Raw genomic sequence first — 144179 nt, 5'->3', positions numbered from 1 at the left:
CTTCAAATTAAATTTATTTTGCGATGAGGATTTATCAATGAAGTTATCGCACCGATGACGAATTTAATTAGTGCATTATTTAGTTGCAGAGTGTAACTGGAGTCCTTTTCAGAAAACAATACCTGTATTTGAAATTATGACTTTATTTCCTCCTTGGTGATTATGATACAGTGGTATCCTAGGCGAGCTATTTACATATGAAATATCATATTGCAAAATAAGTTCTCTCGAAGCAGAGATAGTTTAGTAAAACAGGAAAAACCATTATTTGTAAATTTGCATTATGACAAATGAAGTATCATTTATGGAATCGAAGTTTCAGTTATTTAAACTTAAGGTTTGCAGATAAAGTTTACAGTTATAAAATGCCTATTCGAGAGCATGACGGCTAGCAGCCGACTTGGCTGACTGTGAAACGAAAATACGGCACCTTAAAAGAGAGAGAGCAACTGAGCTACAGAAGCAACATATATAGTCAGCCAGAGTCATTTGCATATGAAATGCGCATTTCCCGATGTTAGAACGGCGGCCAATCAAATGGATAAGAAACTTCGTCATTTCATGACGTAAGGCATGCACGTGTCTAAGATCGGGAAATACGTTACATGCATTGAAATTAGCATTTGTGACTTTTCAAGATAAAATAAAATAGGGATTTAATTAAAGCCAAATATATAAAAATAAACAAATAATTGATAATATTATTTGGAATTCCCAACAAAATTGCATCAAAACAATGTCTACAAACTGATTTAAACCAGAAAAAAGGGCGATTCCGATTATGGGCAAAACAGACAATAAGTAGATCTGACTGAAGTCACTGTTCATGGAAACCTAAATTAGAACTTTAAATCATGAATCTTTCACCGTACTTTTCTTATTTTATTTTAGCTACCAATGACACAAGAATCATGAAAATCAGTGTCGTAATAGATAACTGTTAAATTGTGTATACCATTTGTTAAAAAAAAATCTCAAACTTTAATAAGATTCACGTCGTGCTGAGTTTTGCAAAATGCATGCGTGATTGCAAAATTACTAAATTAAAGTAAAAATATGTGTTAGTAACATTTTTACGTGATAAAACTAACATGCACAATACATCGTGTTCATCCTTAGATGGAATAAATCTCACGTTGTGCTAAATTTCGCAAAACCCATGTCTTATCGTAATTGTACAAAATTTAAGTTGAAATATGTGTTTGTAACGTCTTTACGTCATAACTATAACTTACACAATGCATCGTTTCCAACATTGAGAAGGAATAGATGGAGAGAGTGCAACCCTACTATCCCGATACGGCAACAGTACCAAATGACTTGGGGAGCAATTTCGAGTTGACCGTAACCGCTGAAGCCATGCATGATAACAACCTTTAATGTACAAGGGAAAAATTAGACTTATAGTAATAGTGCAGTATTCTAGCATTGTAAACTGTGAGAAAAAAGCCACACCAGGAAGTCCGGTAACTTTTCCCTAGCATGTACGAATGTTTTTTACTTGTAAATAAAGAAAAAATAACATTTATATGCATTCAACGAGTACATATTCCACAGTTGCTTATAATTTTTAAATTATTGTTCTTATTTTACCTATAAAAGTTATAAAACATTGTATATCTTGAGTGCAAATAACATTTTAGTTCCATAAAAACACTTTTTACTTAACTACTAATTATTTTAACTGCTCTTAAGTATTTTGTGTACATTTGCTTTGTTGGCGAGTATCTTCTCGCCAAGCTCCGGTGAACAGCAGATGCGCAAGAATAAAGATTTGCTATTTTTATGATTCAGTTTAAATACTAGTATGCCTGCGTATGAAATCATTTCAAAACATTGGTTACAATACATATGAATCAAACTAACAGTCAATAACAGAACACTTTAAACTATTTGTACATGCCCGTCATTTAAAGGAATAAACATCAAAATACGTGAAAAACGCAATTACATTATATTTAAAAATCCGGAAAAAAGTGGGGAGAGGGAATTTGAATGATAGGCCTGTATTTGTATCCGTTATTTATTTATTATTATGCGGTGAAGGAGTTGGAGCCAGAGTTGCTCTGATTTGTAGCCCCGACTTCATAATAAGCGCCCTCGCGTCGTCTGAAAAATATTTAATGCCAAAAGAGCGATTGCGTGCCAAAACGCAACAACTTCCCAGCCAAACAAGTCACCTGACCTGGGAAACATTGGTTCCCAAGCTTATTTCACTGAAACATTTGCTATGGCTCCCTCCATTAGTATTCCTTCTCAATGGTTTCCAACCACTAAACACGTGATTGATTCATTAATGCTGCCAACATTAAAATGAAATTTTGAAGTAACATTTGCTATACCTCGAAGCCACGTGACAGAATCTCAAATGATATTTTAATTAGTGTTCTATTAATTATTCCCAGAAATGCTTATAAATCCTAATACCCTTTAATTACTCAATCAACGAGGATAAACAAATATGTTTACCTCGAATTCTAGAAATATGTATTTATTTCTGAGTTTTAAGGAATAATTTACAAAGTGCATATTCCTCAAAATGGAGCAAATCGTTTGATGATTAATAATGCGATTATTCCGTTCATGCAGTTAGTCTACAATATGAGTTGCTGAAATACTATCTTTCCTTAATTAATCTTTCTGTTCTCAAAGGAATTAGTGTTATATTCTACTACTTAGATTGCGCAATTTCTATCTCTCTATCTAGTACTTAGCTATTTTAAAGCCATGAGGGAAATTAATACTCTTACTTTGATGACTGTTATGGCTTGTTGTATTAAACTTTTTAATCCATCAGTCATTTTACGGAAAAAACGGGCATTTTGTCCGCACGTCTTAGCTCGTACATTTCTATTCAATTATAATTAAAAAAACTAATCAACAAAGTTTTGCTGCTTATAAAATCATAAACAAGTGGGTAGTGTTTTATGAAAAGCATTTTCTTAATTGCCTTTATAATTTATTATTTTTAATAAAAATATGTTGCCTGCTACGTACGGAACAAAATGGCTGCTTTCCCATAAGTTGGTTCGATTACTTATTTTGGTAAGAATGTTTCTGAAATGATTATAACAGTAATTAGAAACAACTGTAGCTAAACATAAAATAGTGTTTTCAAATATTTCTAGAACTTCAGTGGATTTTATTTTTAATTTTATATATGCCTGGGTGACTTCGATCGAATCTGCCATACGAAAGGGGGTGATAGAAGAGCCCAAGCGGAGCAAAGAACCATCCATTATCGTGACAAATCCTTAACAGTAACCAAATTATGGTAGACGGAAGGAAATTGAGTAAAAAAATAAAATTCTGAGAAAACAAACGATATTTGAGATTCCTGTAAGACCTACAAACAAAATAGGCATGAAACGGATGGCTATAAAACTGAAACTTTTTCGCAGAAAAGGTAATTACAGTAAAAGAAAAGAAAAACAACATTTTATTTTAGTTACGCCATCAAATACAATGAACCCGTATGTAAGCCACGCGACGGGCTCAATTTCGATTTAAAAAAAAACCGACAAGAACTGTATTTACATTCAAAACTGCCAAATATATTAACGCGTCTGAATTGGATCTAATCTGTAAAAACTTTCGTCCTTAATTATTTGCAATTCGTACACTATAATTTTTGATCGAATCGGTCATACGAAAGGGGGTGATAGAAGAGCCCAAGCGAAGCATAGGACCATCCATTATCGGGTCCATTCTTTAACCGTAAGAATGGTAGATATAAGGAAAGTGAGTAAAAAAAAATTCTGGGAAAATGACCGATTTCTGAGATTCCTGTAGATTTTACATGCAAAACAAGAACATGTCTGGAAAGAGCAGACTAAATCCTACAAAATGACATTCTTCCTATCAAGATAGTCGCATTTTACAACGATCTCTAAGCTTTGAAACATTGGACACACAGGTTTGAAATGGTGTCTAAGTTTTCAATCGACATTTTCAAAAACAACCGTATGAGCTACAATCGAGCAGATCTACAAAACACTGACCCATTTCACTAGCTTTTAGATGATACAACAACAAATCATATTGAGCTTCAAGTTCAAAAGAAATTCGGGCTTTTGTTTGAAACAGTGTTAAAACCTGCATTCGTTGAAAAAGGAAAACCAACGAAGAGTCGCACTTTTCTGTTTTAAATTTTCCGTTTCACGTAAGCATGTTGCTTTATTTGTTTAAGAAAATGATATTTTTATATCAAAATAATTGTTTTAACATTTTATTAAGTGAAAAACACATAAGATAATAATAAGCAGAAATAAAAGAAGTATTACTTTCCCGTGCTTTTCATAAAGGAAAACTCAGTAATGATTAAAAAAAAACCTCTAACATCAATGAGTACATTTAATCATTCTTCAAAATTTACAATAGATGACCCACACCTGATGCCCTTCTTTTTTTACGAAAGAAAACAACCGTTGTCCAAAGTGAAATTTCATTTCTTAGTTTTACTACTACTCCATCCAGCCAGTTGCGCAATTCCTGCAAGCAGGCTACTTCTGCTTTGTAAACTTCTTGTTTTAAGAATCCCCAAGCAAAAAAAAAATCCAGTAGTGTCAGGTCTGGCGATCTAGGTGGCAAAGGAATGTGACCCATGCGCCAAATCCATTGAGGATACTGTTCAGTCACAAAATTCCGACGGCATTTGAAAATGAGCATTGATAACATCGTGTTGAAACATGATTTCCGCTCTCTCCAAACCAGGAAATGGATCAGGATAACGGTTCTGCAGATATTGAGGAGTATGTGCTGGACCGAGTAGAGGTAAACCCAAGTGTGAGTTCACGCACGATTGCTGGAGAAGGTTGACTTTCACGAAGTAATGTTATGAAATGGTTGCAAGAGAACAAGCCCCTTACCATTTCACACAAGTACAAGAATTGCGCTATTCAGATTTAGAAAAGCGGGTAACATTTTGCAAATGGCTACTAGCCCGAGACATTGAAGAACACCATTTTCTAAGAAAGGTACTGTGGACAGATGAGTCGTTGTTCACAAGACAGGGCATCATAAATTTGCAAAACTGGCGTCATTATGCTGAACAAAATCCTTTTTTAACCGGAAGCTCATCGTTCCAAACTCGTTTCTGCTTAAATGTTTGGTTTGGCGTAATCGGAGATCATTTGATTCATCCGTAGGTGTTTTTAGAGTTCATTGAAAATCATTTGCCTGGCTTACTTGATGCTATTTCTGCTCCAGAGAGAGCGGAAATCATTTTCTAACACGATGGAGCCCCTGCTTATTTACAAATGTCGTTCGGAATTTTATATGACTGAACAGTATCTTCAATGAATTGGTCGCATGGGTCCATTCCTTAGCCATCTAGATCACCGAACCTGATTCCAGTGGACTTTTTTGTTTGGGGACTCTTAAAACAAGAAGTTTACAAAGCAGAAGTAGCCAGTTTCCCGGAATTGCGCAACTGACTTGATGAAACAGTAGTAAAACTAATAAATGAAATTTCGCTTAGAGCAAAAGTTGTTGCCGTTCACAAAAAGGCAAAGGCATGTATCAGGTGTGGTGGCGATGAGTTTCAGCATGTATTGTAAATTTTGAAGAATAGTTAAATGTACTCATTGATGTTAGTGTAATTTTTTTAGTGTTGAGTTTTCCCTTGTGAAAAGCACGGGAAAGAAATGCTTCTTTTATATCTACTTATTGTTATCTCATGTACTTTTTCACTTAAAATGCTAAAACTATTATTTTGATACAATGATATCATTATCTTAAACAAATAAAGCAACATGCTTACTTGAAACAGAAAATATAAAACAGAAAAGTTCGACTCTTCGCTGGATTTTCTTTTTCAACGAATACAGATTTTTACACTGTTTCAAACAAAAGTCTGAACTTCTGGTGAACTTGAAGCCCAATATGATTTGCTGTTGTATCATCTGAAAGCTAGTGAAATGGGTCAGTATTTTGTAGGTTTTCCAGATTGTAGCTCATACGGTTGTTCTTGTAAATGTCAATTGAAAACTTTGACACCATTTCAAATCTGAGTGTGTACAATGTTTCAAAGCTTGTAGCTCGCTGTAAAATGCGACTATCTTGATGGAAAAGTGTCATTTCGTAGGATTTAATCTGCTCTTTCCAAATATGTACTTATTTGTGTTCTACAGGAATCTCAGAATCTCCTCTCTCTCTCGGTCGTTTTCTCAGAATTTTGTTTTTTACTCAGTTTCCTTATACCTAACATAACTCGGTTACAGCTAAGAATTGGACACGATAATGGGTAGTTCTATGCTCCGCTTGGGCTTTCTATCACCCCCTTTCGTATGGCAGATTCGATCAAACTCACCCTGTATACTGGAAAATCGCTCATCAAGATATGACGGGTGAAAATTGTTTTTACATTTGAACGAAGCAATTGCCTAAACAACCTACTAACTGCAGTGGATTAACCCTAAATTCGAATAGATAACGTTCATTGTTAACCACTGTTTTGTTTCTACATTCCCCCGAAATGACACTCCTACCAGTAGTTAAGTTACCGGATTCTTGTCAAGCTTTTCCCAGCATGTTAAACATTACCAAAGGTAGAATACACGTCAATTCAACAAGGGCTGTAATATGATTGTCTCGGATTTTTTTGAATTTAACATATGTTAAAATTCATAAAAAATTAAGAAATACGGTTTTTTTTTTGTTTTTTTTGTTTTGCTCAAAAAAAGTTTTGGGCCGAGACACAGGTTGCCAAAGATGGCGGTCCTGTCATGATTTCTCACTTGGGATTTTTGTCAAAATCTTTAAAGAACATTATCTCAGGAATGGTAAAATATATTTTGTTGCAGTTCATTTTATTTAAAAGGATATTTTTTCTTGCTTAAAAACATATGCTACAGTTTGAAATATGTGCTTTAGTTTTTTTTCCACAGTCTTTTGAAAAAAAAGTTTAAAATAATATTTTTGATTTTTCTCACATATGTCAATTTCAAAAAAAATTCATTTTTCTGCAGTTTATTAGTACCACTGAGCACTACGTTCCCTGAAAAGGAGCGCTTCCACTTTTTTGTTTAATAGATTTTAGAGACATTTGAAAAAATGAGGGTTTTTAAGGAACTCTTTACATAATTGGACACATGAAAATTCAAAAATTATTTCCCCAACAAGTGGCCAGAAAACACTTTTAATTACTTTGTATAGCAAGATGCTCATTTTGAGTCTCTACCTTATCCAGGAGTTTTATTTTTTTATGAACACTAGAACGCCGTCTCCTGCCGATTCGCTATACTTCCCCACGCAACCTTTCAGCGTAGCGCCGTAAGGGTAGTAAAGCTAAATGTTCACACTAAATTTCATATCTTGAATAAAATGGCGCTTTTTACTACCGAGGTCCATTGGTACCCTTCTGAATACTAAGAAGACCACATTCAATAGAAATTGATATTTTCACAACAGTTATATTAGGTGAAATGAAGTACAAAAGTTTTCATTTGCAAAATTAATTACAAATATAAAAAAGATATAGATTAATTTTCAGTAGCTGCTCATGTACCTCTAGGGGTCCACGGATTAAAGGTAGAGAATCACTGATTTAAGACGTAAATTATAAGTTTCATTGCTGAACTTGAAATCTTGTAGATCCATTGCAGAGCTAGAAAAATAAACTATTATTAGTTTTTCCGAAAAGATGAAACACATTAGAAAAATAAAAATGAGTAATTTTGGTTTTTTTCGTTCGTCGTTAAAACTGAACTGACTGTCTGTTCGAATCATCGTATAATTATTTAGTGTAAAAAGACTGAAGTACAATCAGAAAATTCCCAGGAAATTTGTTTTCATTAAAATTTCTCGTTAGTAGTACAACTTTTTTTTTGAGTAATGCAAAAACCTTACTTACGAGAAAGCTCTATCTGTTTCTAGGACAGTTTATGAAATCCTCGTTTCCTAGGGATTTTCTAATAGTACTGCAGTTTGTTTCTTTGCTCTACACTTTGTATTACTACAACTTTCTAGGCGTAAAGAGAATCGATTTCCCCCAAAAAATAAAAAATCATTCTTACACAAAATTGTTAATTCGGTTTATATCACAGCCAAGTTTCTAAAAACATCTTAAAATCGCTAATATACGTTTAAATTATAATAAACACATTTTCAAAAAACACGTATACTAATATTTTTGAAAAGTAGGGATACATTACCATTTATATGATTTAATTGTGTTTTGATTTATCAACTTGCATTTGTTAGCTCCATTTTGAGAACTAGAGTTGTCATGTCGGGGATTTGAGATAACTATCTTTAGCGATTAGTAACTCAATTACTCTTGTATTTCAATTAGTAAAATCTGTTCAAATCTCAACTGATTCAGTTATAGGGTTTCGTGAATACAGTGATAGATTCCTGAAACGGAATTACATAGTTAACTCATAATATAGTAGAAGCTAAAAGGGATAACATTATAGGAAGCGTGTATATATCACATTCCGTATTTTAATGATTTTACATGTGACAGACATAAACTAATAATTACTTGTTTTGACAAAAAACTGTTTAAGGTAAAATGAATGCGTTTTGCTGATTTTTGTTTAAGGAAAAAAATATTAATTCAGGAATTTTTATTTAAACTTAATTCCTTTATAAAGCAAAATATATGTTTAAAAATGTATTCGTAATAATAAAGAAAGCTATTTATGTAAATAAATCTAAATACTCTGATTTCTTAATAGAGCTGCAATAATATATGTTTTTATACCTTGTCGTAAATTAAGAATATTACTATACTAACGATACCTGCACGGCTTTGCTCGTCGTAGAACATTAGTAGGTCATTTGGTTCGCCTGTATATTTACAAATAATAGTTGTTGAAATTCTTGCCAATTTGCTATGTTCATTTGCTCGCCCATGTTATGGTAATTTGCTTGTCCACGTTATGATAATCTTCTCGTCCATGTTATGATAACTTGTTCGGTAAAATTATCTTAAATTTAGAACAGAAGAAGAAAAAATTGAACTTTCGAAAAATCGCTTCGAGGTGCGCTTTCCCCTCCTACGCTACAAACTAATTTTCTGTCGAATTTCATGAAACTCGGTCGAACGGTCTAGGCGCAATGCACGTCACAGACATCCAGACATCCCGATAGATATCCGGATAGAGATCCAGACATTCAGCTTTATTACTAGTAAAGATAAAGATTGAGTCATTATGGGGTTTTTTGTAACTCTAAAACAAGTATATGCAATAGTTTCTAAAACTTGTTTTAAATACGTTGGTTACCTCTTACTAATGTATGTAAAATTAATTGATATTATAAGTAGCTGGAATCAAAAAGTACTACGTTTCAAATCTTTGTATGCTTATTTATTCAGTGACACCATGTTCATCGTTAAAAACTTTAGGACTTTAATAGTAGCACAATTTAGTAGGAATATAAGCATATAACAATTTATATCAGAACTTAGGTAAAAAATATTCAGTTCAAGCCTACTTTATTTTTGTCAATGGAAAAAATGGTTCTGTTTTATTAGCTGCTTTGTTAGACCTTCACATGTGTCTCTTACAATATTTGTATCACTCTACCATCTAGTGATCAGAGGAGTCTGACTGCGATGGGGAGGTCCCGGGCTCGAATCCCGGCTCTGGCATGGATGTATTTTCTCTCTTCTATCCTTGTCCTTCCTTTTTGTGAATGTGTTGCTGTGCTGTGAATGGTTGCCTCCTCTATAAATGTGTCCTTATGGCATGTCCTATTGAAAGTCGTACTTCACACTAAACTGCAGTAAAGTTGGAAAAGTTAAGCAGCGAACACCAAACTACCAGCCAAACTGATACAAGACAACAGCAACAACATCACTTTATTAGGGTGTATTATCAATTTAGTGTGAGATAATACACACTAGAACTTTTTTTTTAAATTCTTTCTGAAGCATTTTCATTGCACGTTCATTCTTTTCAATAGCTAAATATATTTGTTAAAATATTTTAAATCAGATTCAGAGCCTAGTTTATTCAAAACAAGCATTATATTTCTTTTTAATTTTCTGTGATATAACATTCATCTTAATTCAGCTAATCTTTAGATGCACTTCATTTTAAATGCAGTCCAGACCGAATGTTTTTAAGATTTCCTTTCCTTTTGAAATTTAATTCATTTAATCAATTTACTTTGAGGCAATTAGAAGGTAGTTTAAGAAAGTAAAAAGTTTCATGCTCACATGAAAAGCCAAACTGCATAGGACGAAACACCTGCCACCGGAAGCTTAAAAAGAAGCTAAAAGCTAAACAGATTGCTTTTATAAATCAATTAAGCATTGAAACTCAACGTGTCTTGTCTAATGTACTTGAATAACAGCAATTTAAGATAAAAATGAATGGCTCCTTTAATTAGAAATAACTTTTAGTACGCTTCATTTACAGTTTCAGCTATATAATGAAATTCTACGGAAGCGTGTAGGTCAATTTTTTTTCCTTACATTGACAAATCGTTTAGATCTAAAATACAAAAAATTTACTTACCTAGTAAAATACCTTGATTCTTGACCAATTAGGCACATTGTAATGTACGTACTTTGCTTTCCTGTTATTATTATTGGTGTTGTTACTAATACACCCGGCGGACTGAGCCCAAATAGCAATTACTAGTCGATTTCAGGCAGTGAGGGACGGGTTCCGTTTTAACGAGCACCTTTTACGAGGAAGTATAAGTTGTTTCAGGCAGCACACGATAGATAGAAGAAGCATGTATCAACATGTTGAAATTTAAATCCAAGCCAGAAGCCGCTCAACTCTTGGACCAACACCCCCAGAGGTATTGTTTCAAGTGGAAGACTTTATAACCACGACATATTTTGCGTGCCCTGTCATCATCAGTGAACACGGAGGATCGTTGAACAGCTGTCATCAAACTCGGAACCCTCCAGCTTTTCCGGAAAATTTACGGTAATTGTTACTGGCGTCCATGTTGCCAGTAACTATTACCGTAAAAATCAAATGTTAGTGTAAAATTTTACGGTTTCCTCGGTAGCCCACAGCAACCAATTGGCGCTGTGATCGCTTATTTCTCCGGTAGAAATTACCGTAGAAATCAGCGATGCGTTAAGTCCGCCATTTTACAGTAACAATTACCGGAAAATCTTCCTGAATTTTTAACAGTGTACGAGCCCAGTGCCATACCGATCATGTCACCACGGCCTAATGCTTCTCTGAAAACTATTTAGTTTTAAAGAAGAAAACTAGGGGAAAATGCCACTGATAAAAATCAGAAATTTTGTATTAAAAATGACAGCTCTATACTTTGCTTTATTAGGAGCATGTAAAACGTTTAATAAACAAGTCTTTGCCTAAGAATTGCACGACTTTTCAGGCTTTTGCCTAAAAAATCATGCAAGTATGTCTGCGTGAATTTTTGCGTACTGATCCTTTTGCAATGAAATATAGAAGTTAGCGCGTGTAGGACAAAATGTATGCTTTTCCATGGAATAGCCTAACAGCTGATTGCTGATTAGAAAAGTTGAAGCAAAAATTATTTTATCCGTTTCTTAAACACAAATCTGTGATCGATGCTTGTGATCCGGCTTATCCGAATGTTTCGAAATAACTTTGTAAAACTTATAAAACTTTTAATACTTTCATTAAAAGGATATGTGTTAGTGTTTTGATGCTCACAATGTGTCAAAGTTTAAGCATGAAATGATGTTTTCTTGATATCATTTTTAAAGTGAGAAAATTTTACATAAAAACTAGATAACATAAAGTAATATCATTCCATTTTTATTTAACTTCGCTGACTTTCCCAATATCCTGTTTGCTAGGGGATATACCAAAATGTCAATTATAATACCGATACTTTATTAGTCATGATCTGTTTTTAAAGTAGCAATGTAGTTATTTTGCTAAAATTAATTTGAGATCAAGTCTTCCACAAGCTCTAATAACCATCCTTTCCAACAGCTTCTCAAAATTACTGGTATATTCATTGGCTGAAGATAACTTTTGTACACTTTTTGTACAACAAATTTTCATGGCACAGGTTTTGAATGTACGCATTTTATTGCTTTTGGGGATACATTTCATAAAATAAAAAAATCTGCATTGTTTCGTAATATCTAGCAGTTATGTCAAACAACTTTTGGTTAAAAAGAGAATTTTTTTTGTATAAACTTTAAAATACTCATCTCATCTTTTGAACTACAGTTTTTTAATTCTTTCAATTGACTGTTTTGTAAGTTCATTTCGGGTAACCTTCTGAGAGCAATTCAGTTCAGAGATTCAAGTAAAAATTTTGAAATGAAAATGTTTTGCCGCATTTGCTGAATTTTAAGTTTTAATATGGCTTTATGTGAAAGAAGGAATTGCAGAAACTGAGCATTTAATGACTGCGAAAGAATTTTAATACACTTTATTTATATGATGCAAATGTATTATTTAATGTTTTTATATTAAAAAACTTCATACATTTTCTGTGCGAAGATTTTATGAAACCTGATGATGACATTTACAATATATATATATATATATTTATTTTTATATATATATATATATATATATATATATATATATTTATATATATATATATATATATATATATATATATATATATATATATATATATATATATATATATATATATATATGTGTGTGTGTGTGTTTGCGTGCGTGTGCGCATGTGTGTGTGTAAATAAATAAAAATCATTTTGCAATGACTGTTCTTTTTTTTTTTTTAATGATCAGCAATTTCGTTTAAAAAATGCAACAAGTTCATTAGAAATTCACAAAAAAAAAAAAAAAGAAATAAATCCAGAAAACGGCTTAATTACTTTTATTTGAATCAAATCTCATTCTCATTATTATGAAGTAACTGATTTACCTCATTTCTTAAAGTCAATTAATACAAACATTCATTTTAACTCACCCATTTACTCGCATCTTCCTAAAGAAAGAAATTACTTAATTAAAACGAAAGAAGTTCCTGGTATTTTTTAATTAAGCTAGTATCTTTCAACTTTATTTAAGAAGCAACAGCAACAAAGCATTTCTTTCGGTTTGATTTTCTTTTCTTCTCTCAAATGTTTTTTTTACCGATTATGAGGTTCTTTGAAGTAGAAAAAAAGCATTAGAAGGTTTCTTCAGTCATTAAGAAACGGAACTATAAAGAATTCTCGTTTAATGTTATGATAGTGGTATTAACCTAAACATTTTTTGAAAAATGAATTGTTGCTTCAAGTTTTGTAAAATCAATAAAAAATCATGAACTTAAAATTGTTTTAATTAGGTAATACCACGAAGCCCTGCGCATTTTTCTTCCAAATTCCAAAATTATATTTTCTTCCTTAAATAAAAGAGAAGTTTGCTCTTTTTTTTTCAATGTTCGTTTATTTATTACGTGACATAATATTTTTTAACCAGATATATTTTTAAAGTTTTATGACATTATTTATCATTTACTATTGTTCATTCACCTCTAGCACCTCATACAACTATCGAGAAAAGCACTAACAGAGACACAATCGAAGCTAATTTTAAAAAAAAAAAATGGCTGAACTGTTCAGATCAGTAACATTAACTTCGTTGTACGAGTATTGTTACAATTAGTCATATTCGAACCTTATTAAAGGCTTCCCCTACGACGAAAAAATGAAAGTTAGATACGTTTGCTTGCAGCGAATTTAAAGTAGTAGTTGTTTAATATAGCGACAGCATCATAAACGACGCTATCAAATTTATTTTTAACTTAGTCGATTTTTTTTCCCTCTAGACAGTGTTTTTGTTATTAAATTCTACTTTGTCCTATGTCGCAATGAAGCAGAAGTAAGCATTAGATTTGCAAAATCTTCCTTTTGCATTTCTCTAAAGTACATGCTTGAAGTGTTGCTAAACAGTTCGGCCATTTTTTTGAGAAATCAAGATTGCTTATTGCTTTCATTTGACAGTAATTGATGTCCGGTTCCTTTTCCGAATGGAACAAGGGAATCCGCAGCACCGCCGTCCACCGGAGGATGAGCGGCTCCTCTGGTCCTAGCGCCCACTAGCAACACTGTCCACCGGAATCCCCTCCTCCTTGGCGGTGGCGTCCAAGTCCTGCATACACACACTCCTACATACACACACGTCCACACACAAACACGTCCTTACTCACATACACACACTTACCCCGCCTAGGAGGAGGGGCAGGCTTGGGATTACATGAACCGTTTCTAGAAACAATAGCCTCCAATGAGTGGAGTCCTGTAGCAACTCGTGATTGCGAAAAACATAATTCGAATTAAAAATTTCAGAGATCATTTGAATTCTAAAACTTTTAATATATATATATATATATATATATATATATATATATATATATATATATATATATATATATATATATATATATATATATATATATATATATATAATATATATATATATATATATAATATATATATATATATATACATACATAGATCATTTGAATTCTGAAACTTTATATATATATATATATATATATATATATATATATATATATATATATAAGAAGTTATTAAAATAATGGAATCGCCTGTGAATAAAAGTAACTTTTTTTTTTTTTAATTAGCTTCGATTCTGTCTTCGTTAGTGCTTTTCTCGATAGTTGTCTGAGGTGCTACAGGTGAATAAAAAAAATATTAAATGATAAATCGTACAAATATACATTATACAGAAAAAAAGAATAAATAAAATCCTAGTAGGCAGTTGGATTCTTATAGAAAATAGTTCTAGCTGTGGTTTTGGCGACAGTCGCTGCAAAGTTTTTATCTGAAAAGACACATAAAGCGCAATATCATTGTCAGATTTCAAGTCCAGTGCTTTACAAAAGAAGCATTTTGGCTTTCTTTCCTTAGTTTAATGTCAATAAATAACAAAAACCGAAAGATATCTCGCACCTAGCCACTCACACATGAGATAATACGGCCCCCCTAAACAGTCAGATTTTTTTTTAATAATTGCCTTCAACGAACATAAATAAGATTAGGTATTATGATGTAAATTGTCAACATAAATAACAAACTAAAAGCTGAGCTGTAAGCATAGAACTGTGGATTTAGGGGTTGTGAAACTTTTCAACTATCATATTTCTGAGGATTTCCTACACTCAAGTGCTGAATTTTTAAAATTGTTATTATTTTTTTGAGTTGCAGAACATATGGAAAACATATGTTTCGAAGGCAAAATAGTCCGGGATCTGAAGGGGGTTGAGCATGCATGGAAAGGCTGACGCAATATTATTTCTGATTATTGTTACAGGCACGATGGTGATTATGAAACCACATGTCGTCGCCCCCCTGGGTGGTCGACAACCCCGGGGGAGGGGGGAAAGCAGTGGGGGTAGCGTTTGCTAAAACACTCATAACTCGCGAACTATTTGAGATAAAACACTGAAAAAAGTGGCAATCGATGCAACAAAACAAAGGCTTCATAAAAGCTAAATATGATTATGGACCTATCTTTGTTGGTTTCTGAGTAAAATTCCATTTTTCGCAAACAAGCAAAATGTTTGAATAAAATGCGCAAAACAAACTTTTTTTGACCAAAATAAATTCCAAATAAAAATTGTTTGATTTTTTTTTCAAATAAAGTCCTAAATATAATTATTCAGTTTGTTAAACACTATTTAAGTATTGTTAACGCGTTGAAAAACAAAATGATCGTAGCAAGCTCGAACACGATTTGCAGTATAGTTCAGTATCTGAAGGGGAGTTCTGAGCATGCATGGAAGACCTGACGCAAAATTATTTCTGATTAATGTCACAGGCACTATAGTGATTATGAAACCACATGTCGTCTCCCCCTGGGTGGTCGACAACCCCGAAGGAGGGGGGAAAGCAGTGGGGGGAGCCGTTTACTATAACACTCATAACTCGCGAAGTATTTGAAATAAAACACTGAAAAAAGTGGCCAATCGACGCAACAAAACAAGGGTTTCGTAAAAGCTAAATATGATTATGGACCTATCTTTGTTGGTTTCTGAGCAAAATTCCATTTTTCGCAAACAAGCAAAATTTTTGAATAAAATGCGCAAAACAAACTTTTTTTGACCAAAATTTTTCACAAACAAGCAAAAATTTTGAATAAAATACGCATTTTTTCTTTTTTTTCAAATATCAAAATTAATTAACTGTTTAGGGAACCAATAAAATCTGAAATATTATCCAGTTCGTTTAAAAATTTTTAATTATTATCAAAGCGTTAAAAAAAAAAGTTTGCGGAATGTACCTTGAAGACTCGACATAAACTAAAGTAAATTTTGTGGCTCTTCTTTTTTGGCGGTTTTTTTTCGTACTATTATCAAAACAATGTCCCATTTAAGTAATTACTTAATTATTTAACCTTTAAACGCATTATAACTGCTTAGGTCACAATGGCTTTTTTTAAAAAATTAAAACATGCAAGTTTGCAAGTACGAAGTAATTACGGAAATGATAAACTATCAGGATAACCTTTTTGCAGATTTTACACCTGAGTTATGAAACATAGTGAGCGAGGCTATTGCCACATAAGCAGCATTAAAATTTCAGTGGAAGTTAAAGAAAATGTGAATAGTCTCTTATCCGGAGAAGTCCTGCAATGGCAATGTCTTCAATAGCGACTGCAAAACAGCAAAAGAAAACCAAAAAAACATTTAACCTGGGAAACGTTAGCTCAAAAGTGATATTAGTACATCTAAAAATCATTCCCAAACAATATGCCCAATGCTAGGTTAGGTTTCATCAAAATGGTTTACTGAAGCAAAGCGAGAGTTCCGATTTCGTAAATGTAATTGAAAATGATGCTTCTTGCAGCAAAACTCTAGAAGAAGCACCCTAGTTTAAGAACAAAGTTCAAGTTATCGATGGAATGACTCTGGTCCATAATGTCCCCAAACACTACTTTCAAATGCAGCAAAGATTTTTGCAGATCTCCAAATAAAAAATAATAAAATTTTCTCTCCAATAATCAAACTACACGAGTGGACCTTAAACATGATCGGTACATCTCACCGTCGTTTTCATAACTTGAAAACCAGAAGTTCAGGAAAGTCTTCTTCGCTCATAAAAAAAAAAATCACTAGGTACCAAACCAGTGGTTTCGTGTCATAGCCATTCCTGAAAATAAAAAGAACCTTTAAAAGTACATTTCAGAGTATGTAATATGTAACATATCCGTTCCTGCATCCAATCAGCTTCTGGTGTCTGGTAACTCTGAAAACGAAAATGAACATTATTTAAAATCTTAGAGTCAAGTAATAAATTTCTCTGAAATGCCCGAGTCCAACCAGGACGAAGCACGCAACAGAATCTATCTTCCTGCTTATGATTCAGTGCAAAATAGGGGAAAAAGTAATTAATACTTTATAGGTCAGAAACTAAAGAATTCTTATTGGCAATCTTTGTTAAAGAACAGAGGTTGCCATTTCATGTGCTGGTGTTGTGGAAAGGAAAAGAGCTTTAGGATGGCATCTATCTTCAGGAGCACTTACGGAAAATCATCTAAAATTTTTCAGGCTTTTGATGCATTTTCCGACTGCCATTCAACAAGTTAAATAGGAACAAAAAAGTAAGCTTTCTCTTTACCAAAAAAGTCGGAAACTGTTTTTTGTACACTAGAGTTATCATTAAAACAATATATGAGTGCTTCAGAATTTCAACTGTTAGAAGCTGTAGTATTAAAAAAAATTGTCAAGAAAATAGGTATTTCTTGCGAATGCAACCATTACACACAATAATTTCTTGTCATTTCCATTAGAAATAAATACAATATCAGCTCTCTACCATGCTCCTGCAATTCTTTCCAACATGTGTTAAGAAGTATTGCTCAACTGTACTACTGAATCAATTCCCCTGTACCTTAGCAGGGCCTTTAGATGTAACCAAGTTTGGGTTTTATTGGAATGAAAATAAAACAATAAAGCCCCACATCTTATGATGCAGTCAGTGTTACCAGAGAGTTTAATTCCACCCTCCGCAGGAAAAAACTGTAAATAATCTTATATATGTTTTATTAACAATTCATCTTGCTGTTAATACTGTGCTATTAAGGTTAAAGCAAAAACCTATAAAAATACTCGGAAGAGAATGATTCAACAGAACAATTACAAGTCAACAAAAAAGAGTATGATCCAGCTTTCAGAATTTCTGATATATTAATGCTTTATGTATGCATATTGATATTCTGCAATTATTTTTTAATACGCATTATTTTACTAATTTTATTTAATTAGTTTTTTTAGAACTCTAGTGTATAATTTTATATTTATTTTTTTTTATGTTTTCATAAAAGCTCAGAGATGCTTTTCATTTCTTATATTTATTTAGAACCTATTATTTCTTGTATCATTATTCTTTATTGGGTAAATTTAAAAAAAAAACAATATCCGCAAAACAATACCCGCAATATTCTTTGTGCAAATTGAAAATATAAATTAATTGAAATAAATAAAAATTATATTTGAATTAAAACTACTGTGGGCCTGGTTCCCTAGTTCCTCTCAAATTTAAAGCAGTATATAACAAAATTAAAGCCATAATTGAATAATTTGCAATTAAAATAAGTTTGTAAACTGAAGAATGAATGGTCTTTATGGCGTCATAAATGATGCATTTTGGCGCATCTGTCTACCGTGTTTCTACGTTATGATAATCAAGAAGCGAATTAAATATTGCGCCCTGTTTTTGCTCTCAACCATATCGTTGCCAACACATGTGAGTAAAGATGCGAAATAAATATTGCGCTCTGCTAATGGCATTAGTGAATGGTTCTTCATCATTTGTGATGTCACGTGCAGAATAAGGTGGAGTGAAAAAAAAAATTTTTTTGAATTTGGAAACGCCTGGGGTCTTAAAAGTAGCCTTTTAACATCAATACGATACCCTTAAAATATTAACCTCCTAGGATAATATCTTTAGGTTCCAAAATCACCCCAAAAAAGTCAAAAATTGCAAAAATCTCTTTTGATTTTTTTTTACGAAGTTTAAAATATATGATTTTGAAAATGCTAAGAGGTGCAAATTTTAACTCTATGTAAGATTAATATCTCCTAAAAGTTTTAGGTCGGTAGAGTAATTTCTTTAAATTTTCTAAAAGCCACAAATTAACCAAAAATCGACTTTTTTCTTCCGTTTTCACACGACCTTGCAGAACAAAAATAAGTCAAGTGCACACAATATAAATAATTTTAACACGGAATCTAAACTTATTTAGTAAAGTCAGAACAAACAACGTAAGTAGATGCACAAATTTGTAAATATGCACAAATTTGTTTACAAATTTGTGCATCTACTTACGTTGTTTGTTCTGACTTTACTATTCAGCACAAAGGTATTTATTTATCTTATTATTTTGGCTTAAACGGGCCTTACGTTTTCATTTTCCGTCTTTTATGCAATTTGTGTTTTTGTTTTTGTTTTCGGAATTTTTGTCTATTGTTGTATTTTGATCGTGACTTTTTACTTCTTGTTTCTTATTCATTCCGTTAGTGTTTGATTTTGTTTATTTTCATTTGTTTTGGTTTTGCTTTTGATTATGTCTCAAATCAATAGGTTTGCCAATCTTCGGATTAAGAAAATTTCGTTTTTTGAACCATTTAAAATTTCTTCAAGAGTGTAGGCGCAAGAAAATTATTCCGAAGTTTATTTCTTTGAAATGTAATTTACCACGTTCTGTAAAAATTGACAAAGTAATCTTTCGGTCGAAATTGGCTTTACTCAGAGCTTCGATCCAGGAAACTAGGAAACATTTATCGTTTATTGAACGTGAACTTTATGATTTACATCTTTCGGTTTCTAATTCCATTCCAAACTTTAACATTATTGACAGAAATTCTTGGTCTAGAACCCTTCGTTCCTCTGATAAACATCAAATTGTTTTGAAAAAGAAATTAGCTATGCTTTGTAAATCTTCTCATGTCGTTCCTCTTGATAATTTACCTGTTGTTAATAAGAATGTTGTTGTTAATCTTTCTAGCGTTCCATTAAGTAATTCTCAAATTGAGGCTCTAAAATGTAATGATAATTTTGCTGTGAGTGTTAATCCTTCTTTTTCAAAGCTTATTGCTCCTGTTGAGAAAGCTTTTAAATTTAGTGCCTTAACTTCCTCTCAAAAAGATTCGATTCGGCATCTTATAGCTTCTAATATTGACTTTAACTCGAAAATTTCTAAACCTGTATTTGCTAATACTGTTAGCCGTTCTGTTAAAGACTTAGTTTCGAATTCTGATCTGGTTGTTACCAAAGCTGACAAGGGTGGCCAAATTGTTGTTCTTGACAAATCATCTTATGTTGATAAAACTAATGATTTGATTTCTTCTGGACCATATGCTGAAATTTCTAAAGATCCTAGTGATAAAGAGTTAAAAACTATTGCATCTGCTGTCAAGTCTGTTAAGTCTATTCCTTCAAATGTTAAACGCTCTGTTGTTCCATCTATTGCTAATTGTGCTAGATTTTATGCTTTACCTAAGGTGCATAAAGCTGGTATTCCTTTCAGGCCGATTGTTTCCAATATTGGTACGGCTTCGTACAAACTTGCAAAATATTTAGTCTCTGTGTTTTCTCCCCTTAGGAGTCACAATTTATTTACTATTAAAAATTCTGTTGAGTTTGTTAAAAAAATTCATAGTTTCGTTCCAAATAATTCTTTTATGGCTTCTTTTGATGTGAACTCTTTATTTACGAACGTTCCCGTCGAGGGTTCATTGTTATGCCTTCGTAGAAGACTTTCTGAATTTCATTTCACCAATACGGAAATTGAGGATTTAATTTTCCTTACCCGTACTTGTCTTAAGCAATGTTCTTTGTTTTTAATGGGAATTTTTATATTATGTTAGATGGTCTGGCTATGGGTAACCCACTTAGCCCCATTCTTAGTGATATTTACATGCATTATTTTGAGGTTAAGCTGTTCCAAAAACTTCAGTTCCAATTTTATGTTCGGTATGCTGATGATTGTTTTGTTCTAATGAACCAGAATCAGTTTGAGAGTGATGAGGTTTTATCTATTGTAAACTCCATTGATCCTCATATTCAGTTTTCTTGTGAGAAAGAACGGAATAATTGCATTTCATTTCTTGATGTACTTGTTTCTCGTACTGAAACTGGTTTTGAAACTACTGTTTATCGCAAACCTTTTGCTGTCTCTTTACCTCCTCATAGACTATCGTCTCATCCTCCAAATCAAAAATATTCTGCTTTCAATTCTTTTGTTTATCGCGCAATTAATATTTGTTCTTCGTCGGAACTTCTTAAAGTGGAACTTAATTATCTTAAAGCTGTGGCAATTGATAGAGACTATCCGCCAACTTTGATTGATTCCATTTATAAAAAACTTTCAAATAAATCCCAAACTAATGTTCTTAACCGAACCTTCATCAAAAAGAATTTGGTTGTTTTGCCATTCTTTCCATCTGTAAGCTATCAGGTTGCTAAGATTCTAAAACGTTTCCAATTCCAGGTGGTGTTCTCTCCTATTAATAAACTTTCATTCTCTTCTCTTAAAGATCCTATTCATCCTCTTAATTGTTGTGGAATTTATAGAATTAATTGTAGTTGTAAACTTGCCTATATTGGACAGACTCGGCGTGCTTTAAAAATTCGCTTGAAAGAGCATCAAAATTATGTGAAAAAACAACAATTAAACAAGTCTAGTATTGCTCAACATTGTTGGGATTCGAATCACTCTTTTGATTTTAACTCTTATCAGATTATCCAAAAATGCCCCAATTCATCAGATCTTGACTTTTGGGAATCGTTTCATATTTTGAGGAACAGTTCTAACTTAGTTAACGATCTTAGTTCAGTTCCATATTTTTCTAACATTTGGCTCCCATATCTTTAATACCCCCCTTTTTTCCCACTCATTTTTATCTATCTTCCTTTGTTTATTTTTACCTTTTTGTCTTGATTGACACCCCCCCCCCCCCCAATTTTCTTCTATTTATCTTTATTTTTCCTTTTTTCGAATATTTTTTGTTTTTGTTTATCTTATTTCATGGTTTTCCATTCTGCTTTTCCTTTCTTGCGGTTCACGGTTACTGACAATTTCTTTTCTTTTTGTTTAAGCTTCGACTTAATCCTTGTCCAATTGAATTCTTTCTTTCTGGGTTCGTACCTAAGGGAAAGCTCCTGGCCTTTGCTTGCATTCCTATTGGTTTGTTATCGGTTTATAACTTTGTCATTGGTGTTTGGCTAATCCGCTGTTTTTATCTTTTAAGCTGCATGCTTATCTGCTCTTGGCTTTTGTCGGATGTCTTTTCATCCATAAGCTCATTATTTTTTGCATTGAAAAAGGCGTTCCCTGTAACGCCGAAACACGTGTCTGCGGTAATTTACAAATTTGTGCATCTACTTACGTTGTTTGTTCTGACTTTACTATTCAGCACAAAGGTATTTATTTATCTAAACTTATTTATCAGTTAAAAAATTAATTTTATTATTTAGATAATTTATTAAATTACATTTAAGAGCTTTTGCTACACATCATTTTTGTAGTTTATGTATACAATGATAGTACAATCCAGTTAACAAGCTCCAAACAAGAACACTTATTTTTCTTACCAATTAAAATTTTTCGATTACCAAAGTCTTTGTTACCGAATTTTTCATTACGCGAGTTCGTATTAAATCTACTATACTTGCAAACAGAGTCGCCTTCTTTCTAGGGTAGACTGAAAAAATGAACTTTCGAATTTCGAAACGTACAAGTGATGCTCTTCGCAAATGAAAAAGAGCAAAAAAACATTGTATTTCGACTCCTATCAAATATCATGAATACAAGAACCCGGTTCAAATAACACAGGGTACATGAAAGTTCTGCTCGGAGAAACTGAAATTATACAGTATAATATTATTAATTTCCTAACAGCTATTGAAAAGCCACTTGACAACTTGATTGTTATTGGTTAATTGGTTGCGACGGTACCAATACCAATACTGGTGTGACAGGAGGAGTCATTCGTCGCGATATGCAAATGAACGTTCATTGATTGAGACATATAATGCAAAATTTGAACAGAACAACGAAGGGGTCTGCAAATACAGGGTGATTATAATTAAGGTTCCACTTTCAATACGCTGTAAAAATTAAACCACTGGTCAGAATGACGTCAAATTTTAACGGAATATTATCGAAGAAGGGGGGAACTCGATGGCAGAAGAAAAATAAATAGTTCGAATTTTTAGCAATAGATGGCGCTGTAAGCATCATCACTTTTTTAGTGGTCGACTACAAATGACAAATAAATCATAAAATATTACCTAAGGTGTAAACTATACGTTAAAACACCGTACAACTCAACGTGCATGAGGGTATTGGTTGATACTGTTAATTAAGTAAGCCCATCCAACACGGAAAGGTCATATCACATCGGATGGGAAAAATGGGTTTTAAATTGTCCTGAGGCCGAAAACCGCATAAAAAGCATCAGTAAAAATGAAATCGGTCTTTTATTTTCGTGAAACTGGCGCAAAAGATGTTCAATATAATGTACCTCGTTTTCTGTAACAAGTTGAAATCGAGAAACAGCATGTTCCACCACTGATTGAAGTGTTTCCGGGGTCACGTTTAGAATGTGTTGCGCAATGCATGCCTTCAGCTCAGCAAAGTTTGCAATCAGAGCACTGAACACAACAGCTTTCAGATAGCCCCATTTCCAGAAGTCACATGGGTTAAGATCAGGTGATCGGAACGGCCAAGTCTTTCATTGAGACAGTCATAGTGAACTTCTCAGATGCGAAATAAGGAAAAAGTGTATATTTGGCGTTTTTATAAGAAATTTAACGAGTCGGGCTCATGACAGGTGTTTTGATTTACATATTCTGACACTTGCAGCGCCATCTATTGCTAAAAATTCAAACTATTTTTTTTTCTTTTGCCATACGCTTTCCCCCTTTTTCGATAATACTCCGTTGAAATTTGAAGTCATTCTGACAAGTGGATTTATTTTTTACAGCGTTTTGAAAGTGGAATTTTAATTATAATCACCCTGTATTTTTAGTGACTAACAGAACTTGCAAAAATCTGCCATTGGTGAAGTTAAAAAATATCTTCTTTTCAGAATGCCCCTTCGATTTTGATTGGAACAGATCTTAGTTCCCATCAATTTTACATTCGTATACAATTTTCCAAGATGTTTCATCTGGAGATTGCTCAAGTAATCTTGTTACTAAAAAACTTCATCCTGTAGTACATTCCAGGTTGATAACGATTGCCGCCTGTCTATTAAAGTTATTCATTTCTGAGGATCAGAGTGAAATCGTGGTCGCTCTGTGTATACAGAGTATATTGCTCTTTGAGCAACCTCTAGATTAAACATCTTGGCAAATTTAATACCAGTATATTGCTTATGTGGGTTAAGATCTGTTCCAGTCAAAGGTGAAGGGACTTTCTCTAAAAATACATTTTTTAACTTCACTAGTAAATTTTCGCTGGTTTTGATATATTTTCAGATAATTACTAAAAAGATTTGTGGGTCCTTTCGGTTTTCCGTTCAAATGTTACATCAAATGTCTCAATCAAAGTAAGTTCATTTGCATACAGCAAATAAAATCAACCACTAAATGGTTTAGTTTCAACTTTAAACAGCGAATCACACCTCCTGTCACACCAGTCATGGTGTTGGTACCATCAAACCAAGTTGGCAAGTGGCTACTTAATGCTCATTACTTGTTTCGAAATTAATAATGTTATAATCTATAATTTCAGCTTCTTAGCACGGAATTTTTATATGTCCTGTGTTTTTTTGGCCGGGTTCTTGTATCAGAGTAAAATGATATTCAGCATTAGTTGTAATGTGCTTTTTGCTCTTTCTCATTTGCAAAGAAAATCACTTGTACATTTCGAAAATTCATTTTTTTTCACTCCGTCCTAAAAAGGAGGCGGCTCTGTTTTTAAGTTGAGTCGAGTTAATTCAGACTCGCTTAGTGGAAAATTTGGTAACAAAGGTTTTCATAATCGAAAAACTTTAACTGGTAAAAAAAATATTTGTTCTTGTTGTTTGCTTATTAATTGGATTGTACCATTATTGTGTAAAAAACACAAAAATGATGTATAGCAAAAGCTCTTAAATGCAATGTCATAAACTATCTGAATAAGAAATTAAAAATTTAACTGATAGATAACTTTAGAATCTGTGTTAAAAATATTTATATTGAGTGCACTTGACTTATTTTTATTCTGCAAGGTCGAGTGAAAAATAAAAGAAAAAATTTGATTTTTGGTTTATTTTGTGGTTTTTAGAAAATTTCAAGAAATTTTTCTATCGACTTAAAACTTCTAAGAGATCTTAACCTAACATAGAAGTGAAATTTGAACCGCTAATCATTTGCAAAATTATATATATTTTAGATTTTTTTTAAAAAAAGTAAAAAAAAAAAGATCGATTTTTTCAAATTTTGGACTTTTTGGGGGCGATTTTGTAACTTAAAGATATTATCCTAGGAGACTAACATTTTAAGAGTACCCTATTGATGCTAAAAGGCAACTTTTGAGACCCAAAGCGTTTCAAAATTCGATTTTTTTTTCACTCCACCCTAGTTCAGAAGCGCAAACAATGAATTTGCACCGTTTAAAATAAGTTTAAAAACATTAAACTTTGTCAAATTATTTTAAAAAATATTAACTCTTCTGTTTTTAAACATGCTCTTTCTGAAAAAAAAATACTTTTAAATTTTCGGAAACGACCCCATTATTCCATTAAAAAAATAGGTTTTCCTTCTAAGTACCAGAAATGTATCGTTATAAAATGAAAAAAAAAAAAAAAAAAAAAGATGAAGAATCGTTTGAAAAGTTTCTATCTGAATAATAATATTCTTTGAAGGAAAACAATATTCAATTGACAGCATGTATAAGTTTTGTAGTTGTGCAAATAAAACTTGCAGTTTTATCTTTCTTGGAGCAATTAAGAAGCTGTCTTTTTCTATTTCCGTTTTGTAAAGAATTAAAGTATAGCTAATTAAAATTTGAACATCATAAAAAATCATTTAATTACTTCTCCCAACACAATGAAAGCTAAATGCAAGATTATTGTTTCAAATTTTCTTGTGATTACATTCTTTAGTTCTTTAAAGGTTTTAAAATCGTTGGTATTCCATTATATGAGTCATATTAAAATGGAAGCTGAAGGAAAAAAAACGCAAGTGGTAAAAAGATAAATCTAGGATGTAACTAATCGCATTAAACGGCACTTAAAATAAATCTCACAAAATTCATTTTGTAGATTGGAGCATGAGTGTAAAATAATTTTAAGGAATGTGAGTTTTTTCAAACATTAACTGTTCTCTAGAATTGGTATTGGCTTAAGAAAAAACACCGCTAAAATGATGCTGTTTATAAACTAAAAATTACTGCCACATTTTAAAAATATTCCTCTGTTTTAATTTCTATTTGTAGGCATTTTCAACTTTTAAAATACAGCTGTTACAAATATATATATATATATATATATATATATATATATATATATATATATATATATATATATATATATATATATATATATATATATATTGTCACCTTGTTGATACAGAGACAGGAAATTAATCTAAGTAAAGCTGACATTTTTTCTGTTAATTTCATTGAAGCTTTTTTTCGGGCCTATCACTAAAATTTAGAACACTTTGTCAATACTGCCTTTATTTTTCTTTTCTGTTGATCACCTAATATAGCTCTTAAGGACAAATATTCCTATTTTTTTAGTTAATAATTCAAGCACCTAGTGTTTTGTTTTAGTCACAAAAAGAAGAGACAACATTTGTATGACATAATTATTGCTGACGATTAAACTAGGTAGGTAGATTTTATTTTATAAGAGAAGCCAAGTATTTAAATCTTTTCCATGTAAAATATTTTTTGTAAATAGTAAAGGGGGGGGGGAGGGAGAATTGGCGAAATTAAAAAACACATCATCGAGACCGTAGTCAAACTATTACAATACGTATTAAAATCGTTTCTCTGTATATTGTCTTACTAACACATGCATACACACATACACCATAAACCTTTATAATTAGCGTAGTATTTGATCAATAAAAGGATTTTTGCGAAAAAAACGATACCTCGAGTTTCACAACTAAGCAAAATTAAAAATGCAATCTGTCGGAAAAAAAATGATCCCATTGCCAAATGCTAATTGACAGAAATTGCACAGTTGCTTAGTACAACTTTGTAGCACAGATTGTTTTTCGCTCTCTCATAGATATTTTAGTGTTATTGTATCTATTGCTGTAACGAAAAACTCATAAAGTATTGTGAAGTTCCCCAAAATTAAGAAATAATGATTATAAACACCGTTTGATATGAATTATTAACCTGGATCAAAGTTTTTATAACACTTTAGATGTTTTTTAAAGAGAAGAAATATAATGTATAAAAATATGAAGATGGAATATGATGTATGTAAATAAATAATTTTAGTTGAAGATGCGTAACTCTGAGCCAGAAAAAGACATTTTGTAAATCGTTAAAAGCCCCCTATTTTAGCTCTTCATAGCATCACAATACTTTTATTATTTTTATATCGCATAGAATAGTCATATTCAAGACGAGAAAGCTCGAAAATTTCAACTGAGCAATCAAAAGTAACTTTACTCTTTGCATCGTGCAGCTTTGTATATTGTTGCAATTTTTTTGCAAAAATAAGCAGTAAACTGATAGTATAACCTGACCAGCAAGTCAAGCATTAGACCTTCTGCATTATCTTTTGATGTCAAACGAACAAAAGATTTGAATGTAATCTAAGTTTACCTACACTGTTTAAATGTATAGCAAATTATTTTAGATCGTACACTAAGGGACAGAAAAGGTAATGAAACTACATGAAAGCACATTTAATGTGGTAAAAAAAAATGTTTTCTCGATGTTATTATATAATAATATTAACAAGTATATTTTCTTCAGAAACCATTTATTTAACAATTTTTCTTTGTGACATTTAAATATAGGAACATTTTTTTGTATCATTTTAATGTATTAAATGTAGTTTAAAGTACGCAGTTATCTTTTTTTATGTGCGAGTAACTTACGTAAGATAGGAGAAAATGAATACATTTCTTCACTCTGTTTTTGACATAGTTTTCCGCATAAGGATTGCTTGAAAGCAAACATAAAACGCTTCATGTATTTATAAAAGGATATATTTATGATACGATCTAAGGACTTTTCAATTTTTATGGATCTAATTCAACAAATATATGTGTGTTTTCACTGAAGTAAATGGCAGTAAATGTTGACTGTTTCTGAAAAAAGCTTTACAATTATTGATTTTTCTGCTACAAAATGAAATGGATTATGCGGGAAAGTAGTTGGACTGACATCTTCCAAGTACAAATAATGCTAAAAGAAATATTAATGGTCGAATTGATAGAAAAGTGATTTTAAAAATGGTCATGTTTTATATTCCCTCCCTTTTAGCAAATTAACTTGTTTGCATCATTCGAAAAAAATGGAAAATCGGTGTTTATTACCAAATTTTTCTCAATGTAGAAATGCGTCAAAATGACATTGAATAAAAAGCCTGAACTGAAAATCTGAGAAATTAAATCTAGCAATTTTGAAATGTATGGAATGTATTTTAAACATTCAACTTGTACTGGAAAAAAATGAGAAAATGCATTCCACATTTGTATCTATCAAACAGTCTAACATTTGCTTAATTTTTAATAAACGTAATACATAATTATTAAAAAATAATTCAATTTAAAAGGTAATAATTCTATATTTCAATTTAATGTACTAGGATCTGTCTAAGGGTATAGCAGTGAATAGGTAAGAAACTCTAAAAACCAGTGTTGGAGTTACCATAAACTTTTATTGTAGTGCAATTAAGACGGAACACGTTTTACCACCTATTCCTATTATTTAATTATGCTAGAATTTTCAAAACAATAATAGAGTCCCGGAAACTCGACGCATGTTTACTCGCATTTTTTCCAGGAAATTGACTGGAAAAAAACATCCTCATCGTGACAGAACGAAACCACTTTCAGGAGAAAAAAATGTTACGCGTATTTCCGATAACCCTGCATTTTTTGCAAATTCAGTCCAATTTAGGCCGAGTTTTCGGGATTCTACTGTGCTAGAGAAGTACTAAACATTTACCTTTTCCAAACTGAAAGTGATGCACTGATGTTTTAATAAACAATAGTTGCGAGAAAGGAAAATAATGTAGCAAACATGTGTCTAAATTAACATTAAATTGCCTTCAATTTGAAGGTCAACATGTAACAAATTTCTCATTCGATTTCTTAAGACTACTTAATCATCCCGTGTCAAAACCGTCCCTAAGTTAGAAACAATCATTTTCATGCCAATAGGACCTAAACCTCTTCCATCATTCCTGCATAATGGATGAGAACCTATGTCATCATTATGACTTCGCTCAAGAGAATGTGACCTGTCTAGGAAGGAATATTCGTTGCGCACTGATTTCTAGGGCACAGGACTAAACCTACTAATTACTTTAAGAAAACTGTATGTGGTTAACCTAGTTGTAGTTCGGGATGTAAAGATCTGAGCCGGGGCGCAGCGAAGGAGATGGAGGTTGAGAATCTGAGTAAATTAATATTAATGCATTTAAACATTGTTGTGGCCAAACTTTCTCCCCGAAATACAAAATTATGTCTGCGTTGTGGTTGTGAGACTTGATAAGTTTAATTGGGTGCTCTAGTATAGATACTTGTATAAAGAAATACAGTTGGTTCTCTGTTTAACGACTTTCAAGGGACCACAAAAAAATCGTCCTCAGTAGAAAGCGTCTTTAAATAGAATGCTTTTAACACTACAGTGGACCATCTGGGACCGTGAAAAGTCGTCTTTAAATAGAGAAAGTTGTTAAACAGGGAGCCTACTGTACTTTTCTGTATCCGATACTCCTCCCGAGACACCAAAGATGCAATACATAAACAGATTAAAGTGCACTGATTATTTTTCTCTTGGCGCACTTAAGAATACCTGTGGTAAACAACTCTATATAATAGCGATTTATGTGTAGCTATTGACTTGTTTTTGACTAAATTATGGCCTCTGATTCCACAAAGGAGGCAGTGAGAAGCAAAGGGATGCAAGTAGCAAAATTAAAAATTTCGAGATAACCAGTACAAATAGCAGGGAAACCTCTATTCTGTCTTGAAGTAAGAGATGGTACTAGTAACCCGGGCAGGTGCTGCTGTACAGCATGATTTAGAAAAGACATTCAATGAAAGCCTGCCTAGGATGTTATCTTTAAACGCGTTTTACTCAAAACTTGAAACTGTCCACTTACATCCCTTTGCTTCTCACTGCCTCAAATGATCACAGCTTTCGTATGTCAAGTTCTAAAACTTAAAAGGAAAAATTATAGCTACAAATTCACCAGGACATTGTTCAAGAATACCGGACAGAGATTGTTTTTTAAAATAAGCAGAAGATACATAAAGTTGCATATACAATACAAAAAAATCATTTTTTTCTGATATTCATAAACACGGAATTGTTACATATATTTCACTGAAAATCAAAAATATATGTATATATAACATAAACAAAAGACTGAATTAAAAAATTATTACCCTACTGCCCAAATCAGCATGTCTATTTTATTCCAACAAATCGTAAAAAAATACGCACAATAGAAATTGTTTTACAAAATGCTCCCTATTTAATCATACTACCCCGTCATCTCCGCCTATGGTATCACTTCAATGGTACACAAAATTGATAATAATAAAAATTCACTATTAAAATTAGGAGCTGCTTTTTTTTTTAATTTTTCAATATGATACATCATAAAGCATCCAGTTCGTTATTTAACTGATTTAACTGAACACATGTTTCTAGGTTTGTTTACAGAGGGTGGTCAAATTAATATTATATTCAAACAAACTTTTCTGTATTTTCATTTTCTTATTGTTGTTACACAGTTTTGTTATTTGAACACATTTTAGTTTATTTAAAAGTTTAATGTTTATTCTGGCAACTCCTTTACTTTTTAAAAATGTATTTTAGAGGTGACAAACGTCCGTGTCAGTGTCTGTTAATATTTCACGGTCCAAACCTCTTCTTCTGAGTGTGATTTTGGGTAAAAAGTAACGATTTTATATACAGGGTGTTCCGCTTTAACTTGCTAAAGAGCTATATTTTGGCAACCGTTAGTCGCAACCTTTTATATTAAGTAGTTCGATCTTCTGGGTGTAGTAATTCTTTGCAGTACTAATATTTTACTTTTTAGAACACGAACTGTACTTTACAAAACTAGATTGTTTTTCTTCGCTAAATAGGAACTCAACATGTTACCAAATAAAAGATCTTGAATTCTGAAATCTGAGTAACAACATTAGTATTATAACAGCTATGCAAGTGAGTTAAGTGAAAGCCAAGTGAGTTCGGAATATTTTCGTTTCAATCTGAGTAATTTACATACTTTTTTCTCGAAATAAATTTTTTCTTGTTTTTTTTCATTTCTTGAAATTAATGTGTTTACTACACGAAATATGAACAATAATCGGCAATAAACGCGTGATATTGAAACGTTAAAATATCCTAGCTTCAATTTCATAGTAAGAAAATTTATATCTAAGTTTATGAAGAATAGAGGAAAGTATCAATGTGTGGGAGTTACCTGACACATCAAATGAATGAAGCTAAAAATGAAGCGTTCAATTTTCAACGTAATTTTGTTAAAATGATGCCAGTGATCCCTATTTTTTATTCCATTATTTGGTTACGTTTTTACTTTATTTGCTTATTTATTTTTTTTAAATAAACTGAGGTAACTGCTAAGTTTCTGTTTTGCGGTTACCTCATGGTTTTTTTACGACATTTTTTTCCTCCTTTTTTCTTAGTGTCAAGAAAGAAAAAGTGCACAAATGCCTGAATCTATTTTGGAGAACAATTCGTTACTTTCAGACAGGATATTATCGTTAAAAAAACCTCTATGAGAAATGAAAATGAGTTTCAAAACTAAAATACAAAGCAATTCAATGAATTCTCGGAAAAAATTAAGAAACTAATAATGAAGTTAGCCTCTTTGCAATCAACAGTTAAAATGCAATTTCCTAATGCAGTTTTTCCTTCACATCAATGGTTGCCTACCTTTTGTCCAACACGACCCCTCATTTTACAAGAGAACAACTTGCCACCCTATATGCTCCTGCGTACATAAATATACAGGTTGTTCCGTTTTAACCTGCAAAAACTCTATTTTCGCAACCGTTAGTCCTAGATCATACTTCCAATTACAAAAATGTTCAGGTCGCCCAAAGCTGGTAGGCCTTCGCATGCTCCCCCCCCCCCAATGGTGTGTTAGCGGCGATGAATACGTCCGAACACCCCCGAGTTGTTATCAGTCCCAGCAAAGCAGCAGTGAAGCGGCTTTCTGCAACCAGGCTTAAAATAAAAAAAATAATACATTAAGAAAAAAAGAAGAAGTTTTGTAACTTGTGACTGGTCAAAGACCAGTTTATTTTTTTTAGTGCAATAATATTAACCCCCTATAAACTACGATGTGGTCATTTCGTTATTTTTTTCTTTAATTATTAATTTAAGGTTACAATTATTGAAATAAAAAACGTGCCTCTAGGCAAAGCGGGTAGAGGATTTAATCATATATTTATTTAAAATTTCTTGAATCGTGTCAGACTTAGAATTTTTCTTTCAATAGGATAAGTATAACTTTAAAAAGTTATTTTTTAGGATGGCAATTAATTAATCTATTAATTAACTCAGTTATTTCTTTATGTTTTATAAGCAAATGTACTGACTTTAAATTGGATAAGTACAAGTATTTTATATTTTTTATATAACGGCAGGTAGCTAATCAACTATTTTAATAATTTATAATTTCATATTTTATTGGAAAATGTACCAAACCACAATTAGATAAGCTTACCAGCTTTGGACTCACTGGGAGGGTAAAGCGGGTTTTTCACATGTTTGTTAAGTTTAATAATAAATAAATATTGAGTTTGAAATAATACAAAAATCACTTTTAATTTTGAAATTCAAGAACCCTGCTAGGAAATAAAACCGAAATTGTTGCGATTAAAATCCAAAAACTACAATTTTCGAGCGTTCTTCGAAAACCTACCCGCTTTGGGTCATCCTCCCCTACAGGGCGCATCAGTACGGCGTTTACAAACTTTCATGAGAGATAAAGTAAATGTGGACTAAAGGTTCACAACCTCTTTTGCTTTTGGTCTCCTTTCCGATATTTTCTGCCTTTTGTGTACCTCTTACCAAGAGGTACTAGAAAGTAGTTAGGCAATGTAACATTTACGTTTTAGTCATCCAAATTAGAGTTAATCACTGGGTAATTTTCCTTAAAGTGTTCTAAAATTATTTGATAAAAGCAAAAGGCATAAAACTGTCAAGGAATAAATCGGAAATTTATCCGAATAATAAAAATTAACGATGAAGGTTTTGGAATGTTTTCTTAACTTAGAATATTGAAACAATGACTAATATCAAACCCTTTTTTGGTAACTAACTAAGAGAGTCAGTTTGATACTGTTTACTCCGCTATGGAAAATTAAAAGAAAAAATCGTAATACTTTTTTTGATTTATGTTCTGATTAGTTAAAGAAGCACTAGACTCAAGTCTCGTAAATTTAGTAAACAAAATAAGAATACAAAAATAGAATATTCTAATTGCAGTGGTTGGAAGTAGCGCGCTACAAGTAGCGACGCTACTGTAGTAGCTACATTTTTGAGTAGTTTGTAGTGTAGCGCACTACTTTTTTCAAAAAGTAGTGTAGTGAGTAGTTAACTACAAAAAAATAGTAGTTTGTAGCGATTTCTGGAAACTACTTTTAAATAAACTGAAAAAAAAGAAGGTTCAAACGAATTTGACTGGCGCAAATTTTACACAAGACATCAGCGGATGCAATAAGAAATAAGAATCATAAAAATACGAGCTGACCTCAGGCATTTCATTTTAACGCCATACGTTCTATCTGTTTGACGCCATTAGTTTTTTTGCCGTCGTAATTTTCATATTTCACCAATATTCATATTGCAAAAAGCACTTATTTTCGCGAAAATGAATATGTTGGTGATTTCGCGAGTTGAAAATTTGGTGAATTTTATATGAACAGACCGAAGATTTAAAAACAAATATTTTAGCGAGGCTTAAATTTTCGACAATATTCACCAAATAAAAAGAAGCTACTGAAAATTCTATAGAAAAGGATGAAATTGAACTGTTCTGGAGGACTTAACAATAAATACGAGCATTACAGTGTGTGAGAGTATGATAACGGACAGTTTTCTTAATGTCTTCTGATGAGCTAATTTATCAATCTTTTTTTGTTCAATCCTCTTACGGTGTGTGTGTGTGTATTACTGTGTCTCCCCCCCCCCAAAAAAAATCGAAAGTTGATTTTTCAAGTTGCACACTCTCTTATATTTTGTCCTTTTACGTCAAAAAAAAAAAAAATCATATAATATTTGAACAACGGCAGCAAATGCCGATTATGTCTGAAAGTGTGAACCAGCACTTGTGTAATGCTAGGCCAAATTAAAATAAAATGTTTTTTTTTATAAACTCAAAATTAAAAACCATTTAGATATCCCACACGTGCCTAACATTTATAATTTTCTTCAAAAAATTAAGTTTTTGATACATATTTTCAGAAATGTTAAAGATTTTACGAAATTATCAAGCTAAAAAATATAAACAGTAAAGTAGAAAAGTAGGTAATTACAGTTAAATAGAAATTTTTGTTTTCCTGCAATTTTTAAGTCTCCCACATAGTACTCAAAGATCTGTTTTTTTTTTTCCAGGTTTAGTTAAATTTTTCATTTAAAATATATTATTTTTTATTATTCGTTTGTAATTGTTGATCTGTAAATATGTTCGGCAGTAATTTTTTAACTTGATATTCAACTTAAATTTATATGCAATTTTTTAAAAGATAACTGAATAATTGGAAAAAAAAAACAATTTTTTAAATAAAATTATAAATTTTAGATCAAGTGTGGCATATTTAAATGTTTTTTAATTTGAATAAATGTTCTTGTGGCACATATGGGGTGTTGGGTACAGGGGCAACGTTTTATCAACAGAAATTTCGAGTTTCTAAAAAAAGTTTTTTTTTCCCCCGATGTGGTCTAGCATACAAGTACTGTTTTACACTTTCAGATGCAAGTCGGCACGGGTTGCCGTTGTGCAAATTATATGAAACTTTTTCTCACGATTGTTTTGACACAAAAAGAAAAATACAGGAGTGTATGGCACTTGAAAGAATGACTTTCATTTTTTGAGGGACAACCAATTGTATGCTTTTTATTTACTTATTTTTTGAAAAGTAGCGAAGTAGCGACTACATTTCAAAAGTAGTTTGTAGTTGCTACATTTTGAAAAAAGTAGTTGTAGTTGTAGTTAACTACATTTGTAACAAAGTAGTTGTAGTTGTAGTTCGCTACAAAAAAATGTAGTTTTTCCAACCACTGTCTAATTGCAAAGGTGAATTTCATGCATTGACAAAATATTTTTAATATTTGTCTTCAAAATTTTAGCCACCTAAGCGGTCAAATAGAGTGAAAAACAATTTTTCAAAATAAAATGATAAACTTTAACAAATTATGTTTTGAAATATTTGTGTGAATTGTATATTCTCTGGTTTAGCAATCAATAACTTAGTTTCAGTCAATAATAACAAGGCCTCTTCTTTTTAATTAAAAAAAAAAAAAAAAGAATTATCACTTTAAAAAAAAGCGAAAAAAAAAAACTTCTAACTCTATTTTGCTTTACACATATTTTTAAAATCTTTCCCTTTTACTGAACACAATGATCAGCTGTGCAAAGCTAAGCAGTCATCTTCTTATATATATTTGTTAAAAATATGCTGCGCTCAGCTATGTTGAAAATCAAGAAAATACTTTTTTTTAAACATGTTAAAAAACTTTAGTTACTTATTTAGTTTCAAATTTATACTTTATTACTTTATCACTAATGTTACTTTAAAGTTGCATAAAAGGCCTAAGAAATTTAAAGTCGTGCAAACGCAAACAAACAGACACACACAAAAAATTCAATTTCTGAGGGAAAGCACTTAAAAGTTCTGCTTTTGCTTTTACTCACTCAGCTTGTGATTCGTCAAACCATTTATGGTTTCTTAAACGATCCAATTTTCCTTGTAATTGAATTAGTTTGAAGTTTGGAAATAAGCAATAAAACAAATTCGATAGTTTGGTCATTTTTAGGTTACGTGGCTTTAAATATCTTCTGCAGTTATAGCAGGCAGTCACTGCCTTCAACTAAACTGCATGTAATAGCACCGATGGACATTCGGTTCAGAAAAAAATATTCAAAACAGGTTCTTTGCGCACAGAGTGAAAAAGGATGCTTTATTTTCTCGGACTTTAAAACAAAATTTTATGTCTTATATAAAGATTTAAGACACGCTTCTCTATCGTGTAAAATCTTATATTCATTTTACATAAAAATGTAAATAAGGAGAAAATGTTTAAGTGCTCTGTAGCAGTTTTATAATGCTTTAACTTTTGTGATAAATTGCGTATGTGGGATCAAGGCTCGCAGACCCCTATTAGCATATTAACCCATTTTTATTTCGTTGATATGGGAAATTTTCATAATTACTTGGACCCCTAGCTTTCCATGTGGACTACTTTATGTACCACCAACCTAGACAATAGGAATCCACGTAGTGATGCATGGTCGGACACGCTTTTTTGACGTGATAGTGACGATAAAAAACGCCAGAAAGAAAAGACACGGAGCAGGTTAAGAAAACATGTTTTATTTAATTCTTAGTTCTGCAAAAGTTCCTTGATTTCTCCTTATAAAGGAGGGGGAGTACATTACGGCCCTGGTGTACAAGCCTTTTATGACAGTTCTTGTAACTTGTTGCAAGCATCTTGGCAGCTGTTGGGAAAGTCCGGGACGATCCCGGTACTTTCTCCAACGTTTGATCTTCAAAGAGCCGGACGTATGAGGCCTGCATAACATCTAGAAGTCGGAATTTCGAACAGCTACTACTTGACAATCATTGTCTTTTTTTGCTGTACAAAGAATAATCAACATGTTTTCTATCCTGTTTGTGTCATTAAATTTTTGAGTTTTGTGCCGTCACTACGGTGCCAGGAAAGCATTTCCGACCTTGCATTGCTATGTGGTTTTCCATCGTCTATGTATACTCTATCTCTTATATAATTTGCCACCCCCTGTATGTATATATGTAAAGGTTTAGGTAAGAATTCTAGAAAATCTGCCAACCTAATAGTCTGAACATCCTTTTTGAGCTTAAAATGTTAATAAAGCACTTTTGAAGAAGATTATTTGATGCATGACATTGTGCAAGATCATCATGGCTGCGTACATAATTATGAATCGCTTTCCTTTAACCTTTGGAATCTTAGCTTAAAAAAGCCAATTTTTTTTCTTAATATAGTTAAAACTCTCTTTAAAAATATGCTATATATTTTTTGTTTCATACATCCCATTTTATATATTAATCTCTTTTATATAAAAATCATTGTTATGATTTTTTTTTTCTACAGTGAGACCTCAATGTCATCTCTAAAATTCAAAATAAAAAAGGAACAAAAAACGAAGGAAATAAAAAAAAAAGGGTAAGATTTTTTTTTCGTCAGTTTTGTTATAATTTGCTATGAGTTTCATTACGGAGAAAATGTAAAAAAAAATAAAAAAAGGTATTTATGTAACTATAAAAAAAAGAATATATATGTATCAACCGTTTCAACACTTAATTATAAAACTTCGAATTTGCACATATTTCAAATGTTTTTGGAATGCTAAAAATGAGTGCAATTATTACATAAATATATTAACGGATGCTAATCATCAAAACAAGTAAAAACAGAATCGAATACCATAATTTTGGGTGTGTTGTAGGTAACCATGCATTACAACTTTATTCGTGTTACATTTAAAATATTCATCAAACAAATAAACTAGTGCAATGTTTAATAATACATAAAAATAAACATTTAGTTATGCGTAAAATCTTGTACATTAAAATTGATACTGTGAGCAATGTTTTAAAAACACTTAGATTTCTCTCAAAATACACATTACAAGTATGTAGATACACGAACAGTTATACCAGATTACAATTTCGTTAAATAAATATTCATCAAATGATTAATCACAATTCATTATACTTGAGCTGTTGGCATGTAGTCGCATTGAGTATCATTACGGGACTTAAAAGTGCTTCGCAGTACTGTACTCCTGGTACCTTTAGGACCAGTATCGTACCGCAAAGTACCACAGCAGGATCGACTCTTGATAATTGCCAAAAATCCTCTTCTGAACTTCTTGTTAAAGAATGTGTAAAGAACAGGATTGATACAACTGTTGGAAGCCCCCAGCCATTGCGCAATGGGAACCATAACCATAAGTATCTGTTCCTTTGTGCTGTTTTCCTCGACTGGTCCTCCAAGCTTGACCATAGTGAATATAATATAAAGTGGCAGCCAGGAGAGAACGAAGAGTACTACTACAACTACCATCATCTTCACAACCTAGAAAGTATTAAAAAACATATTAGGTTAATTTTCTTGATTTGAACTGCTGAAAATGTTTTGCTATAATTTTTTTTAGCATTTATGTTATTTTATTGTTTCCCAACAAAAGTCAAATAAAAAACTACTTTTCAAAATATTGTGTAAGTGATGCAGTGTGAAGCAAAGGGAAGTAAGTGCACTTTTTAAAGTTTCGACTAAAACGCATATTAAAAAGCTTTCATAAACTATTTCCCCATCCCTTTTTTTTTACAATTTTGGCACTTACACCTCCTGACTTCTCACTTCGTTAATTGTTCCTCTCTCTTCGAGCTTCCGGAATAAATAAGTATGATGACTGGAATGTTGTAGTTCAATTATGATAAAATATTTCATCCAAAAACTGATTGTTATACCTTTTCTTAATTAAATTGAAAAATAGTTTTTTTTTTTTTCAGCATTACATAACAAAATTTAGCATTTAGTTTATTATGCACATACGAACAAGGAAAAAAGTGGAAAATGTTCCCTTTTTTATTGGGCAAAGTAAAAAAGAAAATAATTTTCTAATGAAATATTTTCTTTTCAATTATAGAAAATATTTTTAATCAAATAAATCAGTAAATAAAAGGTTAAATGAATAAATGAAAAGATACCAAGACAATTTATTGAAAGTTAAATTAGTTAGTAAATTGATACATAACGAAAAATAAATGAACAAGGAAAAGTGTAAATGAATAGGAAAATAAGTGAAAAAATGAATAAATAAGTGAATCACTAAATGGAGGATTGTAAATGAATGTATTATCAAACGAATGAGTAAGTGATTTAGTAAATGATTGAACGAGTGAACAAAAGAAGCTATTTTACTTCACCCTGCATGTAATTGACTGATTATAGAAAATATTTAAAAGACAAATATGGTTAATATTTAACCAAATAAATATTTCACAGAGCATTAGAAGACTTTGATTAATATTTAAAATGTTAATAATAAAATTTTTATCAATTTATAATAACAAAAATCATTTTTGACTTGCACCAAAATATTACAATACGAGTATAGATTTTAGAAAATTGCCTGCATTATCATATGCTTTAATCTTTGGTGGCATTTTTTTCCTGACTGTAATGGATTACATGTGCTACTATATAGTTAAAATATTAACTGATAGGTGGCACTAAAAGCATAGTAAATATTTCACCATTTCACTTTGCCCCACATTCCCCTACTATCTATAAAAATACTGATTTTTAGGTAATTAATTTTAAGTACTTGAAACGTAAAGTTCCACGTGATGTTAGATACTCGGAATTGATATTCTAGACACGTAACATCAAAACTTACAAGAATGCATTCATTTGTTTTAGAAGTTACACCGAAGTAGGTCATCCAAAAGTAATTTCGTCCGTATTTTATGGAAGTTGAAGTGAGTTTTGGTTGTCATCGAAGTGATTAGTTCCTCTAAGGTCCTAATTTAATAACGTTGCTCGGATTTCTCTTTTAAAAAATGTGGGAGTCCCATAGTCTTTAAAACTTTGTTTTATGTAAAAATAGGCTGATTTCCGTCAAGCATGTAAAATTAACATACAATTGAAAACAAGTACAAGAGTTGTACCCGTGTTAATTGAGCATTGACCGAGGCTGTAAATTACATCCATTGACTTAAACAGGCTCAGGATACGTGTAGGAAATTTAAAGAAAAAGAGCGAATTCTTCAATGTTCTTGATGAATTGTTTCAATTCCAATATGATTGCTGAAGCTCTTTCTCAAAGTACTTTAAATTCTTAAGTTTTAACTTATTGTTTTAAAGTTTTTCAATATTAATATACTAATGCATAGAAATTTTAAATGATGTAGGTCTCTATATTTTATAATGAGAGTAACAGACCTTTTTAATGTGATCATTAAAAAAAGTCAAATTTCATTTCATCTGTCCTGCTTCTGTTATAAATTAGATATTTAGTTATAAAAGATATTAAATGACGTCGCGAATGTGTTTTAAGTCGGTTATTTTTCGGAGATATTTTTTTTGAATACGATTCGACTTTTTAACTGACACAAGTACTGGTAAAGTACTTAAGTTTATTTCAAAATAGCACTATAAAAAGCTGTAGATTTCGGCTGTCGGTTTAGAAAGGCCTTTATGTGCAATTTTGAAATCGAAAACTTCTTTTGCTGATACATTCTCTCTGTTCCGCAATCAACAAACCATTTCAAAATTTTAAACCAAAACATTTCAGAAGGATTGAGATTTAAATTAAATTGAACCTGTTCAATCGTTGAAAGAATCAGGATGGATTTGGAACGGCTGTTAGATGATACGTGCGAAACAAATGCAATAAAAGGTAGACATTTCTCTATCCGATTTGTGCGTTGGAAAATGTTCTGTATCAAATTTGATACTTCGACGACCCTCTCTTCCAATTACAACTCAAGATCTTTTTGTGAAACTCAAAAAAGTGATGGCTTTATGGCCTAACGAATTGCATTTGCAAAACTTTCGAGGATGTTATTGAATAATCTAACCATTACTTTGTAAGTATATAAAAAATGGACTTATTTGTGAAACGGATATTTAATGTAATAGCCACTGTGTTAATAATTGTAAAACTTTGACACGACATTGATATTTATGTAACAAAAAAGGTCCTCAAAATTGAAACAATAAATTGGGCATTGTCAATGAGAAATAAAGACAACGTTACGTTATAGTGATCGAATGAATGTCAATAAAAGGAGGGAGAAGGAAAACCTTTTTAATTAATGCTTCCGCTTATTGTGTTAGCATAAAACAAGCTAATATCTCAAAATTTTTAACCGAAAGAATGGTTCGAAACTTAATTTTAATATAAAGATATAATGTTGTTAGTTTAAAAAAAGAAAATGATCTTAACACTTGTTTTAGGTTTCCTTTCTTATATTTTTTCCTTTCGAAAAATTGTTTCATACTAATTGTAAGATTAAATAACATTAAACCTACAAGTAAATTTTGAATTTTGATTAGTTTTAATTTTGATTCCTTCAAAATAACTTTCATCTTCTTTATCAGCTGCGATAAGTTGAGACCTAATACCTTGTTCTTAACTATCGTAAATCTTTATTCCATAAAAAAATATTTTTTCGCCGATTGCAAGATGTGATAAGGATGAAACTTGAGACTTTTAAATGTTGCAATTTTGCTCTCTTAAAATCAGCGCTACTTAGAATCATAACGCTCTCTCTCAAATCTCTTAAAATCATACTTTTTCAGTTACCCTGACTTTAGTTTTGTTTCCTTTCAAGACATTTTAAAAACTATTTCCCAAAATGGTTTTTCGGTTATTGCAGCTGACGAGAAAGATGAAACTTGTTTACTTTGGTTCTTAGTTTTAATTTTGCTCTCACACATTTGCTTTAAACACATTTTCATTCTGAGCCGCAAGCACCACCATGAGATTCGAAGTTCTATTTAAAAAAATGTTACATTATAAATGTTAGCATTACTATATTAACATTACATAAAATACGTTTTCTTCAGAAGAAAAAAAAAGAGAGAAATATATTAAGCACGTGCACTCAGCCAACTTTTGCTTAAAGTAAGATGTTCTTCGAAATCATGAATTCAGTTTAAGTTTAGCATCTTGATAATCATCTTTTTTGCCTACTGCGGGTTGCCAAATTAATGTGGAAGTTCAATACAATCATGATTTGATACACTAGTACTGAAATCCAGTAAAAAAATATCTCCAGTTATGTATATACTAGACGCCAGGGTGGCTAGATTTCGCCAACCGCCTACACCTTTCATCTTATAGCAACTTGTGCAATGAGCCTGCGGCGTGCTGTTGTACACTGCCTTCGGTGATGTACTTAGGAAGCATAACCCCCTCCTTACCTCCTGAGGTGTTACAGGTATTAATGGGAAGTTCATAAGTTTTCGGCGCAGCATAACTCTAACTTCACCCTCTTTCGCTGGAACCATTCTAAGTTCCGCACGAGCCTTTAATTTTCCCCAAACGGAAAGGATAAGGCAGTTAAAAATCATTCAAAAAACACGCCTTGCTAGTTCTTCCACTTCCGCTTAAAACCAGACAATCTGCCAGCTTTATGACCTTGAAACGGAACGAAGGAATTAGCGAAAAAATGGAAAAGAAAAACAAACTACCAGTAAATTTGGAAGGAAGAACGGAGAGACATCAAAAACGTTTTTGTTTAATATCTCAGCTAATTAAAGTCGTAAAATTATGCGACTTAGCCAAACACGTTGTCTAAAAAAATTGTGAATCTATCGGTACTTGCTTCGATGGTCAGCTTTCTGTCGTTCGTCAGGAGTAACGATGGCATAGATACATAGTTTCACTCACTCGCTTTTTAATATACCGAACAATATGCAAGACATTAGGAAAAACTGATAACATCTTTATTACTAATAATAAAGCTGAAAGTCCCTCTGTCTGTCAGGATCTCAGTCCGGATCTCTGTCTGTCAGGATCTCTGTGATGCGCATAGCGCCTTGACCATTCGGCCGATTTTCAGGAAATTTAGCACAAAGTTAGTTTATAGCAGGGGGGGTGTGCACCTCGAAGCGATTTTTCGAAAATTCGATGTGGTACTTTTTCTATTCCAATTTTAAGAACAAAACTATCATAAGATGGACGAGTAAATTACGAAATTATCATAATGTAGAACCGTAACATGGGCACAAGCCAATTGGCGAGATACGAAATTTTAATAACGTGGAACCGTAACATGGGTACACACCAATTGGCGAGAAAATTCACCATACATTATTTGTAAATATACAGGCGAACCAAAAGACCTTTTAATTTTTCTATTACGGGCAAAGCCGTGCGGGTACCACTAGTCATTAATAAAATATTATGTTGTACACTCTCTTTAGCCACTGTGGCGTACTTCCTGTACAGTTTGACTCTTTCTTTTTTCTAAGAAGGTGAAACAAAAATTATTAAGTTTTTAAATAATTAACCGAGTGTGTATTTTTAATTGGACATTTGTATGTGTGACGTTATATAAGGTGTGACTTGCCATAAAGTTTTAATTGGCTACACATCAGGCAAATTCCTTGGCTAGGGAAATTCTAGGATATTATCTTAGACAAACAGTAAAATTGATCTTACTTTTTGTTAAGGTGCATAATCTTGCAGAAACATATAATGAGAGCATATACAACGTGACCCCGGTTAACTTGCATTACCTCTATTTTCGCAACTGTTAGTTTTGAATGCACCTTCCAACTGGATAAATGGTCAACATAAAAACCGATTTAAGACATTAAATGTTTGAAGTGAAAATGAAAGTTGATGAAAAAAATACGAAATCAAACTTTTTATACTGGCCCTTGGTTTATTAACTGACATTTAGGGAAGTAATCTCAATTGAAAAATAATTCCATCACAAAAAGGTGGAAGCATTGGGGAGCCAAGCTAATGAGATGTTTGACAAAGTTGTAAGGGACCATATGCAAAGCATGAGATTGAAACTGATCATTCTTTCAGAAGAATGACAGCTTGTCGAAGTAAACACACAAACTATCATATATCTTTTTTTTTCTTTGCTATTGAAAATAAATGAAAATATTACGCTAGGATACGTAAAAAGCTAGTACAAAAGGTCGTACAATTTGAAAAAACGCACACTAAGCACGTATAATGGTAACCCATGCTAGCCGCTGCATTTCCACCCCAAAAGGTATATTGGACTGATTCGAGATTAAAATGGTGTAAGTCGCAAAACGCTGCGATTCATATCTTGGTGAATGTCAAACATTTTGTGTTTAAATTATAAACTAATGTGATTATTTCCCTCAACCAATTATTAACTTAATGGAGGTTATTTCCCTTAAAGGAACTACAGTTCGTTTAAACGATTACAAACTTCGTATTTTTTCACTAATTTACTTTTTCGCTTCAAACTGTCAACATCTTAACTCTGCTTCTTATTTTGACCATTTTTTGCAATTGGAAGTAAGCATCTATGGCATTAGATTTGGTAAAATATAGTGTCAATTTATAGTTCAAATGTCTTTGGAACTAAAAACGTATCCTGAATTATCCTCACTTTCAATTTCGATCTCTGCATCACTAGATCCGCATTTGTGCCTTTGGTCTCTCCCGGGATACTTCTGCGGCACACTTTGATCCAAATTGCTACGTAACAGAAGGATATGACAAAAAGAGGCAAGATGTAGCACAGGCCGAGATTAGCAATGAGAAAGTAGAGAGTTTCGGAATGTTCCTCTGGCCAAACCTCGCGGCAGATGTTCACTTCTGGAAGGGAAGGGTCCATGGGCTCCAGACGAAAGTATAACGCCCATGGGAGAGTTATGAAGAATGAAAACACCCATATGATGATGATGATCCGACGAGCATTGCTGGTTGTCATCTGACATCTCAGAGGATAACAGATTGCCAGAAATCTGCAAATAATTTCAAAGTTAAGCTTGATTAACGACTAGAAATAAGCACAACAATCAGTCAATACATCTGTATATACACATTGCGTGTACACAGCGGAAAATATCACATTTTCCCCTGGTAAGAATCAGTTTCCTTTCAGACCCTCAGAGGGAAACTTCTGTTGGGTAAAACTAAGACCGTGGTACGTTGGTCGGGAAGATATCGGAACCGTTGCTGGTGGGTTCCGGGTTAGATGCCAGTCGAAGATCCTTAGGGTTCTTTCATGGTGACTGGTGCACGTTAACCATGTTCGTGGTCACTTGGTCCTCCAAGCTCCCATTCCCGATCAATGCTTCGTAGAGCAATGGTTCCGCGATTGCTCAGATCCTGGTGTGGATCAAAAAACGAAGATCACTTCAGGATTCAATCGGTTAAACCGCACGTAGTGGTAGGTACGCGGGTGTAGTGTAGTGTTGTGGAGTAGGGTTTAGTATTGGACAAACAGCATTCTGCATCTGATAAGATGGCATCTGATGGGCAAAGAATTTAACGACCCCATTACAACTCGCAAATTTAATTTCTGGTGTCATATTCCAGACGGTTGACAGCCGAGAGGGGGGAGGCTTCCCACGCAGTGACCCTACTGCTTTAAGTATTATCATTTTTTCCCCTTTTTGTTTCAATTATTTAACTTTACCAGTCTTCATTTCCAGTCCTCATTAAACATTAAACATTCCTCATTTAAAATAAATTTCAACAAATGCCAAGAATGTATGGTTTACGTGTAATTAGATGAAGTTCTTCAAACTCCTTCTTCCACAAAATGCCTTGAAAATTTTAATTTTCTAATTTCATGCAGTATTTTAAGATGTTTCAACATTGAAATTCTTTACTCTTCCAGATAAAGTTTAATGTAACACTTACCCGGGGCAGTTTAAACTCGACTTAATTGCTTTTACTTCGCCGTCATTTTCAAAAAGTTCTGCTTAAAGAACTTATTCTTAAATCTGAACATTTTGTTTAACTTAGCAACAGTTGTATGCGGAAAACCATAATTTCTTTTGACGGCCGAAAAGTTTTATTAATACATCCTTTGCTGCCAGTTAATTGCTTAAAGCAGAAGCTCATCACGAGGGTTAAGCTATTTTTAACTGGGAAAACTACTATAATGAACAAGAAAGGAAATTTTCTCCTTCTTTCTTTTTATTTTTTACTTGGCAGCTAAAAATTTCATTGTATGCAAGATTTTTTAATTTCTCTTATCTTTTCTTTTATGGAAAATTTTCTTTTTAATATCCATTGATTGTATTGCAAAGTTCACTAGCGGAAAAATAATGCTTTCAAATGAAACAATTCTTATGATGAATTAGCAAAAAAAAAAAAAAAAAAATGAGAATTATGACAGTATTAAAAGTACAGTGACTTCCGCTTATAAGAATTGCGTTTGTTCTAGACAGTTTTGATTTCATAAAGCGGTTGATTCAATTAACCGGCGTCCAAAGTAGTAGTTTTTAACACATGAAATATTCAAACTCCATCATATGAAGTTAAATTTTGCAGGATAAATAGTTTTGTAATTAATGCAATTTATATGTATCTGATTCAAATCTAAATATTAATTGAATAATTACTTAAGATTTTTTTGACTGCCTTTTGAAACTTTATTTTTTAAATTTGCACTTTTTTTTGGCGCGATGAGAGAAATTTGAGCTTGTAATAGCATTAATGCTTTGGATTACGCCATTACCGGTGCTGTCGGAATTGTGTTATAATAATTCTTTTAGATTGATTACTTATTTAATATTTTTTAATATTTTGAGCTCTTCTTTCCCATCTTATGCAAGTAATGTGCTATTACATCGCGAATAATTGTCAGGGAGTATTTTTGAAGATTCTCTTCGACCAAAATGTATCTTTCAAAAGATTTTTAGAGAATTTTACATCTATGAAAACAAATGTTGTGGCTCTTTTTGAAATTTGCAGAAAGCGACAAGAATGGGAGCAAAACTTACAGCTTCAGAGCAAAAAAGATTAGAAAAGAAACCCCCCCCCCTATACCACTACTAGCTTTCTTGATACATCAAAGTGCTTCAAACTTTGCTCCTTTCGTATACAAAAATTCCAGATATGTACTCAGACTACTTTTTACATTACATTTCTTACCATTCTCGTGATTTCGTTCAAATGTTTTTTTTTTTTTTTTAATTTAGGATTTTTACTGCTGTCGCCTTAATTTAATTACACACAAAACCAAGTTCTCAGCATTTTTTTTATTTATTGAATCATTGTGATCTTATTAAAATGTCCAAATTTAAACATTTCCGAGAACTACATAAACATTTTGTATTTGCTTTCATTTAATGAACGCTCTTTTAATGCAGGTGCATTAAAGGAATACTTTTGATGAAATCGTGAAAAATACATTTATAAATTTTTGAGTGTTTTTACTTGCATGGTAATTAACGTTTAAAATCTGAAGCGCAATCAAAATTTTAGAAAACAAGCATTTACTTAATTTAACTATGTAAGAAATAATTAAAATCATACTTTACTAATTACGTCAATGCTTTGCAAAAACGGTTTCATACGTGCTGTGAAACGCAAAATAGATGTAGGGATTAAAAGCTCAGTCATTAAAATAAAATTAATCGAATGTACAAGTTTTCTTTAAATATTTGAACATTCATAACTGACCTGTCCATAGAAATGGCAACAAGTGTGTTGATTGAAGCACTGACTGATACTCCTTGAAGGTAGGAAACACTTTTGCACATGAACCAACCAAGCATCCATGCTGAAAATGGAAAGGAAATGTACGTGTTAATGATTTAATAATTATCTTAATCTATAAAACACTTTTTTATCAAAAAAAATCTGATTTAAGGTAGGCGAACACAATAATTTTCGTTAAAAAAATCGATTTTGAGATTTTGAGAAATGTAGACAGCCCTGGTGTTCTTCTTCCAAAATCCGCAATTGTTTTTTAAAGCGACGAGTTATTGAGAAAACTAGACGAAATTTACTCAACTCAAATGCACTGCTTATAACTGAAATTTACTTTTTCTTTCTTGATTTTCTCATAACCACGTTTTCAAGTTTTTATTTACGTCAACAGCTCTAGCGAAGAAAGTAATAAGTTGAAAGATTTGAAACTTTGCAAACATGGTAATTAAACAATTTACTGTGATATAAACCTCGAAAAGTTAATGTACATGCAATATGTGGTTATGAAATAATGATTAATTAAACTTAAGGGGCAGTAAGCACATTTTTCGGGGGAAATTTTCAAACATTTACCCATAAAACCTGTTTTTATTATTTTAAAATTGGAGGGTCATATCACTCTCTGGTATCTCACAGAGAGATAGATGCAAAAAGTTTTTTAAATTGTGAAAAATGAGGGCATAGGAAGTGTTAAAGAAATGGTAGTTTTTTTGCTAAAAATATGTTTTTTTTTTTTTGAAACAACATATCGAAAAAATGTTTTTCAACAAATTCGTAGTCAAAATATGATATTTATGTCAGGTTCAATAATCGTATAAAGTTTCAGAAAAGTGCAATAAATATTGAAGAAAAAAAAATATTCAGAGCCTTCGCCTAATTTAAAAGAGAACACTTCGACTTTTGATATTAAACGTTGAAATTTTACAAGTTCTGATGATGTTACACATTTTTGAACTTAATGCCGTTCCATTTGTTTTCCTGTAATTGATTTCAAAATTAGTTACATATACACTCAGATTAGTTTTCAAGATCTTAAAACACATTAAGTAACATAACTTATTTTTCAACAGAAAGAGGTTAGATATTTTTAAATTCGCTTTCTAAATATATTTTATTTAATTTTAGAATGAGATCTCGTAGTTTACATACTTCTGCTAAGATAAGAAGGTTTATCGAAAGCTAGTAAGCAGTATGTGCAATACAAAAGAAAATTTTTGCTTTTAATGAAGGTATTCTTATTATTTACTTCTATTTTTATTCGCAGCGGGAGTAATTGATTTTGCGCTTTAAAATGCTTTTTTTATCGTGATAATATACATTTTAAATTTCTAATGTGATGTTCAGCAGTAAATTTTAAAATTAGGGGCGGTAACTTACTGCTCCAAGCTTTGCCTTCAATTCATAAGTTGAATCGCAGCATGCTGCGAACATTCGCTGGCGACATAAATTTATTTCATCTACCACTTTTCTGGCCCTCTCAGCTTCAATGAGATGAATTCTGCCTCCAGTTCGGTTATTCACTATTCCTGACTGAGGAGTTATAATAAGAACGAAACTGCAGTCAATGGATGTGATAAACGGGCTGTCTAATATATTGCATGTACTAATTCTGTAATGTTGTGTTTTTAAAATACGTATACTTATGTTTTCAATAGCAGATAGATACTTATGTTTTCAAGATCTCAGATTTTTTTAAATCTGTATTAATTGCTTTTATAATTACAGAGAAGAAAAAACAAAACTCGGAAATGACAGTACATGAAATGATTGCGTTTATATTTTCCGTTTCTCCCCAATTTAATTTTCCTCGTGTCATTAATTGCTACAATATTGTCCACCTTTCGCAGTGAGAAAAAGCAATTACTTCCTCTCAATATATGTTGTGGAGGATCATCCCCAATGCCTGTGGTACATTTTCGCAATTTGTCATCACTCGGGTTCTCATTAACGTCCCATTTGTCAAAGTTTTTAATGGACAAAACGCTCTTTATTATGCAGATTTCTCATTAACTTTAGAGGTGCTAAAGCGTGAAGTTTTTTTCCAACAGATTTATGTTTCATAATGACTTTATAAAGTAATTATACTAAATAAGACGTTATGCAATAGCAGTACAATTTGGTACTTTTCTGTTCGTCCGACTTAATGCCTTTGACTTAGAGTTAGAGATCATTTTTATTTCATAATCTGGTCTTTGCAAATTAACTTAAATACTGTTATTGAATGTGTTTTTCAGTGCCTTGCTCTATTCTGCTTCGAGGTATATATTAGAACCTTAAGTGAGAAAAAAAATATATAGCACACTCCAGTAAAGTTTTGTTTGTCTTACACAAATAGCAATTGAGCCTGAGAAATAGCGTTTTTATGTTAGTCATATGAGGCAGTGAGAAACACAGGGATGTAAGTAGCAAAATCAAAAATTTGTAGATAACCAGTATAAATGGTAAGTGAACCTCTCCTCTGTCTTGGGGCAAGAAATAGTACTAGGCGCCCCGGCAGGTTATATTATACGGCATGATTTAGAAAAAACTTTTCAATGAAAGCCTACTTAATACCTTATCTTTGAACGCATTTTACTCAAAACTTAAAGTTTTTCCACTTACATCCCTTTGGTTTTCACTGCTTCATATGTATATATCCACCAATCAAGCACCTTTCAGCACGAACTTTTAGGTTTTATCTTGCGGAAACTCCATAAATGAGATTGGAGGCTAACGATTGCCTATGAAGATGCTTTTTACCGAGGAAGGTGCTGCAGTGTGTGTAAGCATAGTTTGTAGTTAGACAAGTTATTTTTGTCTCCAGTATATGCACTACTAGCAGTACCCGCATCGCGATGCCCGTGCTAAAAAGTTAAAGGAAGTCCGTTTAACAAAACACATCCACGACCCCTCCCCCGCCCCAATTCTGATGTAAAATAATCATTTTTTCTTCCTAAAATGCGTACACACCTTTTCAAATGACCTATTAAAGTCTCTTAGGAATTTAAAATTGTTGGCCAAAACACATAAAAACATTAACAGTAGCTTTAAAACTCAAAATAATCCTTCAACTACATTAGTCATCGCTTAACGTGCCAATCAACCACGCTATTGTAACCCTGCTCTTTTACGAGTGAAGCTACTTTTTTTTCCCTGCAATTTAAAAGTGTTTCGCTAAAAACAATTCTAGAATAAAAATGTTATAAAGAACAATCTCAATTAAATAATACAACAAATAAAATTATTTAGTTAAATAAGTAACTATTTGCAACAAAAAGAACAAAAACAACCGTTGAAGAAATAAGGAAAACAAAACCCAATAGAAAAATCGTACAAAATCAAGTTACATACCTGAACATAAAAAAAAAACGCATTCAAAAATTTGTTTACTCATCACAACAGCGTAGCGTGGGCATGGTTCCTCGCTGCTATCGAGACTTTCGACCGGCGCCCTCTCAAAGGATTAACTTACCCCGCCATCTATTAGGAATTCATAGAACTAAACTTACCCCGCCATCAATTAGATGATGAGTTAATTAGTCGGAGATGAGTTAATTAGTCGTTTAGGATTTTCCCGGAACGTTCCCTCGAGCTTTGTCTCATGGCTGACTTGAACCTACGCCCACTGGATCACGAAGTCCGCACATTCAGGTCGAGCCACTTTGGCTGCGCATTTTCTGCATTCCAAGCATTTTATATTATAACATAAATTTTCCCATTTTCATAACATTTTTTGTTGCTGCTCCTCTCCTATTAGACATAGCATGATGACCTATAGCCTATAGCATTCCTCAATAAATGGACTATTCAACCCAAAAAGAATTTTTCAAATCGAACCAACAGTCAGTAAGTTGTAATAGTTTTGTCACATAAAAGGTATGCTCAAGCTATCCTTTTCCAATAAAAGTTCTAACATCCATGTATTCAGGGGATCAGCAACAAATTGAGAGGAAAACAAAAAATGTTTTTTTGATCATCGTTCATCGTAAACAGCTGAGAATAAGCTGTAAATTTCAGAAATCAGTTACCTTACTATGTACAATTATTTTGCGTACTTTCGAGGAAATATCAGATATTCATGAAGATATAAGCACTTCTTTTAGAACTATTAATTTTGTTTTAAAATGTTTGGCAAATAGCGCGCAAAGTTTTGCATCAAAACTTACCAAACTTTCAGAAAACTTGACTGCGTATAAAATAAGTATAATACCAAAATTTGAGGTAAAAAGTTGAAAATTTGATGAAATATGGACATTTAAAGCAATTAATTTTTCAGTGCGCAGGCGCGAAGGATAGCAATTTATAACTTTTACTAGCTGATCCAGCCACGGGTCGCTGTGGCTCAGAAGTCATCATTTTGGGGCAGTCAAATTAATATGTAAAATAATGCTGAAAATAGTTTAGCCCATTTCAAAACTTATGTGGTTGAAAATGTGTGACCTTGGGTAATGTAAGTACTTATTAAATTTATAAAACACTAACAAATGTTTCTATAGTAAATGAAATTATGTACTATACTTATGCTTAGTAAATGTAATTAGTACTGTTACAAATTCTGTAAATAGTAATTATTGTAGTAACGTAACCTGTAAATAGTTTCCCGTAATGAATATACAGCCCCTATACATTCGGCTGAAGTATACGGTCCCCTATTTTTTATTGATAAGGTTTGTGAATAATAATAAAATAACGGTCTACGATTTTCTAGAAGCATTTGGAATATTGTGGAAACTTTTCGATGTTTATAAAAAGTGTCCCGCATGATAAAATGTCAGTTTCGATTGAGAATTTGTACTGAGAGTGTAGTAGCTCTGTTTATTGCGAGGCATTTCGCTGTGTTGTTTTTCGCATTTCGATCTAAATACGTGTGTAACCGTTAAGCTTACGGTGCTGATTGATATTTGCTTAATTGCTGATGATGAATTTAGCAGTTGTTAACGATCTTTCCTGTACATAGTGTAAATAAATCTCCTGTGTGTTCTCAAGAACTGTGTCGTCTTTTCAAGAAAGTTGGAAGTCGCTCCGGATCCGTTACAGTACGTACTTCGGCCAAACATGCCCAGCAATTTGAAAATGATAGGTTACGTATGGAAACGTTAATTTAAACATTGACCAAATTACACTCTCTGAGTGTACAATTATTCGTTTCAGCTTTAACTTTAGCTTATGACTTTCTCACAAAATATAATACATAAATTCAAAACTTATAAAAATTAAATTTTCTAAATGAGGTAGAATACACTAATTTTGAACTATTGTTTTTTTTATTATTAATATTATAATTTTTTTAAACTGGAAATTATCTTAGTACTTGTTTGTGCAAAATGTTCTGGGTTAACCTATCGTTTGTTATCATGAATAGAATTGACGTTTTTCCCACACGTGAGCAGGCGACATATAGTTGCCCATGGGAGAAACACGGATTTTCCAAATCCAAACCGACATTGTTTGCCCTTGAGATCTTTTTATGGCTATCGCGAAAGATTAACGAATCAGAAATTGAAGCAATCTAAATGAAAGTGTAGATTCTGAAGCTAAAAATGGAATGCGTAGTAACAGGAGGATTTCTAATTCAATTTTTCCCGTTCCTAAAAGCGTTGCTTCGAGAGCATTTCTGGTGTTTGATAACTATAAGTGTACCGTTGCACTAGCTAGGTGGGTTTAAATTACGGAGAAGGATGATTGGTAAACAAATTTTGAACCGGAGATTGTGTGGTGGCATTCCTGGTATATCCAGAGAATTAAAAATTCTGTTGGAATGTTTACAGTTTATCCGGGAAGATAATCTCAATTAATTATCTTTTCGTCTCAACGCCGCGCCGTTTGGTTTGTTATAAATATCTAATGGCAACGTTAAAACTCTATGTACTGTTAGCCAACCATCTAACAAAGTGGCGGAAAGTCCTTATGATGCTATTTTCATTTGCGAACATATCTTAGCAAGACCTAATGGTATTTTAAATGTCTCGCAAATAAACAGAAATGTTTTCCACTAAAATTCAGTAACCTTCCAGAAATTATCCTGAAATACTTCTGAAGAATTCAGTAATCTTCCAAGTTAAAGCCGGTCGGGTGTCTGACAGCCAGAAAACTCAGGTATTATTAAAATCATAGCTTAGCACCTTTCAGCTTTTCCAAGAAAGCTACAAAAACATTATTACAACCATGGCCAATGCAAAAACAGAACCTCACTCGCCTGCCATTCTTGCAAAGTTACGGGATCCAGAAAATTATTACGATCTCATTCGGAGCTTAATTAATCCGGACGGGTCACAATCGAGTAGAATTAGCTGATTTTTATACTGGTGGGAAAAATATTTTAACAACTGTTAGAAGTCTGCATTTGTGCAATTTGTAGAAATTTAGGAAATTTTTGGGCAAATATAATTATTTTCTCAGGAAGGGGATAAAAACCTGTAAAATCTCGAAACGTTCTTCGGAAATAATCAGGAATGTTTCGGTTTTTTTTACAGTGCAGATTGCAAACGATGTTCGAGTTCTTTTGATTGATTAATTTACACCGCCATCTAATAGGAATTCGTAGAACTAAACAAGCTATTCACACCATTATTAGGAAAGTAACATTTAATTTGCAATAATAAATGATAAAAAGTATCCTATCTTTTTAGATGCGCCAAATTACATATAGTTGAGAAATTTTATTGAAATCGGTTCAATAGTTTCGGAGTTTACCCCGAACATATATCGTGACACGAGATTTATATATATGTATATATATATATATATATATATATATATATATATCCAGAAAATTACTCCTTAGAAAAAAAATAAGGAGAGTGTATTGCAGATTGCAAAACCCGCTGCGGTAGTCTCATTGCAATATTGAAGAACTTCTATATGCTTAAGGAATGCACTCAAAACCTTTAACTTTAAGTGCACACTATATTTCTAGAAAGAATAAAGCTGTAAAACCTGCCATTATTTATATCTTTGGCACAACTGTAAAAGAGGCGACAGAAAAATGGATGAAACATAGGATGACTCGCATGACAGTGCATAAGTTAAGCTGCTCAAGTTTTGAATGTCTCTTTCAAGTGAGAGGTAAAATTAACGAAGTTATCACACTTTTAAACACTTTTACTGAGCCTGAATTAAAACACTTTTACTGAGCCTACGACTTGGTGAACCCAAGTAGCACTCACACCTTGCAGTAATGAACCAAATGCACTTATTCAATGACCAACCTTTATGCAACAACAAGGGTATTCTTGATACAAGTTAAAGTGGTTACAGCAAACAATACACTGCCATCGTTTTTATCCGAAATGTGCAGTTCTTTTGCAAAAAACCATGCATAAGAGTAGCAAAATCTATTTTAGAAGATGACGAATGTGTAATGGGGATCTTTCACAAAAGTGGAGCCACAGCACGTGTTTTCATCAAGCGCATTATTTTTTGAGCAAAAATACTTTCTCATCCGTAGTAGCGATGCTTTGTAAAGATGCATTGGACTTTTAGGGCACACTTTTGCGTGCCAAACAGTAATTACTAATTTGAATTTGACTTTGTAGTGCTTTTCAATTGGTGTATGGAATTCAAAAAAACTACTCATTCAAATTACAAAAGCAGTTCTTAGTAAAAAGCGCAACTATTTCTATTTTTAGAAATATAAAGTGATCCCGCGGGATTGGAAATCCTGGAGGGGAGTAGCTTGTCCAAGAGTTAATCAAATTCTTCTCATTACATCGCTGATAAATTTCTGAATTTTAAAGATATTGAACTGGAACTTTTTTTAAGTGTTGGGGAATGTAGTTGTGATTTAGATTATAAAAGTTATAAAATGCTATCTTTCGCGCATGCGAAGTGAAAAATTAATTGCTTTAAACGTTCATATTTCATCAAATTTTCCATACTTTAACTTAAAATTTTAGTATTATACTTCACTTGTATACTGTTAAGTTTTCTGAAAGTTTGGTAAGTTTTGATGCAAAATTTTGCGTGTTATGAGTAGTGATGCTCCGGATATCCGTATCCGTATCCGCGGATATCCGAGGGAAAATAAAGATCCGTATCTGTATCCGTATCCGTTACTTTTTTGACGGATCTTAAACGGATCATTTCTATTCTAAAATTTTTTAAATATTTGAATAAAAGACTCTTAAATTCCGTTTAAATTAGGTTTTATTCCCTATTTAAATAATAAAGTATCATTTCAGAAGCCAATCTGTCCCCACTCCCTTGTTGCAAAAGGAAGGTGAAATAAGTTTTAAAAGTGTATATCAGTGTGTCTTTTTGTGGAATTGTAGCTCCTAAACAGATGAACCGATTTCGATAGTTCATTTTTCGTTCAAAAGGTGACTTGATCAAAAGTGTTCTTAGCTTGGCCTCGTTTTTTGTAGAACTTTAATTACCGGAGAGATTAATTAAAAACCGATTCAACGTTTTTCACAATTATGGTAGTAAAAATTTACCCGTTCGTTAAAAATGTTGGCCCTAATTGAAAGAATTAAGTTTTCTGCGTTTGATATTTATTTGAAACTTCTAGCTTATATACAGTAGGAGCTATAATCTTGTTAAGTAAATTTTAAATGCAATCCTAAGCTTTTATACGCGTGATTGGTAGCGATTTCATAGTCGGAAGATAAGGAGAAAAAGCGCAATGATTTTAAATTTTTACCTGCTGTCAGTTCATATTTGTTAAAAAATGTGTGTTCTGACCCGCGAAATTCATCTTAATATAAGGTCGGCTTTCTGGGACATGTTTTGTTCTTTTTATTTTTAATTGAATATTAATTTTTATTATTGATTTGGGGTTTCTGTTATTCTTCATTTTTGTTTTTCTCGGCATCCTTCAAAAAAAGTGAGACTAAATTCTCTATTTACTGTTTGTAAAGGTGTTCCCGGCTCTGTATTTCGTCGGTCGGAGAAGTTAGGTGGAATGGGTCAGCGCTGCATTTATGCTGAAATAAAATGGGAAAAATTATTTCTAGCCTGTCCAGTAGCAGTTTGCACTCTTGTTCCTGTATCCTACATCTACCGATAAAGCTAGAAATAATTTTTCACATTCCATCTAAGCATTAAAGCAGCGCTGACCCATTCCTTCCAACTCTCCCTCAATTTTAACAGAGATTTCTTTAAAGAGTAAGTCATAGTCTTGATTATATTTTTGCCGCAGTTGACATTTTTTGAAGAAACTGCCATTATTCTGACGGGAATACCTCCCGTAACACTTTATACTTGGAGGGGGAATTGAGATCCGTATCCGTATCCGTATCCGCGGATCTTGCCACTAATGATCCGGATCCGTATCAGTATCAGCGGATCTACTTTTTTAACGATCCGGCACATCACTAGTTATGAGCCAAAAACCTTCAAATAAAATCTGTAGTTCTGAGAGATATGCTGATATCTTCCTGAATATCATTGATATTTTCTCGAACGTACTTAAACTAATTGTACATAGTATGGTAACTGATTTCTTAAATTTACAATTTATTCTATTTACGAAAAATGATGTTTAAAAAAACACGTTTGTTTTCCTCAATTTGTTGATGATCCCCTAAATTCTTGGGTGATAAAACTTTCAGCAGAAAATGACAACTGGGATATACATTTTATGTGACAAAAGTTACAAAGGGTCTCGTATTGCCCATGAAATCCCTAAAAATGTAAATTTTTGAAAGTGTCCTGATACATTTGGTCAGTGTAGCATAAAACATGTAACGAGGATGAGAGGATAAAGATAAAAATTGCCACTAAGCAAAGTGATATTTTTTTTTTTAAATATTCAATTAGCATAACACTATGTAATTAATTCATTTTGATCCTTTTTTTTTAAGTTTCGTTCTTTTAATCAGGTGGGATAATAGTTTCTAGAATCAAATAGTCAGCAATTGACGGCAAAAATTCTCTTTCGGAACTCGGGGCTGATTTCATTTTCGTACTTTATCTCCGATCCTAAATAAGTAAACTTTAAACTTTTTTAAACTTCCGAATCTATACTGCTTGATTTCAAAAATATCATTAGGATTTTTACTATACCCAATATGTACTTATATACCGGGGATGAATCGGTAAATTTTCCTGTGCCCGAACACCAACTGAATCTTAATTTTATGTAAAAGATTAATTTTTCCAGAGAATCAATAAGGTACTTGGCCCAAATATCGCTTACCTAAGGAAATCTGCACCATATTATTATCATTTATATTTTCAGAAGCTTCATACAATGACAAAATATCATTTTAACTCTATACTACATGTTTGTAAACCCATTTCAAATATAACTTTTTTTTCCTCTATTTTTTTATAATATGTGCATTTTTTAAATTTTTATGAAAATGTTCCAAATATCGCCTACTTAGGAACTGGTTTAATTTCTGGTCAAAAGGGTTTTTAAAAAATATTTTACTTGTTTACTTAGCTAAGCCATAATATACATAAGTCAAAATACACATCATCATGTAAACTTGGACGCATAAAACACACTCAATATTATTACTTTTACTAACAACAATGAAATAAAAAATCATTACATAAAAACAAAAAACCCGACTGCGTAAAAACCAAAAAAAAAAAAACTTAAAAGAAAAATGTATACGCCAGTAGTTTAGAATGTATTAAGTACTACTGAATAACTACACCGTTGAAATAGTTTTATAACCGTACACAGATAAGACAAATCATAAGTTCAAAAGCAGAATAGAAGGATCAGCAGTCGAGGCTCATTCCTTTTTGATTAAAAAAACCCCGTAAAATTTGAATAGGCCCCGACAGTTGATCCTTCTATTCTGCTTTTGAATTTATGATTTGTCTTATCTGTGTACGGTTATAAAACTATTTCAACGGTGTAGTTATTCAGTAGTACTTAATACATTCTAAACTACTGGCTTATACATTTTTCATCTTAGTTTTTTTTTTTTTTTTTTGGTTTTTACGCAGTCGGAGTTTTTGTTTTTTTATGTAATATTTTTTTTTTATTTTACACTTTTTAATTAATTTTCATTAACTTAGTTATTACGATTATAAGACGGCACATTTCGCAACCTTGTCATTTCATTGAGAGAGTTTGTTTGTATCGTGAGGTTTAGTAAGTAACTTGCGGTGGTCTGAACTACTCATAATTAGTCCCTCTAGGGACCTAACTTGGCTTAAAGCTACATGTGCTTGATCTTCGACAAAATTGCGCAAACTTAAGTCAACCACAGTACAGCTGTATAAACAGCCTGTATAACTCATGATAACGCGAAATCGGAAACGTCCGTCAGTCAAATCTTTCTCGCAAAACTAAAAAAGCCTCTCAAGAAAGAACACGTCACGAAACTCAGTCCTTTGAATCAAGGCAAAAACAATTGCAACATGTTAGAGATGAAAACCAAATTAGTAGGCTTTCTTTCTTTTGGTGCTTTTTGCACAGGTTCATTTTGATGAGGACTACAATCTGAGTGTCTTGCCTTCTTTACGCATGATATATTTTTTATTACAGTACAGAATAGATAAACAGAACACATGAAAGAATTTACATCAAAAAGAGGGGAAAGTACATCCGGAGCGAGGGTGACTTGACCCACCGCCTCTAGTGGGAGAAGCAATCGCTTAGACCACTCGGACACTGAGACCTCAATTAGTAGACTTAGTAAACAAAAAATTCAGGCAGTGAAAACTACCTGCATTTATCGCATGCAGGTAGCGTGCGACACCCAGCTTGCGCCGATCCCAAACTGACAAAATGGCAACTGGTTTTTGAAATGGTACTTTTGATTACTGTCATGTGTTTAGTGACGCTCCCAAGGTTAAGACAAATCGATTGAAGTAAGAATTACCAAAATTGGTCAAGGCGTTTAGCCTGTAGAACGCCACATAGAAACGGACATGCATACATAGACTGATAAACAAATTACCCTCCTTTGCGTCGCGCACGCGCAGTCGGGTAAAAAGGATTTAAGCTGTTTTACTTTTATTTACACACAAAAAATACACATATACTTTTTCTTGAAAACTTTGTTTTTTCTTGGATCACAAGCCTCACGTACTATTTGAAGCAATTGCTGCATTTTATCCACTTCTCACCATGTTTATCTTTAGAGTAGTAGCCGTTGCATAACGGACACTCTACATTATCACTCTCGTTACAGCTGCTGTCTTTACCATCAGTATAGACATAGGTTCGCTCTTCCTCATCTGAGGAGCTAACGGAAGGGTTTTTGTTGTCTTTTTTGGATCTTTCTTATTTTTTTACAACTTTTTTGAGAAACTGCTTATTTTTCTCTTTGGATCTTCGGAATTACTCAGAGAATTCATAAGAGCATTTTTGAACGGTAATCCACTCACAAGAGCTGCGGAACCAGTTCTTGAACTTGGTTTTTTGAATTTCATTTTAGGTACTAGAGTCATCCTTCGGTGACACCAAACATGAAGAGCTTGATACATCTGAAAAAGTTGATGTTGATGTTGATGGTTGGGTTTCGTCAATCAGACTACGTTAAGATGAAGATGGTTCGACATCAAACTCTCTACCTTCCTCTTCACTTCGATTAGACAAGAAGTTTATGTCAGAAAATACTTGTAGATTGTAGGATAAAATCCCTGTACACTGGAAGCCTTTAATTGCAATATCCATGGTAACTACTCTAATGTAAGCTTTTGCAATCAATTGGCCTATTTGATACATTGTCACTGCTCGAAAGGGTTGTTAACCAGTTTTCTATCTGATGTGCGCAAAACGTTTTGAATGGTTTCATAAAGGTTTTGTCAAGCGGTTGCATATGATCTGATGAGTGTGGTGGAAGACAGACATGTGACACTCCATTTTCTCTAGCCATATGAATAACATCAAGGTTTCTAGTATGAGTTCTATGATGAGTTGTATGTCCATCAAATATGAGAAGAGCAGGGTCATCCCCATTGAAGCCTCAACATAGTTCATGAAATGAGCGAACCATCTCCTAAAATTATCAGCTTGAATCCAGACTGAAATGTGACATTATCCAATCGTTCCAGGGAGAGGACACCATCAAGCAGCTCGTGTTCCATCCTCCTACGCAGAAATACTAGCAAAAGTGGCACAAAAATACCTGAGGCAGACACGCACGTTACTACAGTCACAAGTCGTCCCCTTTCAGCAGATGAAATTTTTGTATTTCCCTTTTATCTTCAAGAGTAATGACTTTTAGACTTTTATGCTGAACTGGGGGGACAACAGTTTCATCCGCATTAAAGACCCTTGCTGCTGATGAGTGGACTTTTTCGAGTTCTGGTTTCAATATGGAAAAAAAATTGTCTACATTTTCTTTTGTAAAACCTTGTATCCTTGCTAAGGACAATGGCAGTTGTTTTCTGAACACAAGGTCAGGATGTCTCTCAAAAAATAGTCACTACCTCTTCCTACTAGCACTTTCTTTCTCAGCAGAAAAAGGATTAGGAATACCATTCCTCATGGTTAGCTGAAAGGCCATTTGCCTCAAATCCCTTGTCAGTCCATAATAAGATCTTTCCATTTTTAAACAGTAGTCTACTAGTTCTTCTTCCAATTCTTTGGGCAAAATTGGTTTACAATCTAAAGGTACATAAAGAAGTCTTTGAATATTTTCAATAGTTTTTTTAGTATGGTCTTTTAAAGTGGATCTAGGAACACTAAATATTTTGGAAGTTTTTAGAAGGCCCATCTCCTTATTTTGTATAGCTTTAATACCTTCTTTCTTCTTGACTCTGTCCCTTTGTCTCGTGTCCCATGTCTATTTCCAAATATTGCACAGTGGGTGATGTTTGGAACATCAAGGTGGCCGATATTAGGAACACTCTAGCTTCTCAATATAACGGACGCTACAGACAAACCGGCTGCATTTGGAGGTTAAACAAGATTCAACTGATAGGTCATTTCTTTCAATATTTCACAATAATGTACAAATAAGATGGTATTAGTAGTTCATAAGCTACAGTACGTAATGTAATATAGTTTCATAACTTACCAGTACGAAAAATCTTCAAGTAATCACAAAAAATACATGAGAAGAAATACACTCCACACAACCAACACAGCTTGTTACTCTAACAACTACAACATGTTTCCATTGGTCCCCTCACAGCTGCAGCACTATGCAGTCCTAGATCCTAGATGGGCCATATTAGGAACCTGGGCGATATTCGAGCCATATACTTTACCGGAACGGTATCCCCGAGCATGCCGTCACCAAATCACTCCAAATAAAGGTATTATAAACGCTTATAAATATTCAACCTCTTTTACCCAGTCTTCGTGCTTTCAAGCTCCAAAATCATGAACAGTAAAGTTAGCATCAGTAAACTTTACTTGTATTTTCCATAGCAAAACCCAAAATGACATACGAGGTTGGAAAAGCTAGAAAAGTAATGTAGCCTTTTACTTCCAGCTCTATTTAGTCTTCTTCAAAGTAAAGTTTTAAGGAAATAAATTTTGCAATCATTTCAGCAGAATTATTTTTAGATACAAGGAAAAATTGCAAAATGTAATTATCTTTAATTTCATGAAATATATTGCATTCAGCGAAACGTTCTCAATAGCTTTAAGAAGCATAAATCTTATTTCAATAATTGTAAATGTAGTATGAGATTTTTACTACTCTAGATTAAAAAAGGAGCAGTTAAACTGAATTCATATCTGGAATGTTACGGTATTTAAGGAATGTTAAGAATCTTAAAACATACCGCTCCTTCTAGAACTCTTTTACGAGCCTTAAATTTTATGAGTTCATGGATGCGCTTCATTTTAAACTTCGCGTTACAAAAAGGAGGAAAAAGAAAACATATTATATTCAAACGAAGAAAACCATAAAGACATTTGTAAATTATTATCTTTGTTTGCACAAATATATTAAAAATAAAGCGAAATTTCATCTTGAGACATTCATAAAATTTTTAAATACTTGTAACATTTGGTTTAATATAGCCAAAAATTTAATAATACGTAATATTATTTTAACAACACTTTGAGAACATGCGTGGTTCATCTTCAGGTTTTATTGGGGATTTAAATGAAAAAATGGTACAAAAATTCAGTGAATGAACAAGTCTAACCAGTGAAAAAATATAAAATGTTTCTAGTTTTATTTTTTTAGTTGAGTAAAAAAAAGCCAATTCACTTGAGAAAAAAAGATTTTGAAGCTTTTTTTTAAACAAATTTCTAGTTCTATATTCATTGGTGTGCACGCCCATTCAGTGAATCAACCTTACAGTTATTTTATCGTAATTCACTGTTACAACAATGAGATAACCTTTAGCATTAAACATTCGTCAAAAATTAAAGAAGTGGTAAATTACGAAATTAAGGCATAGATTCAACCACTAATAAAATATTTATGATATTTTAGCTGAAAATCTAATTTTTCAGAAAGAATTTAAATAGTCTAAAGTCAGTATCTTCCTTTAAAAGATACCGAACGCAGAGAATGAAAGCAGAAATTGCCGTAGGTTATTTTCAAGCTACTTTGTTTTTCAGAAAATTCTTGACGCATAAGTCTTTGACGGTTTCTGAAATAAAAGAACTGAATACATTATAATAGAATCAAGCACAAATTAAATGGTTTGTAGAAAATGCCGCGAGATATTTGTGAAATCTAGAGTAGTAACGAATGATGTAGTAAACAAGCATTTTAAAAGTCGAATCCGTAACTTTTTTCAAAGGTTTTGACAATATTTGCAGTGATAGAGTTTATTATTATTAACTGGTACTCTTAAAAGGAAATTTAAAGAAAAACAATAACGTTGCATTGCATTTTATAAACAAATTGTTTTCAACGGTGTAGTGCATATTTTAAGCATTATTTAACGCATACCTACAATGATGCAGTTAGTGGTGAATCTAACGTTTTTCGCGAAGACACAGGACCTTCTTACCCTTATGGTGACCGTATCATCGATTGATACTCTCTACTGTAATGCAAAATTTAAGCATTATTTAACGCATACCTACAATGATGCAGTTAGTGGCGAATCAAACGTTTTTCGCCAAGACACAGGGCCTACTTACCCTTATGTTAACCGTATTATCGATTGATGCTCTCAACTGCCTTTTATGTAAAACTGTGTTTATCTGAGTAAAGCGTTTTGCAGCATTTGTTCCAACGTCCTGCATCCATTTTGTAAACACCTTTTCAAATATAGCCGTTTAGGAAGAAGAGCAAAATAAAATCTAACGACGTTTTGTCACCTAAAACTGCAGATTGCTGCATACGCGTGTTTTCGCGTTAGAAGAAACGCATTTTTCAATGCAAAATAAGTAAACTTATTGATGAAAAGATAACCGACAGAAGGGATTTTTTTGCGATAAAACGCTGTTGTATCCTCTTTTACCTGTCAAGCACAAAGTTATTTATTCAGTTCTCATTTACGGGAGAGTGTGCTATGTGCCAGTTTACGTTGATCCACTTTAAAGATAGCATTGAAAGAGTTACCGCTCTGCTTCATAACTAACAGGACAAAACCAGGAAAATTCCTGTCAGCCGCAGCTCATATTTGTTTCTGAAAACAACGTCTAGAACGCTGGGAGTGGCTCCCTTTCAAATGTGTGACCATTGATCTTGTGACCAGTGTGTGATCTTGAATGTGTGACCAGAGAAATGGAATGTCTCTGTATTTTTGGGCAAACCTAACCCGGCAGCATCGTAATGCTGGGATCAGGATCTGCGTAGCATCCACAATGATGCCTGGTTAGAGTTGCCCCAATTATGGTAAATTTTTTTGTTTAACCAGTGCGTTTTTCAAAAAGAGAGGATTGTGTACAAGGAGAACAGTGAGTTTCTTTCTTTCTTTTTCTTTTTTCTTTTTATTGGATATTTCAAACCAGGTAAAACTATTTAAAAGTCAAGCTGACATACTGGGAGCATAATTATATAACAGAGGTTGCTTTCAAATCTGCTATACTAAATGTATGGCCATTAAAATTTTATCCTATCGAATTAAAATATCTGCATTGTTTCCAAAATGCTTTACAAGCTTTACGGACTGGTGTTATTAATCTTACATTAGTCAATTATTTAACGTTAATTTTAGATGTTGTACTTCACGAATTTTTGCTAGGCCAAAATAACTTCAGTTTAGGTTAATTACCCAGCTTAATAATAAAAAGCTAACTTTTTTTTAAACAAAAAAATGTGGCTTAAAAGCAGTTGAAAGTTGATTTTCATTATTTTTTACAATTCCTAACCAAATAGTTCTTGCAACAGTGTTTTCTTTCAACAACGTCACTGACTCAGATTACTAAGGAAGAAAGCTCTTGTGCTTTGAGAGGTTGCACAGTGGTAAGAAAAGCTGAAATATACGCAATCAAATACCTAATGAAAACGCGCAAAAAAATATCTTCAAACTGTCGTAGATACCCATCTTTCAAAAAGTCATTAAATAAAGGTAGCATCAATAAAACGGCAGGAAATAAAGTACTGTCAGAAAAAAATCCAGCTATAGTTTAAAAAAAATCTGCTAAATGAAAACCTTTTTCCTTTAACTACTTCTATTGATATATTTTTTAATTTCCCTATATTTAGAGCAAAAGCTCTCCGTTTAGAAATCAATTGATTTTTTTATGAGTCTGGAGTTAAGCTGTATACATTTCTATTGCTTCAAAAATGCTTTTGATCCTTTCACTCTTCTGAACTGCTAATTGCAGTGTGAGGGGCTTTACCTTTCTCTATTCTTAACTCTAACTTAAATAGTTTCCAATTTTAAGCATTTTAGACTGTCTCAAATTGCTTTAAAAAAAGAACGATTTTTTAGTGATTTTTTTTTACACAACTGTCTTTTCTTTTAAACTTTTTTTATTTAATTTCAAAAAAAAAATATATCTTCCGTAATGTATAAAGCACGCATTATTATATTTTACCAAACTGAATCAGTAATAAATATTGTTAACATATGATTAAATTGCTATTGTATGGTCAGTTTTGTGGCTGCTTCCTCTACTTTTAAGCAGCCTTATTAGTTTTAATTGTAATATCTCACAGACGAAGTTCATTTTGCAAGGTTGCAAGGCATTTTATCGTACTTCTAAGTTTTGTCTCAAAAGAAAAAAGACTTTTGTTGAAAGTTATTTTGAAGTTTTCGTTTTCAAGGTATCAGCACGGTTTTTTTTCCCGTTTAACACTTTCAAAACACTCTTTGTAGGGAAATATCTTAAATAGGGAACAATGGTTTCATTTTCATTTTTAAATATTTCGAGAAATAATAATGTTGTTCCCAGTAACCGAAACAGAGCGGCGTTGCGAGGCCCGTTGTATATTCTTGAAGAGGCCTACTGACTATGTCTACATTGAAATGTTTTTTTCCTGCTTATGTTTCTGTATATGCTTTATCCTGTTTTATAATTATGTTTAAGGGCAACTGTAACTTTAAACACAAACACAACGACTTGAAAAATTTACTTAGGGGAAAAACCAGTTTAGACGGATCAAATAATCCTCTTTTTACTTCCTTTTACAAAAAAGAAAGCATTGTATTAAAGAAAAAAATTACACTCAAAAATCGACCTTAATTTTCATTTTACTCACCCCCGAATGAATGTTGAGGTTTTTTTTCCGACTCGACCACACGTGGATAAGTGTCGTGTAAACTAACCATTAGAACGTATAGACACGCGAAATATCCATTTTGCAGATTCGCGGGTTAATTACAACGAGTTTTCTCGTGACATCTGCATGTACGTATGTATGTATGTGCGTATGTGTGTCACATAACTCAAGAACGGTATGTCCTAGAAAGTTGAAATTTGGTACGTAGACTACTAGTGGAGTCTAGTTGTGCATTTCCTCTTTTGGTTGCATTCGGGTGTTTCTAAAGGGATCATTTGTCCCTTTAGTTTTGTCACCAACTTAACGACAAATTTGGTGTTTTTTTTTTAAATCTGGTTTTAATTTGGCCACTGTTAGTGATATTTAGAGAGTAAACTATTGAATCACATTAAAAATGCCAATAACAGGGAAATGACATTGATTTGGAGTAAAAGGAAGTCATGTGATGCATATATCAGCTCGTTTTATGTCATAAAATGTTAATAAAACCATTCAAAAAGATGTTACCAAAATTTCAGTGAAAAATTCCGATTAGTTCGGATGCTATGAGCACTTAAAGTGACTGTGGATATTTAAAAACGTTCACAGTATTTTTTTTTTTCAAACGCGTTTTTCTCGAAATAACTTTTTTCAACTGGTGGGTATTCTAACTCAAAGAGTTATTGACCAAACATTCTGAAAATTTATGAAAATATTCTTTCCTTAATTATATTCTATATGAACCTAACTCTTTGATGATATTATTAATAAAAATATTAAAATAGTGGGAAAACATAACGGTGTAATCAAACACTTCAAAAACGTACAATTTTACACATTTTTTAAACCCCAATTTGGCTTGTATTCGTAGGAAATATGTTGTTAATGAGAGAGAAAAATTGTTATGGTTAAAGACAAAAGATGTGGCTTCAGTAACGCCTACCAGCAACGAGCTCTGATGGCGACTGCCCATTGACAGCAGCTTCCAACTCTACTGATTCTGGTGGAAATGACTTCAAAAAATTTCAAGGTGTACTTCAAAAGTAGTAAAATATCCTTCAAGTTTAAAGAAATTCTGATTACTTCATTCGTTTTAAAAACATTCACGAAAAACACTAGAATTTTTGGCTCCTAAACTAGATTTCCCCCTTAACGATAAACAGTGACATGAAATCATAATTTAGCTTTTATTTCAAATATTGCTAATGATCCATTTCAAATCTCTCACATCTATGTTATTAAAACCTGTGTACTTTTAGGACAGACGAAAGGCTGTGTCAGCCTAATCAGAATTTACGGGCTGCGCTGTTAAGGGGGTTCGGCTTGGGTCCGGAAAAGCATTAATTTAATAACTTTCATGGGAAAAGGGGGGGGCTGGCGACAATCTGAAAAGGGCCTTGACTCTCAGCGACCCTGTGCTTGTTTGTCTGCCTACGTGTCAGTAGCCCTATCTAATCCGGGCTGTCAATGTGTACCAGGTCGACACTGATTCCATTACTGGACATCTGGGGAAAGCAATTCCGCTTCGTCATACTCTTCTAAACCTTAAGAGACTGGGCATCCAGGATGTCATGCGGACATCCAGGGGCAGAAGCATTAAAATTGTCAATTGTCATTCATCACAAGCTGCATTGAGAAACCGCTGGTGGTGGAAGATGGTTGGCGAGCGAAGCGAGCAAAAGGCGAGTTCTCCTAGTTTAAAATTTATGAGTGAATCCATCAGTTTTCTTAATTTCGTACAAAGTTTTTCAAAGAACTGAAAAATTGACTTCAATTCAAAAAATGGCTCTTAGTGGTACTATACTAGTTTTAAGAATTGATTTTAGATTAACACCACTAAAACGTACATAAAATTGATTGCACACAGAAACATACAATAACAGTGCCTTTACGATTGTTATTTTTGAAAGAATTTCTGTTGCGAAGATATTAGCTTGCTTTAATCTTATCCTTTGAAATAAAGGGAAAATAAACCATCAGATCATGTTATTTTTACCATTCATGAAGAATCAATGTAACTGCATTTTTATTAATACTTTTGTGGGTATTCATTGCGAAATACATATTTCCACGTGTACTTATCACAAACAGGGAATTGCTCTAAAAATAACAATGCCATGTGTGTGAGAAATAATAAGACCTCATAGTAATAAATACGGAATTACCAAGCAATATAACATGCTTGCAGGAACAGAGAAAATCCCCTCTAATTTAGTTAGTGTTGTATTTTTGTTGGTGCGAACAAGTGAATACTTTTGTTATCGCAAAGTTATTTAATTCCAGAGACATTAAACTGATGTTATAAAGAGATTAAATAAAAGCCAGAAAAATTGCCAAATGCATTTTAAAAAATTGTTAACGTAAAAAAACTTTTATTTAAAATATATTTGGCTTATCAAATTAGTCGAAAAAATAAATAAATGCAAAGGTTCAAGCAACGCAATGTAGATGGACCACCAATAAAAACCAGTACTGATTATGTTTTAGCTCTTACTGCTTACAGCGGTTAGGTGCAATCAATTTTTTTTTTAAACTTTAATATTGAATTTTTTATCTCAAGAACGAATGCAGTAGATAGTACAAAATACAAGATGGACCTTAATGGGAGAGGAGTTGCTAAGACTTTGGCACTAATTTCGACAACGGGTTTGCCGCAGTTGAAAGTTCTTCCGGATAGCCTTCATGACTAACATTAAAAAGCAAATGGAAGGAATGGAACATAAATAGGTATTCATATGGACCCGATTAGAACTAGTGCTAATTGAAAATTAGCACCAATCGCTCGATGAGAATGACACAATAGAATGTCCTACAGTTTACGCACGATTGCTATTTCTTTGATTAAGAAACAAGCGATACAAAAGTTAGTAAAATAATGAATTCAAATTGCGAATATGATTTATTGCTCTTTTGGCGATAATCCCTTCCAAAGACAAGAAATGTGAAATGATCATTTTTTTAAACGATTAGAGGGACCTATGGGAAAAAGTAGCTATTTTTCTTTTTTAAAGTCAGCATTTAGTTGGTTTGCAGACAGCAACTGATGCTGACTGGTTTTTTTGAATTCTTTTCAATATATATATATATATATATATATGTTACGGCTAAATTAAGAATAGCGAGTAAACTTAGCTTTACCCAGTTAAAGCGGGGTTAGCAACGCTTTGCGCCAAAGCCCGAAGAGCCTTCAATGTTTTTCCCTTTAACCGGCTAAAACTGTCCGAAGTCTTCTCAACGATTCCCTTTTTAGCCGGCTAATAATGGGTCTTACCGATTTGTGAGCACATTTAGAGCATTTTTGCTACGCTGTTCGTTCGTAATGCATGTGTGTACTGGTTTGTGTTGACGGATTTAAAAAATGGAGATCGAAAGTATGTTCAAATCCACTTTCTATGAAAAATTCTAAAAAATTTCTATTTTCTAAGAAAGGTAATAATGTATTTTTTATATGAATAGTGTACACTATAATCAGTTTATAGAAGACGTGAAAGAAGCTAAGCAATCTGCTAAAAGAACAGCGCTGCATTATCGTTGTTTTAAGCGCTTCGATATATAAGGGAGTGAGAAGCAAAGGGATGTAAGTGAACCAGTACAAATAGTAGGGGAACTTCTCCGATGTCTCAAGGCAAGTATTAGCCATGGTAGGTGCTGCTGTACAGTGTGACTTAGAAAAAAATAAGGTCTACCTAGGACGTTATCTTCAAACGCGTTTTACTCGAAACTTAAAATTGTCTACTTACATCCCTTTGCTTCTCACTGTCTTAATATGGAGGATATTACATAATGTTGGAGGCATTGATAAACTAATAGCTGCTGATTCTACAAAGGACACTGTAATTAAATATTAAGATCGAAGTGAAGATATGTTTGAATTTCTTCAGGAAAGACATGTGTCCATCGGACATGATGGTAAAAAAAGAGTGGTGAGCCGAAGCTCAAAAAAAAAAAAAAATCACTCAGGAAGCTATAATGCTATACTTTCAGCTGCAAGTCGTGCCAACTGATGTTAAAATCTGGTAAAAAGGTAATGTAATCAAAACGATTTTATTAAATGAAATGAATAGTCGTTGCCTCGTAGATTTGATTGACATGCAGACCAATCCTGATGGCAATTAAAATTCATTCGCGTGTATAAAGATCATCTGACGAAGTTTGTGCAGCTTAGACCCTTAAACAGTAAAAATGCTGATGAGGTCGCCAAGTGTTGGTGAACATTTTTTGCACATTCGTATCCCAGTCAGTTTTGCAGTCCGATAATGGGAGGGAGTTTTCCTACAAAGTGGCTAAAAATTTAAGATCTTTGTGGACAGAATTGAAAATAACACACTCGAAATCGTGTCACAATCAAAACCAAGGTAGCATGGAAAGAGCAAATCAGGATGCTCAAAATATGCTAATGACCTGGATGAAGGACGAAAATTGAGAAAAATGGTTTGAAGGACTTAGATTTGTTCAGCTAATGAATAACAGAGCCTACCGTGATGGCGTAAAACGTTCATCATATAAAGCAATGTTCGTCTGTGATGTTAAAGTTGGTTTAAAGTCATCTGGTCTCCCGACTGAAATAATTGATACTGTCTTTAACGAAGAGCACTTAGATGAACTAATTAAGAACTAGAAATAACAAGAACAAAGCCTCAAAGAAACTGAAAGTGAAAAAGAAATGGTATTTAGTGCTGAGTGTGAACTGTGCGAAAACAGAAATGGATTATATGACTTATGCTCTGAAAAAGATAACATAATTAACACGTTGAGCGCTACGCGTATTTCTAAGACAATCCCGTTCAGGCTACGCGCGCCGCTTCGATTGAAGAGCTGGTATTGAAGGACAAATCAGTTCATTACAGTTCTTGGCTCCGTGCAGACAAAAATTTTCTTTAGCCCTGAGCGTCAAAATGTCAGTCCGAGAGTGTGAAAGCGACAGCAGCAGTGAAATTATTTTTGCTAGAAAACGGCCTAGAATGGATGTATTTTTATTCTCTGACGAGGAGGAGGAGATTGTTGAAGAATGGCATGACCCGAGGGGCAATCAGCCAAAGATTGTGTCATTTACACATCCTTCGGGGTTTGTAAGGGAGCATATAGGATCAGATATAGCCGTAGAAACCAGCTATCAATTATTTGTGCCGAATGAACTGATCGAGCAAATTGCCGAACAAACAAATTTATATGCAGCACAGAAAATAGAAGCTGGATACACGCAGCGCTTGGCAAAGTGGACAGAAACAAGTACGTCTGAAATAAAGAGATTTTTTGGATTCGTCCTATGGATGGGGTTAGTGAAATTGCCGGCCATACATCATTATTGGTCTAATGATCCTGCCTATTTGCAAACGTTTGCAAAAGCGGTCATGTCAAGGAACCGATTTGAAAATTATTACTAAGAATGCTACATTTTGTAGATAACGAAAAAGATAATGGTTCCAATCGTTTATATAAAATACAACCAATTATAGACATTTTGGAGACCAATTACAAAAAATATTACAATCCGACCGAGGACATATGTATTGACGAATCCTTGATTCCATTTCGTGGTCGCATTGTATTTAGGCAGTATTTAAAACAAAAGCGCCATAAATATGGAATTAAAATATTTAAGTTGTGCTGTGGATCGGGATACACCTATGCTCTCCGCGTATACACAGGGAAATCTTTAGAAAAAGAAAAAAGTACGCCCACTAATATTGTAATGTCTCTTTGCGAAGATTTGTTTGATGAGGGGCACACGCTCTATACGGACAACTGGTACACAAGTTTAGAATTAGCCGAAAAATTAATTAGTAAAAACACCCATTTAGTGGGAACATTACGTACAAATCTAAGAGGAAATTCGCACCAAGTGCTTTCAACAAAATTAAAACGAGGAGAAATAATAGCAAAGGAAAATAACCAGGGGATAACTATTTTGAAGTGGAAATATAAGAAAGACATCCTAGTTCTATCGACAAAGCACTCGTCAGAAATGGTGAATGTTGAATGTCGATCAGGAGGCCAGATCAAGCCACAAATTATAGTAGACTACAACAGACAAAAATCAGCTGTCGACTTATCCGACCAAATGAACGCCTACAACAATCCATTACGCAAGTCTCTAAAATGGTATAGAAAACTAGCTTTCGAATTGTTATTAAATACTATGGTTGTAAATAGTTACATTCTATATAAAAATATTACTAAGCAGAAAATTAGCATTACTGAATTTCGGAAAAAAATTAGCAGTCCATCTTACAAGTTGTGACAAAAAAAAAACATTCCACCGAGCAGAATTGCAAGAAGATCCGAAAAAAACACAAACTCGAAAGAAAATCGGGAAAAGTCTCTGAAGTTCGAAAGTACTGTAAATTATGTTATGACAAAAAAGTAAGAAAAGATGGTAGAGTGATGGCAAGGAGAAAGACCAAGCGTGTTGTAACATTTTGTGATACTTGTGAAGGAAAACCATTTTTATGTTTGCCATGTTACAATGAATCCCATTAATCCTGTAATGATACCAAATTAAGTTAATTTTAAATAAATTTTCTGTAATTCCGTAAAATAGTGTAAAATTTTATAGTTCTCATGTTACACGCTGTCAGCCACCGATGGATGACGCGGCCTAAACGGAAAGTCTAGTGTCAGCCACCGATGGCTGACATGGCGCTCAACGTGTTAATAATAGAAACGAAGCGAAAGCAAACTTAGCAGAAATGGCTAAAAAAATTATATCTCTGTCCAATACTAGGTATCCACCTTGCAATGTTGGTGATAACTTAAGAGCTAAAACTCCTGACGTAGATAGAGGGAGGAGTGACTTTAGAAATATTATTTTAACAGTTCTTGAATGTAATGAAAACGGACTGTATAAATTGGTAATGAGAAAGGAACAAGTCCTGAAATGTTTTCAAGAAATATACAGTCGAACCCGCTTAATGGAATAGCCATTTTGCTATGAAAAAATATTCCAATAAGCGGGATATTCCATTAACCGGGATCAAAATAATAGATTACATTCGTTTGGTACGTTGAAAATGTATTACAATAAGCGGGATATTATATTAACCGATATTCTAATAAGCGGGCTCGACTGTATTTACTGTATGTGGATCCCGGTTTGTAAACATTGGGGATGTTTCTAATGAGAACAAGTTCTTACGGAAACTTGCAAATCTACAATCAGCTTCTGGTGGTCAAGGATTCAAAAAATGCAACTGTAAAACAAAATGTGGAACCAAAAAATGTCTTTGGAAAGCGGCAAATGTTTTATGTAACTCCAAACGCCATTCAAGTTTATCCTGCAAAAACAAATAGAAGTTAAAAATACCTCTGATTATTTTAATTTCTATTTTTATTCATAATTTAATGTCCTTATTAATTGATTACTTTTATTTTTTATTTTTATTAATAAATTAATGTCCTTAGTCATTGATTACTCTTAATTTTTACTTTTATTGATAACTTAATGTCTTCGTTTGCGGTTTACTTTTATTTGTGTACTACCTACACCAACGCCTATAAAAAAAAATTGCTCCATTAAAATTTACAACGTAACTTCAGACTTTAACCAACTATGTTTGGTTAGACCAAGTTTTAATCGGTTAAAGTGGGAAACATTAGGAGCTCTTCGGGCTTCAGCCGCAAGGCGTTGCTAATCCCCGCTTTAACCGGTTAAAGCTAGGTTTACCCGTTATTCTTACTTCATCCGTAACATATACATAATCGATTATTTATATTATAATTGTTAAAAAAATTTTGTGCCATTGCCACAACACACTAGTTAAGCCTTTTGATACGATTGATTTTTGTTATTTTATTAGAATGAAATGGCGGTGCTTTTCAATGGGGGATGGTTGTAATAACAATTTCTGTTAAGAAATAACACTGTAAATACAAGCTACTTTGCCTAGCATTTTTGAACTTTTTTTCCCCTATTATTTTGTTACTATTTCTAAGCTGTGGGAACCTTTTTTACACGTCTGGAGTAATCTTAATTTAGTTTTTTAAAGAGTTATTAACGCTTTTAATAGTTTTTAATTTAGGCCAATGTTACCTTTGCGTTTGAGTTATTTCGGCCCGAGGTGGTTTTTCTCCCTTTAAAAGCATGGGAAACAAACTAAAGCTGAATAATGTTCATACTAAACTTTATTTATTTGAAAGAAAAATGTGTTTTATATGAAGTTCTTCTCACACATTATTTCTTTTAAGAAAAGTTGTCAAAAATGTAATCTGTGTGTACGCCTAGTTATTGTCTTAGAAGTTGCAGACAGAGAGTAGTCTTATTTTTTGTTTCGGAGACCAAATAATGTTATTAATAGAACATCATTAGTAAAGCAAATAATCCCAATAATCACACACACAACACAACAACTCTCTCTCCTCTCACATTAACAGCTATTCCTGAAAAATTGAACCCATTCCATTCCATAACAACAAAATTTCCTTAACTTTTAAACAAATGTCCAAATTTTTTAAGAACTAGATTCAACTGGGTTGATTTCTTCAGGACCATCAAAAACTTCCAGTTCCTCTTCCGCAGTAAAAGCCATGACATTGTGGCCAGGTGAAATGAGGCTGTAATCTTTCTCTTTATCGTTGATGAGAATTTTAAATTTTTCTTGTGTTTTTCCTGTTCAGAATTTTACTTTTAGCTTTTATTTTTGTTTCAAATTTCCTCTGACGGAATGTTTTCTTCAGATTTTTATTGTGGGCCACAGTAGGTAATAATTTTAAAGTTAGAAAAACTGTTGTTATTGAGAAAATTTTAAATAAATACCTTAATGGAAATGAAAAGAATAATTATGCTATTGCATGAGGTATTAATTAATGTTTTTAGCACAAAGTGAGCGAACCCGAAAATAAAGCTCCCTGTGTAGGGCTATAAAACTGCTTGGTATATATCCCTGCATGCTTAATTTCTAACGGAAATTGTTAAAACTAGTTTTAAAACTGCTTCCTAATGTTAAACACAACATTAGGACCCCAAAGAAGAACCCCAAAGTGAAAGTAGCCTGCATTTACAGTAAATATAAAAACGAGATTGGATATCATTGTGTGACGTTTGAAGGTTTTTTTTTTATACATGGGTAAATAGGAAGTTATAAAAAGAAAACTAGGTAATGCAAAACTCTATCAAGCTTTCCCGTTTCTGAAGTACACTTTCGAAAAAAATGAAAAAAAAAAACCTCGAAATGCATGAATTTTTAAATGGGAAAAAAATATAAAAATTCTTAGATTTTGATTGCTCTTTTTAAATCTTACTAAAGCTGTAAATGAATAATTACAAAGAAATGAGACAAAAATTATACTTTTATTAAGTTACTAGTGGTACCCGCACGGCTTTCACGTAGTTGAAAAGTAAAAGGTCATTCGGTTCGCCTGTATACTTACAAACAATGGATGACAAATTTCTCGCCAATTGGCTATGTTCATTCTCTCTCCCATTCCACGTCATGATTAATTCGCAATTAACTCGTCCACCTTATAATAATGTTGTTCCGGAAAATGTTCTTAAAATTGAAATAGAAAAAGAATAAAATCGAATTTTCTAAAAATTGTTTCGAGGTGCACACCCCCATGCTACAAACTCACTTTGTGCCAAATTTCATTAACATCAACCGAACGGTCTAGGCGCTATGCGCATTACAGACATCCTACAGACATCCAGACAATAAGACAGAGAGACTTTCCGCTTTATTATTAGTAAAGAAAATAAAGTGCTTTCTTTCCTAATAATTCGCGACATCTGCAATCAATCTGATAAGATAATCAATACTGTAAATAGTAAAGGTGTCATGGAAAATTAAAATCCTTCAAATAGCATTTTATAGCATTAAAGCGCTCATTGCATTTTTCTCGTTTTCCATTTCTTCGCTTTAAATGCCTGGAAGCACCACATAATGTACTTTAATCTTTTAAGCTTTACTGTAATCGAATTTCTGTCATTTGATCAGAATAACTGATATTTACAGCTTTCTTGGAATTGGATATTTTAGATGATCGTATTTTAAGCATATACTTGAATCTTTTTAGTATCATAATTGAAGAAAAGAGATTGAAATGATCGCAATAATTGATATTTACAGCTTTCCCGGAAATTAGTATTTTACATTATTTTATTTTATTAGTGTAGCTTCAGAGCTCGTTATTTTTATTTTTCTTTAAGAATCAGGTGGTTTGAATTGTTGACACTTTTAATTTTTCTAAGATTTTTTAGATTGAATCTTTAAATAAAATTATTAGACACGCGTTTTTTTTTTTCTATTTTATTCTGCAGAAAATATTTTTAGCGCACTATATGCAGAAATGAGTTCTTGAGATATTTTAAAAATCGCATTTTAGATTTTATACTAACATTAGGGAAAGTTCAGAATTAGGTTTATTTTCGTACTTTATTTTTAGTGAAAACCAAATAAGTAAGCTTGTACAATAATGCTAAACTTCAATAGATGACAATAATGCAAAAAAAAAAAAAAAATAAAATAAAATAAATAAATAAATAAATAAATAAAATAAATAAATAAATAAAATAAAAATAAAATAAAATAAAATAAAAGTAAAATAAAATAAAAATGTAAAATATGCTGATATTTCGCTTTATTTACCCACGGCACATGGTTGCTGTATAGTATGAAAATATTACCATAAATTTCTTTAGAACTTCTTCAAATACAAGTTTGACTATCAAGTTTCCTTTAATCACTTATTCCCCGCTGCAGGGTTCATAAAAGTCTTTAAAGGGCACTTTTAGTGAACATGAGATTACTTCTACTATTAAATCTCTGAACTGAAGATTTGACATAAAAGAATCCCTAGTGCATCTCAAATTCATTTTCTTCTCCACCACGTAAGTTTAAATCTAGAATTTCTAGCTTCAAATAAAGCGGCTTAAAAAAAGAAGAAATATTTCTTCTTGGTTGAGTTCTCGTTCTTTTCCCTCTAATTCCATGACTGCCGGATATTTTGTCGAAGGCGTGAATAAAAATGTCCAGCCACGTGCAAATAAACGAACCGCTAAGCTCCAAGAAAAGTGCGAAGAAATTCATTTCCAGACCTTTTTTCGATTTCCCAGGAATTGAAAAGGAACCTTTTTTACGGCGCATTTTATTGTGCTCGTAATCAAATCAAATGAAAAAGCGCAGGGTTTTGATTTGGCATTTATAAAAACAAGAAAGAGACGAAAACAAAATGCGTCAGAAGTTGTAATTTTTTGCTGAGAAGTTGAGTTTAGTATGCAATTTATTGTGAGAAATGGCCTAAAAGATTTAAAAGTCAATTTAAAAGGCAGTGATATGGTGATATAAAGTTTAGTATGTTTTAGTTTTATTTCTATGTATGGAAAAAACATCATATTGAAAATTTTAAATTCAAATCATTAACATGGAATATAATATTAGCTTAATTTTAACGAAGTGTCAAACTTTAGTGAAAATAAATTACTTTAGGACAACATTTTTGTAATATTAGATTGATTTGAATTATATTAAGAGTACACATTTTTTTAAAAGCGAATAATGTCATGTTACGGCACAATAACCTCGGATAAGCGAAAACCGGGGATAATCCGAATAATAGGTAGAAAACGATACTAGTCTATTAATAGATAAAAAATATAAATAACACGCACACATACATTTAATTTATAGCTAAAAACAGTAACATTGAATGAAAAAAATATACGTTAAAACTAAAGACGAGCAATAACAAAATCATAAGTTAAAGTTTTGTTTTTTCATTTTAAAACTCTTCTTAGTTTTTGATTGAATTTTTTTCAACAGCATCTTGTCACAAAGTGATGTATCATCCTGCTCCTCTAAATATTTCATAATAATTCTGTCGACGTGGATTTTTACTGAGCAATGGGTCTAATTTGCTTAAGGACTGTAGTTGTACAAATTAGGTACCAACTAGTCTGGTTTCGGTTATTTTGGTATTTCGATACCGTGGAAAGGAGAGAGAAGGCAGAAATAAGAATACCTAAGAGTAGATTTTGCTCTCGCAAAGTGAAAATGGGTGCATTTTTCTACATTCAGTAAATAATCACCGTTTAAAAAATTAATTAAATAAATAAAAACTGAGTAGTGTACTTTCTAACAAGATTGTATCCACTTTTGGAGAAAAATGGTTTTTTTTTTTTCTTCTTTTTCAGAATCTCTAATATAAGCCATATCAACCCACGAATTACTTTCTTCTGGAAGTGCTTTATATCTACTGTTAAAAGATGCGTAAGCATTGATTTTACCACCTAAACGATGTATATCCATCCCCTTATTTCACACCAGCTCTTTTACAGCAAAGTGGAACCTATCCTTTATTTCCTGGTACCCACTCATTCACTTTCATATCAAAAGAGCAGACATCCAACTTTGAATTTGCTACCTTTAATTCAAAAGTAGTTCTCAAATAAAATAGCGGAGCGAGGCACTGCTTGAGCATTTCTAATCAAACGTGATAACCGTCCGTTGTGATTAATTAATGATTAAACTGTGATTATTAGTGATAAAAATTGTGATCTATTAATGTTAATACCGACAACGTTGTTTTTTGAATCGACTTGGGTGGTTTCATTGTTCATACTTAATTGGATCGAAAGTCCTTTTTTTTTTGAAATGTTCAGTGAAAAGAATAAAGTAGGAAGGAATAAAGAAGAGTAAAAAAAAGAATATATTAAAAAATGTTGAATATTTTGTTTCAATCTAATAAAGTTTATTTCTGAAGGAAATGCATGTTTTTTTGGCAAAAGGAATTATATTCACTGTTTTACACCAAAAGGGAATGTATACAAAACAAAATTTGCAATTTAGGTCTGATAAAATTGAGGGAAAATTCCAAGACTTATGTCAGTAATCACTTGTTATTCTACCAAAGCATTGTGAGAAATTCGAAACGCTAACAGTTAGTGTTTGTGCGTAAAACGTTTTTTTCGTTTTGCCAAAAAAAATATAAAACTGGATATAATCCGTTTTGAAAGTAAACTCCTCAACTGTGAAAAGATCAGCGGGTAATCCGAATCGCGGTGTTAAACTATGTGGTATTTTAAAATTTAAGACTGGTAAAATAACATTTTGCGAACTTTTAGTTTTGTTTTCTAAGGAAATCAAATGAATAAGTAAGAAAAATATTCTACCTTGAATTTATTTATTTATTTTTCAATAAAGTCTCCTCTAGTTATTTTAACAACTAGAATATTTCAGTTATTTTGACAACTAGAGGAGAGTTGAAGCTATAGTTTTATACGGTTTTTAAAATCTAAAACGAGTAGAATAACATTTTGCGTTCTGATAGTAGGGTTAAGTCGCCATATTTCGTCCCCCTTATATTTTTTGACCGCTCATTATCATATGTCAAAATCAATTGATGCAAAAAGTTTATATAACATTGCTAAGTAAGCCTGTGCAGGACATTTAAGCTTAAATACAAAAAACACACATTGTTTTAGGTAAAAAAATAATAATAATAAAAATGCACTTTTACCAGATCTAAAAAAAAAATGTTGTCTTATTGTCGTTGTCCCGTCAATGCACACTCTAAAAGAGGTATAATAGGTTAAAAACTTGGTAATGGGAATAAATACACGGGAGGGGGGGTATGTTAAAGAAAAATATCCCAAATTGTGCATTTTTTAACAAAATATGTCATTAACAAATGTAAGATAGAACTTTCAAGCCTCCAAACTAGGTCACAACTGATTTTTCTTGTTCTTGTTCTTCTTTTTTTTTTTTTTTTTTTTTTTTTTTTGTTCTTCTACCCAGAGCATTTTTTGTGTTTGCTACGAGGTGCATTGAGGGCAACATACCTATATTTTTCCATATCTTTACTAATAATAAAGCTGAAATTCTGTATATCTGGATGTCTGTTACGCGCAAATCGCCTAGACCGTTTGGCCGATTTTGATGAAATTAGGCACAAAGCTAAATCGTGGCATAGGAGGGAGCACCTCGAAGCTGTTTTTCAAAAATTCGATTTTGTTCTTTTTCCGTTCCAGTTTTAAGCCCATTTTACCGAGGGAATTAAGCCCATTCACCGAGGGACCAAATCATCATCGTCCATTTCATAGACGAGTAAATTACCATGATATGGACGAGCTACTTACCATAACAAGAGCGACCAAATTAGCATAGCATATTGGCGAGAAATTCAACATCCATTATTTGTATATATACAGGTGAATCAAATGACATTTTAATATTCTATTAAGGGCGAAGCCGTGCCGGTTCCGCTAGTATCATTAAAGCGTTTTTGACATATAGTACCTCTGTATCAACTATTTTACTTCAATTTTGGTAGGAGACGAAAACAGAAACATCATGCTCGCCAATACGGTTGCTTCCTGCTCTACCTGAAGTGAACCTAAGCGTACCAAAGTGTTCAGATTATTCATTCTCCAACTTCCCCTAACGAATGTGTCAAATACAATTAAATAAACACATATTGATAAATCCAAAGCAGCATTTACGAGTAGTATTACGTTAAATCAAGCTTTCAAAACCAGAAAAAATGTTCTGAAACAGAAACGCAGCCGACTAGACTCATGAAACTTACGCAAATACATAGTGTTCTAGAAAAAATACCACCAGTAGCGACATCTAGTGTCAGACCAGAGAAACGTATGGGGGAGGGGCGAAATTGGGCACGAGGACGCAAAATGGAAACTTTACCTTATTCTTTGCTGAAAACATGAACAATAAAAAGTTAGTGGAAAGTCGAAAGGATAAATTTTAACGTTTTTTAAAATCGAAAAAACGTCGAATAACATTTTGCGTTCTTTCCAATAATACTTTTTGAAATTGTTTATGATGAAAATGATGGCAACTGCGTCTTGGTGCTTCTTAAAATCCGATTTATTTTTCCGAAACTCCGAACCAAACTCACTCTGCATCTGCTAGACACAGTGACAAATTGTTAAATGTTAACTTTCTTCGCGTGTCATTTGTTGTGCATAATTAAACAGACACACTCTCGTGATGCCAATCGCTTACTCAGTAGCATTTTATGTGACATGATTAAATTAAGGTTTCCTCCTGAGAGGTGTAAACTTTTGATAAGGCTAAGGCGTCATTTGGAACACGCATAAAGGCATGTTAGAATAGAGTAACCGGTTAACCTGCGATTTACTAGGTTGGTTCTAATGGAGCTACCGGTTACCGATCATAGAGCCACTATATAAGACAAGCCGACGCATCAGCTTAAGTTTAGCCATTTTGCATCAGATGCAGATGCGTCGGCTCTGCTAAATAGTAACCTTAACCGATCGTATATAAAAACATTCTATAGGCAAGCACTGCTGAAGTCATTAAATGTACCAACCAGTTAACCGATTGGTCCTTCGAACATACCTTAACTTACTTTTCGTTTGATGATCATAGCATCCTCTCTCCTTTTGCACAAATGGAATATTTTTACGCATATGCAGTGCTGGCACAAAATGCAACATACTAAAGGATGCATGCTTGCAGAACTACTGCCCCGTGATACACTATCCGCTGCTACACCAGATGAACTTCGGCAATATTCAGAAGCCGCATGAATTGCTTTGCCCCAAGGATAGATCCAAAGCCTCTTTGATTCTTTGCTGAGGCGTGTGGCAGCAAAGGACGCGGTTATAGCCAACAATGGCGGCTACACTAACTACTGATTTTGTCATCATCCACATGTTACAAGAGGCGTTTGATCTTTGTACAACTTGTTATCAAACAAATAAATTTCACTGTCATATCTCTGGTCGCTCTTGTAGTTGCATTTTGTGTGGACAGCAGTGTATGTATTATATATTAACCGAATTTTAAGTATTGACTTCTAATTTTTATATATGCGAGTATAAGGAATCATTAGGTTTCATAGTTTAAAGTATCCACTTTTTTTGTAGTAAAAAAATAATGATTTTTAGGTGTTGCGGGCGTCGTGTCTCTCTTTAGTGAAAGAGTTAAGGTTGATAAAAATAGAAAATTACAAATTAATCCAGAGTTCTTAAATGATAATGTGTTATATTATGATATTTTAATTTTTCGAAAGTAGCTAAGCAGTGGTTTAATTTATAAAAACCCTTTAATGCAAATAAGTTACAAGCTCTATCCGATCAAATTCTCCAAAACAAATCTGTTGGATTTATTAGGTGCAAAAACAAGTTTTTGACGTTTTTCCAAAATTCTCTCCGTTAAAACTGTTGTTTTTTTAAGTTTGTTAAAATTTTATTAAAGACCTACTAATGATTAAAAAATGAGAAACTTGAAACAGTGCTCTCTATTTTAACTATGTATCATCAAAGATCTTTCGAACAAATAACATAGGTGGTTTAAACGAAATATTTCCTGAAATATTAAGTGTGAAAGAAACAACTAGACACACCCAAACGCAAGCAGATAGCTTAAAAACACATTTCAAATTCTCATTGAATTAATTTGTTTTTTTCTTCTTCTTGCTCTATAGGGCCAATTTTACGGAAAATAATTCAACTTCCAAACATTTAATTATGTTGTTAATATAATTAATATTTTATTTTTAAGTGAGATAGACTAAAAGCAATTTGTCTGTTTACATAATCCTCGTTTTTAGAAGAAATGTAGGAAAATCTTGTTTTGAAAGATCTGTTGAAATTAAACTTTTTTCATTTTTTCCACTTGTAATAACTATCATATTTCGTGTCGGCGTCCATTAGTAAGCATATTTAAATTTTTAAATGACTCGATATGTGTCTAGATGAAAATATGAAGTAATTAGAGAGAGAGAAAGTATATTTAATGTAAGAAAAAGTGCATAAGAGGTTTTAGTAAAATGAATTTTGTTATGAAAATAATTGAGCTTAAAAGCGAAAAATCGAAATTTGAATACATTGTAACAGTGCTTATTTTAAATTCACAGTTCTAGTTCTCTTTACAACTGATGCCCCAAGGGACGTGCCATAAGCTTCAAAAATTTAAGGTATGCATAGTCAATTTATGCTTAATGCAGATAAAAGATATTGAAGAGGTAAAAGAGGAAAGGAAATAATACGCACCAAAACAATTGAAAATAAAGAATTGTTTAGATTAATATAAATTCTATAATTCCAAAATATGCATAATTTAAGGAGAAAGCTTTTAAAAAGGAAGTTTATATGAGTATTCAGCATATATTAGGCCTTAAAATCGAATTTGCATTAACACTGCGAATTTAATGCATTTTCTTTTGATTTTATTCTTATAGAAGCGAAATATTTTATTGTTTGTTACTACAGTTTCTTTAATATAATCTTTTATAGCGTAACTCGCTTTCAAAATATTCCACAAGATTTGATTAGATTTGGTTTTCTTGATTGGCTTCTTGATAAATTGATTAGTTTTTTTTTTTCTTTTTCTGAATGTGAATTTAAATCATTTTCCAATAGTAACATGCAAACAAAGATCAATTGAAATTCAAATGTCTAACCAAACGTTGTTCAAGTACTGAAACAATGGTGCGATTGTAGTACCTATGAAAGCATTGAAAAGTTCAGCGTATCTTAAGCATGAATTACAAAATTATGTTTGTAAATTCAAAATAAACTTTGTAAGTAGCGTTCATAAAGTGTTTTTATACCTTTTTGACACGTTTCGGACAGTAAAGTGTCAACAGTTATTTTTTTACTGATATTTGCTTCGTAATAATACAAAAAAGAAAAAACACCGAATACAATCGCTGATAATCACATAATTCTGTTATCAGCAGTCCTTAAAATAGATTTTCACACAACTACAAGGGAATGGTACACTGCAAATAAACCAGCACTATTTGGAACACTTTGTTTCAGAAAAAGTGATCCTAATATGTGAATGTGCACTATGTAGTGTTCTAATAAGCTCCGTCAGAAGGAAAGTATTCCGAATATGTTCTAGATACTGAACCTCAAGTGCCAACACACAAGTCCAGGCAGCAGATGGTTCGTCAACACATTTGAAAACATGTTTAGTCATATTTGGGCGCACTTGTAAAATCATTGCTTTCTTTGCTGCAATGAGAATAGCTAGATGAAGATTGGTTCGTTGTACTTTATACTGTATGTATGTTTCATCACGTGTGCCAAATTCTGCGAAGCTACGCAGAAAGTATTAGTACACATTGATGTCGATTTCAGAATTTTCATCTGTAGCTGTTTTGGTCTGCTTTGGAATAATTTAATGCAAGTTACTTATTTCCATTACTATTCATTACATTATGCTTAAACATTTGAAAATTGACTTAGCACTCGCAGATCGTTGAGCTCCATATTTTGTGTACATTATGCGTTAGCATTTGTACATTAAGAACTTGTACATCTCTGAGCATTCACATTTTGTTTTAAATAAACTTTTATTCATCATACTGTTTAAGTTGTAGAAAAATCTAAATAACTAAATTTAAAAATTATACAATTGTAATCCAGATGTTTGACCATCGATTATGCTTGGAACAAGGATCCCTAACCTTTATTGTTATTTGTTACACTTTATAAATTTATGAAATTTGAGTCTCACAGTCTAAATTGAACACAAATGCATAGTAAAGCAAAAAAACAAAAAATGATGTTTGAATGTCTACTCTGAGCTCGAAATATGTGCAAAAAGTTATATCAGCTATCTTGATCTGATTTCTGAAACTACTAAAGCTTATATAGCTTGTATAAATGTATGTGTGTCTCAGTACATATATCGGACCTCGAATTGTTCAAAATTAGGACTGGGAAACAAAAGGTTTAAAACCACTGGTTTTGAACATAATTCTGAGAAATTTACGTTTTTTTTTTGTTTGCCTTATTTAAATCAATTTTTCAATTTGCTGTTCGACACGTTAATAAAAAAAATTATATTTTGAAAAATGACCATGTCCTATTTAAGAAAAATATACAACCTGATGAACTAAAATTAAATAACATATGATGAAAATTTTGATGAAAAACGTGTAATTATTGGAAAAGTAAAAAGTTCATTGTGTTGCAGATATTAAAGAAATATTTCAATACTATACATATATTTCATGCAAACTATTTAACACTATAAAAGAGAGGCTCAGGGAGCCACAGACTGGAATACTCGGAATTTTCAGGGCTTTTCATTTAAAAAATTCTAATTTTAGCTTTAATAACGCAATTTTAGGCCATATTTTTAATGTTCGGGAAAAAGGTGTAGGGATACCTTCCCGAGATATTTGTTAAAGCTGATGTTTTGAAAATAACGTTTAAGCTGTTTTTGGGTGATGTAAAGGTGAGAAAACGAAGCGGGGGGGGGGGTCTAGAAAAATGAATTAAACTGGAGTTTTAAAATTGCAATTTTAGATTGGTATTTAGTAAACTATAAGGGTAAGAATTTCCATGAATGATCCTCTCCAAAAACGATTCAGAGGTAAAGAATTAAGAATATTTTTAGGGGACTTAAGGGGATATCCAACCTGAATGTTTCAAAATTTAATTTTGATAGTATAGTTTTAAGCTGAACTTGAAGACGTTAGAGGAAGGAGACTCGGAGAATTTCGCCGTAAATTTAAAAAAAAAATCATATCTTAAAACCATTTCAGCTATATTTGATGATAAAAGAGAAGGAAGGATGGGAGGGGGGGTCTAATCCTGGAAAAATATTATCCATGAGAATTTAGTATTAAAGGGGACATATATTATTTGTGTTCAACTGATAATGTTTATAAATGTAAAAAATAGCTTTTATAAATGAAATTTTTATGGAATTTTACAATAGAATCGACTTACACGTAAAAATGAGGATTCTGAAATACAACTGTCCAGCAATGTGATGTAAATTTTAAAATCTGTACATGTGTCAAATAAATTAATTTAAAAAATATTGAGTTAAATGACTGTTAAGTAGTAAAACTGCAAACGATTTCTGCAGACGCGTTTCAAGATTTCCTTTCATTGAAAAGAAATGAACATACTTCTGTTCAAGCTCGAGTTATATAAGACTTTTTCCTGACGTCATTTGTATTTAAGTTTCCAGACATTTGAAACTGAAATTCATTTTTTTCGTATTTTGAAAAGCTTTGAAACAATGAACCTACCACACTAAATTTACTTAAACGTTCGACTGAAACAAAATAAGTCAAAATTGATCAACACTCAATTAATTAAAGTTTTGCCCAAAGACGATGAGGATTCCGCAATACTACTTTCAGCAATGTGATGTAAATTTTAAAATGTGTATTTATGTCAATTAGGTTAATTTAAAAAAAAATATTTTGTTTAACGACAAGATGTGTTTAGTAAACTGCAAAATAGGAGTTCAGAGGTTCTAAGTGCCTCAGTTTAAAATGTAAATTAAATACGTGTTTTAATTTTTAGCTGCATTAGGGAGCTTATTTCTTCCTTAAGACAATTTAATTTTTAAACAGCACTCTGTATTTCAAAGTATATTTAAGAGAGTTTGACCAGGAATTTCTGTGAACTCGTGTTTTTATTTAAAGAAAATCGCACTATTGAAAAAATTCAAGTACAACTGAAACTTTTTAAGTTGAAGTGGCCTATTCAACTCAAACATATTTCGATCTAATCGAATAAGATTGTATCTACCAATAGCACAGTCAAAAAATTTGCACTGCCTCATCCAGTTGAAATTTCTCACTACGCTACTGGTAGATAGCAGTCCATCGAATTGAACACAATCGAGTTGAATGTGCCATTAATAAAAAGCAAGTTACGTTTAATAACTCTTGATCAACCTAATAATCGGATTTTCACAAAATTTTATTCCAGAAGTAATTTTTCCAAAAAATCATACTGAAATAACAATTTAGAAACAGTACCTAGTGAAATATTTGTCGCTCAATTTTTCACCAAGTGGGCGTCCATTCATAACATAATTCCAGGGGCACATTCAATCTAACATAATTGATGATTCAATTCGAACGAATTCTATCAACCAAAAGTGAAACCAGAAATTTCCTTCACTCCACCCAGAAGGAAATGTCTCGCTACGTGACTGGTAGATAGAATTCGATCGAATCGATTATAATCGAGAAAAATATGCTTCTTAGTCGTCATTGAAAACTACACCGATTTGACTCAACAAAAGAAAAAGTCTAAACCCTACTTTTGGAACCTCTGTGCACACCAAGAACGGAGATGCGCAACCAGACTCCACTCAGTCTACATACAAAATTTTAACTTATTACGGCATACAGTTTTTCATTTATGCGAGATACGTTAAAACCAGGGGTGAATTCGTGCTTGGTCTTCCTGGAACGTCGTTACTTTTCAAGAAAAATAATTTCGCTTCCACCAAAAACTGACCATTTATCATTAGGGTTTCTGGTACTGGAACATTTATGAATTCACCTCTGATACATATGTACTTACATACGTCACGAGAAAACTCGTGATAATTAATTCAGTAATTATAAAAAAATGGGCATTTTCATTGCCGGTACATTCATATGCCCTCGAAGACCGGTCGAAAACACTAAACATACATCTGGGAAAGAATTAAATGGAATTTTTTTGGCCTAATTCAAATGAAATTGGTTTGCACAAGGAAGAAAAACTAAATGCTAACTAATTGGTAATTCCATCTTTGCAGTGAAGTTTCACAGAAATGATTAGTTTTTAAAGAATTTCATTGCATTTTAATGGCATAAGAGAATACTACTTTCTTTAATGGTCATTGATCATAAACCGAGCAGTAGACTACTGAGTAGCTAAGTAGTAGGAACGTAAACAAATTAGAGTTATAGACAGTAATAAAAAAGTTTTTGTTCTTGAGGAATTATTTTTTTAATTAATTTATATAACAATTTGTTTTTGACACATTTTTGTTTACTTTTTACATTATTGATTGGCTTTGAAAACTTACTAATGGAAATTTATATTTCGAATTTAGTTGTCATTTCTGCACTAAAAATGATTTTGCACTACAATTTCCTGCTACTTTTTTTCCTCGACTGTCATTTTGCTGTAAAATATTCAATTGGTTTTTTGATGCCATTAGATTTTAAATTTTTATACTAATAATGCAGATTAATAATCATATTCACTCAAAGCCTAAAACCATCTTCAAGCCTGCAGTCTCAGCAAAAATGAATTTAGTCAGTATTTTTTCTTTTTATAAACTTCTTTTATACTTGGGTAGCACACATTCCGGGTGGATATTAGTGATCGGTAATTGTTCCAAAACATATCCTAAACACTGTACTAAAACGTGAGCCACAAAATGTTTAGCGCAAGTGTTCAAAAACCTTTCTTTTACATTATCTATGAAATGTCTAAAAAGTGCGCTAAAAAGGATATACATGTTCCGAACAGTGTTTCTAGAAGTGTTTTGAAAACTGACCGGAAAAAGTGTTCTAAAAAAGGGGACAAGTGTACGTGTTCAAAAAGTATTTTGACATGTGTTCACAAAACGGTTCTAATAACTATTAAAAAAAATAGTGTTCTTAAAAAGGAGACAAGTGTACGTGTGCAAATAGTGTTCAAAAAGTGTTTGATTATTTTCAGTGTAAATGCTTGTCTTTTCAGAAAAAAAATAAATCCTGGTTCTTATATATATTGAGGGCACTAGATCCGATGGTGGGGATCTAACTTTTTTCAACTTTTCCGTTTTCAAGATCAAAGAATAGCATATAATCGTAGTATATTTCAATGGGGTAGATCTCAGTTTTTCCGAAAGGATGCGAAACATTTTCATACACTTTTTAAATATAACAGCTAAACTTGCACTACATCATACATGGACACCGAATTTAATGTAGGAAAGGAAAACCAATATACTCTATTTAAGAAAATTACCAATGACTACCGGAAAATCTCATAAGCGTTGCACAGCTAACTACCCAGACTCATATCATGTCATCACGTATAAACAAACACCCGATCCTATGCTGCGGAGCAGGCTTTCGTTTACGCGCAATGTCCCCCGACTTGCACCGTTAAAATATACCATTATATGCTGTACAGTGAAATTCCGTTTAACGAAATACCAGTACAACGAAAAATCCGTTTCAACGAAACGAAAGTTCATTCCCAATTTTGTTGAATCAAGTTGCTTGGTTTTCATTGCAGCGAAATTCCCGTTGCAACGGACCAACTTTGCGGTTCTTGAAAGTTCGTAGTAACGAGATTTTGCTGTATTTCAATTGCGTGTATCTCAAAAACGGAAAAGTTATAAAAAGTAGACCCTCACCATCGGATTCCGTATCGCATCATTTTGGGAAGGAAGGGGGGTGGAGGCCGTATCCCTGTTTGAGTTCTCTTTTCATATTAGAAATCAAGTTCTTAATTCAGAACATGCAGCTAACTTAAATATTTTTCCTATATGTATGTCTCTATGTCTGCGTGTGTTTCGAGGTTTTTTGCATAGACCAACGTTTACTTTCACTCACATATTACTTATTTTCTAAAGTTCTATCACTTGCTGAAGTTTCTCCAAAATATTTTGAACCACCTTGTATTCAAATAACGTAATTCGTCAGAACGAAAAGTTACCAATTACTAAGAGTTACCACTCCGCGTAACTCTATTAATAACTTTTATTCAGTTTCCTCGGTAATAAAGGTTCATGTGTTCTTTGATTAGGATGCTTTCTTCGCCTGTGAGTAAGGGGAACAGAAGGTCTCACATACCTCAGACGATCGAACCTTATTTCGTTTCTCATGATTGCTTCTTGGAGCGGCATTCCGTTTCCGATTCTTCGTTATCTTATTGAGGAAGTGGCGGATGAAACGGAAGGGCGATGGGTTGTGACGATTTCATTTATTTCTTTACATTCCTCTGACATCGGCAGATGCTTATTCGGAGCGAGAGAAATATTCATTTCTACATTCGTTGCGTTTTCTAAAAGTGCATTACCATTTCCAAACACCATTGAGAACATCAAAGTAACGTTAAGCGCCGGCCCGTATTAAAGGGAGAAACGGCAGGAGGTCAAGTGCCTACCCCTGGCTTTGAAAATTAATGTTTTTCAAAGGCTAATGTTTCGATAGCTTAATGTTAATGTTTTTCAAAGTTTAATCAGTGTACAACCTTTGCAACATTCCTCCCCCCCCCCTTTACAGGAAAAAGTTTTAAATGACGGGCCTGGCTAAATGTATAAACAATTCAGTGAAAGACAGAAGTAATAAATTGTTAAAAGACTCTTTTCTAAGGAGACAAATATTAATATTTGAAATGGCTACCAATAATAGTTTTAAATGTATATTGATGAAAACCAAAACATTTCTATTGGGGGAGGAGGGGGGAATTAAATCATTTGCGTTTTGATTTGGGCTTGTGCACTTTATTATTCATTTTTGGTATCTTTACCGATATGTTTAACTGATTGGAATTTTAATTGAGACGTCCGTCACCGTCTCTATTAAACGGAATAGCACCCTGAGAAGAATGCTATCTTTCTACAATGAATATGATTTTTTTTAATCTGAGTAAATTCATTTTAAACAAAACGCAATCTGCGAACATATAATGTGAATGAGAAAAAGTTTTCCTCTTAATCAGATTCAAAGCTCACCTACAATATCTTACCTCCAGTTCCATCAGTAAGCTTTGAACTAGTTTAAGTATCTAGAGTACAGTAGTACTATATCCTCCTCTCTGCCCCTCCGTACCGCCTATTTTTAAAGAAAAATTTCAGCTGGTTTACTGGGTTTTGTGACAAAAAAAAAAAAAAAAAAGATAAACCATTCGCGAAAAATTCTTCAGCAACCACTAGATGGCATTTCCTTATAGAAACTGACTGTTTTTTTTTTCATACAAGCTAACCTTAATCAGGTTGAAAATAAAATCAAACTGAAATCAATGTTTTCTTTCAACATTACTGTTTGGGCGCAATCATAAAGAAAATTCAATGATCCGATTCAAAGGAGGTATCAAGCAGTTTAGATTGAAAAAAAAATCCCCTTTATACTAAAAACTGTTACTTACAGACTCAAGAGGGGTTTAAACTGACGCACTTTCCGCCTAGTAGGTGCAAAATTCCACCTGCAACGGTTTTCTTTTCTTGCTTTCCGTAGCGAATTGTACGTAATGGGATTGAAAATTGTGTCAGCGAGCCGACTTTTGGATCACTGAAAAATGACTCATTCTGAACACAAGGTGTTTTGCTCATTTTAATCTGAAAGTAGAAAGCCAAGTGAGGAAAATGTATTCCAGTATTTACAACAGTAATCAAACTTTAAATTGCACTCCAAACACTTTTCTCTTACGTCAAAACCCACCAACAGTATCTAAGAAATAAAAGTGCTGTTGACAGAATCCAAGAAATACTGGAATTTCTTTTCCCTTTAACTGAAAAAAGGGTTCAAAATAAACTGTTATTAAGAATATCACAATACACTATCATAATCCATAGACAACATAACTTTACTTGAATTTATGCAAAAATAAATATCAATTTAAGATTCTTAAAAAGAGACATCCACAGATGTTATTGAATTGACATAAAGTTACGCGAAATTCCACGGAAAATCAAATTGAGATTCAGAGCATTTAATTACGGTCAAGGAAGAATTAATGTTGTGCCAAGAAAATTCATTTCCTCACTAATCCTCAAGGAAAGGCGAATGTTGGGTAAAAAAACTTCACAGAAACTTATAACTTTTCCTTTACAGCCACAGAGTGATTAGCAAACATTAATCTTTGTTTGATGTGTAAACAAAGAACTTACAAAGTTAATTTAAAGTTTTCAGTTTTAACTTAACTGTTCCTTCTCTTTTATTGCATTCACATTAAAAATGTTCCTAATGTTTGAAATGAAAAATATAACCTAATTTTGTTCCATATAATGCTTTCACAGTAAATATAGAAAGAGAACAATTAGAAGAATATCTCTGAATATATTTAAACCTGAGTTTATTTGTTCTCAAGAGAATTTTTTTATTCCAATCTTTTGCGATTTTTAACATAAGTAAATGAGTTTATTTACGGCACTAGTGGGCTTCTCCGCCTTCTCGCTGACGCTCACCATTCCCGAACACTGCTTCGTAATCTTATTTGATTTGTGAAGATTTAAATCGTCAATTAGAAAGAAACAGATTAAAAACGCATAATGAGCGAAAAGCAACCCTTCCCCGGGTTTCAAAATAACTCGCATCAACTTACACTGCCGTAAGGGCTAAGGGGCTCCTGAGCACTGAAATTTGCAGTTTTGTACGCTTTAAAAGTCGCTTTCATATTCGTGGTCTCTAGTAATATATTTTGCTGTTTAGAATGGGGTCATTTCCAAAATTTTAAAAGTATTTTTTTTCTAAAAGATCATGCTTAAAAACAAAGGATCTGACCATTTTTGAAATAATTTGATTAAGTTGAATGTTTCAAAAAATTAATTTAATCGGTGTGCTTTCATTGTTTACGCTTCTACCGATGACGTCACAAATAATGAAACGCCATCGCAGAACATAATATTTTATTTGCTTCTTTACTCACGTGTACTGGCAACGATATGGTTGATAGTAAGCATAGAGCACAATATTTAATTCGTTTCTTGATTATGATAACGTGGAATCACGACAGACAGATGCGTCAAAAGTATATCATTTGTGACGTCGTAAAGAACATGCCTTGTTTGAAAAATTGGACATTTAAAAAAAAAAAAAAATAAAAAAAAACCTTTTGGGGAAATTAAAGCATTTTCTGAGTCCATGTTTTTTTTTTTTTTTTTTTTTTTGCTTATTCTATCAATTTCAGTGACTAAAAGTAGTTCTTTTGACTGAAAGAAACAACTCCATTAGGTTGAGCCTAAGATTTTGGACCCTTAAAATTTGTGACCAAGAAAGAAGAAACAAACAAATCTAAAAGACGTAACTATGGTAACACCAAATAAAACGTTAATAATTTGACTGGAGATAAGATTATTCGAACTTGATCAAAACGGCTTGTACCTTTTTTTTACTTTAAAGATAGAAGACCTTATGTCGAATTAGGTCTGGAGTAAAAAAAGCCGCTCTTTTCAGTGGTGTCAAAAAGAAAACTGTTCGGCAATTCTTTCATTTATTACTGATAGATTTAATGAAGAAAGTAGTGCCCAAATTTCAGCTAAGCCTAAACAAATCGAGCGAAAAACGTAAATAACTCCCTCCGTAATTAAGTTAGAGCATTGAAACGAATTGCGTAGAACGCGGAAAATTCCACCCTTTCCAACGATGTATAATATTAATATGTGCAAGATATTTCACCCCTTAAATAGGCAATTTGCGAGAAATTTCAGCTTAAAAAAATTAATTGCAAAAATACTAATTCGAAATTTAAAACACAAAACATGAGGTGCAAACCACCCGAGCTCGAAGTAAGCTCCTTTTTTATAGTAAATAAAAGTAAGGTTTCAAAGAAATTCTGGAAGGAAGTCTGTGACGCACCTGCGCAAAGAAAACCCCATAGCACCTACAGCCTTGAAATTAGTACAAAATTACTTCGAGTCCCGGGGGTGTGTACCTGGGGTTTTATTTTTTTAAATTCAAATTAGTTTTTTTGTAATTAACTTTTTTAATTCAAATTTCGCGTAAATTGCTCATTATTGCCCATGAAAGGGTGAAAAATTACTTGCACATATTAATATTATATATCGTTAGAAAGGGTAGAATTTTCTCTGTTCTACGCAATTGGATTTAATGCTCTAACTTAAATACAGCAGGAGTTATTTGCGTTTTTAACTCGAACTTTTTTAGGCTTAGCTAAAATTTAGGCACTACTTTCTTCATTAAATCTATCAGTAAAAAGAGAAGGAATTGTCCGACACTTTTCTTTTTGACATCACAGGAAAGAGCGGATTTTTTTACTTCAGATCTGACTCGACCTATGGTCGAAGAAACTAAGTTTCTATCTCCAAAGGAAAATAGTTACAAGCCGTTAAAAATAAAGTTCGAATAATATCATTATTAAAATTATTGATGTTTTATTTGGCGTTTCGATAGTATTACGTCCTTTTCGATTCGCATATTTCTTCTTTCTTTTTCAAAAACTTAAAAGGTTTCTATTTTAACGGAAAATCTTAAGCTCAACTCAATTCAAGCCCCGAGCTAAAAATCAAAATATACTACTAGAGACCACGAACATGAAAGCGACTTTTCAAACATACAAAAATGTAGTTTTGCAATGCTCAGGAGCCCCTTAGACCTTATGGCTCTGCAAGTTGGTACAAGTTATTTTGAACCCCGGGGAAGGAGTGCTTTTTGATCCAAAGGGAGCTAGCTCATAATGCGTTTTAAATCTGTTTCTTTTTAACTGACGACTTAAATCTTCGCGAATCAAATAAGATTGCAAAGAAATCTTCGGGGTTTGGTGAGCGTTAGCGAGCAGGGGGTAGAGCCCCTTAGTTTTGCGCAAAGTTTCAAGGCTGTAGGTGCTATGAGGTCTCCTGAGCGCAGGCTCGCCACAGACTTCCTTTCAGAATTGTCTGTGACATTACTTTTTTTTAATATAAAGAGATAATATAACTTTATGATGCGTACTTTTTACTTTTATTTAATTTTATTTTTATATTGGCCTCTTTTTTAGCCTACTTCCCCGTAAAAGTAAAATATTGAAGAAAAAAGCCTAAAAGAAGGCTTAAAACATCATTAAAAATCGCTAAAGGAAAAAAAAAACAAACATTAATAAAATATTTAAATAAGTATCAAAAAAATTAAAAATGGGAAAGTAGGGTTTTGAGATGGGGGAAAATGTCTGTTGGTTCTCTGCTTGTCTTTTAGGGGGGAGAGCACACTCTAATAACCTTTAAATGAATAGTTAGATTTGAACAAACTTTTTTTTGTTCAACAGATATTGGCGAAGATACCTCTTTTCCATGTTACAATATTTGATTTGAAAATGCTTTATTCAATTTTGCGCAAATCAAAAAATCTTAACTTTAGCTCCTAAGGGGAGATTTAAGGCAGATACAGATCTTGAACTTAAAGACAGTTTTGCTTCGAACAAACTTAGCTGGAAAAAACTCTTCATGCAGATGATGAATAGAAAATATACTTCATTTCAATTAGCTATACTTTAAGGTATATTTTGCAAAACCAAAATAAAAGAAAAGAATAGCATTGATGTCTAAGGAAGAATGTACCACAATATTTTTTTTTTTAAGTGTGCTTATTCTGAATAAGTTTTTAATGTTTTGTTTCAAGATACTGGAAAAAAGTAATTAATAGAAATCAAACAACCATCTCTCGTAGACTCAACATTGGCGCAAGTCAGAGATAAATATGACTGAATTAAAATGAAATGAATTTAAAGCTCAGATATTTTTACCAGGGCTGCAGAGTTAGAATCCGACACCTAGAATTTTAAGGGCTTTGATTTTGACTCATGTACTTCAAAATCAGTCCGACTCCACGACTTAGATTCTGACTCAACAGCCTTGACAGAAATAAACTCGGAGAGAACTATGACTCTTTAGAATTTCAAAGTCTTTGACTCCCGACTCAAACTCCTTTACCACAAAAGTAGTCCCGCTCTGCTTTCACGACTGCAACTCCGATTCCGTAGCCCTAGAGTTTACTATGAAAAAAGTATTGTTGGGATATGATTTACTTTTATTTTCTTATACTCGTACATTTTAATTTTAGCAGCGGGAAATAAAAGAAAATGTGGAGTTCTTCATGTTTAAAAAAAAATGAACTACGTAGCAGATTTATTTTTTCGATGATGATGATGAAATCTTTTATTTAAGTTGAATAAAAAATGGCAAAATCAGCCTCCTTGGGGAGATTGATCCCAAGTTAAACCTGTGCCTGTTTCCATGTAGGTTCATAATTATTCCAAATTTAATTTAAAATATAGCATTATTTCTTGAAATGCAGCACTTGCACTGAACAAGAATGAACGTTCTAATGCACCATTCTCTTTTGAGCTGGAGCAGAAATTGAGTCAGCTCTTGTACCCTCTAAGATTTTCCTGAAGATCAACTTTTGTTTGATTCCGTTCATTACTTCTTGATGTATAGCAGTCAGAAGTAACGAGAAAAAACGTTCGAATGCTCGATCCACTTTCGAGCTATTGGCACCAAAATTAAATCGACACTTATAATTTCTTAGGTCAACATTTGGACCTTTCTTTTTTCATTCCGCCTTTACCTACCGAGATATGGCAGGCCCGCATAACGGAAAAATTTTCGATTGCTTAACCCCAATTGGAAGAGTTAGGGCTAAAAACAAATGAGTACCAATACAGATAGGGGAACAAATGGGAACCAAATTTAGTTCGATTTCATGCAGCAGTTTTTGCCGTAAAGCGGCTGCAAAAATATAAATACAAAACCTGTATGTTTGGTGGGTTAAGAAAGAAAATCATATTATGTTAGTTTTAAAAACTTATTTTATGTTACAAAAAAAAATCCATAGTTTTCTCAAAGTTTTTGTTAAAGAAAACACATAAATACAACAAATATTCTTAACTACGTTTTCAGCATCGCAATAAATTTCGATGGAGCAGTTTTAGCTTCTAGTGGCGAAACTAGTGATGGATCGCGGTAATATTTGGAGTATTACAAGGTCGCTATTTTGTTTCTCATACCGAAATTTATTTCCCAAACTGCTGTCAAAATATCCATTTGGGAGTGATGTAGGGCAAAAGTTTTGTAAACATTCTTACTAAGTTTAATAGCTTCAGACTTCAATGACTTTACATAAAATGTTGAGTTATATCAAAAAGGGTTTTCTTTATGTCAAGGATGTAGTTCTTGTTATTATCAGAGGTTTTTATGCAAGATAGTTTTCTTTACTTGATGCATGATTTATAAATTCATTTATTCAACTTTGAAGGAGAAAAGGCGAAAACATAAAATGTCTTAAAGCATAAATACTTGATTAAATCAAGTATTATTAGACATCCGACTTGTGATGTCTAAAAAATGATAATGACATGCAATGAAACCAAACTGTGCAACGGGAAGTCCATCACTACCATTTATAGATTTGGAAAACGCATTGTATTTTTATTTCATTAAAAAAATATCGATATAATGCTAAGTACATTTAATTAATAGAAAAAAAAACATTACAAAATAACATATTTGCTTATTTATTTATTTGTTTATTTTGTTCTGAGAAACACCCAACTCCGTTTCTTAAGCGGTACGGAATTCTTCAAAACAAAAATAACTAGATTTAAAAAACTAACTTTTTGAAACATAAGTCATACAATTATGCAGTCAAAAGCAATATCAATACCTATACTCACCAAAACGTCTGCAGACGTTGAGGGAGACGTTGTCAGACGTTGACAAGGAGTTTGTAAAGACATTTGAGATAAATGACGTTCAGAAGACGTCATTCATTTAATCTGCCGTCGGACTCTATTGACTACAATAACACATGAAACAAATAATGACCATGAAATGTCATTGAATTTCGAGGTACTAATTCGATTGTAACAATAATAAGATATAATAATGGTATCTAAATGGGTTAATGATTAAAATTAAAAGTGCAACTTAAACAGTTTTTGCATGAATTATTCAAAGGTGGCCGCAGTCAAGTTTTAAAGATTTTTCTAAAGCCAAGGAAACCAAACGTCAGCAGCCAACAGAAGCAAATCCACCGCCAAAGAAGAAAGATAATAAAAGCGACCAAGAACAAGATTACACGACAGAACAAATTGGGGTTTTTTGGGTTTTTCACACCTCTGTATCTCAGCCCCATGAAGATCCCCGGAGTTTATAATTGGTACACTCAATCTCTAGTGGCCCCTGACGCCGTAAACCAAAATACAATCCCCAGGACCATCAGGGGAAGGAGGTATTAAAGTTGAAAAAAATGCTGTTCAAAAAAGTTTTCGCTTTCTTTGACAAGGCTACAGCTCAGACGAAAAATGGAATCAAGCTGAAATTTCGCAAACACATTTCTTGTGCCCTACTGATGTGCCTTTTGTGCCATTTGACCCCTCTCCCCTCCCCCCCTCGTTTTTACCCCCCAAATTGTACCTTCCCGGGGTTCTATCACAGCCCACCGGGGGGTTTCGGCAATTATTTGTTGTATACATATTCTTGGGGGCCATTGAGTACATATACGAAAATTCAACCCCCAGGGACATCATGGGCCGGAGTAATTGAAGTTTGAAAATCACTAATTTCCCCTAAATTCATGCGTACTTACTCTTAGCTTAAAGGGTTTGTTAATCTCTGACTGCAATTGCAATGCTAGAACAGATCTAAGATCTAACAATTATTCAAAAGTTGTCTTTGGAAATAAAATTCAATCAAGACTAATAAAACATATCCAACAGTTGCAACTAGACGTTAAATCGTGGATATCACAAACAGAAGACTGCGCATGCGCGCAGACTTGGCTCATTGGGCTTTCTGTTTTCAGATTCTATGTTGTTTGTTTATGCTTAAGCAGAGAAACAAGTTAATGAATGAGATTAGAATGCTGTCCATCCCCCCCCCCCCCCCAAAGTTCTGCCGATACGAAATTTCCTTCCCCTGTTTTTCAGTTTTGATACATTTATGGAGGGAAGAAATTTTAAATGTCGGCGCGAAACTGGGGTTATACCATTACAACATTTTACGTGACAAATTATATGAAACTGTACGCATAAGAATACGGCACATATAACTTTTTAATTGAAAGGAAAAATAGCACTTTTTTATTGGTTTGCTTATTTTCTAAATTAATGGATTTTTCACAAACAACACATAATGAATAGAAAATATATGAAATACGTGTGTGACTATTCGTGCTTTGCAGTAATTTGTCAGCTGAAAAAATTTTTGCAATTAATTTAAGCAAGACTATTAATGAGCTTAGTCCGCGCGCAACATGCGCATTGCATTCGCTATGGCAAATCTGGGATATCCGCGATTTGACATCGAGTAAAGTTGTATAGATCTTCTGACGCATTCAAATTTAAAATATTTATCGGCTTAGTTTTTTTTTTGGCTTGGTGATAACATGCGTTATTTCGTTTTTTTAAATGAACTTTTAAACAAAACTAGGTATTAAACAAGACAAAGACTTCTATCAAGAGAAAGATAAATCACCAAACAATTCAAATTATCCCATAAAACGTGAAATAATCTACGATTTAAGAAAAATGTAATTAAACAAAAAGTGAAAAGCTAGATAAAAATAGCCCTCAAGCTGTAAAACATTTAAAGAAACCTTCATGAAAATGTTGAATAATCTGTCAAATAAAGAAACTGTAATAGAATTTATTTCGAAGTTGTAAAATACTCGAAAACAATATAATTTAAAATACAGTATTTTATTATTCAAGAAGTTTTCTTTGCAACAGAGAGGGTACAAGAATTTCAATAAAATTTAAACCGCCTAATTCTAGCAAAATGAACATGGAATCTTAATAGTCAGAAAATAACAAGACGTAAAATTAGGCTAGCCATTATTGTTCCTTAAAAACACAAAACAGCGTTGTTTCAATTAAAAATTTTCTGACTTGAAGTTTTCAATTCTAAAAATACAGACAAAGTAATACCATCAATGCAAAAAGATGTGATATCTCATCAAAAACAACCCTGTTGTAAAAATTTCCCCGCCAAGAAAACCTTTAACTTTTTCGCACAAAAAAGAAAACCTGCATCCAAAACCCAAAAACCCTCAGCCATAAAAAGTTATGATATCTAGTTTGCCCGCCAAGTATCTGCCAAACTATCATCTCCCTCTTTTCCTTTTTTATCACAGCTACTTCCATTAGAACCTCCTCCCACCTTCAACTCCTCAGAAATATGGATAGATCTTTTAAATTGTTTATCTTGTTTGGCGGGAAGCTTTTCAAAGTGAAGTGGTTGCTTGGTGAGCAAAAAGCTTCCCGCCAAACAAGATAAACAATTAAAAGATCTATCCATATTTCTGAGGAGTTGAAGGTGGAAGGAGGGTCAAATGGAAGTAGCTGTGATGAAAAAGGAGAAGAGGGAGGATGATAGTTTGGCAGATACTTGGCGGGCAAACTAGATATCATATTTTTTTATGGCTGAGGGTTTTTGGGTTTCGGATGCAGGTTTTCTTTTTTGTGCAAAAAAGTTAAAGGTTTTCTTGGCGGGGGAAATTTTTACAACAGGGCTTTTTTTTGACAATATATGTCTAACGGGATGTATAGTTTCTCTTTTTTGTGAAAAACCTTCCGACTTGGGAATGGGAAGTTAGGTTGGAACTCTAGATTCAATCTCATTCCCGATGAGCTAAGGCTGTTTATGTAATAAATCGCAGAACCAGCAAAAAGCAGCACATTGAACAGTTATTGTTCGCTGTGAACATTACAGTAGTTTGAACAAAATATTAATGCGTGCTAAAACAGCTATAACCGTCGAATTTTGGATATTTTCACGGATTCTGCAATAACACATGCAATAAATGAACGTAGCTGAGCAAAAAATGAGGTAAAGACCTGATTTCATCCAATGTTTTGCTTTAAAATCTGTCATGTGACTTGGTATCTTTGTTTCATGAATGAAAGTCTTCTTTCCCTCCATTTTATCTCTTCTCGATGGGAACGTCATTGTATGCCAAATGAATAAATCCATCGTAATTGGAATGAAATTTATTATTGATAAAACTAAAAGTGCTTCTTGAACTATTTCGCAAAAAGTGATTCAAAGGTGGTAATAGTCAGCTTTGAAGACTTTTCAAAAGTTTCTAGTTCTGTATGTTTAGCAGAGTTTTTTTTTTTTTTTTTTTTTTTTTTTCCTTCTTTGGAAAGAAAAAATCTTCACTAGGGGATACGAAAGGTTGGGTGGAACTCGAGATGCTGTCATCTCCTTGAGACGGGTTAAGGGCTGTTCTTGAAATGAAATATAATTTCTTTACCTGAAAAGAGCTGAATAGTACACATTTTTTGCGAACATTAAAAAATCTGTGTTTTGTGAAAAATCTTAAACACGGAAAGAATAATTATTTCATTGTGGTAAAAAAAAATTGTAGAAGTTGAATTTTGGATGCAATGGCAAAACTTTATGCTTTATCAAGCTAAAAACAGTAAAATAATATGCATAAATTTTAAAAAGAATTTTAAAAGAAAGCATTTGAATGGCATTAAAACAAAAACCTACTTATGCATGTTTTTCAAACTTTGAAACTTTTGTTCGATTTAAAGACGAAAATGTTTTTTGAACAATCATTTTCCTACATTTAGTATACCAAGTTACAACATTTATTTTTGCTATTAGAAGTCTCCACCGAAAATGTAGTTTTTTAGTCAACCCTGATCGGTGCTTAAATTACGCCGTATTTTGAAGTTGCTATAAAAATAACGTCTATGGGACTTAACGAGTCGAACTTGAAGCTAATGACTCTGTAAACGGGTTTTACTGTAAGTATAGATGTAACATAGGTCTATGTATGTTTACTAAATCATTAGATATCAAACTACACACTTGTACATGTGAATGTCATTAAGAGGAAATTTCACATACGTGACCAATTTACGAGCTTTGATCAATCAATTAATTCAGAGCGCTTTGTAAATCACTTAACCATCATAGTGAGAGGATATGTGCCCATACTGAATACTGCATTACTTTGTGAGTATAGTTGCAGACAATCATTTTAACCCCGAAATAGTTGGAAAATAAAATAAATATGGGTTTCATCATTAGTTTTATGCTCGAATACCTGCAACGAAATTGCAATCAATGCATATATAATAAAGTTGATAACAAATGTATGAAGCGTTATTATACGAAAGTTGAATATCATATCTGTATATTTAAATGGAGGAAATACCCCCCCCCCCTCAAATATATAAACACATTTTATATGAGTGGTTTGGCAATTCTGTCTTCATCCGCTAAGAAGTTTTGATGGTGCATGTGTCACTTCAAACAGGCTGAAAGCTTTCATGGGAAAAACATTTAAGGTGGGACAATTATTTAAACCAAAATGCTATTTACAGTAATCCAGCAGTTTCTAGATGGCAAACTCCCCCTTCCCCCGTAAGTACTGGGTGACTAAAATCATATAACAAAACGTTTGCCCAAATAAAGTTGAAAATTTACCAATTTTTGATTAAAACCGCATGCGAACATTTCCTCTTATCCAACTTACTTAACCCTCCACTTCTTAGACGAAAAAACTGAACGAAAGGTGTTAACACATACTAATTTTTTACAAGGCCAAATTTAAGCTGTAAAATAAGTTTGAAGCAGGAATCTTCATTTGTTCAATACTTATGTACCTTCAATAATTTTAGGAAATTTGTATGTCTGGATTACGCCTTTTTTTAACGAAATAAATACTGGAATTAAATGGGTTTTGAATGGATACATTATTGAAGAGATAAAGAAATCATTTTAATCATCAGCACTAATGTTTATATCAAACTAAGCTATTCATCAATAAGAATCAACCACTAATTTAGTAGGGTAGTTAGTTTTTTTTTTTTTTTTTCAAATTAAAAAGGAAATGATACATGATTAAACGCTCCAACAAAATTTTATCTGTTACATTTTATGTAACATTTAATTTTGCTCTTGAACTAACTTTTTAATAAATTAGTTATTTAATTAAGGTCTTGAATATTATTTTTTGCTTACTGTGGATGATGTATTACTATCAAACTTTCGAAATGTGTACAAGAAGTTTTCTTCAAAAAACCATAAACGTTAAATAAAGAGAAGAAATATTCTAAAAGTCAAACAAGTAACGTCCTGGAAAGAAATATAGCCATTATTGCCACAATCCATCAAAGTCACACTCCTAAAAAAAACTTGGAATAGATATTTAAAACTTATATATTCAGTGTTTCTGCTTTAAAATTCTACGCACTTTTTTATTGTAGTGCGATCCGATCCATTCTTTTTCAAAATTTAATTTTCTCTTCAAAATTTAAAAATTATAAGGCGTAGCCCGATGGTAGTTAAAATGACACTTCACATCTTTTTTGTTATTTTTACTTTTCAATATTCAGAATGGAGTCGTTTCCAAAATTTTAAAAAGTACTTTTTTCTGAAAGAGCATGCTTAAGACATGGGATCTTACCATTTTTTAAAATAATTTATGTAAGTTTAATATTTTTAAAAAATTACTTAAATCGGTGCGCTTTCATTGTTTACATTTCTTTCGTGTGAATGATGAAATGCCATTCAGTGGTGCCATTCACAGAACAAAATATGTAATTCGCATCTTTACTCACGTGTATTGGAAACGATATGGTTGATAGCACGCGTAGAGCGCAATTTTAATTCGCTTTTTGGTTATCATAATGTGGAAACGCTAGAAAGATGCGCCAAAGAGCATCACTTGTGACATCATCAAGACCACGCTTTGTTTGAAAAATAGGACAGTTTAAAGAATTAATAAAAAAATAACTGTTGGGAAAATGGAAGTATTTTCTGGGTCCATGTTTTTTTTTTTTTTTTTTTTTGCTTATTCTATCAATTTCAGTGACTAAAAGTTCTACTTTTGACTGAAGGAAAGCACCCCATTAAGTCTCACTTTCTCAACGATTGCATTACATGTTTGAGTACTAAAATTCACGCACGAAAACATGCTTAGGAGCACAAAGGTGTGAATTTCATTTTCTTTGAAGTTTTTTAATCTCTTCCAATGTTACAATTAAAAAATAACCAAATAAATGAATGAGGATTACTTATATTTTGTGATATTCTTTGCAAGTACTGTATTTCTGAAATCTAAGAAAAAACTATCTAATATTATTAAAAGTTGTAACTATGCATGTTTGAATCTATCTATCTATTTTTGTCATCGGTACTTCTGGTGAACGACAGAAAACTGACCGTAAGATTTGTAATTTTCCAGGCTTAATAATTGACTAAGTAGGATAAGTGAATGACTTTAATTAGTGAAGATATTAATTAAAACGATGTTTTTTTCTCAGTAGTTCTTCACCCGGAGCTGCTGGCAAATGACCAAAGTAACTCGCACACAGAATAACACGCAGGGAAAACGCAATTTTTTTTGAGTGGCATGGGTGAGAGGCAGAGCGTTTTTCGATACGCAAAGAAAATTTTTGTTTCGAATGGCTTAAAGCGCGTTTTTGATCCCATGATTCTTTTCTTTTAATGGAACATAATTTGCGTCCCAAAAATGTCAATTTCAATTCTTTCACTAGATTCAGCTGTCTCATGAGGCAAGTACGAGGCGAAACCCCAAACGTACCACTGCAGTGCTTCGAATAAATTGAATGCTTCAGAAACCTGCTGCAGGCGGGTTGAGCGAGCAGCCGTAGGCGGCGAGGCATATGTTGCGCAGCAGGTGGGTGGCAAGAAGGCGGCGAAGGTCCCGAATTACCCCTCCGAAGGTGGTGCACAGCAACTCGCCAAAAGCGGCTTATCTAGCAGCCCTGGTGAGTAGTTTATCATAAACGTAGTTTGACTTTGAAAATATATGACGCAGTTCAGTGCAAATTTGCAATGAAAATTGTATGTACGAATTTCGTAATTACTTAAACTCTTTAGAGTAAGAAAACTTTTTTCTAGGTGAAACAAAAGCTAAATGCGAGGGTAAAACATACAGGGGAAAGTGTTGTACCTTGGAGCATTTTTTATATTTTAATTTTTAACGTCAATTATTTTAATCAAGTTTAAAATCTAAAAGTTATATTAAAATATCCCAACATAATTCTTTGTAATATATTTTTTTTAATTCAGACAATCTGAAAATAAAATGATCCTTATCCCCATTTAAAGTCCCCTTTTAAAGTAATGGTTCCAAAATGTATCAAAGGTACAACATCCTATTGTACCTTGGGGCACATCCTGTCGTACCATGGGAAAGTCTTCATGATTCAGAGAAGAGCCAAATACTTGAACCAATTTTGCACCAAAATGCAAAAAAAAAAAAAAAAAAAAAATATGAATAATGAACAAAATGAATTAATGAATTATTATCTAACATTAAATCAATTTAAAAGGCTATGCAAGGTTAGAACATTTTTCCACGTTCCTAAACATACCTTAATTACTAAGAACTGTGCATATGTTGTACCTTTGAACGTATCTTAAGGTACTGTTTGTCCCAAGTTACAATCACCTCGTGGATTAAGAAAAGCCAAAATGGTGGTCAATCTAGATGCACTATAATAATTTTCTCATAACCAAAATATTTAATTACTTCCCTTTATAAAAAAATATATATAATTCAGTTGATTAGTTCTACAAATACGAAGACAGAAAATAAAATAAAATTGAGGAAAATATTAACTTTGGAGTCATAAAATTTTCTTTCTCTCAAAAAATCGTCAATTTTACTCATGTGGTTCTGATTGTTACTATGGCACCATTGTTACTAAGGATCTGTCGCCGCGGTGCCACCGCTTGCGTTCGGAAATGCTTGCGGTGGAACCGGTGACGTCACCTAACCGCGTTCGTAAATGATGTGGTCGCTTTCTGGCGATCGACCTGGTAGCAACCTGTCGCACCGCCGTCTGGACGCGGTTAGCGAGATCACAGACGTCAAAAAGTCTGTGTTAACCAATCCTGTCGTGTCTCATGTTTTGATCGTTATGCATTTGGCTTTCCCATCACGAAAGTTACGCTTTGATTGGAGCGTCTTTTACTGCTGAACTAGAACTATCACGGTGTAACCACGAGCGTTTGGAAACACAGCTGTTCCACGAGACTACCCAGAGAAATTCCAGATACGTCATAACCCCACTGAACTAATCATGCGGTGGAACTGGTGGATTATTTCCGAACGCAGCCTTAGTGGTGACTAATTTGATGCTTATTTTTACTGTGACAACATTTAGTGGTGAAGGTTACTATTAGAGGTTATAAGAACATGACTGCTAAAAATTGATTCTTAAAAATTAGCAGTGTCCCAACGTAAAACACTCTCCCATACTGTTTCGTTGGTTAATTTCATTTACAGAAAAACTAGTTAATGTGAAAATTATGAAATCATTTAAAATATTTGAGCCAAAAAGCATTACATTTTTCTAAGAGCTCATTTACAAATGAAATGCTCAATGCAGGAAAGTTCTAACAGCAATCCGTTTGCAAACGTTGCAAGCTGCAGTTGATTACTACTGCCGTCCTAATATAAAAATCAGTACCTCCAGTATTCGTCCAGTCGTATTTTGCTCACTATCTATGTTTAGTATGATTATATATGTTTTCCTACAATGCTAGACAGCATTAAAGATCACCAAAATATGAGGGGAAAACTTTACACATATAGCAGCTGCAGAAGTTTAAATACCCAATAAAATTAATTAAAAATTTAATTTGCAAATAAGGAAATACTGTTTTACTAGTTTATTAGAAATTACTAGTTTCTTTTTCTTCTTTTGCATAGAAACACTTTTTATTTATCCCCTTATAGACTCATTTTTAACGATAGACAAATGTCTCTGAAACATGGAATAGAAAAGAGAGGTAAACAAAAATCGCTCGTTGAGTACTGCAATAGTTATTTTATACTTGTTGAGAAACTTAAAAACAACATCTAATATCAGCAGATCACATTATTAGCAACCCCTTCACGTTAAAACTGTGTTCAAATGGGTATCAGCAAATTTTCAATATTCTTTTACAAACGAAAAACACTTTAAATCATTAAACTATTAGTATTTTAAACTTTTACTGTATTTTTTTTTCTTTGGCTGAAGCCCCAAAGAGTGTAAATACCATAAAAAATATTCTTAATAATAGGCATGTGCCGTTGAAAGTGTGAATATTTTTTAACATGAAAAATATTAGTGATCATTCTATAAACATTAAATATTCAAGAAACGTTAATTATTCATAAAACATGTTAAAGAATTAATTGGTAGTTAACTGTTTCGTTATCAGAGAACAGTTGCATCGTTTATATCATTAAATTGTCAGATTTCACATGAAGCCTTAATCATACATCTGAACCATTTTAAATATAAAGAAGCTATATTTAAAAATTTTCCAGGCACTATTTAGCAATATGTTCATGCTACTAACGTTATACACATATTATTATGACATCATTTAAATATGTTTGCTCACTAACATTCAACCGACATATTGTGAAACTTTGCAAAAATTTAATGATATTAACACTATTCCTCTGTGTGATAATAAAGCAGCCAATTCTCCATTACCTATTGTACATGTTCGATGTATAATTAACGTCTCTTGAATAGTTAATGTTCTTTTTTAATAATTAATAATACTTTTCATATTATTTTTTTTTCACATTTCTACTTCACACGCCTATGAGTAAGAATATATTTACAATGGTTTTTTTTATACTTGAATATTTTTAAACATTTAGCTGCATTGGAGCGCTGCATATTTGCAGATTATTTAATTATATCCATAGGACTCTAAAATATTTATGTAGTTATTTCACCTTTCTTGTATATAATGCACATTGTGCTTTTAGGAAATGCTGAAGCCATTTCCTTTATCGAGAGCGACATATGTTTTCGACGGCCAAAATGACTTGTTCGCTATATTTTTATTATAGAAACTGAAACATTTATGGATGAGAATAGTGATAAGTACTTATTTTTAAGTAGAGATCATCGCATGGTATCTATTTTCAGTTCACGATTTTTAACACTGCTGCAAAGGAAAGGAAATAGATGCTGCAGTTTTTTTTTTTTTTTTTTGAAGACATCAAGTGACACACATTTTGTCCTTTTAAGTTTCGGTGCACTACAAGTAAGGTAAAGTTGTTCATTCCAATACAAGTATTTTACAGCAATAGATGGCTAAAAACCTCGAAACATATCAGTTAATAGCGTATAAGTTCCTAGCGTAAAAAGTAAATAAATGGCACAAATGTTAAAAAAAAAACCTCAAATTTGAAAATCACGAATACGCATTTTTTCGAAAAAAATATTATATTATTTATATTTTTACTTTTAGCACAATTTTTTGTTCACTATTATAGAATAACGTATTAAACAATGTAAAAAAGTTAGGGTAAACGATATTAAATGTTCTGAGCTTCAGTAATAATTATGCAACAAAAATGAAAACAAAGAGTAAAGTAAATAAAAACAGATAATGTGTTTCCTGAAAACTACAATTTTCACAATCAAGGATTGCCGTCGGATTTGTGAGCATGATTTATTTCTATTACTTCCAGTTTTTTGCTCTATATTTATTTACTAAATATTTTTAACAGTTTTAATTTGTATTAATGCCAAATATTTTTCCATACTAATTATCATACGAAAGAGCACCAATCAGTCCTAGTACAGTAGACGCCGGTTAGTTGAACCAACCACTTTAATAAATCAAATCCGATTTAGCCGCTTTATTGAATCAGCCGCTATATGGAATCAAAACTGTTTAGAACAAACATGATTCGTATAAGAGGCGACTACCGTACAAATACTATGTGCATACTATAATACAAATCGTATATCTTTAAACAAGCAATTCTTGTGACTATATATATATAATATATATATATATATATATATCTTATCTCGGAAACGGCTCTAACGATATGGATGAAATTTTGGATTTAATTGTAGTTTTGCATTCTAAGTTCATCTACATGAGTGTTTTTTCTGTAAAAACGCGACTTTTTACAAAGTACAGTTTTTTAATATAAAGTAGAATTAAATTGAGCCTTGAAAAAAACTGTGAATTGACGCATCAGGCAGACGATTTGCAACTATAACAATGAAAATTTGCCTCTTCTCGCTTTAAAATTTTCAACTTGCTTAGGGTTGCCAGGCTTGGCTGATATTAGCCACTTTGGTTAATTTCAATCGCACTTGAGTAAAAACAAATTAAAATGCATTATGTAAGTCGATGCAAGGCTTTTGTTTCAGTAAAACTATTGCTTGACCCACATATTTTTTTTATTTAATCATTTTCTTTTTACATTTCAAACAGTTTTATATGTTTTTTTTTTTCAATCACGCATCGAAATTTTATTTTGAAAAAACATATGTCTTGAGACTATATTTTGTTGTTATAATTTGTTGAAGTGATTTGTGGATCATCGGTTTTTATGGATAGCATGCTGTATGTAGCATTTTTTGGCGTGAAGTGACCAACTGCACTTTACCACTTATTCCAAATGAAAATCTTGATTGGGATAAAATCGTGAATCACAACTCTTTTGATAAATGACCGGAAAATTGTATAGTGGAAACAAAAATGTAACATATAGTTTAAAGCAAAATGTTGGTTTAATTGCATTCAGAAAATTCTTTGTTAGGTACTTTAATGTTATAAGAAGGTCGCGGAGCATTTTCAATCCAATTTTTCATATTAATTATCGCCATGTTTGGTCTTAGAAACTACTTTTTAGGCAATAGCATGCGTTAAAATATTTATACGCAACCAGCTCAGAGATTAACTTGGTGGATGTCTCTGGGGTGGAGAGAGTGGTGAGGAGGAGGCCTATATTCAGTAGAAGGCTTCTTATAGCTGAAATGATTATAATGCTGATGAAGTGCTTACATGTATATCTCTCGTTTCTCGGAAGCATATCCAACGACTAGCGAGATCCTTAATATTTCGTTAACGTGATGCTTTTCAAATATATTTGAAAAAGTATCGAAGCTTAGAAAAACACGAGTTGACAAAAAATAATTCTTTTAAAGCCGATCGAGGCTCGGTCGTCCAGGTATTTAGATTTAATTTAAAGAATAATTATTCATAATATATTAACGCATCTACACATTTATAATGACATAGTGCGTAGTTATATTATGCGTTTATGGTTATAGTTTTTCTAAAATATACATAAATAATAAGCTAAAAAGCGTGTAAAAAGTATGCAATACCAGAGCAATTGCTTAAAGATAAAAATGGGAAAGAAACAAACACTATTTTTATATCCTAAGCAAACGGTCTGTAATATTTATTATAAGAGATGCGGTTTATTTCTCCTACAATTTATCTTTCATGAGTTTCATTCATCACTAGTGATAAAAAATCAATGGATCATGTACCTTGCTATCAACCAATCAGAGATAGAACTGCCGACTACACGAGCCGCGGTAAAGTTAAAGAAATCGTAAAAATTTATTGCTCTCAGTAAATAAAACTAGTTTTGACCATTGAGTAATACAGCTAATTGCACAGCAACCTTAACATTCCGTTGTCTTCTATTCCAACCATCCGTCATTCCGTGAAGAAATTCCCTCTCAGCAAAGACTACGAATTTTCATCGTGAGACTTTTGTTTTTCTTTTTTAACATTTTCTTCAAGATGCAAAATTCAGTCACTTTAATATTTGCATTTTTCCAATGGAAAACTAAATAGGCTGTATTCTCACATCCCAATATATCGGTTTACCCTACTTCTCGCCGACTTTTGAAATCCCTCCCCCCCCCCCCCGCCCCTTTAAATACAGCAAAAGGTAAAGTTGAATCTGAAAAACAAGGAGGAAGGAAATTTTTTGTCAGCAAAAAGTAGGGGACACCCGGACACTGTGCACAAATCAGTGCACGAAGTTCTTTTAAATAAATACTAAAGTGATCTCTCTGCAGACATACTTACGTACATTCGAAATATTTCATTAGATCAGTAATATTCTTTGAAAGAAAAATAAACTAAAATTATCTATAAGTAAGAAAATCTGCCAATGAAAAATAAATCGATTTTTTTTTAAATTTGAGTTTAGGAATTTTCAGATTAGCACTATTAAGCTGCTTCTTCGTCAGTGTTATTTAAAGCAATTTAGAGTACGATTTGAAAAAAGACAAGATGACATTGTATGCTGCTTTTCACGTTTTATAGTGGCCACCTTGAATTTCACCATTTTGACAAAAATGCTCAAGGTTTAGGGTCTGACACTCAACGGATTCGGAATCAGCAGGTCAAAATAGTATAGAAACAGACAAAAAATATAATATATATTCGAAAAAGATGTATACGGCCTACTAGACTAGACTATTAAAAATCTCTGGATATTGAATGTCGAGTAAGTGATGGATGTCGCCAAGCAAGTTTGACGCCAAAGCAGCTAGATTCTTTCGATGTCTCGTGGAATATTAGTTGAAGATGTTTCGTTGCACAGAATCAAAGATAATATTTTGATTCAAAAATTTCAATATAAAACACAAAATCTTAATGTTTCACAGAATATTGACTGCAGATGCCCCAATCTTGTATAGAGTTGAAGATAATATTTTTATTCACAATTTTCAATGTAAAACACAATATGGACTGGATGAGGAGCCGCTGGCATTGATAAATTCAATTGAGGCAGTGAGATGCAAAGGGATGTACGTGCGAAATTAAAAATTTGTAGAAAATCAGTACAAATGTTAGGTGAACCACTTTGGGTTCCTCTGGTCTCTGTCTTAGGGCAAGAGAAAGTACTGGTAGGTGGTGGCCTGGTAGGTTCTGTTATTTAGCATGATTTAGAAAACTTTTCAATTAAAGCCTTATCTTTAAACGCCTTTTACTCAAAACTTAAAAATGTACGCTTACATCCCTTTGCTTCTCACTGCCTCAATTGTTGTTACTAAGTTTTATTCTATTTTTCAATCACGTGACAGTATTTTATCGGAAAAGTGTTTAAAATACAGAAATTCAAAATTATTTTTATTTCTTGAATTTCCAAAAGAAAAATCTCTCAATCATATGCGTCATATTATATTTTGTCTTAGTCAAAAACTTCACTGGGCAGTTTTATTTTCATTATCCTTAGTAATATTTTTTTTCTAATAGGATTTTAAAAAATACCTTAGACTGTGATAATTCTGTCTGATAGCTAATTAAGGTGATGAAAAAGTAAAAGCCAGACCAAAAATAAATCCTTCTTGATAAAAACATTTTATAGGGAAGGGATCTAATAGCAAGCAAAAACAAGCTTATTCTTTGTACTCTTGAAGAAAAAAAGAGCTTCCAGGATTCAATCCTTTAGAACTTCCACAGGAGGATTTACGCTGCGTTAATCCACAGGAAAATTTTCTTTTTTAGAACAAAGTGCGTAGGTACCTTTATCAAAAAGAAAGTTTCGGCAATGAAGTTATTATTTTCTAGTAATAACTGAATGATAAGCTGGATTTAACGTTACTGTTCCATTACTATTCGACATTCAATTAAAAGATTACCTACTTATAGACTTGCATTTGTAGCGCAATGGAATGAACAGAGTAAAAAGATTTTTTTCCTTGTATTTTCAATAACTAATGTAAAATTTTTATTAAATAACATTTGAATTCAACTAAATAAGTACCAATGACCAAAAACGTGCGTAGCATGCAATGTAAATATTTTAAAAAAAATTAAACGATATACACTAATTTAAAGTTTTGATTAATTTTATAATTTGCTGATTTACATTTATTGTATATATTTTCACACTGATCTATTTATATTTATTTTACTTATTTGATAATTCTTATTCTATTTATACTAATGAAATTTATTTGTTAATATTTTTTTCGGATTCATTTATTTTGAACTTTTGCGATAACTTCATTGAACCTTTCGCATTTATTTCGGTTTATTTACTTATTTTTTTAGCTTATATTTTTCTCTCTCTCTCTCTCCCTCTCTTTGAATTTCACCTACATGTCGGAAAATGTGCTACTACAAGTTTAAAAAACACGCTCATTTTCGTCACAGAGTTTTTTCTATCATATCATTACAAGACCTAATTATTCTTATATCCGATCTCTAGGATAAAAAATAAACTCGATATTCTGAACAAATATTTTGATGCTTTGCTTAGACTAATAAATAAAAAAAGCTAGATCATTATAAACTGTTGAATATCCGTTACTGTCACAATCAAAATTGCAATCGTTAGAACGACTTACAAAAGAAACTGGGAAATAATTTTAAAATGAAATTTAGTTTTTTCCAATTTTTAATTTTTCAAGCATTATTTTTAATTGTATCCATCTATTTAACAAAATACTTAAGAACAGTATTTTTCCACTCTCATTTCCGTATATCGGGAACGAAATTAATTTGAAAAAGATAGAACGAACGAAACAACAATTTAACAAAAGCTATTTTGCTTCTTTTTCTCTTTACAAGTTTCCGGGATGAACAATCCCGTTTACTTGGTATCTCCTGATGATCCAGAGTACCACAGGACAAAACGACTCCCTATATTAGGATCATCTTTACAGAAACATCCTTCTCCAGCTCTTTTAGTTGTGGTTTTGTTAAGCTATTTTTTTCTAGTTTAACTACTTAAATTTTTATGTAGAAAAAAATATTAGAAATTTTTGTTTTTTTGGAATGAGCATAATAGTCATTTCAGGAAAAAAAGTCCCTATTTCAACTAATTAATATTAGTCTGTATCTAACACTAATGCTAGAGTAACCATCCTTAGTGTGATAAGAAAAGTTGACCTACCGATGGAACCTTTTGATCAGTTCTTTCTTTCTTTCTTTCTTTTTTTTTTTTGAACTGTGGTTAGTGCTTCGCATTGTTAGCATAATGTTTTAACCGTTCAGTTATTTTTCATTCACATTAAAAATTTCAAGCATGTACCAAAATAATCGATAATTGGACTGTTACGTGCATTGGTACATTAATGTACTGCCGTTCGATGAAGATAGGAGGGAGAAAGACACGACTTTACTTGTGATTTTTGTAAAGATTCCAGATCAGTTTTGGTATTGCTGTATTCCATGACTTCATGACTTGGTGTTATGTGCAATATCCATAAAAAATTGAAACCTGTGTAACTTTGTCATTAATGGGTAGTGTTTAATTTGTTTAAAGTCAATTATTACCTTATTGAAAACTAATGTTAATGATTCTGTTCTGTGTACTATATGTCATTAGTAAGTATTGAAATACTAAAAGTTGCGTTTTTCATTCATTTCCCAACACTGAATATACAAGCAAAGAGAGTGACCGTTTTGCCACAAGTATGAGAAAAGCCAAAAATAGCCATTTTGTAAGAGGTTTTTTTTTCTATAATTTTTGTTATTAAGAAAAATGGTTTTAAGTATTTATTATTGAAAAATTCTATTGTATCATATGCCTTCTATTATATAAGGTTCTTATTTTTTTTTTCGCTGAATCAATAATCAATCAAACATTCCCTACATAAAGCATGGCGTATGATTTTGTTACACCAGTCACTGCATTAAATCGAGGCAGGGATGAATTGACTAAACAATTAGAAATAAAAAGTTCTTCCTAACACACATTTTACATCAAAAGTTCATTTCGAAGAAGCTTGTCCCAAGTAGTTTCGCTGCTTTAATTAGAAGTTGTGAAAAGTTTAGTTTGAGGGATTTGAAAGCGTTTTGGCAAAAGTCTCACGCATATTAATGTCGTATTTGGATAGGGCAATTTCTTTAAAAGTTAATTATAGTTCAGGGAGGAAAATATTTTCCCTCTTCATTTATGATGAATCTTTAATAGTAAAAAAAAAAAACATATTTTTGTTACTACTATTTGTCTGAAAGCTAAAGGAACTAAGCCTGACTCTCTTTTTTCCCTTTAACTATTTTAATATGTTATTCATATGAGGCAAATGCGCAAAATAAGGGCAAACTAAGATTCCTTATGTTCGCTCATTTATGATTCAATTTGCTCAAATTTTTGGACATTCATGAAGTGACTCAAAAATTAAAAAAATAAACCTTTCCACGAGAGAATTTATAATTTAAACTATGTTCGTCAGCTATTTAACAAAAAATAGCGAATTGGTCATATTAGGAACACGGGTCTCCAATAAGACCAACTCTGAAAAAATGTCAAAAGAACTATCATACTAAAAAAAAAAATCTTTATTGTCAGTATAAAAACGTATTAAACGACATTTGATCAACTCAAAAGCGTTATAAAAAAACCTCCTTATTTACTCCAATGGAATAGAGAAAGATCAATCGTCACATTTGGAGCATTAAAATGTCATTATTTTCTGTCTTTTTTTTTGGGGGGGGGATCTCTCCGGCACGAAGTTCATGAAAATATGTGCTGCATACACAGCTCAGGATCATATCCTTCAGTCAATCGTTTAATGTCTTAAAAAGTACACTAGAGCTTGAATAATGCCAATCCTGATCTTATTGGGCGACAGAACTCTTCTGGGTTTCTCAAAACACAGGAAAAGAAATCACAGTACAATGCGACATTTTTCTTTTTAAGTTCGTCAACTAATTTGATTATGCTTTCTAGAACAATTAACAACTTTTTTGAACTAAGGTCGGTGGACCATGGAAGGACACTGTAACGAATACACAGTTTTTCTGAGTGAAATTACTGCATAAATAAAATAAACAAGTTATTAATTAACACTTTGTTGCATCGTGTTTCATATAAAGTTTTTTTTTTTTAATTCTAGATATAATCACTACCTTTAAAATTTAGCTTTTGTTAAGCTCTTGCATATTATAAATCAGTCGTTCAACTTAAAACTACATTTGAAATAAACAAAATATCCGCTTTTACAAAAACTACATAAACAGCTCTTGCATTTACACGAACTACTAAATGCTTAAATTATTACAATCTTAAAAAAAAACTCAACGAATATGTCTTGAATACCAGCGTATAACTAAGAATATATTGATAGAAATTATTTTAAAACAATAGCCTCCTTATGGGTATGTTCTTTGTAAGGCTTAAAATGTTCCTAAGAAGGCCAAAGTTGATTATTTTGTACAGCTTCCATGGCGAGTCTCAAACTTTCTCATGTACTTTCTCTTTTTCTAGGTTTTAATACTGACATTCTTGAAATCTGAAATTAGGCGTATAAAATTTTATCATCTGTACTATTATTGAATTATTCTTATAACCATCTTTACAGAAATAACCTTTCCATAAAAATTATTTTAGAGATATACGTGTAGTAAAACAATGTTTAAAAACAAATATATATTTAGTCTGAGTTAGAAAGTTAAATAACCCCTTAAAAATAATAATTTAAAACATAAAACATTTTTCAACTTTCACGGTACATATTTATAATTAAAAACTAAGATTATATTTCCATGATTTATAAATGTTCCTATTAAGGTCCCTATACGTAAGGTAAACAATCGAAATTTTGATTGGCCTTAGAAGGAACCACTGGCTTTCGTAGGAACACTACCGATATTTTAACTAAAATCGAAAAAAAAAATATTTTTCCCTTTCAGTACGATAGAAAAATCCTTATATGACAATTTACAGATTTAAAAAAAAGATAATAGGTTTTTTACACAAACAATTGGCTTTTGCTGTGTGTGCGAATTACAATTTTGACGGCGACGACCGATGTGTACGAAGCGACGGCCCGCACTAATAACACAGCGACACGAGCGACTCGCCGCCGCGTCTGTGTTTGATGGAGCTAAGTGTGAGTGGAAGAAATTTGTCATCACAGGACAGTAACTATGACTATTTAAAAGTTGCCTTCAATCGAGCATGACCTTCAATGGTCCATTCACCTTACTAAACTATAGCGAACCATGCAGATACAAAATTCACTTTAAAATAAGATCAGTCAATTTTGACACAAATCTTCGATAAAAACTGTTGCTACACATTGGCTTGTTGATAACAACCTGTTTGTTGATAACACTTTATCATAAATAGTAATCTTCATGATAAAACCACGATCTAGCGAGTTTCTCATATCGATCTTTAGAAAAGTGGAGCGTTGGTCTTCCTGGTATGCATGGCCTCACTTAATGCACACATCTTGTGTAAAAAAAATCCACACATTTAAATGAACTTACCGAAGTTAAGTAACAACGATAATTAACTGAGTAAATGAAATAGTTCATAATAATACGTGGTTTGCATATTTTCAACTTATATGTTTCTGAATTTTAATGAAATATTAAAAACCGTTGCTTCTATCATTATATGCTTTTTCGAAGAAAACCTAAACTTTCAATGCAATAGAAATGGATTTTATATTCTTTAAAGCAGAAAGTTTGAAAAACTTTTTGAACTGCATTAAAGAAAAGCACAAAACTACATTAAAAGGAGCTACAAGCTTAATATACTAAAAAGTGCAAATAAACCCAAACATCTTAGAAACGCAAAGCTTGCAGTAAACGCACAAAGACAGAATAAAAGAGTAAGAGGCGAAACAGAAACTTTTTCAAAGATTTACAAAATAACTTGTTGCTTTGAGTCTAACACCAAGAATCTCAAAATTGAATTATAAATTCAATGCTTTCCATGCAGAAGTTCCTCTTATCAGAGCAAACTCAAGAAAAATACCCAGATCAACAGAAACTAGTTTAATTCCGGGGAACTTTTGAAGAAAAAGAAAGCAATGTAAACGTCGCCTTATTTATTCCACATCGTTTGAAAGTTCAGCGAAACTCTCCGCAGCAGTCAATCAATAATGGACTTTTTTCCCTTTGTGAGTATGGTTAAAATTTTGCGGGACCAAAGGTTCTTTCCTTCAATAAAGATCGTCCGTTACCTCGGAGGAACAAAAAGATAACTTTTAACGAAGCCAGTTTAGTTTTCTTAACATCGCTGTTTGCTCAAAAGAACAAGAAATGTTTCAATATATTTCGAAATTTTTAGACTTTTGGAAAAGACTTGCTTAAGTTTGACTTTGTGCTTAATGATCTTGCAAGTCCTAAGAATTAGTCTTAACTAAGTTGGTTATTTCAAAAGGCAGAGCAAGGATAAAATTGCGGTAAATATCAGAGCCGATTTAAAAAGGGAAAATGAAACCTTTGTTAATTTATTCATTCTTTAAAATCAGTAGCATATTTGAATCGGTAGGATAATATTACCTCTGAATATTAATATAAGTGTTACTATTAGGAATTAATTATTCATAGTAACAGTTTCACTACAGAAATTTCACGGAAATTACGAAAATATTATTAAAAGGATGAGTCGAAAGTTTTAAAATAGACTACTCTTTTTTTTTTCTTTAGTAATGCATTGTCAACTTTAGAAAACAAAATTTTTGAAGTACAAGCCATCATCTACTTTTTCTTGACAACGGCGAAGCCAAAAGGAAAGGTTATGGTTTACGTATGTTGCACCGTAGCGCCTAAACTATTCAAATAAGGCGTCATTCGTTTCATTATTGTGACCCGGATAACATAGGTGAAATTTTACCTGATTTTAACGGTTAGAAGAGTCAACAGTTCTTTGTAAATCCTGATTTTAACCGATTTCATTCCTTTCTTCTCCTTTTTCTCCTTTTTTTTCGCGCGGGTTTTACATTTACATAAATTTATTTAAAACTAACTGTACGAGATAAGCACCAAAAGGTAAGTATTAAGTTTAATTACTACTAATGTCTTACTAAGTAACATCAATCTTTTGTAGTAAAAGTTTTCTGTCTGTTTGATATACAAAAATAATGTCATTTAATTAACCATCCTTGTATACTTAACTAAAATGCTACCTTGTTATGTGTATTACTCACACTATTATATCACTCGTCTTTTGTTGTCGCATCACTGGTAAAAACTGAAAATATTAAAATAAGAATAAAAGTTTCAAAAACTAAAACTGAAATACGGCAAAAAAAAAAAAAAAAAAAAAAAAAAAAAAAAAAAAAAAAAACTTCTCATTTCAGGATTCTGAATTACAATCGTGCTGAATTTTTTAAAGGAAATAAATGATTCATAAAACTATTTTTCACCACTATCAACGTAAAAATAAACAGCCAATTCACATTGTTATGTCTTCATTCAAAAATAGTTATTTTGCTTGATTAAATTATTCAATCGAAATCGAATCTTCTTTTCAGATTAACATTCAAAAAATGCAATTTCAATTTAAAATTATCTTTTTCTGCAAAACTTCTAACGAATATTAAAAACGAAATTCCACTCGATAGGTTTTTTTCTTGTATGTTTTTCCATATTTTCGATGATAAACGTATCAATGCTCTCTGTTAAAAAACTGGGCAAAGTGCAACATTTTTGGACATAAAAACCTAATTGAAAGTGACAATCCAATTTTATCCTTCTTTCGTTTATCAGTAAAAACATCTGAAAAATCTACAGAAATGTCATATTACTTTAGTTAGAATAGTTTTAAAAGTTTTATCTCTCAAGTCTGATAAAGTTGGCGTAAGTTTTTCTGCTGAAAAATATTCCTTTTTCTAAGTACATTTTTACTGAAAAAGTTGTTTTCATTCAACCTAATAAAAACATTGATGGAAAAGCTTTTCAGAATAAATTAAGTTTTTTTTTTTTTTTTTGCAAAAAAAAAATTCTTTTTTACTGCCTTAGAAGTGGCAAATATGCAACATGTGAGTTTAATCGCTTGAAATTATTGTTTATAATAAGTAGAAAAAGTGGAAATTAAATTATCAGTCCTACGATACATCCAGGATCACGGGATACTTGCCCGATACATCAGGGTAGCCCGTACCTACTGCAGAGGTGGTTTACTACCTGTTATTTCCCGCCTTCTGACGTTTTTTATCATTTCCGTAACCAAGAGCCAAAAAATCTTTGGCCATAAATCAACCATATAATTTGGGTGGCTTTTTTTTTAATTCAAGAGTCTGCGACGCAAATCAAAAATTGTCTGCGAGCTAAACAGACATTAAATTTATCGCAAAATCTAAATTGACTCTGAGAAATACTTAATAATTCGATGCAATACAAGTACGTGCTACTTGTGCATTATATCCCAAAAATTGTGGTACAAATCTTTCAGAAAGACTTTTTTCTTTTAAAATTTCAGGTTTTCTCTGCCCCAACTAGGAAATTGTCTACAGGCTTTTGCAAAAGTCTGCCTCGCACTTCCTAGCATCACTCTGTTTCTTTTCCGGGCACATAAGCACTGACTTGTAACATGAAGTTAAAGGTCGGCAGATTTAACCGCACTGGTAACCATTAATCTGCACAGAGATCGCAGGATACTGATGAAAAACTCGTCTTCCACAACTAAATCAACTTAATAGAAGATTTAGTTGTTGAATAGTTTTTGTTGTTATTTAGTTTCCCAGTAAGCACTAGGAAACTAAATGTGCTTTAATAAAGTGCTAAAACTTTTTATAATTGCTTACTGATTGGATGTAATACATGATTAAATTACACTCAGTACCATTTCCCTTGTTTTTTTTTTTTTTTAATTTTACTTTTAGTTATTCATTCATTCTTTAATTTTAAACAAAGAGTTGTTGACATGTTTAGACACTTTTAAATAACAACACAAGTAATATATTGTTGCATGTAACTTCTAAAAAGTCTCTGAATTCGTGTTCAAAGATAAACTGTCATACATATGATAAAAACATGGTAATGTGATGCCATATACTGCAGTGTTTAGCTTGTGGAAATGAGGTTTTAAGACATTTGAAGAAACATGTCTTTGATTTAATGCTAGCAGGAACGTAATGTTGAAATTTGACGTTTTATTCGTTCTTTCTTTTCAGCGGAAACCAAACAAGCAATCTTGTACAGTAAAACTTAAGTACAATAGAGGATGGGAAAAAAAACTTTGCCTTCCCACGGCAGTATAGTACTCTAAACTTATTTTCGTAAACAAATAGCCTGAATTTCGTCTAAAATAATAAAACTGATATGAAACTCGAAAGAGTATTAATGATATCATGAAACTGAAAAGAGAATCATGATAATGAGGAATCATGATAATCATGAAGAACTGAAAAGAAACGCAGAAGATCCCATGTAAATTAAGCCCAATGAATGCTCCAGTTGCGTACTGTAGTCAAAAAATTTTTGCATGAAAGTTAGACACATAAAATAAAACAATAAAAAAAAATCAATAACTTATTTTACAGTTCCTTCAAAAGCATTCGCAATTAAAACTTTTATAATAAATGTGCATGTGTTTTTGAATGTAATAATTATCCAAACTGCCATTCGCCAAATTTTCGAGTCTTATGGAATCTATAACGTTTGTAAAACCGCGAAACTTTTGCCTTTTGTTATTTTTATTTCGTATTTGTTTACCTGTATCCTGAAAGACATAGTTATTTTCAGAAACTCAAAGAATATTAATGTTTCCATTACCAGAGTCTTTCTCAAGCGTTAAGCTTGCTTTTCGATTTAACCAATTCTTTTCCGCATTTAAAAAGTCGACTCAGCTTTAAAGTTCTTCTTTTTCCTTCGTAACTTTTTTTATTGTGCTAGAGAAGTCATTTGAATTTAAAATCTGAGACTTAAAACAGGAGCATTTGTGATTGAAAATTTCCATACCGGATTTGTCAGTTGCGGAAGGAATAGAACTTTTCCGCTTCGCCGGAGGGAAATTACATAGAAGAATACAAATCTGGAAGAAAACAAGGAACTTTTATTTGTTTTTTGCTTTTTTTTATTTCATTTTTAATGTAGAGAACGTGTATTTATGTATTTATTCGTTTGTTTTTGTTTTGTTATTATTGCATTGCAAGAATTCAAAATCAAAATCTGAGCAAGATATAAAACTGCTTTTACGTATTTAGAAAGTAATACAAAATTTTCATTTTGGCTGTGACTAGCGAAATATATATTAAAATTTATATGCTATATTTTTTAAAGTTAAGTTTAGCATTTAGCATAAAACTTGCTTATCAATTTTTTACTAGGGATACATATTTTACTTTTTATGCAAATTCCACTCTATGGACTGATATTTCCTCAACGCTTTTCCTTTATCCCTGCACCATTCTTTATCGGTAGTACATATGTGTACCATTTTTTATGCGAATATCTGCGTTACTGCTTAAGACAGCGTTTCATAAATTATGCTCCGTGGAGCCTCAGTGTTCCACGGAGATTCCTCAAGAGTTCCATGAAACTTGCATTTTTTTTCACAAAACGATCAAATTAGTCACTAAAATTAGGTTCGAGTTAAGTGTCTAACGAGTATTTTCCGCTGAGAAAGTATCAATTGTGGATTTAAAAGCCATTTTATTGTCAATGTATGACCTTCAATTATGTCACCTCTATAAAACGACAATTTTTATTGATATGGCAAATGATTTCTCCTTGCACCAGAAATTAAAAATAATACCATCCAGGGAAATTCTAGTGCAATTTCAAAGATGAATTGTCTTCAATTGTCAAGAAGTTTTTTTTGTAGGCATTTTTACTACTTGCAACTAAATTTATTGTTTCAACTTATCTATCAACAAAAACTAAATATTGCCTCAGACATAGTGCTGAACCTGATCCGAGAAGGCAACTTTTTTTTTCCAGAAAGTCTGATATTTAAAATGTATCTGTCATAGTAAAAATAGGAACTACTCATATCACATAAATAAAAACTTTAAAATTTTCTTTGAAACAAGTTGTAGATTGTATTCAGAGAAATTTGAATTTCTTTTTAAATTAGTGTTTCACGTCGAAAAATATTTTTTTAAACGAAAAAAGCTTTTATTGAAAATAAACCATTCCTAGAATGTTGCGTGCAAACTATACTATTAAGGATAGTACAGGGGTTCCACGACGAAAGGATTCCACTTATCAAACAAATTAAGAAGCTCTGGCTTAAGATATAACTATTGATTATAATACCGGTATACCGGAATACTACATACCGGTAGTTCGAGCAATTTTCAAATTTCGTAACACCGGTATTTGATGAGGCAAAATACGAATATTTTCGGTAATAGCTGAAAATAATAAATTGTTTGAATTTTCAATTTTACTTATTTTCTCTCTTCTTATATTTTGACTGTACATTTCTTTTTCCATGACATTGCACCAAAATTAATCTATTTATGTAAAAGTTTGGTTTCAAAAGCACGAATTAATAGAATATCATTTAACAAAAGTAGCGGAAAGATTTCAAAATGATATTGTCATTACTAGATGGTGAGATGAATCGCATTTTCGTGCGCTTCATTTTTTCCATTTCTGTGATCACTCGCTTTCCCTTTTGTGACAGTTATTTTCGAGTGTAATTTTGACTGCATTTGTCCTACTAAAAATAAATTCCAACCATCAGATGAAGTAATACTTTATGGTTTATTTTTTAATTATTTGTCTCAACTGTACTAAATTTTGACAAAAACTTTTTCTTGTTATCATAACAAATAGTAATTTGTTGTCACCAGTATTGCTTTGTTGTCCTGTCTCTCTATTCGGCTTTATACTTGGCAAGATAATATTTAGAACTTACATAGTTCCTTGAAAATTTGCATAGAGGTAAAGTATAATAAATTTAAACATATTTTCATATATTTACATAATTATAATACGAAAACGAATAATAAAAGAAACTAACACGATCAAATTTAGTGAAGTTTATCGTGAATTTAAAACCAAAGGACTAATAAAAAGCAAACACAAACCTCTCCTGCTCAAGAGAAAATGCTGTTAACATTGGATAAGTACCGTCTCTCGGAAAAAATTATAACTATATATGAATTTAAAATAATAATTATAATACACACAATACAAAAGAAACACACACACACACACACACACACACACAAAAGGCCTTTTCCGAAAATAGCACGCAAGAGACTGAATGATTAGAAGATGAACTTTAAAACAATCACAGGAGGTGTATCGCGCATTGTTGACCTGCTCTTTTTCATAAAGAGTATTTTCAACTGTAGGAAAGTTGAACTCTAAAATGAGTTCCAGGCTTAGAGACAATTCAAAGTTGCATTAAGTTTTCTGCTATTATTGATTTTTTATTATGACATTTGTTCCTTCATTTCATGTTTGTTCGCAATACTTTTTCATAAATAATGCAATTTTTGTACAAAATTATGAAATGTGGCAACGAAACAATGTGTCTCCAAGCATTTTTTAAGAAATTTCAAATATCGGTATTCCGGTATCACGTTTTAAAAATACCGAATACCGATATTGAATTTTCGGTTCGGTATTGCAATCCCTAGATATAACCATTGAACTGAATGAAAAAAAAATGGTTAGAAGCAGCATCCCCATGAAGCGATTCCCTTCAAAATCTAACCATACCAATTCGCATTGTAGTAATGTGTATAAAATGCCGTTCGATTAGATTCATTATGTTTTGAGATTGAATTTTATTTTAAGTATCGTTCAAATATGGTACAACTTCATTTATCCGAAATAAGTGGAACCAAACGCAGCTCGGGTTATAAAAAACTCGGAAAATAAAACCCATTCTTAAATAAGCAAACTTTTCTTATATCTTAATACATAAAAATCTTCTGTGCGTACGTTTGTCACCATAAGGCTTTTAAACGGCTGGACCGATTTTGATCAAATTTTTTGCATGTAATTAAGTTGTGGCAAGCATGGTTTCGAAGCGCAATGGATCGAATCGGAAACGTTTTTGTTAATTAATTAATTAATTTAAACATTGGATGGTTATATCGCCCAAATGATTAATATTTATTTTAACCTATTGTTGAGTGAGAACTGAAAACAATATTTAACCCGTTGCCAAAGGACAATAAGAAAATCAGCTCTGCTTTTTGTAATGAAATTTCTTACTGTGATAAGTCAATTGAGAATAGATGAAACATAGAGAGAGAGAGAGAGAGAGAGTGAAGCCCCTTCATTTCTTGAAAGCAACGATTTTAGGTCCAGTGATATATTTTAAAGTAAAGTACTGCAAGGTTCTCGCAAAACGTGTGTTCTGTCGTCGTAGTTGAACCATGTATCCGGATCGGACCATGTTTCTCGGTCGCTCAAATCCATCTGAGTTTTGGCACCATTGTCAAGAATACTTTAAGGATTATCAAACTAATAGGTAGGATTTCGCGTTTGTTCAAGATGGGTAGTTACACTTAGTTTTTTTCCACTTAGTATCTGAGGGCGATTTTTATCCTTTGATTATGGCTGAAGGAGCAAACAATGCAATCTTTGAACATCTTTCAAGTTACGCGATAAAAAATAGTCAATAAAACAACTGCTCAGCGGGCATTAGATAAATAAAGTTGTAATAAATATACGCATTCTGACACCAAGCAGCTTAAAACATTCTCTCTTTACTTATTTTTCTTAACAAAACGGTTCAAACACTTGATAGTTTACTGAAATTCTTTAACTTTTCAATTTTAGTACAGTAAAATTAAGCCAAAAAATGGCCAAACCCAAACATCGAAAAAAAAAAGTGAAACCTGTTGCAAATTACTTCTTACTCTTCCAGCAAGAAGGGGTAAAAAGTCCCAGCACTTTGCGCGTCGGGTTTTGGGGGGAAGGGGGGGGGAGACGAAATAATCCTCTATTTAAATAAAAATAATTTCTATTACTTAAAAAAAATTCTGAAACCTCGCAGAAACCACTCTATAATAGTAAAACAATAAACTCTCACATAAAAAAAATTCTAATTAACCGGGGTGTACAGGCGGGGGGGGGGGAATGGGGGGGGAGTGTCCATGGAGCAGCTTTGCGTCATTGGAATTTTTAAGGCAGTTTTTTCAAGGGGTATTTCTTTCTTTATTGAGGACTTTTATTCTTGATGGGTACTTCGTCACACTTAAGGGGTGCGCCATCGCTTTGAGGGGGGGGACCCTGAATTTACATTCCAAAATCACAGTGAGTGCACATTTGCAGTGAAGTTCACGAAAAAATTTCCCTGACTTAAACTTTTCCGAAGTACAAAATGCCTCACAATGATATGGTAATGTCAGAATGATAATTCTAAAAGATCTAAGCGAGCTCAGTAACCAAATTATTTGTGACTGGAGTTATTAAAATGTTTAGACGCTGGAAAAAAAAAATCCTGTGCAGCATAAAAAAAGTCCAAATTGACCAAAGTTTCCCTACTTCTTCTTGATTAACTTACTTCAACTTTTCTACAATCTTTTGCCATCACCGTAAGGGTGGGACAAACCGGAATTGCCAATAGTGAGACGGGCAATGCTGCAATTCTGCACCCTCTAAGTCGGTGGGGGTTCTCATTTGCAAACACCAAGCTACCTTTCTTTTACGCAGCTGGTTATGTGAATTATGCTAAATATGCGGACATATACTTGCAACTCTATCTGAAACTTTTGAGTACATTATTCAATAAAAAAAATTTGATCACATCAAACATCAGCTATTCATCGATCTAACGCAGTGACAAATTCAGGTGGTCTAGAACCTGTAGTGATTCACCGATAGAACAAGTCTTGATGAGAGCAATGAGCAATACATCAATAGAATGATAAATATTTACAACTTTTTGTCTCCCAAGTTTGGAAATCTCAATCCGTTTCTAAAGCCCCAGAAGTTTCTTCCCTCTCAAGTTGGTATGGGTATTGCTCGCTGATGATAAGGTGAGTTGCGATAAGACCTTTAACGTTCGGGTCGTAACATCAAATCATATTGAAGTCAAACAATTTTGTGGCATTTCTTTGTAAAGGAGGTAAGCAGTTATGTCTTTAGCTTCTGTTACGAGAGTAGTTTCTATCTGTAAAGATGTGTAAGCCCAAACCATCTTTTACACCGAATGGTATGAACAGTAAAGATGGAATAACAAATTGCTAAAAACTTCTGGTACGAGTTATGCGCTAATCCTCCATCAGTATTCGATGAATCTGGTTTCAGAAGGAAAGAAATCCTGTATCGTTAAAGTACTATTATCTGAAGCAAAAGGTTCATCCAAAATCACAGAACGAACAGCTGGTGTCATATATGAGGCAGTGAGAAGCAAAGGGATGTAAGTGGACATTTTCAAGTTTTGAATAAAACGCGTTTAAAGATAAGATCCTAGGTAGACTTTCATTGATTTTTTTTTCTAAATCATGCTGTATAGAAGCAACTACCAGGTCTACTAGGACCATTTCTTGCCCCAAGATATAGGAGAGGTTCACCAACCATTTGTACTGGTTATCTCCAAATTTTTAATTTTGCCCTTTGCTTCTCACTGCCTCATATGTAATAGAAGGAAGATACCCGCTTGAACATATTTTTGGTAATGATATGTAAGTTTCAAGGAAATATGCCAGCAATGCAGCGTGTAGGTCACTTGTAAGTATGGGAAAGCTAGTGTCATTTTTGATAGGTGTAAAGAAAGCACCACAGAAATATAAATGAAGTCCTATTACAACAGCCAAGCCTTCTGCTCTAGAAGACTTTCTGCGTCTCAAATCTTGTGCTTGCTCTGAGGGGTTCATTGGATATAGTGAATGTTTGAAAAGTCTGAAAGTAGACTGAAGTGCTCAATTATATGCACAAACTGTGTTAGACATAGCTGCAACAATAACGATTTTGCTGAGGATCTAGATTCCAAAAAACATCTTGATAACGAAGACTTTTTGTTACAAGCTTAGGAGAAATCATTTGAAAGCTAAAACAAGTTCAGCGTTATTTTTCTGGCCATTTAATCAAAGGTGCACCATCAGAGGGGGTGGGGGGAGGATAATATTTTAGTACATAATTTCGTTTTGGGACGTGAGCTACTGTTCTTATGGGGTGGACAGTCCTGATTTATGCATTTTAGATTTGCATGAAATAATACTTCTACTTGAAATAAAAGGTGGGGGGGGGGGAGATTTATTTTATTTGGCAGGGGGGGGTTGTTGTAGTTTTGAGAGGAGGTGCACCATCGCTCTTGGAAAATGGACACTCTTGATTTCTAACAATTTTCTTAGCATAAAATAATGTTTCCATATGAAATGTATGGAGGGGGGTTCGGGGGTACTGCTTCGCTTTACGGGGATAGGAGGGCTCTGTAGCATTTGTGGGTTTTGTCATCCCTCTTGGGGGTCAAACACCTTTAATTTTATGCTTTTAAATTTAGTATAACATAATATTCTCACTTTAAATTTATTCTAAAAATTCTGAAAAAATACTCAAAATTGCAATTTTTAGATGCCCCCCATTCCAAAACCCGACGCACAATGGGGTGGGACTTTTTACCTGTTCTTATTGGGAGGGTAATAAACAATTTGCACCAGGTTTAGCTTTTTTTTTTTTTTTTTGGATGTTTGGGTCCGACCCCTATTTTTACTGTACTATTTACAAAGTTTGAACAGAACAACGTCCGTCGGGTCCTCTAGTTACAGCATAAAAAAACACTGCTTTGTAACAAAACTACAAAGTGTTGTTTATCACAAATACTTAATCATGTATAGTTAAAATTCAATGGTGTCAGGCTGACTCTCCAAAGAACGCCATATTATTTATTAAATTATAACTATACTTGATTGTACGTTCTATGTAGGAATTGTACGTTTAATAACAAAGTAGTTTGATAACAGAGATGATTAGATAACAGAGTATTTTGCCTATTTATAGTTACATTCTTTCAATCATAATTTAAAGCTATTATTTAAGTCAATATATTTTTTATCTCCCCAAATTTGATCCGGACAAGCTAAAAATCCAAACAAACGGGGACCAGATAAACAAAGTTCTACAGTAAATATACAAACATTTTAAAACAGTACAAATGTGTAAAATTTAAAAATCTCCTTCCCTTAAACAAATAAGCCATTTAACATCAAAATTAGAAAATTTTCATAAATACAATACTTTTTTTAAAGTAAAAGCACGGTTTAAAGGGCATACAGCTGCAAAAACATTGTGTTAATGTTGCAAGAGCGAGAAATTTTAAGTACATGATCAATCAATACATAATGGGAAACACGTGTGAAGAAAACACATAATCAGAGATAACTGTTTTTAAAATATTGCATCATTTACTGACTTATTAGTGGGGATAATTTTTGGTTCACTTTTTGTGTTAATGCTCTTGACTGCTGCTAACACCATTAATCAATAGAGTTAAAATTAAGTATGAAAAACGATACGCAATATCCAGAAGACCATTATAGTACAAAGAAAATTCAAATTACAATTTCTCATGTTTTTGAAAGTTGTTAACTTGAAATTAGACTTTTCTTTAGCAACGGAGGGTTTTATATGCTCAGTATACGCTGTTCAAGTTCCTATGCTGAGCCATTTTTTATGTCATTAAACACAATTGTGCACTGTACAGTGCATTTCTTACTAAAAATGTGTTACATTTTCCGTAGTTGAAAATTGTATTCAAGGTAGCAGATGTTTTTTAAATAAAATTTGATACAATTTCTGACATATGGTAGAAAATAAAATAAAATCATCGAAACAAAAAAAAAAGTTCTAGAATACATTGTTGCATTTGCATTTGGTAATTACTGGACTTGATTAACTTTCATGTCTTTCGCATACTAAAGAGTCCAAAAAAAAACATTGCCTAGCTTTAACTTTAGTGGAAGAAAAAGCTAGTTTAATTTCGAGGAAAGCGCGGTTTCAGCCCCATTTCAAGCCTTGAATCACAATTTTAACCTTAGAGAAATCCGATAAATTTTATTTTATTGTTTATTTCTCTTTAAAGAATACCAGTCACTTTCCTGGTTACTTATTTTGCAAAGAGAAATTCAACAAAATTTCAATGCTCCATTTTTCTTCAAATGACAAAGACTTTTTAAGAAACGCATGATGCGATCACTAGTTTTCTGACAAGGAAATTAAAGAAATTGAAAGGGTTTTCGTCTTTTCTGTACCTGATTCCGCTTAGTAGCAAAATTTAAGTAGAAGATTTGTTTGAAAACTCATTTACTCAAATGCGTAACGAATTCAAAATTAATTTTTGAAATCAATAACTTTAAGTAGAAAAAAAAGAAACTTGATGAAAATTACAATGAGAAGATTAATATCGTTTATAATTTTCCTTAAAAAATAAAACAAAACTACTGCGTCGTTGTTATGCCATAAGCAAAATAAGATTACCAAAATTAACTCTTTTTTTTAAGTTATACTTAGTTAGTGCGGAAAACATAAATATCTCAGTTTTGATTAACTAAATTCCGAAAAGCATTTTTAAGAATCGGACAGTTACTGCCAGTAAATAAGCATAAAATATTGTTATTATCTTCGTAATTAACTTTCATTTTGAAGACAGAATTAGACAAATGTCGGAGTTTTTATCGAAATTTTACGCATCTGAAAACTTATCATTATAAAAGATGAGTGAAATGCATTTTTCATTCTGGTTATGTAATTTGAGTAAAATGTATTCACCTGTATTAAAAAATGAGTATCGATATAATTTTAGTTTTGTTTTATCTCTAAAAATTGCTCTTTAGTAGAGTTGAAAAGGAAATTGTCATTTGATAATGACACATATGAGAAAATTAAAAAGTATTTTATTATAATATAGTTGAAAAGTCTAATATTTTAACATCATTTGAAAAAAAAGGGTGAAATAATTTCCCCCAGTTTACAAAAAAAAAAAAAAATCCTGCATAAATTGTTTTTAGAAAAGAAAAAGGACGCCACAAAAATTTAAAAAAAAAAATTTGCCTTGCATAAAGTTTTAAATAGCGAAATATTTTTGATTTTTTGGAAGAAAAATCCAAGATTGATAGAAAAACATATTTACGCTTATAGTATTCAAATTTTTAGTTGTTAAACCACATTTTTAGCTGTTTTTATTTCTTATGCCTAATTGTACGAGAAATTAATCAAAATACTGGAAAATTTTCATCTACGAATCGAATTTAAAAAAAATAAAGTAATTCAAAGCACATGAAATTGTTTGAATAATTTGGTAATACTTTGTTTCATTGCGAACGAAACGTGCAAGTCTTAAAAATTTGATTGGTACGGGAGAGTCCATTTTAAAATTTATACAACAGTAAAATCATATCATAATGAGATTCAAGGGACTATAAGATTCGTTCGTTATAACGGAAATTTCGTTATAATGGAAATATAAAGCAACGCGATAGAAATTAAAATAGGGTTGAATGGTTGAACATTGATTTTGTAGAAACGGATATGAATTGGTATTGAGATTTTTCTGTAACGAGATGTTACTGCAACAGTAAAATGGAAAAAATAAAATCAATCACGAAAATCAAATTTTTTGGAATTTTCAAAGCATAGAAAAATTACAAAAGAGGGTTGTGCATGTTCTTTTAGTGATGAAAATATACGTACAGTTGAACCCGCTTATTAGAATATCGGTTAAAAGAATATCCCGCTTAATGAAATAAATTTTAAATGTACCAAGCTTTTATTTCGTCATTTTTATCCTGAATAATCTTGTACATTGATATAATTTTTCGTGACAAATAGGCTATCCTTTAAGCGGGCTCAGCTGTAATAGAAAATATCTGACAGTATAACATTTTGAAGTAAAATGTCTATGAAGAAAAAAAGATACTTACGAACAAAAATATTTCCCAGCAATGTGGCGGGCAAGCAGAAAATCAACACGAGAATATCCGCAAGAGCTAAATTCACGATGAAAAAATTCGTTACTGTTCGCATTCTTGGTGATCGAAGCACCACAGTCACTACGAAACTGTTTCCTAGAATTCCGAGCAGGAACACAATCGAGTACACGAAACACAACACAGTTGCTATTTCTGGCGAATGCCTCATCCAAAACTCAGGATAGCCAGTCTCGTTTTCATTGTCCAATGAAAAATTGAATACTGAACTCAGGTTAATCTCAGCGTGCCGCTGTGTTGATCTGATTGGTTCTTTAACATCCGAAGATTCGGTTGCGTATGTAATTGGAACATTTGGTGCCAAACTTGCGATTAGTTCTTCTGGTGAAAAACTGATCTCCAACATTTTTAGATTTTTTTTTGTTTTTAGTAATAGCTTAAGTTATATAGATACGTGGGGTCTAGATAACAAATGGGAGCAATAGAAGAATATTTTAAGTAAACACTAACGTACACCATTTTCTTCTTAAGGTTCTTAATGTTTCAAAAAATGAAATGAGCAGATAAAAATCTTCAAATATAAACTTGAATGTTTTTTTTTCTTTTGAAGCTGTTATATGAAACCTAAAACCTTTGTTTCCGATGACAGGTCAGAATAATTTTGAAATTTCATTTCCTTATTGGGAATTTGCATTGTAATGGACGTTAGTAACTCATAAAAAACAGTTGAATAAAGCTAATGTTATGAAAAAAAAATTAAAAGTATCTCTTCTTAGCCGAAAGAAATAATTATTTTTTATCTTAAACTTAATATTTTACAGGAATAAATTCACAATTTCCTGCATTTTTCTACAAAATATACATACAAATTCTGAGAAACTTCATAAATATTGATTCCTTTCGTCTTTACGCTCATCATTAAACTATTTAAGAATTATGTTTAAGTTTCTGTTTCCAAAGAGGCAAAGAGCTTAATGCGAAACATGTATATTTTTTTTCACTAGTTAATTGTTAACGATGCAAACACTTTCATTCATTCAAACATTGAACTCACTTAAGAGCTGTCATTTACATACATAAAACACTTTAAGTAACTCCGAAGAATATATTTAGAATGCATCTCTCCAATTTTTTGAATCTCCATCACCATGTACTCTTTCATCATTAGCTGTAACCACGCTCAGCTATTTTTAAACTCTTTGAAAATGAGTTTTAGCATTTTTCTCTGGTGGATATTTTAGAAAGACTCATTTTTAGGTGTCTTTGATTGCTTTCTGCTGAAACGATATAAATGGAATTCTTTACGGAACGTCCCTTTAGTTCTTCCTGAAAGAATAATCAGAATTAATGATAAAAGTAATCTCCAGATGTTTAATTAAAAAGCACACAACAGACTGATTCATTAACAAACAACTGCATTTGTAGTAATCTCTGACCGCCATTAAGAGAATTGTTATTTATAGAAAGTATGTTCTTCTGTTAGTTATTGCATATTTCTGTTTAACCATCCGCATTTAACTGACAAGAAGGGAGTATAGGAGTTAAGTAGTTAGAAAGAAGAATACATGGCGATATTTTCTAAACTTTGAATTAAATTGTGATTAAGGGATGATTTTATTTCTCAAAAATATAGTGAAATGTGGATAACAATTGTATCTTCAATGTTTCTATATTAAAAAGGTATTGCATTATTATTTCAACTTTAATGTACTTTTAACTTTATTGTATTATTGTGTTGTGTTATAGCAATTTTATATTGCAAATTGTTTTAGTATTTTTCCAATGACAATCTTGATTCAGTAACATATCATCGCAGATTTTAGAATGTTAATAAGGGATATATTTAACTCCCACTCTGACATTTTCAGATTCCAAAAAAAAAAAATCATATCAAATAAACTTTTTTCAAGACGCAAGCAAAAATGCGTTCTCGGATTTGAATTGGTAACTGGGAAACACTTACTTCTTGTGTCGCAATTAATTTTCATAAGTTCAAATTTTTTTTTGAGTCAATTGAATAAGTTCTCCAAAATTAATTCAGAGTTGAAATCGTTAAAAAAAACTGTTAATCACAAACGTTAATGTCGTTTTGAGGTTTATCAATGAAATATTCCCGTTCCGTACATCTGAATCAAATTTCTAATGCACACTGCAGGTTTTTTTTTTTTCCTTCTTTTTCTTTGAGAATCAGTTGTTCGTTTGTTCTTTGTTTAAATAACATGATAAATGCAGCTGTAAGTAGTTTTGTCTTTTAACCGAAACAATTGCTTGCAATCAATTGTATTGTGTTGAAGTGGTTTCAAATCGCTACTCGGGCTCGGATACCCAAGTGGTGTTAGAAACAACAACACCACAACAAAAGTATTTTAACTAGTTATCCATTTTCTTGCAGTTAAAAGTATGCCCTTAATTTGTTCATGCTTACCTTTAGTGCATTTAATTTTAATAATCATACTGCATTTCTAATTAATCACAAAACCTTAATTTTTTTTATAAACGATTAAAATGATTGTTTATCATACTTATATATCAATTTTTCATCATTTTCAACGCTGTTTGGGTGTTAATGATTGGGTGTTAAAGGAGAAAAATGTTGCTAAGAACTGTAAAAATAATAAACTAAATCATTTATTTCAACATTATATATTTTATTCCTCTTTATATTTTACACAGACCCGTATTCATAAATTACTACACTTGCTTGAAGTAATTCGTTAATAACAAGAAATTACGCCCATAACTAAACGAGTCTACTTTCCTGTATAAAAATATCTACTTTCTAGTACCTGATAAATATTCTCAAAATTAGCTGAAATTGCAATTTATTTGAAACATAACTTGTCAACATTTTAGCCGATTTCTAGAAATAAAATATACCTCGCTCATCTAAAGAAATAGATGCGTACAAAATAAAAATAAATAAATAAACAATTGAAATAGTAGAACAATTTAAACAAAGCAGCTATATATTATTTTCCATTAAACATTAAGAACCCATTCAGAATATGCAAATGAAAAAAATAGATATTTTGATAATTTCTTCCTCGGACGTAAATGTTATTTTTTTCTTTTTTTCCTGATTTTTTGAAAAATAAATTTAAAATAGCTAATTGAAATGAAAATGTACTCCAGACGAGTGACCGCAGCAATGGTGCGGTGATTCGTCTGGTGTGCTAATTCTGCATTAGCTAGTAGTTTGAGTAAAAATGACAACAACGTGCATAAAGTACAAATAAAGTAGTATAAAAGAGTTAGCTCATAAGTTATTTGTACTTATGCACGTTGTTGTCATTTTTACTCATACTATAGTACAAAGTTTTTCGACTGCTTTTTTAAAATTTAGCTAGTAGTTTGTTTGGCTCTCTTGGCTTCTTTATAAGGTTTCCCGCCTCCAGCTCATTCATTTCCTATTCCGGGATGATGAGTGCTAAAAAGCACAAAACTGCCGTCTTCGGATGGAATAACTGACTGGCGATGTATTTTATGTATTTCATTTTTAGTTTTGTTTCTATTTCTAATTGTATCAGAGTTTGTTTAAATGCCATATTTCATTCAAAAAACTATTGTCATCTTTTTAAATTCTAATCGCTTTTCTAAAGCAACATTTTATGTCACAAAAATGTTGCTTGAATTTCTTTCTGGCACAAATTTATTGATTAACAAAAATCAGTTTTTAGCGTTTCGTTTAATATTGAACTAGTGAATATAGCTCATTGATCGATGTGCCAGCTGTCGCCTATCAATACCTCAGAAACCAAAGTTTTGTTAAAACAATCTTTTAGTGAATATAACAATAGATTTTTAGACAGGAAGAAGTAGTAGCTTTGATCAAAACAAGTTTTCGTATGATGTATTTACATATGCTTAGGCATTGATTTTTATTCGTAGAATAAGTCACTGACGATAGATTACAAGCTTAATTTTCCCGTGCTGAAAATAATCAATTAGCCAGCTATGAAATGAGTGTGTCTAAAAGCGTACAATGAAATCCACTTTAGTATACCAGACAAAGTACACATTAATTTCAATAACAGTGTGGGAAATAATATTCCAATACAAAGAGTTGTGATGGGTAAATAACAGCTGGAGGATATATTGTAGAGAACGCAATACAATTGCCGTAAGCATATTGTTCATCCTTAAAAAGGATAAATGTCGGCCCTTAAACAAAAAAGACACTTTGCCCAACGTATGGCAGTTCTGTATTTCAAAACGCTTAACATACAATTTCATTAATTAAAGACTGGTGACACAGTTTTCCAAAGTATTTTAGGCAAGTTGAGACAAGAAAATATGTACTATTTGAATGTTAGGAAAAATGGAATGGAGAGTCTGCCGGACCGTTTTCGGTTATTTTTCTACGGTGTAGCTACTTATATTTGCAAAACGTCAATCAAATATCCAACCTCTAGGCACTTGAAAATATTATAGTTTTTGGTTTGGATTTTGCAGAATACAGCAATAGCACTGCCAGAATATTTGGACGATTTTAAAATACTCTCAGACGACCTCGAACTTTCGAAAATTTAAGCAAAAAACCGTTCTTTAGGCGTTTACAAAAAAAAAAAAAAAAAACGAAATTTTTTAGTTTAGTTTTTACAGAATACAGAAATAGCACTCCCAGTCTGTTTGGACGGCTATAAAATACTTCCAGATGGCCCTAAACTTGCAAAAAATCAATTGAAAAAAAAAAAAAACATACTGTAAGCACTTGCAACAAAAAATATTCAGGAAGCCCATATCCTTTTGACAAATTGGAAATATTTCCGTTTATCAGTTTAGCTCTTACAGAATATATAAATTAGCTTCTCAGACTGTTCAGACTGTTTGAAAAGTCTTAAAGTACCACAAGAATTCCCCAAGTTTGAAAAAAAATCATTAAAAAAACATTCTCAAACTGTTTGGACGATTATTAAAGACTTTCAGATGTCCCCAAACTAGCAAAAAACTAACTAAAAAACATTCTTTTAGGCACTTGAAAAAAGTTAATTAAAGAAACTCATCCTTTAGGCAAATTGGAAAATATTAGTTTCTCAGTTTAGCTTCCGATTTGCCTAAAGGATGGGTTTTCTGAATGATATTTGCTAGTGCTTAAAGGATGGGTTTTTTGATTGATTTTTCGCAAGTTCATTGTCGTCGGGGTGCATTTTAGATTCGTTCAAACAGTCTGAGGAGTGCTATTTCTCTATTCAGCAAGAGGAAAAATAAGACGGTGAAATAATTCCGTTGTGTTTTTTAGATTGAATTTTTGAGAATTCAAGTCCATTTGGGGACGTTTTATAACAATCCAAACAGTCTGGGAGTGATATTTCTTTATTTTGAAACAGCTAGAATAAGACACTAAAATAGTTCCAGTAGGCTTCTTGATTGATTTTCATAAGTTTGAAGCAGTTTGAAAGTACTTTACGGTAATTTAAACAATCAGCAAACTGCTATTTCTGCAGTTTGAACTAAACTGAGTAACTAAAATAATTCTAATATTCTTAAAGGATGGGTTTATTTTATTTATTTATTTATTTATTTGTAAGTGGCTGAAAGGTGTTTTTTTTTTTTTTTTTTTTTGATTATTTGCAAGTTCGAAGGAGATGTTTTTATGACTGTGCAAGCAGTCTGGGTGTGATATTTCTTTATTCTGTAAGAGCTAAAATAAGAGCCTTGAAATGTCTAAAAGCTAGATTTTTGTACCTGATGTGTTAAAATGGGTGCATTTATCTACATGCAGCTTTCCATCACCGATTTTAGAGTTTGCTGTACTTGGGAACTCAAGGATCCGATTACGAAATTTAAGGACAAAACAGTGATTCAATTTGTTCTGCGATCAGGTTTTAATTGGCACTAATGGATCGTCAGTTTCAAGCTAGCACTCTTTCCTGTCTTGCTGATACAGCCCAATGTTGTGTACTGCTTGTCAACGTTTCACTTTAGAAGCGTTAATAATAATTAAAAAAAGTATTTGACATCAAATCTTGCATAATGCACATTTAATCTTGACTATATACACGCGAAAAAACTAAGTGCATTTTAAGACACATAAGACATTTAAGACACACGGTAGCATAAAATGACGCGCCGGCGCCGCGCGCAGTTTACTGTCATGTGGGGGTTGCACTGGTAATTAATGAAATAGAATTTCACACTTGAAATAATTTTATGCGTAAGGCTTATAACGTTAAATTAAATGAATTAAATCCTTCAACATTTGCGGTGTGTGAATTTCACTTCCATCTATTAACTGGTTCGTAGAATTGGAAACTGATGTATAGTACACTTCCGATTATCCGCTGGGCGAATTATTCACGAATCAATCGGCAATTAGGCATATATATATATTTGCAGTAAAAAGCAAATACCAACACCTGTTTTTTTTTTTTTTTTTTTTTTTTTTTGTATGTGTGTGTGTGTGTTTTTTTTTTCTGTTTTTTTTCGAAAAATTGTAAAATTACACTCTGTTGTTAATGTTTTATTTATTTATTGTGCTTTCTTCATCGTACATATTTGTTTTTTATTGGTGTTAAGCTCTGTTTTGCAAACATTCAAAACATTTTTACTGCACTATATATATTTTTCATATTTGTAGAAAGTATTATGCATTAATACAGCTAAGTTTTTGAAGAGGGATAATTTTAACCTTATTTGTCCCTTATTTTAGCCTTTTTTCGGTTTATCCGCGATTTTCAGTTTCCGCGGTACTTGTAACCCCCCCCCCCCCCAATTCCGTGGATAATCGGAAGTTTACTGTGCATCATTGTTAAAATGTTAAAAACAGCTCTTAACTAAATTAAACAAATATAGAGATGCGATTGTTTTCTTCAAATATCGACAATTTTAATTTCTTCGTATTTCTTACCATTTTTTTTCTTTTTTCAACGTTTTCAATGAATCTACAAGTTTTTACATTAAGATCGTAAAGTTAACTCAAAGATAAAAAGCATGCTTAAAGCGAAATAGGTTTCCAAAACAGAAATGATTACTCATATATCAAAGAAAATATCTATATAGGTTTTTCTCAAACGTAGTGATGTGTTTCCAGTAAGCTACGCTTCTTCGAGTTGAACCGAACCATTGCTTTGGTCACTCGTCTAGTCTATGCTGATTCTATATTAACTACCAGTTTGTTTGGCACTCTTGGCTTCCTTAAGAAGTTTGCAACCTCCAGCTCAGTCACTTCCTATGTTGGGCTGATGAGTGCTAATAAGCAAAACACTGTAGTCCTCGGCTGGAATGACTGAGTTGGCGGTGTATTTTATGTAGTGATGTGTATTACACGCATAAAAAATCTCAATACCCTCTTATAACAAAACTTACTGGTGATAATAGTTTTCTTTAAATACTCATAGTAATGAAAATGAAAGATAATCATACAAGCTTTGTGCTACAATATGAATAAAGTGAAAAACCAACGTAAATAAAGCACAAATATTGAAGAAAATACAGCATATAGCTATTTCAAGGCTACAGTGGAGCCTCTTCATCTGTGCAAAAAGCTCACCAACGCAACCGAAAGTCACGAGAGAACTCGCGAGATAACTCGCGAGAGTATGAGTTCTCTCAATTGCTTTCTATTTAGTTACAATCAGACGAATAAATTTCGGATTTACAATGCCTGTAACATTAACCTTATGTTTCACATTTATGTATTTTATTTCGTCAAAAAAAACTAATATTTATACTTCTAACAAGAAGCAGTTATTTTTTATACGCAGTCAGTTCATTGTTACATAAAATAAGACTTAATTCTAGCCTGCTCTATTCTGAAGCGAAATTCTAGATCTTTAGCAAAGTGCTCATAAGAACAAGTAACAAAAACATAAATTCTATGTTTATGTCTATACGCGTTTTTTCTTATTTCTTCTGCTTTGTATCATCAGAAAAACTACGAAATACATTCTATTCCTTGTATCTTTATGATAATTTGTGACTTCTTTAGCACCTTTCTTTTATTCCTTCCTACCGCAAAAATAAGCATTTTTTTTCTTGTATATTTCTTTCCCTACTATTATTATGTACGTATACTGTTTTTTCAATCTACTTATCTGCATTAGAGTTGTATTTCTGCTAGAAGCGAAAATTCCTGTTTTACAAACTTTTAACAACGCTGTTTTTGTTTATTTATTTACATTTTTGTTTTTTTATTAAATTTAAAACACACGTGAAAAAAAAAGTAGTGTCCCCCTACTTTTCGTTGACACGAAATCTCCCCTCTCTCCTCCTCCCCCAATTGCTTTTTGTTTTTCACTTTCAACCTTTCCTTCAATGTATTTTAAGGGGAAGAAAATTTTAAATGTTAAAGAAAAGTAGGGTAAACCAAAAAATTAAAAAAATAAAAATAATAAATTGATTTTAATGATAAACTTTGTTTTAATGATAATGAAACTATTTCAGTTCAAATAAAATTTATTTTGTTTAAGAAAATATCCAACAAAAATCACACAACTAAATAAAGAAATTTAAACACCACATTTAGTTTCCTGCTATTGCCATTCTTCTACATGTCATAGCATAAAAAAGTGTTACATTTCTGAAAGTGTCCAATTATTTAACATTGACGGATTTATTCATTTCATTTTGCGCTCAAGCCGTTTTGGTCATTTTTCAAAATATCTCTCTGTGTGTATGTAAATATATATATCCACAGATTTGTGTATGCACACTCACTCAAAGCATTGAATGAAAACAAATTTGAGACACATAAACCCTTCCATTGAAATTAGAGCTGATTAGTTTTGAACAACAATTAACCTAAACAAGGTGGCGCAACGAAACGGTATTCCCATTAAGCGTGGCCGCTATATCTGACGAAGTACTGCAAGGAATAATACAAAAATTGGTACACTGATGCACTTAAGAGGAAACAGCTGCTGATTTCATTTCGGTGCCATTTGCTTCAAGGAAGATGCGAAATTTAACGTTTTTCTCTTTAATAATGGCTGCTATATCTCTGTAAATGATGCGAAGATTCTATCAGTAATCAGTATGGATAAGACAGCTGAGGTAATGTTTCTTTTAATGGGAATCATTGCCTCAGCTGCCGAATTTAGCACACCACTGTTTGTTGTGTCATTTATAAAATCACTTTTTTCTCATTTTTACGCAAAATAGTAATTTTAAGTAAACTGACTGTAAAAGCAAGTTGGTTGACATTCATTAACAGTAAATAAGAGATTCCGAAACTAAATTAAAACGTAACAATATCTGATGCTTTAATCACGAAAAGAATATAATATTTCAAATTTTTTAGAAGACAAACTAAAGCATGTAGAGCATGTCCTTTTAAGTAAGAAGCTATACATTGGGAAAAAAATACCATAATTAAATTTGATACCAGAACTGTTAATTACATTTATTGCGGCCTGTTTTGGCATTAATTACTTTTTCAGTGTTTGGTTAAAATATACTCTCAAGTTTGTGAAAATTGCAACACCAAGTAGGAATTATGCAAATGAACTGAAATTCACAGGAAATGTATAACAGGATAAGATATGCAAATTTTTAGAATTACAGATACATCGCGCTTGCGTGGACTGAGTTACGCCCCTCTGAACAGCGGCGTAGACGCTGTATATAAACGGCTGTAAAAGTTTTTTGGAATCATTGTATGGTTATCTGCCGATGGTAGATGTTTCTCTAGTACTTAATATGACTCGTCCAAAACGCAGAGCGTCATAAGAACGAGTAACGGAATTAGAATGGGGCTACATGATCTGCATGCGTGAAGGTGAATTTACGAATAAAGAAATTAGGGACCACATGTGGCGTAATGGCTCAACTGTGATGCGTATTTGTAAAAGATGGACAGAGGACGATGAAATTAGCCAAAGGAATCCCACGCAGTTGAACGACGTCACGGGATCTTCGACAGCTCACCCACTTAGCTGTGATGGATCGTATAGCGTCCTCTAGTACGCTAGCTTACAGTAAGAGTGGGGCTACAGGTGTCACCTTTACTGCGTCCACAGTTCGTCGACGTCTATTGCGCCAGGTCCTGCATGCAAGGATTCCCCCATAGAGGATTCCTTTCACCCTCAACCATCGTTACTTCCGGCTTCAATCGGCACACCAGCAAGCCCGATGGTGTGCGGACTAGCAACAGATTGTCTTCTCGGATGAGTCCAGATTTAATCTGCACTATAGCGATGGGCGTATACGCGTCAGACGTTACACATGAAAACGTCACTTCCCACAATGTGTAATCCGACATCATACCGGCATAACGCCAGGCGTCATGGTCTTGAGCGCTATTGAATATCAAGGGCAATTCCATCTCCTCCGAATTACGGTTAACCTCAAAGCGAGCTCTACTTCAGGGACGCTGTGACTCCATAGATACCGTCCTTTCTTCAGAGCATTCCTGCTACACTGTTTCAGCAGGAAAATGCACGTTCACATGTCGCACGTAACGTACAAGTGTTCTTCTGTTCACGACAGGTTACGCTACTTTCTTGGCCTGCCCGTTCTCCGGATATGACGCCAATTGAGTATGTTGCAGATTGCGTTGGTCGGAGACTCGCCCATGTGTCTTGTCCAGCAGTGGGTACGGATGATTTTTGGATTCAGATTGAAGCCATATGGGATACTATTCCCAATCGTGACATTTAGCACTTCTACGGTTCGATGCCATATTTTGTACAGGCTCTCACACCTGCGCGGGGTATCTACATTCAATATTAATTTACGTCTGTTGTTTTCATTGCCTTGATCTGTAATGTTGATCGTTTATTTGTAGCACTATGAGTAATACATGCAGTAAATTTTATTCATTTCCAATGAGTCCTTAATGTTGTTGCAGTTTTCACAAACATAAGTGTATTATATTATTTTTAGAAACATCTGCCACAACAGAAATAAAAATTAAAAAAAGAGGTATACTTTTAATTATAAATAAATAAATAAATAAATGAACCCTTAATTGAGCTAAGATCATTTCATGGATTCGCAAATAATTGAGAGAAAGTTCGTTTCCGTAATTTCGAAGCACAGGCTCGTAATTTTTTAAAGCATGAAAAATGAAAGTTTTCTTTTTTTTCCCTTAAACTTATTTTTTTCTCCTATTTTCTAGTTTTTAGTTTTCAACACAAATATCAATAAAAAACTTCTAACACTTAACATCACATACCTTTTTCCATAATGCGGTGGCTTAAAATATTCATAATGTTACACTTTCTTAACTTCGTTGGAGAAAAAATGTGAAAGTGTAATACGTTTTGACGCTGTTCTTCATAACAGTTTAAAAGTAGTTTTTTTTTTCTTTCTTTTTTTTTTTTAGAAATTTTGTTTAAAAAGTCTACAATCTTTTCGCGCTTCCTCCTGTCTCATTAATGCCTGCACATAAGCACTAAGGGAACCACCTTAATGTTGTGATTTTTTCCTTTTTCTCCTTCATTTTTAGATTTAACCTTGCAGACGAGCGAACAAAGTTTAACATCTCTGAACAGAAAAGAGCTATTAAGGAAGTGTAGGCAAAAAAAAAAAAAAAAAAAAACTGACAAACAAACAAAATTCGTCTTATCACAATGCTTATTTACATTGCTACTTCAATTTTGTAAAAAAAGCATTTCTTAACTACAATATTAGAAGAATGTTAGTTTAATTTTAAACCAAATTTGAATTGAAGATGGCTGGTTTGAGTTTAGTGAACACTAGAGTTCTAGTACCATGATATTCCCCCAAACTAATATTAAATGCATAGAAAAGAGAACTGTGGGAAATAAAATTCAAAAATAAAAATCTGAAATCAAATTTGCCACATCGAAAACCCATAAGAATACCGCATACATTTTAGACAATGTTTCAGAAAGTTTCAACCGAAAATGATCTTTATTGCAAAGGGAGGGTCAAGGGGGCCATACCCCCTTTTTTCTAAACCATCGACAATATTTATCCATCCTAATTGTGTTCAAATAGTTTATAAACAAAATGTAAACAATTGAAGTAATATTTTCAATGTATTACTCATTTTAAAAATAAATATATGAACTGCTGTATTGTTAAGTTTAAGCCCTAGTAAAGGCCTTTTTCCGATACGATTTTGTAACTTTTATTGACATCCAAGCAATTTAAGAAATTTTTTGTATCTAAAACTTTATGTAGGGTAGGGCGGGACTAGTTGAACGTAGGGGCAAGTTGAGCAATCGATGTATCTTGAAAACTATTCACCACAAGTATAGGCATCAAATGGCGGAAAGAATGTGTTATGGGAGGGGAACTCATCGCACGATCTTCAATTGCAGCTCAACGAATGAGTGAAGTATGCGTGCACGTTATTTATTTTCTGACAAAAAAGTAAAAAGCTCATTTGCCGCAAGTTTTTGTATGTATTAGTCCAATATTATCTATTTTCTGTCAGGAAAGTTTTATTCTTTCATAAATTTACTGTACTTTTGATATGTAAAGAGACTATGGGTATAATTCGTACCCCTTTTTCGTAATCTCACTTTTATTTTAAGACTGGTTTGGGGTTAGTTGAGCAAACATTGCTCAACTGACCCCCGTGACTTATAACAAAAGAAGCAATATATTTTTTGCTTTTGTTAGAATGCGGACTTATAAAAGGAAAACTACACGATATTTTTACACTACTGACGACTTGAATAATGCTGCAAAGGCTGTCAATATGATGAGGAAAAATTGTGAATGCCACCTCAAAATAATTCGTTACCAAACGAATGACTTTGACAAGATTTTAGAAGAAATTACATGGTGGTGATTCATCCATGGGTTATGCAAAACCAAGGCAAGTAATTTTCTTTTCAACAAGAAGACTCTATAAAAATTAAAAAAAAAAAACTTGCTGCATTAATATATTATGAATATTCCCCAAAAGACGGTCGTCGCCTTGTCAACGATTGCGCTGTTAAATTTAGCATTAAAATTCCATCCGCCTGAACTCCAAATAAGATGGCCGGAAAAGATTGACTTACAAAGTTTTTAAAACAAAATCCGGAGCTATCCATCCGAAAACAAGAACCTTTTCAGTTAATTCGAAAAAAAAAAAAAAAAAAAAAACTTTAAGTTTTGTTATTTTGTCACTAAAACACTATAAATAAAGAGTTGATTGTCAAACAGAAATTTTATTTCATCTCTAGTTGTCATTTATCCTATGGTTTGGCTAAACATTATAAGTGCTCAACTTGCCCCATACCCTTGCTCAACTTACCCCATCCATGGGGTATGTTGAGCAAGTTTGACTTTTTGCATTCCGACAGTTGTAGCTCTTAAACGTGTACTATTAGCAACAAGTTAATATTTACACTTTTGAAAAGGAATACATTACAAATCCATCAGGTTGCATATCAACCGATTGAGGCTTATCGTTAAGAAGCTATATCCACTCAAATGAAAATTGTTCAACTAGCCCCGCCTTACCGTACTTCAGCATGACCTCCTCCCCACTAAAATGGTCGTCTGTATCCACCCCTGCCTTAACAACATGTATTAATCACAACATGTACTCAATTTAGCATTTAGCAGTAATTTACAGCCCTAAGCCAGGGCTAAAGCAGAAATACATA

At 32.5% G+C, this 144179-nt stretch overlaps 1 protein-coding gene across 2 annotated transcripts; it reads right to left on the bottom strand.

Annotated features, from left to right (window-relative positions):
- Positions 1 to 37787: 37787 nt before the first annotated feature.
- Positions 37788 to 131082, bottom strand: LOC129220209 (neuropeptide SIFamide receptor-like). 2 transcript variants are annotated; one of them, XM_054854575.1, is made up of 5 exons: positions 130666 to 130705; positions 120794 to 120866; positions 47494 to 47593; positions 44462 to 44819; positions 37788 to 38420 (listed from the first exon to the last, which is right to left on the bottom strand). In XM_054854575.1, exons 3-5 carry the CDS (start codon positions 47586 to 47588, stop codon positions 38052 to 38054), a joined length of 822 nt encoding a protein of 273 aa, XP_054710550.1. In that variant the 5' UTR covers positions 47589 to 47593; positions 120794 to 120866; positions 130666 to 130705; the 3' UTR covers positions 37788 to 38051. The 2 variants fall into 2 exon arrangements, with proteins under 2 accessions (XP_054710550.1, XP_054710549.1); XM_054854574.1 differs by lacking the exon at positions 120794 to 120866 and having other exon boundaries at positions 130666 to 131082.
- Between the last annotated feature and the right edge of the window lie 13097 nt (positions 131083 to 144179).

This window comes from Uloborus diversus, chromosome 4, assembly GCF_026930045.1.
Source record: "Uloborus diversus isolate 005 chromosome 4, Udiv.v.3.1, whole genome shotgun sequence".
Lineage (NCBI taxonomy): Eukaryota > Metazoa > Arthropoda > Arachnida > Araneae > Uloboridae > Uloborus > Uloborus diversus.
Note: the sequence above shows the minus strand (reverse complement) of the source record. Positions and strands in the feature narration are given on the sequence as shown.

Bases quoted from the DNA above. Each gene is read 5' to 3' on its own strand.
- LOC129220209 (XM_054854574.1), bottom strand. From the start codon at position 131,077: ATGTTGGAGATCAGTTTTTCACCAGAAGAACTAATCGCAAGTTTGGCA. The intron at 47,594-130,665 runs GTAAGTATCTTT...TTCCATTTTCAG, and splicing joins GCTGGGAAATATTTTTGTTC to CATGGATGCTTGGTTGGTTC. The intron at 44,820-47,493 runs GTCAGTTATGAA...AATTATTTGCAG, and splicing joins GTTGCCATTTCTATGGACAG to ATTTCTGGCAATCTGTTATC.